Source organism: Nomascus leucogenys, chromosome 18 (genome assembly GCF_006542625.1).
Source record: "Nomascus leucogenys isolate Asia chromosome 18, Asia_NLE_v1, whole genome shotgun sequence".
Lineage (NCBI taxonomy): Eukaryota > Metazoa > Chordata > Mammalia > Primates > Hylobatidae > Nomascus > Nomascus leucogenys.
Window position 1 is genome coordinate 36,656,806 of NC_044398.1, and position 133,200 is coordinate 36,790,005.

Consider the following 133,200-nt stretch of genomic DNA (forward strand, 5'->3'; position numbering starts at 1 on the left):
TTCTTTGCAGCAATGTGATGGAGGTGGAGGCCATTATCCTAAGTGAACTAACTCAGAAACAGAAAATCAAACACCACACATTCTCACTTACCAGTAGGAACTAAACAATGGGTACGCATGGACATATGGATGGAAATAAGAGATGCTAGGGACTCCAAAATGGGAGAGGGTGGGAGGGGGATGAGGGTTGAAAGACTACCTATTGGAAACAATGTCCAGTGTCTAAGTGATGGGGTACGTTTCTTCCTATGGGGTCTCAGAGTTGCAGGGACGGGAAGCAACATCTTCATGTTTCCATGTGGGTAACACAGAAGAAATAAAGTCTTTCTACACTTTCATGTTATTTCAACTCCCTTTCTGCCTAATGAAAGCTTTCCCACACTTTTCCTGGTGTCATGAGTACAGTGAACATTTTCTCCCTTAGTCTTGACAGATACACAGTCCCAGGCACCTTGTAAAGTTGCCTTGGCTGCTCTGGGCACATTTGTACGTGGCTGTAGGCATTAGGCAGCTGGGTCAGGCGGCCTAGAGCCAGAGGGTGCACTGTCTGTCTGGCTGTCCCTTCCCACACCTGCAAGGGCATGCATCCTACCTCTCTGAACCCTGTCTCATTGCGCTGCACACAGGCCATGCACCTGCTCACCAGGCACCAGGTGCCCTTGTCATAAATATCTCCACCTGTCTAGCAATGAGGTGGGAATGCTCAATTCTTTGTGCAAATCTCTGTATTTACAGGACCAGAGATGTTTTGTTTTGTGAAACAAAAACTCTCTAAAAAATAAAGCAAGACAAAAAATTGATGAAGCCAGGCCTCCCATTCCAGGAAGAATGTTGAGAAGTGAAGTGTGGAGGGGCAGCATGCTCTCAAGTACCCACAGTTGCTCAGGGAATGAGCCTACAAAAGGGGAAAAACCAAATGACTGGGTCCCGTCCACCCCCAGGGGCTCTAGCACCATCTTCCATTTCCTCAACATTGACCTGGCTCATTTCTCTGGACGCCTTATGCAGGGCATTGTGTGCCTGGAAAAGCCTCTCATAACCAGCTTGAGAGACAGATGTGCAGACACAGAGGGCAGAGGCTGGGGAAGGGTGGGAGAGGCCCGCTTCCCATCATGGCAGCTGGCAGGACCCAGATGCAGAGTCCAGGCTGCAGCAGGACAGGAGGGTGCAAGACAGAGAAGGGGGACAAGAAAAGGTAACTCCTCAGGATGATGGCACTGAAGGTCAAAGTCATGTGACCTAGAGAAAGCTCCCAAAGCCCTATACACAGAGGCAAGCCATTGCGTTGAAGCCTTAAAACAAAGAAACAAACAGACAAACATGGGAGGGGGGACAGTGTGGTTATCACTGTCAAATTAGTCAATACTGTTTAAAATCCAAACCTGGTATATTTTTAACTTGTACTTGTCTTTCAGAATTTCTATGGAAAAGCATCAATATTGCATTCCAGTAGATGGGGGAGGTGGAGAGCTGTTTATTTACTTTCAAAGATGGATTAGGGATGACTGGACAACCTCAGCCATAGCTCCTCCCTCCTGACGTGCTCACGAGCCCCATGTGAGGTGCCTATGGCCTGTGTGGGTGGCACCTTGGGCAGTCATGCAGCCACCATGTGCACATGGTGGGCGCTGGGACACTGCCTGTTGACACTCATCTCTGTTGGGGCTGTGGTTTCTTTTCTTTTTCTTTTTTTTTTTTTTTTTTTGAGACGGGGTCTTTCTCTGTCCCCCAGGCCGGAGTGCAGTGGCGCAATCTCGGCTCACTGCAACCTCCGCCTCCCGGGTTCATGCCATTCTCCTGCCTCAGCCTCTCCAAGTAGCTGGGACTACAGGCGCTCGCCAACACGCCCGGCTAATTTTTTGCATTTTTAGTAGAGACGGGGTTTCACCGTGTTAGCCAGGATGGTCTCGATCTCCTGACCTCGTGATCCGCCCGCCTCGGCCTCCCAAAGTGCTGGGATTACAGGCTTGAGCCACCGCGCCCGGCTGGGGCTGTGGTTTCTTCTATGGGGACAAATGATTAAGGAGGGAAGTTTATCTTTTCTCGTGAAATGAGGAGGATTCCCTGAAATTTGCCTGGTCTTGGGGACTGTGTGGGGTATCTGGGAAGATAATTAGCATTTCCAGAAACGGCCTCACTGCCTTCTGGGACACATTCAGAATTTGAGTAGCCAAAAAATGGAAACCAGGGACAAGAAGATGAGGAGTACAGGAAGTGAGATATGCAAGTATTTTTCCTTTCAAAAAACTAGGGAGGGGCTGGGTGCTGTGGCTTACGCCTGTAATCCCAAAACTTTGGGAGGCAGAGGTGGGTGGATCACCTGAGGTCAGGAGTTTGAGACCAGCCTGATCAACATGGTGAAACCCCATTTCTATTAAAAATACAAAAATTAGCCAGGCGTGGTGGCAGGCTCCTGTAATCCCAACTACTCAGGAGGCTAAGGCAGGAGAATCGCTTGAACCCAGGACGCGGAGGTTGCAGTGAGTTGAGATCACACCATTGCACTCAGCCTGGGCGACAGAGCGAGACTCTGTCTCAAACAACAACAACAACAACAACAACAAATGCTAGGGAGGGAGACACAGCATTGAATTCATATTTCAAAGACTTTTTGGGCTTTTTGAAAGGAGAATTTGGCCTAAGGCCTCGTGTGTCCCAGCCCTTGATGACAGATGAGGTCGGGGCTGTTGGGACTGGAATGCATCCATGCCTGGCATCCCAACGGCACCAGGGCACTGTGTCGTGGCAGGTGCAGTATAAATCCAGCTCACTCAAAGGACAGGCTCCCTGGTGTCAAACACAATCAACTTTGATCAGCAAGAATTCAACTCCTTTGACCATAAGAAAAGACTCAATGTATATGTCCAGTTCAGCAACAAAAGCCTGTTAATCTTGGGTGTTTGGTGCCTTAGAAGTTGGGCTCTGAGCGGGGGAGTGACAAAGGGGGTTCTGCAGTGTGCCTGAGCAGCGGGGACAGCAGCGGCAGCATCCTGGAGGGAGGTCTCAAGCACCTAGCAGGGGGGAGGCGGCTCCTGGAGGAGCAGGTGAGGGGGAGGCACTCCCGGCTGGGTTGAAGGCAGCTCTTTGGGTTGCAAAGAGTCTGTACTTGGGAAAAGTACTCCGGGCTGTGTCTCAGGCAGATCCTTGGGCTGCAGGGAGCCTGTTTGAGGGCGAGGCACTCCCGGCTGTGTCTCAGGCACATCCTTGGGCTGCAGGGAGCCTGTGGTAGGGAAAGGCACTCCTGGCTGTGTGGAAAGCAGATCCTTGGGCAGCAGGGACCCTGTGCATATGGGGACTGTGCAAGGGCTAAGCTGAGGTACCTGCCCTGTAGGGAAGAGAAGAGAGAGAAGGTCACTGTGATGGCATTCGAATTGGGCTCAGAAGGCTGCGGTTGCCTGGCTTCAGGGATGGGGCCAGGACCCATCGGGACCCACAGGGTGGGCCTTGCTGTGCTCCTCCTCTCTCTCCTGGGTGCTGCCTCCAGCCTGGACTCCTCCTTCCAGACTCAGCTGTAGCGTTAAAAGTCCCCTCTTCCTCTCCAGGCAGCCCTGGGTCTCTGACTCTGAACTCCCTCAGCCCTCTGGTCGAAATTGTTTGCTTCCCCCTGGTAGCTAGGGGGAGGCCCCAATTACCTCTGTGCCCCAGCATGGCCCAGAAGGCTCTAGTGAGTATGTGGAAGGGATAAGCGCTCACCACAGCCCTCAAGGCTGGCTCCAGGGACCCTTGGGTGGGTGATGAGCTGAGAAGGCAGCAGCTCCACAGTTCCCTTGGTTTGGGAAGAGGATGATTCAGACCCGTAGGAAGAGCAAACTCTGTCTTGCAGAAGCAGCTGCTTTGCTTTCATCTTGGGCACACACCAGTGTAGCCAACTCACCACCCACACAGCTGCAAGCCACACAGAGATTGTCTTCGTGTTCGTCTGCGATGCCTTTCTCTCTGCTGGCTTCTTATGCTCATGATCGGGGCAAGCTTGTCTGAGGACTTGATCAGGGCCTTTCAAAAAGGCCCTCAGGGTCACTCTAAGTAAGGTCAAAGGGACTGGGGTTCAATCCAGCCTCTGACCTCAGGCAAGTCACTCAACCTCTTGGGACTAGCTTTCCCATCTTTCAAATGGGCCCAGCAATACCAAACACGGATTGGTCACCCCAAGTCCATTCTTCCTGTCTTCCTTACTAACGAGGCCTGCTTTTGTTAAGAGAGGCAATGTGGTGCAACAAATCACCATGGCACATATTTACCTATGTAACAAACCTGCACATCCTGCACATGTATCCCGGAACTTAAAATTAAAAAAAAAAAGAGAGAGAGGCAATGTGCTCAGTCGTAAAATGACCTTTTCCCAGTCTCCCTTGCTGAGCAACATGGCCATGTGAATGCATTCTGGCAATGGAGTATAAATAGGAATTGTTGGGCATTGCTTTAAAGAAGGCTGCTTTCCCTTTTTCCTTCTTCTTCCTGCCTGGAGTATGAGTGTGATGGCTGGAGCTCCAGAAGCCATCTTGTAGGCATGAAGCAAATTGAAAGCCTGGCCTTTTCAAGGAGAATTGTTAGGTTTCCCCAAGGCTGTTCTCTTGGGGCTTAGCAGGCAGCAAATTAGATAACAATCTTTCTCAGAGCCCCTCAGCTCTCCCATTTCTCAATTTGTCTTCTGTTTCTGGAATGTTTTTCCTAATGTCTGCCCAGTGAACTGCCACTCACCTTTTCAGACTCAGCTCCAGAGTGGCCTCCTCCAGGATGCCCCTTATCCTTGCCCCCAGCTAAAGTGACCACCCTGCTTGGTCTTTCCAGTCATGTCCTGGCAGAAGGCTGAGCCCATTGTGGGAATTGCCCTGTCCTTCTAGATGTGCCTGTCCTTGCTCTGCAAGCATGAGGACTGTAGCTGCATCCCCTTCAGCACCTGTGGCTGGAGGGCTGCAGCAGGATCCCAGGATGCCAGTGGGCATATGCCACTTTGCTTCGACCTTCCCATCTGTGATGTCGCGGTGATGATGCCCACAGAACACGACAGGAGCAGCAGCCCATCAATGCTTGTGGTTTCCCTGGTGTGGGGACTGTTCAGCTCCTTCTGTACTCAAGGCCACCCTTCCCAGGCTGCCTGTAATCCCAGGGGTCTCCTGCCAGGCCACTCTCAGCCTGATGGTCCCAGGGAAACCCTCCATTCCTCACAGGTGTTCCCCAGAGCACGCAGACTTTGAGCTTGCTTGAACCTGTCATTCATGCATAAAGCCTCCCCTTGGGCATGTGAGTGACAAATGCCTCAAATGCTGGATTCCCTTACAGAGACGGTCTCTCTCTTACTGAGGGGGCCCTTCTCCCCTCTAGGCCCCATCCTGGGATCTGCCCTCTCCTGCCCATCCAGGATGATGCTCACCTTTCCCTTGTGCCCCCTCAGACCCTGTCCTGAGCCACGTGTGTCTGCAGCTGCCTGTCCACCCTCCTCCGTGCCTTATTGGGCTCCTGCTACCTGTTCAGGGATTCAGGCTTCCTTCTTAGTACAACCCAAATGTGTTAGCCTGCTCTCCCTGACTCCATCCATCCCCAAATCTAGTCCTCCCAAGACCATCTTCCCTCCCAGCTCACACCCTCCAGAGATGCTCTGCACTGCTGGCAGGATCCAGTCCCTCCACCCAGCCTGCACGCCAGACCATCCCCTGCCAGGCTCCTGGGGTCTCCATACCCTGCCTTCAGGCAATCACAGCCCAGCTACTAGAAGAGCTGGCCGTGCCCTGGCACCCTCCCTCGCTCCTCTGCCTTGAGGGCTCTGCTCCTCACCTCTCCATGTTGCACGCCCAAGCCCAGCCATCCTGAGCCTCAGCTCTGGTGCTGCCTCTGACAAGCTGCCTTCCTTGAAGGGAAGCACCCTGGTCCCAAAGCCCCAGAGCACTACAGCTGAGCCTCTTTCTCTTTCTCCAGACAGCCTGTCTCTCTCCTTGCAGCACAGAGTTGGGGTCCCTTCACATAACAGCACCCTCACTCTGCCTGCCCCAGGTCACACACAAAGCTCAAGGCCGTACCCAGAGCAAGAGCGACCAGAGAGTCTATGGGCTTGGCCCAGACCGCCACCTGGAGGCACATGGATGATTTCTCCACCTTTCCTTGGGGCTCAAGAAGGTTCAGCACCGTATTCCACCCACCACTGCGCTCCTGACCACAAGCCGACTGGATCCAGAGTGCAGGTCACTCCGTCAGGATGTGCTGGGCCACAGTCTAGGCCTCACAGAGGTGGCTTTGTCATGGGGGCTCGAAGCCCCACCTCACTCCTCCTGGGCACCACCCAGACTATAAGGCCCAGGCAAGATCTTGGCTTCTGGTCAGTGCTCTCCTCTGTCCACTCACGCCTCAGCCCCCAACCTTTTTTCCTCTGAGCAATCCCTAGGGGCAACCAAGGCCATTGTGCTCAAACCCTCTTCTGGCACGGTTAGAAGGCATGGCAGGAACCAGAAAGGATAATGCCACTCCCAGAAGGAGGTGGCCCCTCCTCCTGGCACTGCCCACCCAGCCTGGGGGATCTGTGGGGATGTTGTGAGGGGCTGCCTCTGTTCATTTTTGTGGGAGGAGGAAGTGCCAGCTGTGGGGCTCAGGGGCCTGCTGACTGCTGTCCACTCATTTCTCCCTGCCTTCCATCAACCCTGACACCAGTGCTGGGTGAGGGCAGGGGTGAGTCACCCTGCCCAGCCCCTGTTCCTTCCTTTTATCCATCTCTACTCACAGCTATTCCTTCTTTTTATCCATTTCTACTCACATACTATGAGTCCACTAACATTTTTAATAAATTACCCTTTTACCATGAAGATGAAAAAAAAAAAACCACCCAGATGCATGCCTTACAAAGAAAGACCTTCTGATCAGCCAGACCTTCCTGTGATAAACACCTTTACTCCATGGCCTAAAGCTGAGTTTAGAGCTACTGTAAAGGACTTCCCTAACCCAAGGGTGAAGCCTCAAGGGTTTGCTGAGGAATTTAGAATGGCTCCCTGACCTTAACCAATTTTTTCACATAATATTGGGGCCTGGTGAAGCTAAGAAATGGATGGCAGCAGCAGAATGGGGTGGACCTGAGGAAGATATTAAAGACCCTCAAAAACCCCCGCGTGAGAAGGGGTAAAAGGAGCTAGAAAAAATGCTGAACACATTTTACATTCAGTTCCTAAGATTGTTCCAGAAAAAATTGATTGGTGCATCATCCAACCCTGCAGACCAAAGCAGGAGGAACCAGTTTCAGATTACAGAACTTGCTTAGAAACACTGTTTCTGAAATATTTTGTGCTCAAAATATAGCAAGGAGTATTTCCTTCAGGGACTGGAATGGCATTAACTGCTGTATTTACAAATGAGCTCCGTCCTGAACTTGGCAGTTCAATTAAAACACATAAGCCAGGATGGAAAGTTACAGACATGACTGAATTGGTGGCCTTAGCTGAACATTTTGAGAAGACTCTAGGGCAAGAAAAAACCCAAAAGGCTAACAATCTTACGCCTCTCCAATTACAACAGTTACAGGGGCCAAGACCAAAGGGACCTTCTTATTTTTATTTTAAATCACAAGCAAGAGGTCCAGAACAAGGAATTCCTTACCCCAAGGTAGATGCCTTCATTGCAAACACCCAGGACACTGGGAAAGGAGATTGTTGACTTTTGTCTCAGTCCACCACCAAGGCTCCTCCCTTTAGGCCGGACTGGTTCACCACTAGAGGGAACCCGAGAGATTTTAACGCTCAGGATAATAAAAATAGACAAGGCTCAGGGATTCTCTGGTAAACTGCTCCCCATAACACCCTTAAATAAACATAGAAAAACAAGACCTAAGCTGGGAATCCTGTGCAATGCTGGTGTATATCAGGGTCGCCTTATCCAGCATAAACCCTACTTTAATAAGCCAACAAGTCTCTTGGAATGAAAAGGTCATCTCTGTGGTGAGGGTTTTGAATCAAGTTCAAGAGGCTTCCGTATCTGAACCCGCCTAATCAACTTGGGGATATTTGCAGGAAAATATACCTTGCTACTATGTAATAGTGATCCAGTAAACTTGCCAGGGCAGGACTTTCAAAGTTGAAAGGGCACATACAATTCTCCTCAGAGGGAGAAGCAATCGTAGTTTCCTGACTCTCCTGAACCAGAACGGTTATGCTCTCTACAGACAAATCGATAAGATCAAAACTCAGGCCCATAATGAAACACCTTTCTAAAACACCTGAATATTTATGGGTCTCTTCCTCAAATGATAGAGAAAGAATTAAAAGTGTGGAGCCTATAAAGGTCCAAACTGGTCATTCTGAGTCTTTGCCTAAATTCCTCCAATATACGCTAAAACCTCATGAAATTAAAGGGCTCTCAACAATTGTAGGAGATTTAACTAAACTAGGATTTAGAATTCCACGTACTAGTCCTTGTTAACACTTCCATCCTACCAGTTAAAAAACCAAATGGATGAGGTTGAAGATTTGTTCAAGATCTACAGCTAATTAATAATATTAATAATACCAAGGTTTCCCATAGTCCAAAATTCGAATACTTTATTATCTAAAGTACCCACTGATTTAAAGTGGTTCATGGTAATAGACCTCCGCTCAGCCTTCTTTAGCATTCCAGTTCATAAAGGGAGGCAACATTTGTTTGCTTTTACTCAGAAAAATCAGCAGTACACCCGGCCTCTTCTACTTTTCCCAGGCATTGCCTCAGTACTTAATAACCCTGCAGTCTTCTGGACATTCTACTGTTACTCAGTATGTAGATGACCTGTTATGCTCTCCCACTCAACAGTGCTCTGAAATTGACTCAATTTACCTTTTATAGCAACTCACACATAAAGGTCACAAGGCCTTGATGGAAAAACTTCAATTTTCAAGAGAAATATTTCACTATTTGGGACATGACTTGACTGCTGAAGGGATTTCCCTCTCGCCTGGGAGAATTAAAAACTATTCAACATTTTCCTTGGCCTGGAACCAAAAGACATTTAAGAGGTTTTCTTGGACTCACAGGATATTGAGGATCCTGGGTCCCAAATTTTCCCTTAATTGCCTCACTATTGTTTTAGCTCGCTAGAAATGCAATATGGGAATCTTTACCTTGGAAAGACAGTCCAGGCTTTTAACCATGAAACTGGCCTTATGACAGCCTCCAGCTTTAGGACTTCCAAAGTACACTAAACCTTTTACCTTGGTTGTTCATGAACACAACAATCAGGTATTAGAAGTTCCTACTCAAGAACATGGGGGAAACATAGGCCCACTGCATATTCCAGTCTGCAATTAGACCCAGTAGTTAGGGAATATTCTAATCATTTAAAAGCAGTAGTAGCAGCAGCCAAGTTGGAAGCTTCATCTGAGCTTGTTTTAGAGAATGAACTCAATTCAAAAGTCCAACATGCTGTGAAGTCTATTAAACTTCAACCAAACACAGCATTTTTCAGCAAGCCAGCTAGCATCTTATGAAATTCTTCCTGATGTCTTCTAATCTCCATCTAAAATGCTGCAACCTACTTAACGCTGCTATTGTATTAACTCTACCTGACTCTGGTGATGATCACAATTGTGTAAGTGCAGTATTGGAAATAGTGGCCTCTTGTGTTGATTTACGAGACAGTACATTGGCTAATCCTGAGTTATTATTTTTTTGTTCATAGGTCCTATGCCAAAAACCCAAAAGAAAATATCAGGCAGGATATGCCATTACCACCCAAAATGAGCTAATAGAGGAGGGAACTCTTCCTCAACTTAAGTCAGCTCAACCCACAGGCTTTTTGCTCTCACCCAAGTCTGTCCTATAGCTAAGGACAAGTCAGTAAATATTTACACAAATAGAAGATATACTTTTGGAATAGTACACAATTTTGGCATGTTATGGAAACAACAAAGGATTTCTTACTTCCAGTGGGATCCTCATTAAAAAAACGGACTCCAAATAGATAAACTTCTTTCTGCTACCTGGTTACCATCAAAGATGGCCATTATTAAGATTGAAGCTCATACCTGTAAAACTGAACCTGAATATAAAAGGAATGCTCTAGAATGTATTTATGCCAAATCAGCTAGTGCTGAAACTGTTAGGATATACAATTTAAATTAACTCCATAAGATTGATCCAAGTCAATTCCCTCATGCTGACCTACTCAACAAACACTGCAATGCACTTGATTTGGAAAAACAAATTTGGTATCTAAAGGATGTAAATTCAGTGTTAAGCATAGACTCACATACAGCTCAGATGGCTGCCTGGCCCTTCCTGAATCTTTGAAGCTTCTACTATTAAAAGCTCTGCATTCCACAACTTGTCCTGAAACAGAATCCACGTTATGAAGAAATACTGGTGGGATGACTGTTTCAAAATTGCTAAAATGGTTTATAATCAATGTTTGGTTTGCCAAACTCATAATCCTGGGAAAATAATAAAAACTTCAGATAGTATATTTTCACCACTTGATGGGCAATTTTTTTTTTTTTTTTGAGATGGAGTCTCACTCTGTCACCCAGGCTGGAGTGCAGTGGTGCAATCTCGGCTCACTGCAACCTCTGCCTCCCAGGTTCAAGTGATTTCCTGCCTCAGCCTCCCGAGTAGCTGGGACTACAGGCACATGCCACCACACCTGGCTAACTTTTTATATTTTTAATGGAGACGGGGTTTCACCATATTGACCAGGCTGGTCTCGAACTCCTGACCTCATGATCCACCCGCCTTTTGAATGCTTACAGATGGACTTCATTCAGTTGCCAATCTCAACGGAGTATCAGTATGTCCTCGTAGCAGTTTGTATGTTTTCTGGTTGAGTAAAGGCTTTCCCATGTGGGAAAGCTGATGCAATGACAATAGCCAAGAAATTATCAGAAAATGTGTTTCCTTCTGGCGACTTGCTAGAGAAATCTCCAGCAATAAGGAAACTCATTTTACCGGGCAAGTTATAAAGCACTTAAATAAGATATTATGGACATGATGGCACTATCATTGTCCTTAGGCCTCTGTTTTCTGGAAAAGTTGAAAGAACAAATGACATCTTAAAACTCAAATTGACAAAGTTAACTGAGTCAATTGGGTTGCCTTGGCCAAAGGTACTATCATTGGCTTTGATGATAATCAGATATGCTCCTACTGGAAAACATAAGTTGATACTTTATGAAATAGTCACTGGAAGGCATATGCCCCTAGTAACAGAACCGCATGCCTCTCCCACTCTCCTAAACTCTGATATGCCTAAACTTGGAAGGCTTTAATGCATTATGTCAAAGTGTATTCTCACCAGGTAAAGGAAGCTTTTTATGATGCACTGACTGAGGATAATCAAACCCTTCATGGTCTAGAATCTGTAGCTTGGGTCTTCTGGAAATGATGTTAGAGGAAAATTGCTTTGAACCTCATTGGAAGGGACCATACCAAGTCCTTGTCACCACCAACACTGCAGTGAGGCTTCAGGGCCTTGGACCTTGGGTCCACATTTCACAACTCAGAAAGGCCCCTTCAGACTCTTGGGACTGTATATCTATTGGAGACTTTAAGGTAAACCTGATGAGAGAAATTTCTCCCCAGAAGCAGACAACATCCTAGAAATGGACGACTTTTCAAAGATCATAAATTAAGATTTCTCTGACATCATGGAAAACTTAAGTTTTTGTCTTTTCCCCTCATTTCCTGCTGTCCTAATCCTTTCCTTTTCTCTATAGGAAAATTCATGGGACCACAATCAGTGGATGACTTTCGCTCAAGCTTCTGCTCTAGCATAAAACCCGAGCAATTGGGTTTGTGGGCTAAAACCAAAAAAATGAAGAAACAATTCCATTAATGCCAGTGTCTCTTTATGTTCCCAAAGAGAATCACCCTGAAACTCCAAAGGAAGAGTGGAAAGTTATCCTTGATACACTGAACATCATTGCTACTTGCTTTCCTGCACTTGCTAGAAACAACACTCTAACATTTCCAATTAACAACCTGATTGTTACCAAATATACAAAACCTATTCAAGTGATACCTGCAAAAGGTATATTTGGCTTCCAGGCACTAGTCTCTCAAGACCTGGGAATTACCTACGTGGGTACAAGTAATTGCTGTATAACGTCACCAGATTAAATTCAGTAGGGTACTTTTTAAAAACTAAATGTGGTTATATACCTTTACAACATATTATAAGGGAGGTACAAAAAAGCGAACTTCCTTTTATGCAGACTAATGGGCAAACAATTTTTTTTTGAGACAAAGACTTCCTCTGTACCCCATGCTGGAGTGCAGTGGCATGATCTTGGTTCACTGCAACCTCTGCCTCCTGAGTTCAAGCAATTCTCATGCCTCAGTCTCCCAAGAAGCTGGAATTACAGGCATGTGCCACCACACCCAGCTAATTTTTGTATTTTTAGTAGGGATGGGGTTTTGCCATGTCAGCCAGGCTGGTCTCGAATTCCTGGACTCAAGCAATATGCCCACCTCGGCCTCCCAAAGTGCTGGGATTACAGGAGTGAGCCACCACACCCGGCCATGGGTGAACAATTTTAACAAACCCTTGCTCAAATACAACTAAATGGACACTTTTCCAACCCCTAAGGGCCTATATTGGGTCAGTAGAGAATCTGCTTATTCCATTATGCTGAACCCCTGGGAGGTCTGGCTACAAAATTTAAGAATTTTCCCAATTTAATGATTAGCTCTAAATTTCATACAGTGGGTTCCCCACTACCAGCAAGAGTGAGCCCTCAGGAAACCAACTGAAATCTTTCCTCAGTAGAAACTAGTTTCTCTTTGTCTGTTTCAAAGTTGGTGCTAACTTCAGTTATTGACTGTTTTTGCTTCTGATCACAGGAGCTATCATGAGAACTTTCATGGGAAGGTATTTGAAAGGCAGGAGTTAGCCATATCAAATAGCCAGATGTGAACCATGGGTAAAAGCCATACTCCAAAAGAGAAATGATGACATATACATTCACATGGAACATCATGCAGCTTCACATCTCCTTTTTGCTACAGTTGAGGGCTTGTGTTTGGTATTGAACACAAGTGAATGGTATACCTATCTCTCCTCTGATTTTGTTACTACAGAAAGTTTAATTTAAAAGGTGGCTGGTATTACTGTTTTCTTAGACTCTGCCACCAAATACATTAGGAAAATCTCTCGAGAAAGGAGCACACAATGTGTTTATGGGAGCATCTGGCAGTTGGTTTGCAGGCATCCTAAACAGTGGATGACCAACTTGGGTTTTGTAATCTTTATATTTATTCTAGTGACTTTCCAGGCTATCATGCTTGTGTTACCAGGCTAACGACACAGATGAATGCCTCTATAAATCAGGCCATTTTACAGTGAATTATGGCCTTACACCCTGAACAAAGACTATGACCAATCAACTTAAATGCTGTTGAGCTGCCTATACTGCCTGAACCTTGACTTGATTGATTTGGGTCAGTTTGCTTCATAAGAAATATTGTTAAGGAGTTCACTTTGGTCTTTTGATATCATCCTCTTTGTAGTCGTCCTAATAGTCCCCGTGGTCCACTGAACCCTCTGAAATCTTCGATGTTTTGTATGCAGCCATCCATTGAACATAAGTGGTCTCACTTCCACTAAGTCAGCAAGAGCATACAAAAGTATTGAACTGGCATGATGTTGTGACTTGTGAATTCCATACTGAGATCAAGTAACTCATTTATGATGGTGACAGAGAGTGGCATCAATGCCCAAAGTTTTGGTCAACCTCCCCAGATTGAAAGGCCGCTCAAAAGAGTGAAATTGTTAAATAAAACTAAATCTTGGCCTGAGAAAGCCTCCATACTCACATACTTGAGTTCTCACATATGAACCACAACCTAACTGAGTACATAAACAAACTGAAAACCCAACTGCGGAGTGTGCTTCTATAACAGGAGCTGAGCCTCGGCCATTCACAGCAGCCACACTTCAGCCACTCACAGCAGCCAACTGTTGAAATGAGGAGGACACACAGAGCTGTCGCCAATTCAGCAGTTTCTGTACCTCAGTTCCGTTATCTCTATGTGGTTTTCCCTTTTCTGTTCAGAAATCTTATTTGACCCTGTGGTAGCCCTGGAACCTCTCTGAGTCTGTCCTGACTCTGGGGGCTGCCCTATTTGGAATCATGTTTTGTTTTTTTCTGCTCAATTAAACTCTGTTACATTTAATTTGCCTGACGTTTTTCTTTTGACATATATTAAACAATCCTTAAACATCCATAAGTGCACTTGATCTCACCTGCATACACACTGTGGTACCAGGGGCTACCACAGCAATTATACACTCTATTTATTCCAGGTAGTGTTTGCTTGATTTGGGGCCATTATTTTATCAGCCTCTTGTTTTTCATTATTTTAATTTTTGGAGCTTAATGTTTAACATTGGATAAGGCAAATCTTCTCTCACTGCTTTTCTGTATTAAAAATTCCTTAATGATTCTTAACTTTTTTTTTTCAAGTCAACTTGTCATTTTGATCAAATTCCCTAAAAATGTTTCATTACAATTTTCACTAAAATAACACATTAAGCTCATGAATTCCTCTGGGAAAAGTTGACATTGTACTCTAGATTTTTATATTTTCAAATTTCTCTTGTACCAGTAAGTAAAGTTTTATGGTTTCTTTTCATCATGGGTCAGCACATTTGTGTTACACTTATATATGGGTATTTTGTTTTTTATTGCTATTGTAAAGAGAAAGGAATCTTTCATGTTTATTTCCACCTCCTTTGTTTCTACTTATTTATTGCAAAACATTCCAGTAAAAACTTACCGCAGTCATTCCAGGCCTAGTGTTTACCCACTGCTGAGGGATCCTCCCGAGCAGGACCCAGGGCACTAACACTGAGGCCGCCTCCTCACCTCTGCCCCAGTCTATCCCAGGAGATACAGGGAGCTCTGAGGGATGGGCCTGCACTTGCACTGATGGAGAGGAGCAGGGCTGGGGTGCCTCACAGTAGAGGACACCTCCAGGTGGCTGCCCCCTGAATCTGTGGGGTAAGCGTAAGGTGTTGAGGAGGTTCCTGGAGTTTGAGAGGGTCTCCTTCCTCACTGCCTCTCTACTGATTGCAGATATCTAAGCCAGCAACTAATTACTTCTTACATCAGCTCAACCACTCTAAGGTAAAGGGACATTTCCTGAAGTGATTGGCAAACAATCAGAAACCTTAATTGCCAGTGCTTTGGAGTTTTGGCTCAATCTTTGTATTTCCTGATTATGTTACAGAAATGTGTGTGTGTGTGCGCGCGTGTGTGTTGGGGTGGTGGGGTGGTGCTGAGGAGTCGAAGGGAAGCTTGCTGTAATTGCAATATCAAAGTTATGATCTGAAACTTTCCCAAAAAGCACTGGCTTCAAGAACAGCTGCAAGCCGGGATTCCTGGAGAGTTGGAGGCCACAGCCAGCCTGGCTTTGCCACCCCTGTCCCCTGGTCTAGTGCCCTCCACGGGCACATGATTAGGAGGAGAACTCAGGAGCTCCATGGTCATGAATGCATCCTAAGGCCCGTCTGCATTAAGCTCCAATTGTTACCTAGAACAACTCTCCCAGCAAACATGAGTACGAATTTAGGAGGTCTGCAAGTGACAGTGTGAAATCAAGATATTAATATTCACAAATGTATCATGTGTAAATTTCGGTAAATCCTCATTAGAAGCTGTCAATAGTTTCTTGGAAATCATGACTTACAGTGAAACAGTATACAAGAAAAACAACTGGATCATAGATTAATTGATATTAGTAATTTAAGGTCCTGTGGCATATATCTAGTCATGAAGGCATCACCAAACTTCCAAATAAAAACCAAAATGCTTCTAATATTAAACATTGAAATAAATGTGAGCTATACATACCTTTAAGAAAAGTTAATAAAAGCAAATAACATAATTATTTACTCAGTTATTCCAGCTTAGGGTTGCAGGAGGCTGGAGCCTATCCCAGCAGCTCAGAGTGCAAGGTGGGAACTAACCCTGGACAGGATGTGATGTCCTTGCACGTGCACTCACACACCCACACACTCACACTGGGCCCAGAGAGACACGCCAATCCACCTGATGTGCACATCTGTGGGATGTGCGCGGAAACTAAAGTACCCAGAAAAATTCCCTGCAGCCGTGGGAAAAACATGCAAACTCCACACAGACAGTGACCTCAGCCGGGAATGGATTTTTTTCTGATCAGCATCATCATTTCTCACTCAGTGTTCAGATGACATTGAATGAAACCTTATATGAGAACCTGCTGTGTGACATTTTGCACTGTAGAGAGATGCACTTGCAGGTGTTTCCATAGATCACTCTGACAGCAGGACATGGGGTGGAACCTGACTCAGACATGAGCCTCCCCTCAGGTCAGTTCACAGCCCGGCTCTACCACTCAACAACCCTGCCACGTTGAGCCTATCACTAAACATCAGAGCCTCGGTGTCCACAGCTGTGAAATGCAGACAGTAGTGACTACCTTGCAGGACAGAGAGGTGGCCATGCACACAGTAAGGACCTGGAGCCAGGCTGTTGGATGCTGGTCCTATTGCTCCTGGCTGTGTGACCCTGGGTAGGTTAACTAACTTTGCAGGGCCTCTAGCTTCCTCCCCGCAATAGAGTTGTGGCATATATTAGTTTGTGGAATGTACTTGCAACAGTGTCTGGCCCACCTTAAGATTGGGTATGAATGGCAGCTATGAACCCTCTGGGTGTTGTGAGAATGAAACGAGATCCAATTTCTAAAGGGCCTCCTGCTGTGATGCACACACGAATTAAACTCACTGGAAAGGCTGTTATATCATTGTGGGCACTATATTTGGTGACAGAGAGTAAGGTTTCACACTATTAGCCTGACTTTCCTGATGGATCGAGTAATATTGTTTCCCATTAACATCATGAGCATCCACAGGATAAGGTGAAGGAGAATCCTCAGCATGGATGGGAGGTAGAGTTTGGCTCAAGAGCCTCGGAGTCTTGCTGCTTCATTTTGTATGAGTGTGTAGTGGGGATGGCCTGGAAGAGGACACTATCAAAACATTTATTCAGGGAACTGAAGGTGATGGAGCAGGGAGACACACTCAATTTAAAACAAAAATTGAAAGTAAACAAGACTGACTGCTTTTGCCACAAAAATGCTGAGGTTTTTGGTAAACTGAGCCTTTGAGAATTTCCTGCATTATTATGTGCCGAAATGCAAAAATGTTTGGATTTGCTGTAACAATAAACTAAGCAAAGTTTTAAAAGGCAGCAGCTCCTCTAAATTCGACAGCACACTCGAGTCGAACAGGCTCATCAACTTCCTGAGCTTATCACACCCCCAGGTCAGCCCACAATGCTAAGTCAGGAAGAGGAGTTTGGAAACAGCCTCCCCACCAGGCCGGGGCATGGATGGAGAAAGAGGCGTGCACTGGTTCTGTCAGGGTCCCCCAACCTGCTGAGGGCCTGAGTGAATCCCTGTCTGAGGGGAGATCCTGGAAGAGAGGTGTGCAGCACAGGTGGCCTCTTCACTCTGCAGGGAAGAGACAGACAGCCTACGCCTGTCCTGGCAGGACATCTCACTGATGCCTCCACAGCCATGCAGTTGCAGTTGGGCTGCCTGGCTGGGGCCGAGCCACCCACCCATGCCTGGTCTCCAGCGGGTTCTCACTGAGATGCACTCTCTCTCCTCCAGCCTCAGGGCTCCACCTCACTCAGGGACCCCCTGGCTCAGGCAGGAAGGGCACATTCCCAGTGTTTCCAAGCAGGAAGCTGCTGAGCTCGCCAGCAGCCTGGCTGGTGTCTGGCTCTGTACACTCATGACTAGGCTTACAGGCCGACCCTGTGGCTCTGAAACTGGCTGAAGGTTTCAGGGGGATGCATCCTCTTTAGTGCATGATTCATGTTAGACCCTGGGGCCAGCACACCAAAGGCTCAAAGAGGAGAATGGGGAACTCCTGCCAGATTTTCTGAATTCTTGGGTATCTGACAGAAATCCTACAAGACACTCAGTCGGGTGTTCAGGACTACAGGTGGGAAGGACAAGGTCAAATTAGGTTGTGGCAGAGGAGCTAGAAGGGAGCCCAGGTCTACAAGGCATAGCTATGGGCCTCCCTGGGTTAGGGACAGATCTGGGGTTGATTTCTGATGGCCTGGAGGCAGCCACTTACTATCTGGGTGGCCTTAGGCAACTCTCTGGGCCACTCTGGGTCTCTATTTTGCCATTAGTAAAACAGGGATTGTCTCTCCTTTTCCAAGAATCGCAAGGTGGACTTCACACGATGACAGTGGCAAGGGCGTGGCAGAGCCCTGAGCAGTGGTAAGTGCCCTCCGTAATGCAATTACTCTGCCCCCCCCCGCCACCCCACCCCTAAACCTTAGCTTCGAAGAGCTGCCCTCGGGAATGAGACAATTTCAGACACTTGTTCCATCCCCTGTCTCACCACACTGGACAGTAAGGCCATTTCTGGCCCTTTCCCATGCCAACCCTCCCACCTCTTGCCTTTCCTCTGCTTGAGGTGCCTGTTTTCACACTCGTCCGTTGAGCTCTATCCCTCCTAAGTGTCTCACCTGTTCAGTGCATAAGGCTGGACTAGTGCTATATGACTTGAACTGGGCTGTGGCAACATGGAGAGGCCTTATGGGACTTTGGATGGAAAGTGGTCTTCTGTGCAAGTGTAGCTGGGATTGACAGCCCTGTGCAGAGGCACGGAGCCAGGAGCCCAGCGGCTGGAGGAGCCCTGCATGCCTCTGACACCAGCAATGCCCTGACAGGTGTCAGCACGCCTGCCGGGGGCTCCCGGCCCATTTCTCATCAGCAGCATCCAGAGGCTTGCAGCCTTCAAGGCCTTGTCCATGCGCAGCCACCTGGCCACTGACAGCCTGTGCTGGCCTGATGCAGGAGGTCTGGCCAGGGCAGGTCCCTCTATAAACCCTAGGGATGAGATGATCTTCCAAGTGCAAAGGACTGGACTGTGGGAGGCACAAGCAGATGAGCCCCAGGCCGAGCCAGAAGCAGGGCTCTTCAGGGCCCCGGGGCCTGAGCAGAGAAGTCCCTTGGTGCTGATCCAAAAGGAGGGCAGTGCAGAGTAAGGGCAGGAGCCAGGCCCAGTGCACATCCAGCCCTATCACTCGCGGGCTTTAGGAGCAGGGACGTGCTACTTAATATCTCAGCACTTCGGTCCCCTTCAGTAAATTGGATAATAATAGCACATAGGTACAGTTACTAGGAGGATAAAAACAGTGAAAGCGTGGCCTAGGCTAGCAACTGGCCCACGGGAGGACTCTGTACATTACTGAGGCCTCATTAATAATTATTAGTCTTCATTCATAATAAGTTACAAAGAGAAAATCTTAACAATTTGGTCCTCCCCATGGTCCCAAGGCAATGAACCAAGGAAGGAATCCTTATTCCCTGTTAGAACCAGTCACTGTTGCCCAACGACCCTGTTAGCCATCCTAGCCAGCGCTCCTGGCCCCGGGTGATGAACAAAGGAAGTGCTTGGGTGCCATGTCCAGAAACTGGCTGGGATGCCCATGGGCACCATTTCTGTGTGTTTTGTGCCCTCCTCTTTGGCAGATGCCTGACATGGCTCTCTGAGCCCCAATCCCAGAGGACAGTGGTCAGGGGAAAAGCAGTGGCGTTCTGTCCATCAAGTGTGTCCCTGTGCCCCAGCTTACCTGGTCCCTGCGCTGACACCACATCCATGGCAACTGGCGGCAACTTGGGTGAGAGAGGTCACAAAAGGTATCCAGATTGCCCTGAAAAGCAACGTGGCCATGAGAAAGACATGCAACCTGGACACTGCCTCCAGAAGGCATCAGGACTCCCCAGTCCCCCATGGCTCTGTCCCCAGGAACACACCCAGACAAAGCTTCCATCTCCCTCTGGGGGAGGGGCCTGGCAGCCTTGTGTGCTGGGGATGTGGTCACTGTGGCCACGGAGAGTTTTGGAATCTAGAACAAAACAGTATTTTGCTGAAGGAAGAGAAAACGCCAGGGGCAGATTCAGACAAAAAGTCCAAAGGCAGGAGGAGCCTGTGGTTCCGAGCAGAGGTCCTGAAGGGGAGCATGAGTTGGACCTGGGGGCCCAGCATGGGGACCTGGGCAGGAGCTCATGGCAGGGAGAAGGAGCCTTGCTGCTGGGGCACACAAGGGGAAGGCAGGTGAGAGGACCATGCCCTGCTCAGGGAGTAGGTACCTGAGACAAGGGAAGAGAGAAGAGGAAGACAGAGATAAAACAGGCCAGAAAACAGCCCAGGGCCCATGGTGGGCAGCCCCTTTGTCACTCGGTGCTGCAGTCAGGCCTTTTTGGGCCTTGGTGGGGATGGCATGAGGGCTGTGCGTTGCAAGGCAGTGCAGGCCACTGGCAGGCGACTTCCTACCCCTGGAGGCTGTGTTTCGGCTTCTCTGTGCCCCACAGTCTGAGGAGAGACAGGCCTGACTTCCCCAGATGCCCACTGAGGCTGCAGAGGAGCCTGACCCTCCCAGCAGGAAGCAAGATATCTGACCACAGACAGAGCCAGGACCGAGGGGGAGAGGGGCAGAGCCAGGCAGGAACTCTGGGGTCCTTCTCCCTCAACACCAGCCACCCAGGCGCCCTCTCTACCCCTGTGCAGGGCCCCCTGCCGCTGCCTGGCTGGGTTCCCCTCAGCAAGATGGGCCCTGGACCCGCCCGTGAAGGAGGTTTCCTCTGGGAGAGTGGCTGTTGTGTTGGCTCCAGGGCTCAAGCTCCTGCACAGGTGTCTTGTGAGGGCGCTTTCAGGTCTCCACCTCCTCCCCTCCCTGCAGCACCTGTCAGCCCATCTCAGCAGGCGACAAGCCCACTCAGTGACAGCTTTTCCTCACTGCCTGAAGATCCTGCTGCCCGGGCTGGCAGGTGCCCCTGGCATCCTTGCAGTGTTCGTGGTGGTGAGAACATGTGTCAGAACTGGTCGTTTCTATTTTTTTTTTCTGATCTGCATGACATTTTGTGACTCAGGTTGCTTGACACATGCACCTGCAGGCAGGTGGTCTAAAGCCTGGGGCCGTTGCCAGAGCTGAGGCACCCCTGTGGGAACCAGGGACTGGTCAGACATCAAAAGCTGCCACTGTACAGAAACATGGATCCTTCTAGAGAAGGAGTTCAATGTGCAGGGACAGACCTGGTGGTTCAGGGGAAGGAGCCCTCATATATGCCTGCCACTGGGGCATGAGGGTGAGGTGGGCATCTGGTTGCTCTTGGCATCAAGTGACCAAAGTCCAGCCCCCGTAGAGCCGGCCTTCCTCCAGGGCTCAAGTCTCTGCAGTGGGACCCAGCTGCCCCCTCCTCCCACAGTCCCATCCTGGAGTCACAGCCCCTCTCCACTGTGCCTTTCTCACCTCTATCCCTCTCATCCCGCACACTCCTTGGCATCCACAGCAACAAACAATCACAGTGGGGCAGGTGTTTACAGGAGCTGGGGGCGGAGGCGGGGGCGGAGGTGGTGGAGGCGGAGGCGGTGGTGGTGGTGATGGTGGTGGTGATGGTGGTGGAGATGGTGGTTTTTCCTGCTCTGGCTCCTAAATAAAGAAAAACAACTGTCTGCTGACAGTGCTGGCAGGGCACAGTGCTGTGTCTGGAGAATGAAAGGACCAGAGAGAAACCCACACCACAGGGGAGGGTCCTTCATGTGAAAAACATGCAAACTCCTCCTTGTTGGCAGATATGGCTCTTCTCGTAAATGCCAACGACTTTGTCTCTGTCCCCTTGGCTCTGGCTGCCCTTGTTGAAAGAGGTCTGCTCTGGGGGTTGTGCAATGGTCCCAGCATTTGCAGGTGACTGTCTGCATCCACCTGGTTGCAGATGCAGCCTCCCCAAATCCACTCAGCAGCACCGCAGAGGCCACCCTTGGCCAGGGAGGCCTGTTCCCACCCGATCCCAGGCCCAGGGCCTCCTGCCTCAGCTACTCACCACTGCCCCTGGCCCCTGGGGTGGGTTCCCAACCCAGGTGAGCCACAACCTGCTCCCAGACTCCTGGCCCCTGTGCTCACTGGGCTGGTGTCCCTCCCAGCTCGGTGCCCACCAGGACTCCCCCATCCCTCAGGCCTGCAGTCCTGAGCGGCTAACCCCAGCCAGCCCCTGGTCCCTGCCACGAGATATGGATCCAGGGAGGCCAAATGGAGCCACACCTGCCTCTATAACCTGGGGACAAGGCCAGGTCCCTGAAACACGGGACTCCTTTTCCAGAGCGCCTCTCTCCTTAGCATCTTACAAAAGGTCCTTGGGATATTGACAGAGAGCCCCATTTATTCAGGACAGATCATCATAGTTGCTGAAACTGGCCACCCCAGGCTGTGAATTGGTGACAAGGCTTATGTTAAGGGGTGCAGGGAGCGGGAAGGCGTGCTGGGGACATCACTGTGAGTCCCCCATCTTCTCGGGCTCCATTCTGCCCCTCTGTCACCTTCTTCTCTGCTCAAGCAGATAGAGATCATGGGGCGCAGGCTTCATGGCACTCTTGGGGAAGGTCAGTGGGCTCGTTGGGACGTGACAATATCGGGACCAGAACTGCGACTTACCTTTTCTGGCTTCTGCACAGGTGGTGACTCCTTGACAGTCTAGAATGTTCAAAAGAGACAAACGCAGGCTGGATGGGGGTGGGCGGGCTCTGCCTTGGCCCTGCACACAGCTGGGACCCTGGCCTGGAGCACCAGGACAGAGCACTGCCTTTGGGGTGTCACTCTGGCCACCCTGAGCCTGTGAAGTTGTACCCGGCAGGCTCCTCCTCCCAGGCCTAATCCTCCAACCTTACCCAAGGGGAACTCCTGTACCGCTGCTGTGGGGTTCCTAGGGGTCAGCCAGGCCAGGGACCAGGTCCCTAGTGAGGCTCAGCCCCTGCAAGTGTCCTTCTCGGCCCACAGCCACAGGGAGAAGAGAGTGTCCACCCGTCTTCCCTTCCTTAAGGAGAGCCTGTCTGTCCCCAGGAGCCCTCCCTGAACTCCCAGCCTCATGGCTGAGTCCCGGGCTTCCTCCCTGTGCAGCTCCCTATGCAGAAATGAGCCCTGCATGTTCCCTGGGCTGAGCTCTGTCCTCTCCTCCCTCTGCTCTGTCCTCTGTCTGCAGCTCTCTGAGCTGGGTCCGTCCACCCCAGCTCCCAGCACCCCTTCCATCTTCCCTGCCCCGGGCTCCATCTCTGTTTTTGGGTCCTGCTCTGCCTTACAGGGAGCCCTTCCCACTCCTGTGGGGTGGACATTTCACCCTCAGCCCTGACAGGACAGGACTGTGAGCTGCCTGTGGGGAATGGTGGCTGCTTCATTTCTGTCCCTACGCAGCCCAGCATGAGGCCCAGGGGAAGCTGGAGCTCAGTAAAGACAGATGAAGGAATGGGGAAGGCACCAGACATGTGCCGAGATCCACACTGGTTCCTCAAGGCACAGACAGCTGGGGGTTACAGCACCGTCCTCCATTTGGGCCATCAGGACCTCATGGGGGCCCCTCTCTTCCTCCCTCCACACAGAGGCCACCTCCTGGCCCTTGTCCATCTGAGGCTTCCAGAAGTCTGGATTGTTGAGGCAGCCCTGGTTTCAGGGGTTCTGGGGTCACTTTTCTCTAAGAGCCAGGACAGGCCTCAAACCCATGTCCAGGGCATTCCAGGCCAGCTCTCTGTGGCCAGCCTGGGGCAGGAGGCCCTGCAGAAGCCCAGGCTTGCTAGGCTCTGGGAACGTGTGGACAGGTCTGCGACTCCCTGGGCTCACGTGATGAGCTGAGAGCTGAGGGAAACTTCCCACAGGCAGGATCACGGGGCAGTCACATGTTAGAGTCCCACAGAGGGCGGGCCTGTGCCTGGGCCCCAGGGCTGGGCGGGCAGGGAGCACTTGCCTTCTTGCGGCATAGCAGCCAGACACAACACAGCAGCAGTGGCGCAAGCAGCAGGAGTGGCACAAAATAGAGCCAGTTGCGAAAAATGCCCTGGTGGAGAAAAGAGAGCACCATGAACCACGCCTAAGGGACAGAGGAATGCCAGGCCTGGGAAGGCCTCGGTGGCCTCTTCCCCGTGCCCACCACTTGGTGGCCCATCTGCCCACTCCTTGCTCTCCCTAGCTGGCCCTGTCTGGTACCACAGTGGGGCCAGTGGCCAGGGCTGGGCCCCAGAGAGCTATAGACCCTTTCTCTGGCCCTGCTGAAAGTCTCTGCCCCAGGGCCCTGCCAAGAAAGTCCTGGAAGCTTCTGTGGTCTGATGAGCCCACCCTCACTGCACACCTCACCTGCAGCACAGGGCTTCTGTGAGGACCACAAAATCTACCGGTACAAAGACGGGTGAGGGTGGAGGTGCACGCACAGGAGCAGGGACAGGAGACCCGGGTCCATCCCCCACAGCCTCTCTCCCCACTTCCAGGCTCTGCACTGTGGGCACATCCACGCACTGCTCTGAGCCTCAGCCTCCACACCAAAGGAAACGAGCCGCCCTCCCTGGGGGCACTTGTGAGATTTAGAGAGCTCCAAGTCCTGGCTCAGAACCAGGGCCACATGGGGTGTAAGCAACGGGAACACTTCTCTGGGTGTTCTTCACAATAAGGGAAACTTGGGCGGCATCCGTGGGAACGCAGGCTGCTCAGGCCTTCCCCAGATCCAGAGCTCTACTTAAGAGAAGTCTAGAGAGGGGAGGAGGGGGAGGGGAGGGGGAGAGGGGAGGGGAGGAGAGGGGGAGAGGGGAGGGGAGGAGAGGGGGAGAGGGGAGGGGAGGAGAGGGGGAGAGGGGAGGGGAGGAGAGGGGGAGAGGGGGGAGAGGGGAGGGGAGGAGAGGGGGAGAGGGGAGGGGAGGAGAGGGGGAGAGGGGAGGGGGGAGGGGAGAGGGGGGAGAGGGGAGGGGAGGGGAGGGGATCTGTGCTGGGAACCTGGCTGGCTGAAGGAAAGGAACCACTGAGGCTGAGCATGAAGGCCGCTGGCAAGGTGGGAGCCCCAGGGCTGCTCCTGATGTGCCTGTCACAGTCGGGCTGTCAGTGGGTAGATTCCTGATGGGGAATGTGTGCATTCAGCCTGCAGATCCATGCGTGGATGTGCAGGGACAGGCAAGGGTAGACCCAGAGGGAGGACTCTCAACACTGGTGTGTCCTCACAACTGAGACTGGGTACAAGGCGGTGGAGTGGGCTCAGGCCTCCCGCCCGTCCCTCCAGCACATCCTCCTGCCTATGCGGCCCTGGGCCAAACTGCCCAAAGATGTGGAGCTCTGAAGAGCAGGCACCGGGGGCACAGCACCTCCATTCCCAGGGGCTTCTTGGAGCTGAGCTCGGGTCCGAGTGCCTGAGAGCCTCCCCTTCAGCAGCAGGAAGGAACATACTGCAGGGCTTGGCGAGGGAGCAGAGAGGGTCATCTCAGGGGCCTGAGCAAGGAGGAGAGGCAGAAAGGGGGCTGAAGGCATCTAGGAAATGATAGCAAGTGACCACCAGGCAGGCTCAGGGGCCAGGGTCATGAGCAGGTTCAGGACCAGATCAGCATCTGGGGCACCAGTTCAGCAGCACACACACACCCTGATGGCAGTGTGTGGAATCCTCCAGAACTCCTGGGCCTGAGGTCCTGGCCTAGAGGTGCTGGACTCTGGCTCCTGGCAGACAATCTCCCAGCCTCACCCACCTGCACCGTCTGGAAGCCAGCTTGGAGCAGCCTCAGGTGCCTGCTGCACATGTGACTTTCTGGGACTGCCTGGGAACTGTCTGCCCTTTCTGTGCTCCCCATGGTATATGTCCTTCTAGTGCAGAGGCTCTGGACAGTCCCCATACGTGTTTGCAGCCCCATGCTGGTACTCACACATGTGGTGCTGGTGATGCTGACATTGCTCTTGAAGAATGTTTTGCCTTTGTTCAAGCTGACTTCAATAGAGTACTCCCTAAAGCACAGAAAATGCAGATGGTCAGAGCCAGCCCGGAGAGATGCAGTTCTTGCCCTTGGACAGCATGAGTAATGAGAGGTCATTCCCCAAACACTTGAAGGTAAACTCAGCAATGATGACCAAAGGGTAAGTGGGTCAGGCAGTGAGGGGCTCTGCATGGGGTCTCATGCCATTGTGAACATGTCCTAAACGACCAGGGACCGCTGCTTGGTGTCACCATCCCAGCTCTTCTGTATTTACAGTCTGTTGGCTTCACTCTGAGAGGCAACCTGGAGCAAAGGTGCCATTCCTCTGGCAATCATATCCTGCATCCTGCCCTCCTCACAGACCCTAGGACACTGCAGATCCCTGAATACCTTGGGGGCCACTAGCAAGGGACGTGGGGAGGAGGGTGCTCTTTGCCCAGCCACAGACATGTGCTGCCCCAGCAGAGGGGGGGCATCCACATTCTGTACACCTCACGGTGCCCAGCCCTGACTCCCTGGTCTCTTGCTCTCTAGGGCCTCCTGCCAGGGGCACTTACTCTCCAGGTTTTTCTAGTTTTGGCCCAGGGCAATTCATGGAATTATTGTCGATACTGGTTGGCTTTTCATCTAAAAGAAAATGACATGAGAAGAATGTCAATGCACCTGTCTGTCCACTGTTCCTCCCCACGTCTGTCCTCAGGATGCAGGGCTGACCCTGTGGCCCAGGACCAGCATCTGGGCTCTGCCTTCCTACTGCACAGACCCCTGCAAGCACCCGCCACACCCAGGCCCTGTGCAGCGCTCTGTTGTGTAACAGGAACAGGCAGGCACAGTGTCTGCTCTCACAGACTCACCTTTAGGGATTGCATGGGACACAGAAAACAAAATAAAAAACAGGACAAAACAGATGACAGAGAGTGCAATGTGCTGTGATGTCCATGACCACAGGAGGTGAGGGGACTAGAGGGGAAGGGACAGCCACTTCATTATGCGTGACTTCTCCTATCTTGTAGAGCCACAATTTCTGGTCTAGAGGAACATGAAATGATGCAAGGCCAGGGATTTGCTTCAAAATACTCTGTAGTAAGGGTACCAAGGAAAGCAGGTGGGGGCAGGTTGAGAATTACTGAAAGTAGGTGATGGCTTCTTTAAGTTGATAGTACAGTTCTTGCTATTTTGTATAGTATTGTAAACTTCCATGAATGATAAATTACCTCTGAAGAGGTGACATTCCAGCTGAGATTAAAAAGATGAGGAGCCAGCCAGACAAAGATCCCAGGTAAGCGTGCTTGGGGCTGAGAGAGTGGCATGTGCCAATGCTCTGGGCAGTGACTTGCTGACCTTGTCAAGGAGGGAAAGAGGTGACCCAGGACAGGGGGCAGGGCCTCGTGGGCCCTGGAAAGGGGTTGGGGTTTTATTTCTTGTGCAGTGAATCTGTCCAGGTTGGGCAGATCCAGGATATATTTCGCACATGGAGGCAACAGGACTTGCTGGTGGGATGGATGTGAAGAGGAACCTCAGAGGAGTCAAAGATGACATTTGAGTGTTTGACCAGAACAACCAGGTGGACAGTGACACCATTTACCAAGATGGGGAAGTCTGAGGAGGTAACTGGGTTTTTTTTTAAGTCTGTAATTTTGTTTTCCAATTTTTGTTTATTTATGTATTTATTCATTTTTGTGGGAGCGTGGTGGGCTCAGGAGAGTTCCGTAAGGTGTAGACATGGAACATTCTCACTCCTGAGCCCATGCCCTTTTCATGCCTCCTGAAGTGTGGGGGAGGGCGTGAGCCCTGCTGCACCTGCCTGCTGGCCTGGCTACAGCTCTCTACCCACTGGGCTCGGCTGCCAGGAGCCCCCAGCTTCCAAAGGCCCATCAACTGCATGGCCAACCTAAGACTGGCAGAACCCATTGTATTGACCTTTTTGCCAAGGATGATTTCAAAACAATTATGGCATCCTCCTCATTTTCCTTTAAAAGCCTTTCTCTGTTTTTTTTTTCACCTCCCTAAAAATGCACAGTTTACTCTGGCATGTGTTGTCCATTGCAATGTCCTGTTCCTGAATAAATAGCACTTCTGTTTAGAGACACTCTCTCTGTTTGTTATTTCGGTTGTCAAAAATCGCATACAGGCGCTTCCAGAAGCCAGAACCAGGCTCTGCCCCTGCTGCCCTGCAGGGACAGATTCAGGACAGAGGGAAGCCTCTCCCTGACCTGCACCTCCAGGCTGGCATCAGCCACCAGGGAAGGCACGCTGCCATCTAGTGTGTGGTGCAAGGGAGGCGTGTTCAGTGGTGGCCAACACTCCAGGGACATTTTCCAGGGATATCTTCCTAATAGTGAAAGTAGGTTTAAAGGTTGTTCTCAATTATTCTAAAAAATAAGCTTCCTTTTACTCCTGGATAAGCCATCAACCAGGAGCAGAATGGCCATCTACGCAGGTGCTCACAGCTGTGGCATGGGCTCCCCGCTGCGAGACGTCGGTGCTGGCCTGTGTATGGAGAGGTAGATGGTAACCTCCAGGGTGGGAAGCCAGTACACCTACAGGCCCACAGAGGAGACAGCTGAGTGCCCTTTATGGAGGTAGGCTGGGTATCCCCTTTCCCAGGAGCTGCCACCACAGGGAGGCAGAAGGCCCTGGTAGGGCAGGCAGATCACCTGGGTCGGCCTCTAACCCCATAAGGTCCACAGGGAATGGTTGGCAAGGGCTGGGAGGCTTGGCTGGCTGTGGGGAAAGGCAGCATTGTGTGGGAAATACGTGACTCAGAGGCACCGAGGAGACAACTTACCAATGATAGTGCTTTCATTGAAGATAAATCTGCAAATAACTTCATCCTGTTTCTTTAGATTCTGAAAGCCATTTCCATGAATAACCACATGGTAAGGTTCTGCAAAGACAACATTCAAAAGGTTGAGTGAGGAAGAGTAGGGGGCTGCCTCCCCTCTGACCTCCCTGTTCCCGGAGATCCTCCCCCAAAACTGAATTCGCAGAGGCTCCTGTAAGGAAGGAGATGTGTCTGAACCAACATCTATGTGTCCACTGGGTCAAATCTTCATCTGGTGTCACCGAGGGTCCAGGAGAAAGCATCTGGGCCTTGAACACTCAAGGGCCCTCTCCCTACCATTCCTGAACCAACACGCTCAGGAAAGGCCTTGGTCCTTGCACAGGGCAGGCTCAGAGTGCTATTCCTGCCCTGAAATTTGTGGTGCTCCCTCAGCCCCAGGTGTGCAGGCCGTGCACTCAGCCAGGCCCTCCCTGATGTAAGGTATAAGCGGAGCCATAATGCTGCCTGAAGACACCATGTCTCATGCCTCAGCTGGGCACCCAGGCCTGGATGCCTCCTTCAGGGCTGCTGAACATTCAGGGTCTCTCTTCCCTGTCTTTCTGTGTGCCTGTGGCAGGCAGGACATCCACAGGGGCAGGGCCAGGACTCAGGTGGGGCAGGAGAGCCACCTAGGACCCTGCTCAAGGGAATCCATCACAGAAGCCGTTTTAGCTGCTATTCCAGAGACCTATAGGTGATTCCTCATCTCCTGCTCTTCCTGAACCAGGAAGGACCACAGGGCACCCATCCTGAGGCTCAGGGAGTGTGTCCTTCCACCACTGTGGCTCCTGCCCTGAGACAAACACCACAGGGGATGACACAGGCAGGTGAGGGCTGGCCCCAGGAGCCAGCCAGGGTTCCGGCAGGTCTGCAGCTGCCAAGGGCATTGGCCTCCACCCCTGCCTCCTGGCTCAGGCCCCGCGCATTCCAATCCCTGCTGATGCCTGGGGTGCCCCCGGTCCATGCACCCAAGGAAAGCTTCCTGTGAACCCTGCTTCCTGCCTTCCTGCAGCATCACACCTTCAAGGTGGGCTGTGGGTGAAGCAGGCCTACCGACATGCTTTCTGAGGCTTTTAAAATGGGAGACTGCAGTTGAAAGCCCGAACATTAACCACAAATGTGTAGATTTGCAGCTTTCTTGGGAAATGGGAAATGCAGGCCTCAGTGGGTTTGTGTTTCTCCATGTCAGCTCCTGCCTGGGACCTAGGGAACCATGCTCCTCAGATGAGGAGCTCCAAGGCCCACCTCACTTCAAGGCCCTCAGCACTGACTGCTGACATCAGCCGGCTGGGCCTGGCCTGCTCCTCCTGCTCAAGGTGCCAGCCCAGCCCTCGTGGGCACCCACTTGATGGATACTATGCTGTCCTCAGAAAACCCTGGGCCTGGTGGGGGCACCGAGGCTGTGAGAGAGCAGGAAAGGCCATCTAGGTGCCCTGTGCTGAGCAACTAGACATGGGCCACCTCAGGGCAAGCATGGGGTCCTCTCCCACAGCTAAAGCTGACAGCAGCTGCTTCCCAATCTGATGCTGCCAGGCAACATCTTCCCCACTCAGGCTTCCAAAAAGCCCTGGCCAGCCAGACACTAGGCTCAGTGTGTGCCCGGGAGGGAGCAACTGGGCCTGTGGCCTGTGCACCTTGGTCAGCCCAACTTGGCCACTCTAAGCAGGGCTGAGGGCTGTCCCAAAGCTCCATGGACAGGGTAATTGCAAATTACATTCTGGGCTGTGTCAGGATTATGTATTGCAAGCAAGCATTTTTTTTTCAAGATGGATGGATGAAGAGAGAGAGAGAGAGGGAGAGATAAAGGAAAATGGCCAAACATTCATTGTAAAATCCCAGTGGTGGATATAGGTGTGTTTGTGTTCATTGTACAATCCTTTCCACTCACCTACAGGTTTGAAAATTTCAACAATAAAAGGGTGGAAGAAAACCAAAGAACTAAATAAGAAAATTATGCTTAGACATAGACAACCAGAAGTCATGATACATCCTGGGTGACAAGTGACTGATGAGAGGGACAGACCAAGCCCTTGGGCTGCAAGGAGTCAGAGGGGCTGGTCATCAGGGAAGGCTTCCAGGATGAGATGCCCTTTGAACAGGGCTGTGAAGGGCAGGTGGGCTCGGCCCTTCAAGGTGAGGCAAGGCTTGCAGAGTGCCTATGCTCCACCTGGTCCCACCTCTGCACAGGGGCCCAGAACAGGGAGTGGCCCCTGGAGGGCCTGGGGGTCCTGCTAAGAGCCTCAGACACCTGCCAGGCTGGAGAGGGAGATGCCTGTCAAAACCCTCCAGCCATATGTGGCGGATGGCCTCAGGATGGGCCTGGAGCAGTGAGCCCAGCAGAGGCCTCTGCCAGGCTGGACAGGAGGCCCAGGACTGAACGGGGGAGTCTGGGCTGTGTGCCTCCCTCCCTGGCCTCCTTCCTGGGCTCCCTGGAGACCTCCTGGCTTCTTGGTGGCAGCCTGCTGAGAGGGATCATTCTGTTGCATTTGGGTTTCAGGCTCCTGCCTTGGCCTTTCCCTCCTGTGACTGTCACCCTCCATGTGGGGCAGCTTTGCACAACTCAGCCGACAGCTGACAGGTCAGGGCTATGACTGCTGGGCCACGTGAGCAGAGGCAGAAGGCCGAGCTGGTGGGCAGAGGGCATCTGCCACCTCGACTCAGCTGCCTCCAGGGAGGAGTGACGACTCACATCCTCAGCTGGGGTTGACAGGGCTGCTCAGACGCCACAGCCTGTGCATGTCCAGGGGACATCATCAGAGGAGCACAGCTGTCACACTGGCTGCTAGGCTGAGTGGCTTTAAATCAGGAGCAGCAGAAAGAGACCCCAAGAGGAAGGGGAGCTCTCTCTACTCCACCCCTACCCTCAGCTCTGCATCGGGGAGAGGCGGGGTCGGGGACAGAGCCCAGGAGCAATCATGGAAGTGCCAGCGCAGCTCCTGTTTCAGGGACCTGCCAGCTCCCAGCCCTGTGCCAGTCCCTGCACAGCCCAGTGCCTTTGGACTCACAACAGGCCTGACAGCATTTTTTCTGTTCATGGGAGGCACTTCTGTTCACGGGAGCTCACTGGCGTTGGACAATTTGCTCCTGGTCGTGTGCCCATGGAGAGCAGAGCTCAGACATGGACGGTGTGTCTGTCCCCACAGCCTACTGCCAGGGCACCCTGCAGTGAGGAACAGGGAGGCCAGAACCCAGCTGCTGGAGGCCTCGTGGTCTTACTAAGGGCCTCGTAATGTCCCCTTGTGATGAAGGGAGGACACCCAGGGCTCCCTTCATCTCCAACAGCCGCAGTTGTGCAACTGCCGGCCATGCAGACCCCCAGCCTGCACAGAAAGAGCTCAGGACAGACAGAGGCATCACAGAGCCCCACACAGGGCTGTCACCACCCATGCTGGGACCCCGGCTGACAAGAGGGCATCCTTGCTACGTCCCAGACAGCATGGACAGGCACTGGGATTGATCCTGTGGGACTGAGGTGAGCCGAGGGTGTTTGTGTGGACGCCTTTGTCGGGCTGTGGAGGTTTCCTTCTGCTCACAGGGCGATGTGGGATGTTGACGCCCCTACTTCTTGTTCTTCATCCCCTGAGATAACCGCTTGGTTCCTGTTTCCTGTTTTGTTGATGTGGTAAATTACACAGATATTTCAGCTCCTGCACCTGCCTGGCCTTCCTGGGAGGAGCCCTGGCTGCTCCTGGCCCATGGTCTGGGTTAGCTGCTGCTCCATGCCATTTGCTAGTGTTTTACTGAGAGCTTCTCACACATGTCTTTTCTTGCTTTAGAGTTAAACTTACTGCTGTGAGGTAACAACACACTAATTGTACACAGGTACTCACACCACCACCCCCGCATATTACCCCCACACCAATAGACACTCACATTCACAACCACGTGGGCCACACCTCCACACCCACCCACCCATGCACACTGCACCACAAACACACTCAACCCACCCCATACCACACACATCACACCACACACCACACACCTGAAGCACACACACCCACAACCACACACACACATAAATAGCAAACACACATACACAAAAATACCAAAGACACACCACGCATCCCATACACATGCCACACACATCAGCAACACACTCCCAACTCCCCGTATGACACAAACACACACTGGACACCACATACCTGCATACCAGACACCCTTCCCACACATCAGCAGCCTTCCACACACCAGGCAACCTTCCCACACACTCCCACAAGACCCCCGCTCATGCCACACACACACACTGCACATACACCACACACACACGCATATATGCTCCCCTACACACACTCACACCCCCACATACATATTACACAGCACCTCAGCTCCCACACAACATACACCCCACAATACAACACACATAGATGCATTACTCATGCATACCCCCTACACACCACACACACAGCACATATACACACCCCACACAATCACACACACATTTCCACAGCACACAGACCACATATTACCCTCTCCTGCAGAATTCACACATATCAAGCCTCCCACAACACACCTTCCCACACATACTACACATACTGCACCCACACAAACTACATACGCACAAACCACACACACCAAACACATACACACCACATACACACACCACACTCACACACTCCCCACACATCCTCCCCCACACATACCAAACAAATGCACACACTCCATACACACATGCACTCATGCACACCACCCTTTGGCAACCGCAGGGCCTCCGCAGCTCTCACCTCCTATACACTCAGAGGAAGGCTCCACCGATGTCACGTCAAGACAGACCTTTGACGTGAGCTGGAACACAGGAGGGGTGGGGTGGGGCAGGGAGAGTGAGCTTCCGGCCACAGGAGCCAGGTCCCCAGCCCCTCACCTCTGCCCACTCACGGCGTCAATGGTGCTTCTCAGGGCCTTGAAGCCATTCTCCACTGCAAACACGTGGTCAGGGCTGTCTGCAATTGCTGTTATCTACAGAGAGCAGAGCTGGCTCGGACTCCCCGCCAGGAGGTGAGGATGCAGCAGACCCCCGGCCCAGGGGACAGTGTCTTGCCCCCATGCTTTAGGGGCAGCAGAATGTCAGGCTCTGAATGTCGCAGCCTTCTCTAGCCAGCAGCCCACTCTTGGGGAGCGGGGAGCTCTTCCACCCTCCCCTCTGGCATGGTGGGATTTATATAACACGCTGTCAATCACTTCTGCAGTGGCCATGGGTTGGCCCAACTCACTTGGGGCAGCTTAGACAATCGTCCTCGGGGTGGCCCTGGGAAAGCCACCTGGGATGCCTTTCCCCACTAGGCTCGAAAGTGGCGCCTGGTTACCTGTTTGGAATTACCTGGGCCAGCTTATAATCAGCCACACCCAGGGTGTAAACGTTGGCCCCCAGTTTCCGAGCCTTTTGAGCCTAAGGGAAAGAAGGCATTGCGTATTAGTCATCAAAATACATGGAGCAAAATGCTGGTAAGTATGAACTGGACTCACTTCTCTGAGAGTGTCCTGAAATGCATGTGCCACCAGTTCTCCATCGGTCATAGCAATAATCATGGTGGGAACCTTGTCTGTAGAAGAAGCAAACAGTGGCCTGCTCAGCAAAGGCACCAGGAGTGACCTCCAGAAGCTCCGGAACCCCTGCAGGTGGCTGGGCCCACAGCGCTGCCCACTCCAGGGCATGGCCAGGTGCCCTCACCTCATCCTCCAGAGGAGAGGCTGCCAAGACCCAAGCACCTGCCACCCAGAGACCCCCTAGAGTGAGGGAGGTCTCAGCCCAGCACCCATTTTACAGTGGAGGGGCTGAGAGGGGCAGGGTCTTTCCCACCAGGCTGCCTGAACCCTCACCCACTAGCGGCCTGCACCACCTCTGCCTGAGGGCAGCTCCAGCCAGGACCCCACAACCACAGGCCTGTCCCACGGGCAGGGAGAGGAGCTGCTGGGCCCTCCTATAACAGACAGGCTCAGGGAGGCTACCAGGGGGCCGGGTCTTGCTGTGAACAGAGCCTGCAGGCAGCCCTGCCAGCATCTCTGGGCCCAGGATTTCAGGACTCCAGGTCAGTGGCACCCGGGCAGGGGACCCCACAGCCACCTCAATGCCTTTCCTCACCAGCCCTGCCTTTTCCTGACAAGAGCTGCAGCGACACAGTGGGGAGAGAAGTTGGGGGCCCTGGACAGCCTTCTGTGTCATATGAGATAGGATCAGGGAATGCAAATCACTCAGAGGAGAGACATGGAAGGGAGGAGGAAGACTAAGGTGTGTGCAAGGGGGCAAACCCCTTGGCTCTTCTCTTTTCCTTTTCACACAGCCCAGCTGGAGGACAAGCACCTCAGGGTTATGAGCACCAGAAATGCACACGCAGGATCCCACACAGTTCTCAGAACTCCATGGGGCGGGGGCTTACTATGCTCATTGCACCAGGGAAGGACCTGGAGCTCAGAGCAGGTGAGCAACTTGCTCCAAGAGGCAGGGCAGGTGTGGCCTTGCAGAATCTGCACACCGAGCTCTCTGAGGCTCACGCCCAGCTCTGTTCCCTCTATGTGACCACCATGGGGATGGCAGGTGCTTACTTCCGGAGTTGAAACTTTCGATCTGTTGAATTGCCTGCAAGAAAATGAATATTGAGCCTGGACAGTGAGATGATCCCACTGATGCTCTAAGATTTTGTGGGTTAGGGTTAGGGTTAGGGTTAGGGTTAGGGTTAGGGTTAGGGTTAGAGTTAGGAGATCAAGGGTTCTATACCTTTCTAAATCCTGCCTGCATGAATGTGTGTCCTTCAGGCACAATTTTCTGAAGCTGGTCAAGACCGTTTTTTATTCTATTCCTGAAAAAAATAAAAAAGGTGGTTGACCTGGAAAGACATTGACTGTTAAAAATCAGCTCCCAAGCTCTCCGAGAGCCACTGTTCTTTGTGCGAGGCCTCCTGCATGAAGGAGGGGGCCAAGCAGGGGCTTCGTGCTGCTCATTCCTCATTGCGATTTTGACCAGAGATTTCAAGCCTTTCTGAGCTCATCTCAGTTACAGAGAATGCAGGCCTGGGGAAGTTCACCAGGGCCCTGCTTGGACCATCTCTGGTGATAGTGGGAGTTTCCCATGGATGAGCAACTATGAGTCAGGAACTGCAATGGGGCTGACATTCCTAGCCCTGAACCAGGGATGGGCAACTGAGAGTCAGCCACTGACTGTGGGGTTGACATTCCTAACTCTAATTCTAACTCTAATCCAAATCCTAACCCCAACAAGGATTCTCTTGTGTTGGGCACTCTGTCCTTTAACAGGTAGGGCTGCATTTGGGAAAAGTCATCCTGCTAAGCCCCCAGCCCTGCACCCAGCCTCGACAGCCCCAGACCCCTGACCCTGACTCAGTTTCCTGCTCTATCTTTACCCTGATACAGGAAGTAGCAAATCTGCTTAGTTAGAGGGCCTGGCCTCCTTGACTTTCTGTGCCCCTGAAACAAAAAGACCAAAGGCTGGAGAGGCAGCCCTGATGGCTGCGCATGCAGGGGCTGAACACTGATCTGTGGACTGGCCGGGGCATGTGGCCTGTCAGCTGCTGTTAAAGCAGACAGAATGGGCTGGGGCAGACAGGACTGGCTCTGGTGGCAGGACTGGGACAGGCCAGGGACTTAGGGTCAGGCTAATCCAGTGTGACAGGCTGAACCTGCACAGCAAGGCTGGGCAGAGCATGGACCCTGAAGGATGGCTTCCCACTCGGGCAGAGTGTCCCTGCCATGGCTGGAGCTCTAAGAGCCCTGCCCTGCCCAGCCCAGGAGGGGAGGAGGCCAGACCCATCCATACCCAGAAGAGGCCACGGCCTGGCCTTTCTCTGGCCATGCCCGAACCCCGCTCCCCATCTGGGTCACCCGCCACAGTCCTCCCCCATAGACTTGCTTTTTACCACCTCACACCTACCCAGTCTCTCTGACAAACCCACAGCGCAGGACACACAGACTCAAGCTCCTCTACCCTGTATTCCCTCGAAGCTGCAAGTGGGGCCCAGTCCCCCATCCAGTCCTCAGTGTCCTCACCTCTCTTCTGTGCTTCATCTCCTCTGGGCCCAGTTCCGGGCATGTGCATTGGAAGTGCCCTCACCTCGGGCCAAACAGGAACTCTGCTGTGCCCCCTGCTGGGCCTGGGCTCCAGCCGCCTGAGCTTGTTCCTCCTGCCTCCCTGCACTTTCCCAGCCTGCCCTGGAGCTCAGAACCCCACCCAGGGGCTCCCCAGTCTGGGCCTGCCAGCATCCCTGCACTAAAGCCCCACTACTCCCACCACCAGCTTTGATCCTGTCTCCCTCCCGCACTGCTCAGGGCAGGGGGAACAGGCACAGAGCAGCAGCCAGCACAGTGTGTGTTCACAGGACACCCCACCCCCCGCCAGCCCCTGCACCCGGGGAATCCTCACAGCCACCTTTCAGGGAAGGAGGCAGGGCAGAGAGAGGGCAGGGGAGCGTGAAGTGGGGGAGGCTGAGAACTTCTGGAGCACAGGGGCCTGCAGGTAACCTTGCAGCCATGGGTAGGAGGATGCAGGGGAGCTGGGGCTAAGCTCAGGTGGGTACTGTGAGTTGCCCTGACCGGCCTGCCCCGTGTGCTGTCAGGCTCCCAACCAAGGTCTCCGGGAGCCCCTCAGCTCCCTGGAGCTCCCTCTGGCCAAGCTCATCAGGCCTCCCTTGGGGGATCCAAGCAGCACTCACTTGTCTGAGGTGAGTGGCAAGACAGTCTCGCCGTCCGTGGAGTAGGTGATGAAGCACATCCGAATATTTGGGCTGTGAAGGAATCATGTGCTGGTGAGAAGCCAGAGGCACCGGCTCAGAAGCCAGGGTGGTGAGGCCAATTCCCCACCTCCCACCCCAACTCTCCCGCTTTGGAGCCCCTTGCTGGACACAAGGAGGCGAGATAAATGTAGTGAAGGACTCTGAGGCCTGTGGAGACAAGGGCTCCATAGAAGAGAGTCAGGATAGCAACTCACTGCATCCCCACACTCCTAACACCCCAAAGACACTTGCACACGCACACACATGCACACCCACAGGCACACACAGGCACACGCTCACACACACACGCACACACACAGGTGCACACACACATGCATACACAGGCACACACACAGGTGCACACACACCACACACACCCACACACATGCATACACACACGCGCACACACACACACAGCACCCATACACATGCACCCGCACATGCACACATGCACACACACACAGGCACATGCACATGCGCGCACACACATGCACACACTCAGAGGCACACACATGCACACACACGCACAGGCACACACAAGCATACACACCCCACACCCACATGCATACACACTCACACACTCACACATGCACCCACACATGCACACACTCATATGAACACACACACACGGCACCCACACACAGGCACCTGCACACAAACACACAGACACACATACCTTATAATGAACAGGCAGGGAGATGCACACGCAGCCCTCCCAGCTGGCCTCCCTCCTACTGGAAAATTCTTTGCCTTTTCACCCCATTCCCTCCTCCCCCTCCTCTCCCTCATTCCTCCTTCATCTCAGAGGAGTGACTCTCCCTATTGGCAGCCATGCACACAGCCTCCCTTTCCTCTCCCTGACCCTCCTTCCTACCGGCTGACCCTCAGTGGCCCTCGGCGACAGTGCTGCCATACGTCCCCAGCGGAGCTCCCCATGGCTCCTGCCCTTGTTGCCCATTCATTTTACCCACAGTCATCAGACTTTTCTTCCTTAAGTGCCACCTTGATCATGCCACTCCCCTGCTCAAGAGCCTTCTCTGGCTCTCTATGGCTCGCGGCAGGAAATCCCAGCTCCTTGGCCTGGCATAATGAGCCCCTGTGGCTTTGGCCTCAGGCTGACCTGCCCAGCCCTCTCCCAGCCCTGCCTGAGCTAACCTCATTCCCAGCCAAGTCAGACCACTCACTCCACCACATGTCCCGTCTTTTCCATCCTGCAAGAACCAGTTCAAAGACCCACATCCTTGGAAGCCACCCTTGACTTTGTCCTTAGGAATTCCTGCTTTTTCCTTTAACCTTCCATGTGAGTTCTTTGTCCTCTACTTGAAGCCGCAGCACTGTGTAACCCAGAGTTCCAGGACTGAGTCACTGGTTTCCCTGCCTATTGTCCCTTCCCAGCGTGTGATGTCCCCAAGGGCAAACTGCCTCCCCTGCAATATATCCGGGCTCACAGGCAGGAGCCAGCCAAGGCTGCTGAGACCACATGGAACCAGTGAGCGCTGGCCTCATTCCTGTGTCAGAATGCCACCTTGTGCTCTGTGTCCCCCACTGAGGGACTCCCAAGCCCACCCCATCTGATGGGATGTGCCCTCTGCCTGCCTTCCAGAGGAAAAGCTCTCTGCAGCTCAGGGGAGGCTGCCATGCGGAGATCTGTACCTTTGGAACCTCGCCACTGTTTCCTCCACCCACATATAAAGGTCAATCCAGTTATTGTTCACGCTGCCAGACCTAAAACAAAAAGAGATGTGGGTCAGGGAGATGAGTGCACCTCTCTGATGGGCAAGTGTCTGCCCCGCCCCCAGCCTCCCAGCAGGCTCTTAACAAGCTCTCCTGACCCCAGCACAGCTGAGGCTGGGGTACACCCCCAGTGGCCACTGGATCATCTGAGGTCATGAGTTTCACCAGCTGAGTGGTCAGCATAAGGTGACCACCCAGCCCCATCTGCCTGGGACTGAGGAGCTTCCTGGGATGTGGGGCTTTTGTTGGCCATCCAGGTGGCTAATCAGGTTAGGTGGGGCACTGGGTAGAATGGAAATGGGAGAGAATGTATTGGTTGGAAAAGCCCCCAATGAACAATCCAAATATGGAAAATCAACCAAAAAAGTTTCATTTATGATAGCATCAAACAGAACAAAATACTTAAGAATAAATTTAAACAAGGAAGCAAAAGAAATGTATACTGAAAGCCATAAAACATTGCTGAATTTAAAGACATAATAAATGGAAAGATATTGCGTGCTTATGAATCAGAAGGTGCAATAATAATATTGTTAAGATAACAATGTAATCTGTATCAAAATCTCTACAGCATTTTTCTTGCAGAAATAAAAAAATTTGCACTAAATTTCATGCGGAATTTCAAGAGACATGAGTCATATAACAAAAAAAAAAAATCTGAAAAAGAAGAACAAGATTGAGGATACGCATTTCCTGATTTCAGAATTTATTACAAAGCTACAGTAATTAAACTATTATGGCACTGACATAAGGACTGACATGTAGAGCAATGAACAGAATAGAGAGCTCAGAAATAACCTGCCACGTCTGCGGTCAAACGATTTCCAACCAGTGTGCTAAGAACACTCAATGCGGGAAAGAACAGTAGTTTCAAGAAATGGTGCCGGGAAAATTGGATGTCTACGTGCAAAAGAATGAAGTTGAACCCTTCTGTAAACCATTACAGAAATTAACTCAAAATGGGTCAAAGACCTAAATGTAAAGGCTAAAACTTTTAAACTCTTAGTAGAAAACATAACTTTTATGACATTTGATTTGGGATTTTTTTGGATATGGCACCAAAAACACAGGCAACAAAATTAAAAATAGAAAAGTTGAGACTGTATCCAGATTAAAAACTTTTGTGCATCAAAGGACACTACCAAGGGAGTGAAAAGATAACCTGCAGAATGGGAGGACATATTTACAACTCATATACCTGATAAGGGATTAATATCCAGAATATACAAAGAACTCCTACAACAACAACAAAAAAGAAATAACAAAAAAAATGCAACAAAAAAATGGGCAAAGGATTTGAAAAGACATTTCCTCAGAGAAGATATGCAAATGGCCAATAAGCACACGAAAAGATGCTCCACATCACTAGTCACTAGGGAAATGCCAATGAAAGCCGCAAGGAGATACAACTTCACACCCATTGGGGTGACTATTATCAAAAACCAGAAAATAACAAATGTTAGACTTTTGTTGGTGGGAATGCAAACTGGTGCAATCACTGTGGGAAACAGCTTAGCATTTCCTCAGAAAGCTAAACATAGGATCACCATAGGATCCATCAATTCCACTCCCAGGTATATACCAAAAAGAAGTGAGAGCAGGGACTCAAAGAGATATGTGTACACCAGTGTTCATAGCAGCATTATTCACAACAGCCAAATGGCAGAAGCAACCCAAGTGTCCATCAACGGATGAAAAGATAAACAAGCCAGCCACGGTGGCTCACGCTTGGAATCCCAGTGCTTTGGAAGGCCAAGGTGGGGGCGATCACGAGGTCAGGAGTTCAAGACCAGCCTGTCCAATATGGTGAAACCCTGTCTGTACTAAAAAATACAAAAATTAGCCTGGCATGGTGGCATGCCCCTGTAGTCCCAGCGCCTCAGGAGGCTGAAGCAGGGAGAATTGCTTGAAACTGGGAGGCCGAGGTTGCAGTGAGCCGAGATTGCGCCACTGAACTCCAGCCTGGTGGCAGAATGAGACTCCAACTCAAAAAAAAAAAAAAAAAAGATAAACAAAACGTGGTACATATACATACAGAGAAATATTATTCAGCCATAAAAGGGATGAAATTCTGATGGATGCTACAACATGAGATAATCTTGAAAACACTATGCTAAGTGAAAAAGGTCAGACAGAAAAGGCCAAATATTATATGTTTGTATGATTATATTGTGTGACTCCCCTTACATGAAGTACCTACAATAGGCAAACTCATAGATAGAGAAAATACACTAAAGGTCACTAGGGCTTGGGGAAGGGAGGAATGGGGAATTATCGTTTAATGGGAATAGAGGTTTTTTGGGTTTTGGTGGGGATGGGGTTTGAGACAGGGTCTCACTCTATTGCCTAGGCTGGAGTGCAGTGGTGTAATCTTGACACACTGCAGTCTTGACCTCCCAGGCTCAGGCGATCCTCCTGCCTCAGCTCAGGCTGAGTAGCTGGGAGTGGAGGCACACATCACCATGCCTGGCTAATTTTTGTATGTTTTGTATAGACAGGATTTTGCATGTTTCCCAGGCTGATCTTGAACTCCTAGACTCAAGCAATCCTCTTGCCTTGGCTCCCAAATTGCTGGGATTACAGGAGGGAGCTACTGCTCCCGGCTGAGAATAGAGGTTCAATACGCAATGATGAAACATTTCTGGAGATGGATGGTGGTGGTTGCACAACACTGTGACTGTACTTAATGCCGCTGAATCGTACACTTAAAAATGGTAAATTTTTGTTATGCATGTTTTCCCACAATTAAAAAATTACTCAAAAAATACAAGGGGTCACTACCACTTAGAGCCCTCAAATGTCACCTGGCCAAGAATAGGAGCGCATGGGAGGCTGATTCATTTTCTTCCAGCTCAATCCAATGAATGAACAAATGAATAATGAGTCTCATGAATAAGCTGGACACGAATGACCAAAGAGTCTGCCTGCAGGCAGTAGATGTTGTTTCTGCCTGGAGGACTACCGCAAGATTCTCAGTGTCCTGCCCAGCTGTGTGGTCTTTGGATGGGCTTTGGAGTCACAAAATCCAGAGCTTCAATTCAGTGCCGTGGATGTCTATCTGGAGGCTGTGGTGGGTCTTTCCCTGGCCATGACCTGGCTCATTGCCTCCTCCTTAGAATGGGGTAATACCCTTTACCTCCAGCCTTGTTAGGAAGACTCATTAAGGTTGCTTTTGTCTGCTCCCTTTACATCCACTCTAGGCACTCCCTCTGCATTCCTCCTCATCCAGTCTGTCTGGGATTGCATCAGGGCCTCTGCAGTTCCTGTGAGTTTCTAGCCTGTGGCTCCGCCTTGCCTGGCAGGTCCCTTCATCCCCATCCTCTGTCACTGCCTCTGACCTGCAAATTCTCCCTTCAGGCTTCCCCAGGGCCACCCTGAAACAGACCAAACTGTTCCGGAAAGTGCGGGAACTATCACGTGGCTCTCCAAGTTGTAGAAGAAACACTTAGAAGCAGCCAACCAAAGGCCTTCTCTAAGCAGTGACATTAGAATGCCCAACACAGGCAACAAAGCAATCTCTCTGGGACGCAGTAAAATAGAAGTTATTTGCATGAAAAAACAAACAAGCAAAACAACACAGAAACCCCAAACATCCACAGTGAGCTTCTGAGAACTGCTGAGAGGCAGGTCTGAGCAATCAGCTGTTGCAGCGGCGTGAGGATGAGGATGCTGACCCAGCTGATGGAGGGATAGAGAATCGTCCATAACTCCTTTGGTGGCTTTTTTCCTTATCCAGGAGATGAAGCACCAGGGAAAAGACAGCCAGGGCATTCTTTCTGCCTCAGAAAAACAGGAGGCCTAGGTCTGGTCTGACCAAAGGGTTGGCCCTGCTTCTGTGACGCAGAAGCTTGCATCTCCTTGGGTGGTATCCTGTCCCTAGTGAAAAAGAGGTGGTGGCTCCGGAGGGTGACCCAGGGCCAGAGCTGGAAGGGACACTCACTTATCCAAGATGAAGTAGAGGTCAAATGAGCCCTGGCATCTGTGACCTGCTTGCCCCTGGTGCCGGTGCTGCCTCCATCCTGGGCCATGGTGGTGGTGGGCCCTCTTGGAGCCCAGGGCCAGGCGGTGAAAGATTCTCCAGTCAGGTCCATGGTGCCGAAGGCTTCCTGCTCTAAAAAGCGGTGGAGGAAGCAGCAGCAGCAGCACGAAGATCAGGAAGTAGGGCCCCCGGGGCCCATGGCTCCCCATTATCTGGCCGTCCCTGTGACCCCACCTCACTCTTGGGTGCCTGTGCCAGGGCCCAGAGAGGCTGAGCACAGGCCCCTTCTCTGCTGCCTCCCCTTATGCCCAGGGACCACACCCCTCCTCCTGCCCTTTCACCAGTGCACACTGTGGCCCTCCACCAGGTACCTCCCCAGATCGCAGGGACTAGGGTCAGTAGCTGGTTCTGGGAGACTTGCCTCCAGCTACCTCCCTGGCCCTTCCCCCACCCTGGGGACAGAATTCCCTGTTATGGTTGACAGGAAGGTTGACATGGTGACTTTGTGACCTGCAGCTCTTCCCAATATCCTGCATGTTGACAACACCAGTGGGAGGCACAGGACCTTTGGAGGGGCTACAAGAGGAAGCCTCCATTTCCCTTATAACAGCCCTCACAGTGTCCCTTAAAACCACTAGACCCTGCCGTTTGTTCACTGGAAGAGTTAGCCCAGGTGACTTAGGTGAGGACATTGCTGTGGGTGAGGAGGTCAAGACTGGGAGGCCAGAGTGTTGGCAATGGGAGGTTATTTGTGTGACACTGAAGTCCCCCAGAAGATGGCAGACCTGGAAGGAGATGGAAACTGCGGTGTTGCCAGAGTCTTTGTGAATGAGGGACATTCCGGTTCTCTACTGCTGTGTAACAGACCACCTACATTTAGAGACACAGAACAGGCCCATTTTATTATGCTCACAGGTTCTGAGGATCAGGCACTCAGGGCAGAGTTAGGAGGGCTCCTCATGTCTGGGGCCCCAGATGGGAAGGCTTGAGCAGCCTGACATGACTTGAAGGATTGGGCACTGGAATTATCTGGAGGCTGCTCCACTCACAAGTGTGGCTCCTGGGCAGGAGGGCCCAAAAGCTGGGCTCAGCTGAGACTGTGAATGGAGACCCTGCATGTAGCCTCCCTGTGTGACCTGGGCTTCCTCCCGGCATGGCAGCTTCGGGGTGCTTGGGCTTTTACAGGTGGCCCAGAGCTCCAAGAGTGAGTATTTTCAGTGAGCATGGCAGAAATTGTAGAGCTTTTTATGACATCACCTTGGAAGTCACACAGTGTCACTTCCACTGTTCTCTATTGGTCCAAGCAGTCACAGCTGCCAAGAGTCAATGGGAGGGAACACAGTCCCCCTCCCTAGGGCAAGAATGTGGACAAGTTCACATCCCAGTGTCAAAACTGCTGTATGACCAATGCTTTGAATAGCAGAGAGGTTACAGTGTGTAGAAAAACGTAGGCACCGATGAGTGAGATTCAAACAGGACTCAGAAAAGTCAGACTGTGACTGTTAGAAACACCTTAATCAATTTTATTTTATTTTGTATGCACAAGAGTGATATCCAATTAAAAATCGTTCTCTAATAAGTCTAAAATATATCTTTCAATATGCATAATATACAAATTACAAGTGATAAAAGTATTGGGTTAGTTTTTCATTCTTTGATTTCTTTTGTTTTGGAACTGTATTTAATATAATGGAGTATCTTAAATAAGGGGTATTTCAGAATGAATGAAGCCCGCTATATTTCCTTCGAAAGCATATTTGAGCTATCTTGCTTCATATTCTTCTTGACACTTGGTATTAGCATACTTTAATATTTTTGCATACTTTTAATATTTTTGCATACTTTAATATTTAGCATACTTTAATATTTTGTATGTGTCAGATGAATCTAGGTTATCTTCCGGTTACCCCCTTCCCTCTCCCCATTTAATCATCTGAAAAGCACAAACTATATTTCTCATGTGTATATATCATTCTCCCACGTATCCATCCCAGGTTCCCAAGGGAACGCCACACATCCTAGTTGCTCAGGCACCAGGCTGTCGGGGCCACCTGAGTCACACCTAGACTCTTAAACATTTTCTGTCCAGAAGTGGCACACATTACTTCTGTTAACATTCCATTGGTCAATCAAAACCTGCCACAAACATGGCAGGGAGCACAGCCCTTCCCTTAAATGGAAAGGGACAATGATGGACAGTAATACAGTCTTCCTCCATATAGTCGTTAAGATAATGTGGTATGGATGCTATCAATATAAGCCAATAGATAGAGATTGGCAGCCTGGCCAACATGGCGAAACCTAGTCTGTACTAAAAATACAAAAATTAGCCAGGCGCAGTGTGTATGTGAAGAACTTTGTGTATGTGTCAGATGAGTCTAGGTTATCTTCTGGTTACCCCCTTCCCTCTCCCCATTTAATCATCTGAAAAGCACAAACTATATTTCTCATGTGTATATATCATTTTCCCACGTATCCATCCCAGATTCCCAAGGGAACACTGCACATCCTAGTGCCTGTAATCCCAGCCACTCGGGAGACTGAGGCATTATAATCGCTTGAACCTGGGAGGCAGAAGTTACAGTAAGCTGAGATGGTGCCACTGCACTACACAGCCTGGGCAACAGAGAAAGACTCCATCTCAAAATAAATAAATAAGTAAAAACAGATTCAAATCTATATGGAACTTTTTTTTTTTTTTTTTTTTTTTGAGACGGAGTCTCGCTCTGTCGCCCGGCTGGAGTGCAGTGGCGCAATCTCGGCTCACTGCAAGCTCCGCCTCCCGGTTCACGCCATTCTCCTGCCTCAGCCTCTCCGAGTAGCTGGACTACAGGCGCCCCCACCACGCCCGGCTAATTTTTTGTATTTTAGTAGAGACGGGTTTCACCGTGTCTCGATCTCCTACCTCATGATCCGCCCGCCTCGGCCTCCCAAAGTGCTGAGATTACAAGCGTGAGCCACCGCCCGGCCATCTATATGGAACTTGAAACACAAGTAGTGACAAGATCAATGGGGAAAAGATGGAATTTTCCACAAATGGAGCTGGGACAATTTGTTAGCTTCATGGCAAAAAATGAAATCAAATATCTGGCACAAATCACACTTATAAATTAATTCTAGGCAGAATCAAGACTTCGATGTGAAAGACAAATCTTTAAAACTTGTAAAATAAAATGTATTTCACCTCTAACAGGGAAGAAATTCTTAAGATACAAAACAGAGCAAATCTTAAAGTTTAAGAAAATGACAAGCACTTTGGGAGGCCGAGGCGGGTTGATCACGAGGTCAGGAGTTCAAGACAAGCCTGGCCAAGATGATGAAACCCCATCTCTACTAAAAGTACAAAAATTAGCTGGGCATGGTGGGGGTTGCTTGTAATGCCAGCTACTTGGGAGGCTGAGGCAGAGAATTGCTTGAACCCAGGAGGCAGCGGTTGCAGTGAGCCAAGATCACACCACTGCACTCCAGCCTGGGCAACAGAGAGAGACTCTGTCTCAAAACAAAACAAAGCAAGCAAACAAACAAACAAAACCCCACCACCACCACCAACAACAACAACAAAACAAAAGAAAAAGAAAATGACAAACAACTGGATTAAAATGAATACCTTTTGCTTTACTAAGAGACAACAAATAAAGTGAAAAAACAAGCCACACCATGCAAGAAGATATTTGCAACAATTGATAAAGGATTAGTATTCAGAATTTAAAGAATGCGAATGAATCAATATGCAAAAGATAAACACCCAAATCAGAGAATGGACACACAGGCATGAGCAGGCACTTCAAAAAGGAGAGAACAGGAATGACCCAAAATCATATGAACAGATGAGCAACCCTTTAGTAATTAGGAAATTGCAAATTAAGACAATACTTTTGTCTATTGATTAGACATCAAAACATAATTAGAAATCAAAAAATATAAAATATGGCACTACCAAGAGTCATGAAGGATGTGAAGCAAGAAAACCTAATATGCTTTCGGAGGAATTACACCAACTTTACCGATTCTAAAATACCACTTATTTAAAATAATCCATTGTTTTAAACACCACTCCAAAGCAAGACAAAAACCCCCCAAAGTCCACTAACCCAGTGCTTTTTATCACTTGTAATTTTTTTTTTTTTTTTGAGAAAGAGTCTCATACAGGCTGGAATGCAATGGCACAATCTTGCAATCTACAACCTCCGCCTCACAGATTCAAGTGATTTTTCTGCCTCAGCCTCCCGCGTAGTTGGGATTACAGATGTACACCACTACACCTGGCTAATTTTTGTATTTTTAGTAGAGATGGGGTTTCACAATGCTGGCCAGGCAGCTCTCAAAATCCTGACCTCAAGTCATCTGCCGGCCTCAGCCTCCCAAAGTGCTGAGATTACAGGCATGAGCCACCCTTCCTGGCTATCATTTGTAATTTTTGTGTTAAATACATTGAAAGATCTATTTTAGACTTATTGAAGAAGAATTTTTAATCATATATCACTTCTGCATACAAAAATGAAGAAAATAAAATTAAGGTATTTCTAACTATCACAGTCTAACTTTTCTGAGTCCAACTTGAATCCCATCATCAGTGCCCACGTTTTTCCACACACTGTAAAGTCTCTGCCATTCAAAGCGTTGGTCATACAGTAGTTTTGACACTGGGATGTGAACTTGTCCACACTCCTGTCCTAGAGAGGGGGCCTGTGTTCTCTCCCATTGACTCTTGGCAGCTGTGACTGCTTGGACCAATAGAGAACAGTGGAAGTGACACTGTGTGACTTCCAAGGTGATATCATAAAAGGCTCTACAATTTCTGCCTTGCTCACTGGAAATACTCAATCTTGGAGCTCTGGGCCACCTGTAAAAGCCCAAGCACCCTGAAGCTGCCATGATGAGAGGAAGCCCAGGTCACACAGGGAGGCTACATGCAGGGTCTCCATTCACAGTCCCAGCTGAGCCCAGCTTTTGGGCCCTCCTGCCCAGGAGCCACACCTGTGAGTGGGGCAGCCTCCAGATAATTCCAGTGCCCAATCCGTCAAGTCACGTCAGGCTGCTCAAGCCTTCCCATCTGGGGCCCTAGACATGAGGAGCCCTTCCAACTCTGCCCAGTGCCTGATCCTCAGAATCTGTGAGCATAATAAAATGGGCCTGTTCTGTGTCCCTAAATGTGGGTGGTCTGGTGCACAGCAGTAGAGAACCGAAATGTCCCTCATTCCACAAGGACTCTGGCAACACTGCAGTTTCCATCTCCTTCCAGGTCTGCCATCCTCTGGGGGACTTCAGTGTCACACAAATGACCTGTCACTGCCAACACTCTGGCCTCCCAGTCCTTGACCTCCTCACCCACAGCAGTGTCCTCACCTAAGTCACCTGGGCTAACTCTTCCAGTAAACAAATGGCACGGTCTGGGGGTTTTAAGTGACACTGTGAGGGCTGTTGTAAGGGAAATGGAGGCTTCCTCTTGTAGCTCCTCCAAAGGTCCTGTGCCTCCCCTTGGTGTTGTCAGCATGCAGGACATTGGGAAGAGCTGCATGTCACAAAGTCACCATGTCAACCTTCCTGTCCATCATAACAGGGAATTCATAACTGAGTTGGGGTGAGGGGTGGGGAATTGGCATCACTCACCCTGGCTTCTGAGCCGGTGCCTTCGGCTTTTCACCAGCACTTGATTCCTTCTCAGTGCAAATATGCGGATGTCCCTCGTCACCTACTCCACAGACGGCGACACCATCTTGCCACTCACCTCAGACAAGTGAGTGCTGCTTTGAGCCCCCAAAGAGAGGCCTGATGAGCTGAACCAGAGGGAGCTCCAGGGAGCTGAAGGGCTCCCAGAGACCTTGGTTGGGAGCCTCACAGCACACGGGGCAGGCTGGACAGGGCAACTTACAGTACCCACCCTGACCTTAGCCCCGGCTCTCCTGCATCCTCCTACCCATGGCTGCAAGGTTACCTGCAGGTCTCTGTGCTCCAGAAGTTCTCAGCCTCCCCCTGTTCACACTACCCTGCCCTCCCTCTACCCTGCCTCCTTCTCTGGGAGGTGGCTGTGAGGCTTCCTGGGGTGCAGGGGCTGGCAGGGCGGGGGTGTGTGTCCTGTGAACACACACCTGTGCTGGCTGCTGCTCTGTGCCTGTTCCCCCTGCCCTGGCCAGTGCAGGAGGGAGACAGGGTCAGAGCCGGTGGTGAGAGTCATGGGGCTTTAGTGCAGGGATGCTGGCAGGCCCAGACAGGGGAGTCCCTGTGTGGGGTTCCGAGCTCCAGGCCAGGCAGGGAAACTGGAGGGAGGGAGGTAGGAGGAGCAAGCTCAAGCGGCTTGAGGTGGCCTAGAGAGGTGCCCAGGCTTAGCAGGGTGCACTGCAGAGTTCCTGGTTGGCGGGAGATGAGGGCACTTCCAATGCACATGCCCAGAACTGGGCCCAGAGGAGGTGAAGTGCAGGAGAGAGGTGAGGATACTGAGGGCTGGATGGGGGCCTGGACCCCACTTGCAGCTTCGAGGGGATACAGGGTGGGCTGCCACATCTTGAGCTGGGGGGAGACTTGGATCTATGTGTCCTGCGCTGTGGGTTTGGCAGAGAGACTGGAGTGGGTGTGAGGTGGTATAAAGCAAGCCTATTGGGGAGGACTGTGGCAGGTGACCCAGACGGGAAGTGGGGTTTGGGCATGGCCAGAGGAAGGCCAGGGCATGGCCTCTTCTGGGTATGGATGGGCCTGGCCTCCTCCTCTCCTGGGCTGGGCAGGCAGGACTCTCAGAGCTCCGGCCATGGCAGGGACACTCTGCCCCCAGTGGGAAGCCATCCTTCAGGGTCCCTGCTCTGCCCAAACTCGCTGTGCAGGCTCAGCCTGTCACATTGGATTAGCCTGACCCTATGTCCCCGGCCTGTCCCAGTCCTGCCACCAGAGCCAGTCCTGGCTACCCCAGCCCATTCTGTCTGCTTTAGCAGCAGCTGACAGGTCACATCCCCCAGCCAGTCTGCAGATCAGTGTTCTGCCCTTGCATGCACAGCCATTGGGGCTGCCTCTCCAGCTTTTGGTCTTTTTGTTTCAAGGGCACATGAAGTCAAGGAAGCCAGGCAGTCTAATTTACCAGATTTGGTATTTCCTGTAGCAGGGTAAAGAGAGAGGAGGAAACTGAGTCAGGGTCAGGGGTCTGGGGCTATGGGGTCTGGGTGCAGGGCTGGGGGCTTAGCAGGATGACTTTTCCCAAATGCAGCCCTACCTGTTAAAGGACGGAGTGACCAACACAAGAGAGTCTTTCTTGGGCTAGAGATTGGATTAGAGTTAGAGTTAGAGTTAGTTAGAGTTAGAGTTAGAGTTAAAGAGTTAGAAATGTCAACCCCATTGTCAGTCGCTGACTCTCGGTTGCCCATCCCCGGTTCAGGGTTAGGGTTAGGGTTAGGAATATCAGCCCCATTGCAGTTCCTGACTCACAGTTGCTCATCCATGGGGAGCTCCCACTGTCACCGGAGATGGTCTAAGTGGGGCCCTGGTGAGATTCCCCAGGCCTGCATTCCCTGGAACTGGGATGAGATCAGAAGGCCTGAAGTCTATGGTCAATGTCACAGTGAGGAATGAGCAGGACAGAGCCCGTGCTTGGCCCCCTCCTCCATCCAGGAGGCCTTCCACAGTGAACAGTGGCTCCCAGAGAGCTTGGGAGGTAATTTTTAACAGTCCATGTCTTTCCACGTCAACCACCTTTTTGGAGTTTTTTCAGGAAGAAAATAAAAGAGGGTCTTGACAAGCTTCAGAAAATGGTGCCTGAAGGACATACATTCATGCAGGCAAGATTTAGAAATGTATACACCCCTTGAGCTCCAAGAATTGATTCTAGTTTACAAGGTCTTAGAGCATCAGTGGGAACAGTTCACTGTCCAGGCTCGATATTTCTTCATTTTCTTGCAGGCAATTCAGCGGATGGAAATTTCAACTCCACATGTAAGCACCTGTTGTCCCCATGGTGGTCCCGTAGGGGGAACAGAGCTGGGCGTGAGCCTCAGAGAGCTCTGGGTGCAGATTCTGCAAGGCCACACCTGCCCTGCCTCTTGGAGCAAGTTGCTCACCTGCTCTGAGCTCCAGGTCCCTCCCTGGTGCAATAAGCATAGTAAGCCCCCGCCCCATGGAGTTCTGAGAACTGTGTGGGATCCTGCGTGTGCAGTTCTGGTGCTCATAACCCTGAGGTGCTTGCCCTCCAGCTGGGCTGTGTGAAAAGGAAAAGAGAAGAGCCAAGGGGTTTGCCCCCTTGCGCACACCTTAGTCTTCCTCTTCCCTTCCTCGTTTCCCCTCTGAGTGACTTGCATCCCCTGACTGTGTCTCAGATGATGCAGAAGGCTGTCCACAGCTGCCAACTCCCCTCCCCACTGTGTGCCTGCAGCTCTTGTCAGGAAAAGGCAGGGTTGGTGGGGAAAGGCATTGAGGTGGCTGCGGGGTCCCCTGCCCAGGTGCCACTTACCTGGAATCCTGTACTCCTGGGCCCAGAGATGCCGGCAGGGCTGCCCGCAGGCTCTGCCCACAGGAGAGCCCAGCTGCTCCTCCCCCTACCCATGGGACAGGCCTGTGCTTGTGGAGTCCTGGCTAGAGTTGCCCTCAGGTAGAGGTGGTGCAGGCTGCTAGTGGGTGAGGGTTCAGGCAGCCTGGTGAGAAGGGGCCTCCCCCTCTCAGCTCCTCCTTTGTAAAATGGGTGCTAGGCTGAGACCTCCCTCACTCTAGGGGTCTCTGTGCAGAAGGTGCTTGGCTCTTGGCAGCCTCTCCCCTGGAGGATGAGGTGGGGGCACCTAGACATGCCCTGGAGTGATCACTGCTGTGGGCCAGGCAGCCCGCAGGGGTCCTGGAGTGTTGGGGTGATCAGACCCAACACCAGATCGTGGGAGTGATCAAGTCTGGTGGAGTCAAAGGAATGAGAGAAAGCCAGTTTGAGAGAGAAAGTGGGACTAGTGGGCCATGGCGAGTGTGGAGGCTGCAAAGGCCCTGAGCTCTGGGAGCCCATGCTGTTTATTGGTGCGGAAACACAAAACAGGTGGTCAGGATGTGGGGGTTGAAAGGAAACGGTGTATCAAGTGAATGAGAAACATATAGCTGCTTGAGATAAGGGAAGTGCTAGAAGCAAGGAGCCAGCAAGTCTAGCAAACATGCGAACCCTGCCTCAGCTTTTCTCCCAACACTCAGCTTTTCTCCCAACACAGGAGCTTTTGGAGGTCACTTCTGGGGCCTTTGCTGAGCAGGCCACTCCTTGCTTCTCCTGCAGATAACAAGGTTTCCAGCATGATTATTGCTATGACCGATGGAACAATGATGAAACATCCATTTTTGGACACTCTCAAAGAAGTGAGTTCAGTTCGTATTTATCAGCATTTTGCTCCATGTATTTTGGTGACGAATACTCAATGCCTTCTTTCCCTTAAGCTGAAAGGGCTCGGAGCCTGGGGGCCACCATTTATACCCTGGGTGTGGCTGATTATAGGAAAGACCCAGTAATTCCAAACAGGTTAACCAGGCACCAACATGGAGCCTTGTGGTCAGGTTAGGGTTAGAGTACGGAAGGGTGTCCCAGACGGCTTTCCTAGGGCCACCCCAAGAAGGGTCATCTAATCTGCCTCAAGTGAGTTGGGCCACCCCATGACTACTGCAGAAATGACAGCATGTTGTATAAATCCTACTAAGCCAGAGGGGAGGGTGGAAGAGCTCCCCATTTCCTGAGAGTGGGATGCTGGCTGGAGAAGGCTGTGGTCCTCAGAGCCTGGTATTCTACTGCCCCCAAAGCATGGGGGCAGGACGCTGTCCCCTGGGCTGGGGATCTGCTGCATGCCCATCCCTGGGCTGGGGGACCAAGCCAGCTCTGATCTCTGTAGATAACAGCAATGGCAGGCAGTCTGGGCCATGTGTTTGCAGTGTAGGATGGCTTCAAGGCCCTGAGAAGCACCACTGATGCCGTGAGTGGGTGGAGGTGAGGGGCTGGGGCCTGGCTCCTATGGCCAGAAGCTCACTCTCCCTGCCCTGCCCCACCCCTCCTGTGTTCCAGCTCACGTTAAAGACCTGTCTTGAAGTGATGTCAGTGGAGCCTTCCTCTGCGTGTGTAGGAGGTGAGAGCTGCGGAGGCCCTGTGGTTGCCAAAGGGTGGTGTGCACGAGTGCATGTGTGTATGGAGTGTGTGCATTTGTTTGGTATGTGTGAGGAAGCAGGGGTGTGGGGGAGTGTGTGAGTGTGGTGTGTGTATGTGGTGTGTATGTGGTGTGTGTGGTATGTGTGTATGTAGTTTGTGTGGGTGCAGTATGTGTAGTAAGTTGTGCTGTGGGAGGCTTTCTGTGTGTGAAGTCTGCGGGGGAGGGTAATATGTGGTCTGTGTGTTGTGTAAATGTGTGTGTGATCTGTGTGTGGGGTGTGTATATGTGCTGCGAGTGTGGTGTGTGTGTATGGGATGTGTGGTGTGTGTTTGCTGTCTGTGGTGTATGTGTGTTTACTATTTATGTGTGTCTGTGGTGTGTGTGTGTACAGTGGGACTACAGTGTTTGGACGTGTTGTGTGTGTCATATGTGGGTGTCTACATGGGGATATCTTGTGCGTGTGGCATGTAGGGAAGGAAATGGTGTGATGGCATGTATGTATATTTTGTGTGTGCATTCAGTGGGTGGTGGGTGTGTGTGCCATGGCTGTGTGTGTATGGTGTATGTTTGCTGTTTATGTTGTGTGTTTGGGGTGTGCTGGGTGTGTGTTGGGGGAGTGGGGAGTGTGTGGTGCATGAGTGATGTGTGTGGTGTGTGTATGGGATGTGTGGTGTGCCTTTGGTATTTTTGGTGTATGTGTGTTTCCTATTTTTGTGTGTGTGTGGTGTGTGGGTGTGTGTGCTTCGGGTGTGTGGTGTGTGGTGTGATGTGTGTGGTATGGGGTGGGTTGAGTGTGTTTGTGGTGCAATGTGCATGGGTGGGAGGGTGTGGATGTGTGGCCCACATGGGTGTGAATGTGAGTGTTGGTGTGGGGGTAATATGCAGGGGTGGTGGTGTGAGTACCTGTGTACAATTAGTGTGTTGTTACCTCACAACAGTAAGTTTAACTCTAAAGCAAGAAAAGACGTGTGTGAGAAGCTCTCAGGGAAACGCCAGCAAATGGCATGGCATGGAGCAGCAGCTAACCCAGACCACAGGGCAGGAGCAGCCAGGGCTCCTCCCAGGAAGGCCAGGCAGGTGCAGAAGGTGAAGTATCTGTGTAATTTACCACATCGACAAAACGGGAAACAGGGACCGAGCGGTTATCTCAGGGGATGAAGAACAAGAAGTAGGGGCGTCAACATCCCACATCGCCCTGTAAGCAGAAGGAAACCTCCATAGCCCGACAAAGGTGTCCACACAAACACCCTCGGCTCACCTCAATCCCACAGGATCAATCCCAGCATCTGTCCCTACTGTCTGGAATGTGGCAAGGGTGACTTGCCATCTGGGGTCCCAGCGTGGGTGGTGAAAGCCTTGTGTGGTCCTCTATGATGACCCCTGTCTGTCCTGATCTCTGCCTGCAGGCGCTGGGACTCCGCATGGCCGGAATTTATGCAACCGCGGCTGCTGGAGAGGAAGAGAGCCTTGGGTGACTCTCTTCCATGGGGACAGCACAAGGCTGGGTGCTGCTGGCCCCAGAGCAACAGCTGGGCTCTGGCTTCCCGATTCCTCACTGCAGGGTGCCCTGGCAGTAGGCTGTGGGGACCGACACGTGGTCCATGTCTGAGCTCTGCTCTCCATGGGCACACGACTAGAGCAAATAGTCCAATGTCAGCGAGCTCCAGAGGTGCCTCCCATGAACAGAAAGGACGCTGTCAGGCCTGTCGTGAGTCCCAAGGCACTGGGCTGTACAGGGACTGGCACAGGGCTGGGAGCTGGTAGGACCCAGGAATAGGAGCTGTGCTGACACTTCCATGATTGGTCCTAGGCTCTTTCTCCACCAGGGCATTTTTCGCAACTGGCTCTATTTTGTGCCGCCCCTCCTGCTTGCGCCACTGCTGCTGTGTTGTTTCTGGCGGCTATGCCGCAAGAAGGTAAGTGATTTTTACCCACCCAGCCCTGGGGCCCAGGCACAGGCCCGCCCTCTGAGGGACTCTAACATGTGACTTCCCCATGATCCTGCCTGTGGGAAGTTTCCCTCAGCTCCCAGCTCATCATGTGAGCCCAGGGAGTCGCAGACCTGTCCACACATTCCCAGAGCCTAGCAAGCCTGGGCTTCTGCAGGGCCTCCTGCCCCAGGCTGGCCACAGAGAGCTGGCCTGGGATGTTCTGGACATGGGGCTGAAGCCTGCCCTGGCTCCTAGAGAGAAGTGACCCCAGAACCCCTGAAGCCAGGGCTGCCTCAACAATCCGGACTTCTGGAAGCCTCAGATGGACAAGGGCCAGGAGGCGGCCTCTGTGTGGAGGGAGGAAGAGAGGGGCCCCCATGAGGTCCTGATGGCCCAAATGGAGGACGGTGCTGTAACCCCCAGCTGTCTGTGCCTTGAGGAACCAGCGTGGATCTCGGCGCATGTCTGGTGCCTTCCCCATTCCTTCATCTGTCTTTACTGAGCTCCAGCTTCCCCTGGGCCCCATGCTGGGCTGGGGAGGGACAGAAATGAAGCTCCCCACACGCAGCTCACAGTCCTGCCTTGTCGGGGCTGAGGCTGAAATGTCCATCCCACAGAGGTGGGAAGGGCCCCCTGTAAGGCAGAGCAGGAGCCAAAAGCAGGGATGGAGCGTGGGGCGGGGAGAGTGTCAGGGATGCTGGAAGCTGCGGTGGAAGAAGCCAGCCCAGAGGGCTGCAGAGGGAGGAGAGGACAGAGCAGAGGGAGGAGAGGACAGAGCAGAGGGAGGAGAGGACAGAGCAGAGGGAGGAGAGGACAGAGCTCAGCCCCATCTCCAGGCTCCGGATGCGGGTGTAGCTCCATTTGGCCTCTCTGGATCCCTGTTTCCTGGCAGGGATGAGGGTCTGGCTGGGGTTAGCTTCTAGGGACTCCAGGGCTAAGGGGTGAAGGAGTCCTGGCGAGCACCCAGCTGGGAGGGACACCAGCCCAGTGAACACAGGGGCCAGGAGTCGGGGAGCAGGCTGTGGCTCACCTGGGCTGGGGACCCACCCCAGGGGCCATAGGCAGTGGTGAGTAGCTTAGGCAGGAGGCCCTGAGCCTGGGATGGGGTGGGAACAGGCCTCCCTGGCCAAGGGTGGCCTCTGTGGTGCTGCAGAGTGGGCCCAGGGAGGCTGCATCTGCAACCAGGTGGATGCGGACAGTCACCTGCAAATGCTGGGACCATTGCACAGCCCCCAGGGCAGGCCTCCTCCAACAAGGCTGGCCTTGGGAGAACCAAGGCAACCGGGACGAAGTCATTAGCATTTAGGGAAAGAGCCATGTCTGCAAACCAGGAGGAGTTTGCGTTTTTCTCACGTGAAGGATGGTCCCTTGTGGTGTGGGCTTCTCACTGGTCCTTTCATTCCCCAGACACATCTGGGAGTGGCTGGCACTGTGCCCGGTGCTGAGGCAATGACACCATACCCTTGCTCTTAAGAGTTGTCTGAAAAGTCAGCAGACCTTTTTTTTTTTTTTTTTTTTAGGAGCTAGAGCAGGAGATACCATCATCTCCACCACCACAACCTCCGCCTCCACTGCCTCTGCCCCCGGCTCCTGTAAACACCTGCCCCACTGTGATTATTTGTTGCTGTAGGTGTCAAGGAGTGTTCTGGATGAGAAGGATAGAGGTGAGAAGCACAGTGGAGAGGGGCTGCGACCCCCAGGCTGGGACTGCAGGAGGAGGGGGCAGATGGGTCCCACTGCAGAGACCTAGGCCCTGGAGGAAGGCAGGCTCTACGGGGGCTGGACTTTGGACACTTGATGCCAAGAGCAACCAGATGCCCACCTCACCCTCGTGCCCCAGTGGCAGGCAGATATGAGGGCTACTGTCCCCTGCACCACCAGGTCTGTCCCCGCACATTGAACTCCCTCTCTAGAAGGATCCATATTTCTGTACAGTGGCAGCTTTTGATGTCTGACCAGTCCCTGGTTCCCACAGGGGTGCCTCAGCTCTGGCAATGGCCCCGGGCTTTAGATCACCTGCCTGCAGGTGCATGTGTCAAGCAACCTGAGTCACAAAAGGTCATGCAGATCAGAAAAAAAAATAGAAATGACCAGTCCTGACACACGTTCTCACCACCACGAACACTGCAAGGATGCCAGGGGCACCTGCCAGCCCGGGCAGCAGGATCTTCAGGCAGTGAGGAAAAGCTGTCACTGAGTGGGCTTGTCGCCTGCTGAGATGGGCTGACAGGTGCTGCAGGGAGGGGAGGAGGTGGAGGCCTGAAAGCACCCTCACAAGACACCTGTGCAGGAGCTTGAGCCCGGAGCCAACACAACAGCCACTCTCCCAGAGGAAACCTCCTTCACGGGCGGGTCCAGGGCCCATCTTGCTGAGGGGAACCCAGCCAGGCAGCGGCAGGGGGCCCTGCACAGGGGTAGAGAGGGCGCCTGGGTGGCTGGTGTTGAGGGAGAAGGACCCCAGAGTTCCTGCCTGGCTCTGCCCCTCTCCCCCTGGGTCCTGGCTCTGTCTGTGGTCGGATATCTTGCTTCCTGCTGGGAGGGTCAGGCTCCTCTGCAGCCTCAGTGGGCATCTGGGGAAGCCAGGCCTGTCTCTCCCCAGAGTGTGGGGCACATGTCTCCAGGGGGAGGAAGTCGCCTGCCAGTGGTCTGCACTGCCTTGCAACGCACAGCCCTCATGCCATCCCCACCAAGGCCCAAAAAGGCCTGACTGCAGCACCGAGTGGCAAAGGGGCTGCCCACCATGGGCCCTGGGCTGCTTTCTGGCCTGTTTTATCTCTGTCTTCCTCTTCTCTCTTCCCTGGTCTCAGGTACCTACTCCCTGAGCAGGGCATGGTCCTCTCACCTGCCTTCCCCTTGTGTGCCCCAGCAGCAAGGCTCCTTCTCCCTGCCATGAGCTCCTGCCCAGGCCCCCATGCCGGGCCCCCAGGCCTAACTCATGCTCCCCTTCAGGACCTCTGCTGGGAACCACAGACTCCTCCCTCCTTTGGACTTTTGGTATGAATCTGCCCCTGGCTTTTCTTCTTCCTACAACCAAAGTACTTTTTTGTCCAGATTCCAAAACTTTCTGTGGCCACAGTGACCATGTCTCCAACATGCAACCATGCCAGGCCTCTCCCCCAGGGGGAAATGGGAGCTTTCTCTGGGTGGGTTCCTTGGGACAGAGCCTCGAGGGGCTGGGGGGTCCTGAGAAGGCATCCAGGCTGCATGGCTTCATCATGGCCATGTTGCTTTTCAGGGCAATCTGGATATCTTCTGTGACCTCTCTCACCCAAGCTGCTGCCAGGTACCATGGATGTGGGGTCAGCGCAGGGGCCAGGTGAGCTGGGGCACAGGGACACACTTGATGGACAGAAGGCCACTGCTTTTTCCCTGACTGCTGTCCTCTGGGATTGTGGCTCAGAGAGCCATGTCAGGCATCTGCCAAAGAGGACAGCACAAGACACACAGAAACGGTGCCCATGGGTCTCCCAGCCCGTTTCTGGACATGGGACCATGCACTTCCTTTGCTGGTCCCCTGGGGCCAGAAGTGCTGGTTGAGATGGCTGACAGGGTTGTCGGGACAACACTGGTTCTAACAGGGAGTAAGGATTCCTTCCTGTATCATTGCCTTGGGACCATGGGGAGGACGAAATTGTTAAGATTTTCTCTTTGTAACTTATTATGAATGAGCACTAATAATTATTAACGAGGCCTCAGTAATATATGGAGTCCTCTGTGGGCCAGTTGCTAGCCTAGGCCATGCTTTCACTGTTTTCATCCTCCCAGTAACTGTACCTATGTGCTATTATTATCCAGTTTACTGCAGAGGCCTGAAGTGCTGAGATATTAAGTAGCACGTCCCTGCTCCTAAAGCCCGCGAGTGATAGGGCTGGATGTGCACTGGGCCTGGCTCCTGCCCTTACTCTGCACTGCTCTCCTTTCAGATCAGCACCAAGGGGCTTCTCTGCTCAGGCCCCGGGTCCCTGGGGAGCCCTGCTTCTGGCTCGGCCTGGGGCTCATCTGCCTGTGCCTCCCACAGTCCAGCCTTTTACACCTGGAAGACCATCTTGTCCCCGGGATTTATAGAGGAACTGCACTGGCCAGACCTCCTGCATCAGGCCAGCACAGGCTGTCAGTGGCCAGGTGGCTGCGCATGGACAATGCCTTGCAGGCGGCAAGCCTCTGGACGCTGCTGATAAGAAACAGGCTGGGAGCCCCCGGGAGGCGTGCTGACGCCTGGCAGGGCATTGCCAGTGTCAGAGGCATGCAGGGCTCCTCCAGCCGCTGGGCTCCTGGCTCTGTGCCTCTGCACAGGGCTCTCAATTCCAGCCACGCTTGCACAGAAGCCCATTCTCCATCTGAGGTCCCATGAGGCCTCTCCACGTTGCCACAGTCCAGTTCCAGTCACACAACACTAGTCCAGCCTTATGCACTGAACAGCGAGATGCTCAGGCAGAAGGGACAGAGCTCAATGGCGGGGTGTGAAAACGGGCACCTCAAGTAGAGGAAAGGCAACAGATGGGAGGGTAGGCATGGAAAAGGGCCAGAAATGGCCTTACTGACCAGTGTGGTGAGATAGGGGATGGAGCAAGTCTCTGAAATTGTCCCATTCCCAAGGGCAGCTAAAGTCTGGGGGAGGGTGGCAGAGTAATTGCATTACGGAGGGCAATTACCCCTGCCCAGGGCTCTGCCAGGCCGTTTCCACTGTCATTGTGTGAAGTTCACCCTGAAATTCTCCAGCAGGAGAGACAATCTGTGTTTTACTAATGGCAAAATAGAGTCCCAGAGTGGCGCAGAAAGTTGCCCAAGGCCACAAGTGACTGTCTCCAGGGCTATCAGAAATCAACCCCAGATCTGACCCTAACCCAGGGAGGCCCATAGCTGTGACTTGTAGACCTGGGCTCCCTTCTAGCTCCTCTGCCACCATCTAATTTGACCTTATCCTTCCCAACTGTAGTCCTGAACACCCGACTGAGTGTCTTGTAGGATTTCTGTTGGGTATCCAAGAATTCAGATGGGCTGACGGGAGTTCCTGCTCTCCTCTTTAAGCCTTTGGTGTGCTGGCCCCAGCATCTCACATGAATCATGCACTAAAGAGGATGTGTCCCCCTGAGACCTTCAGCCTGTTTCAGAGCCGCAGGGTCGGCCTGTAAGCCTAGTCTGAGTGTACAGAGCCAGACACCAGCCAGGCTGCTGGCGAGCTCAGCAGCTTCCTGCTTGGAAACACTGGGAATGTGCCCTTCCTGCCTGAGCCAGGGGGTCCCTGAGTGAGTAGGAGCCCTGAGGCTGGAGGAGAGAGAGTGCATCTCAGTGAGAACCCGCTGGAGACCAGGCATGGGTGGGTGGCTCGGCCCCAGCCAGGCAGCCCAACTGCAACTGCACGGCTGTGGAGGCAGCAGTGAGATGTCCTGCCAGGACAGGCGTAGGCTGTCTGTCTCTTCCCTGCAGAGTGAAGAGGCCACCTGTGCTGCACACCTCTCTTCCAGAATCTCCCCTCAGACAGGGATTCACTCAGGCCCTCAGCAGGTTGGGGGACCCTGACAGAACCAGTGCACGCCTCTTTCTCCAGCCATGTCCCGGCCTTGTAGGGAGGCTATTTCCAAACTCCTCTTCCTGACTTGGCATTGTGGACTGACCTGGGGGTGTGATAAGCTCGAGAAGTTGATGAACCTGTTCGACTGGAGTGTGCTGTCGAATTTAGAGGAGCTGCTGCCTTTTAAAACCTTGTTTAGTTTATTGTTTCAGCAAATCCAAACATTTTTGCATTTCGGCACATAATAATGCAGGAAATTCTCAAAGGCTCAGTTTACCAAAAACCTCAGCATTTTTGTGGCAAAAGCAGTCAGTCTTGTTTACTTTCAATTTTTGTTTTAAATTGAGTGTGTCTCCCTGCTCCATCACCTTCAGTTCCCTGAATAAATGTTTTGATAGTGTCCTCTTCCAGGCCATCCCCACTACACACTCATACAAAATGAAGCAGCAAGACTCAGGCTCTTGAGCCAAACTCTACCTCCCATCCATGCTGAGGATTCTCCTTCACCTTATCCTGTGGATGCTCATGATGTTAATGGGAAACAATATTACTCGATCCATCAGGAAAGTCAGGCTAATAGTGTGAAACCTTACTCTCTGTCACCAAATATAGTGCCCACAATGATATAACAGCCTTTCCAGTGAGTTTAATTTGTGTGCGCACCACAGCAGGAGGCCCTTTAGAAATTGGATCTCGTTTCATTCTCACAACACCCAGGAAGGCTCATAGCTGCCATTCATATAGATCTTATATAGATCTTAAGGTGGGCCAGACACTGTTGCAAGTACATTCCACAAACTAATATATGCCACAACTCTATTGTGGGGAGGAAGCTAGAGGCCCTGCAAAGTTAGGTAACCTACCCAGGGTCACACAGCCAGGAAGCAATAGGACCAGCATCCAACAGCCTGGCTCCAGGTCCTTACTGTGTGCATGGCGACCTCTCTGTCCTGCAAGGTAGTCACTACTGTCTGCATTTCACAGCTGTGGACACCGAGGCTCTGATGTTTAGTGATAGGCTCAACATGGCAGGGTTGTTGAGTGGTAGAGCTGGGCTATGAACTGACCTGAGGGGAGGCTCATGTCTGAGTCAGGTTCCACCCCATGTCCTGCTGTCAGAGTGATCTATGGAAACACCTGCAAGTGCATCTCTCTACAGTACAAAATGTCACACAGCAGGTCCTTGAATAACATCATTTCATTCAACGTCATCTGAACACCGAGTGAGAAATGATGATGCTGATCAGAAAAAAATCCATTCCCGGCTGAGGTCACTGTCTGTGTGGAGTTGGCGTGTGAAAAATGACATTGGTATTTTGTTAGTAATTGCATTGAATTTGCAGATGGCTTTGGGTAGTACAATCACTTTAGCAATATTAACTCATCCAATTTGTGTAAATGGGATGTCTTTCCATTTGTTTGTGTCCTCTTCAATTTCTTTCATCAGTGTTTTATAGTTTTCCTTGTTGAGATCTTTCACCTCCTTGGATAAATTTATTTCTAGGTACTTGTTTTGTAGTTATTGTTAATGAGATTGTCCTCTTGATTTCTTTTCCAGCTCTGTTATTATTGGTGCTACTGAATTTTGTATGTTGATTTAACAATTTTTTAAAATTATAATAGAGATGAGCATCTCACTGTGTTGTCCGGGCTGGTCTGGAAATCCTGGGCTCAAGCAATCCTTCCACCAAAATGCTGGGATTACATATGTGAGCCACTGCACCCAGCCTATCTGTTGATTTTGTATCTTGCAACTTTACTGAATTTGTTTGTCAGATCTAGAAGTTTTTTGGTGGACTCTTTGGGTTTTTCTAAGTATAAAATCATATCATTTGCCAAGAGGGAAAATTTGACTTCCTCTTTTCCAGTTTGGATGCCTTTTATTTCTTTCACTTGCCTGATTGCTCTGGCTAAGATATCCAGTACTATTTTGAATAGGAGTGGTGAAAGTGGGCATTCCTGCCTTGTTCCACTTCTTAGAGGGAAAGCTTTCAGCTTTTCCCCATTTCATATGATGTTAGCTGTGAGTTTGTCATATGAGGCCGTTATTATGTTGAGGTATATTCCTTCTATGCCTAATTTGTCAAGAGTTTTTGTCAAAAAGCTTTTTTTTAATTTTATCAAATGCTTTTTCTGCATCTATTGCGATGATCAGATGGTTTTTGTCCTTCATTCTGTTGATGTGATATATCATGCTTATTGATTTGTGTATGTTAAATCATCCTTGCATCCCCAGAGTAAATCCCACTTGATCATGGCAGGATTATCTTTTTGATGTGCTGTTTCATTCAATTTGCTAGTATTTTGTTGATGATATTTTGTGTCTATGTTCATCAGGGTTATTGGCTTGTAGTTTTCCTTTTTTGGTGCATTCTTGTTTGGTTTTGGTATCAGGATAATGCTGGCCTCATAGAATGAGGCCTTTTCTATTTTTTAGAACAACTTGAGGAGAATTTGCATTAGTTCTTCTTCATAAGTCTGGTAGAATTTGGCAGTGAAGCCATACAGTCCTGGGCTTTTCTTTGTTGGTAAATTTTTACATTACTGATTCAATCCTGTACTCATTATTGGTCTGTTCAGGTTTTCTGATTCTTCTTGTTTCAATCTTGGTAGGTTGTAAGTATCCAGGAATTTATCCATTTTCCATAGGTTTTCCAGTTTTTTGGCAAATAGTTGTTCACAATAGTTTTTGATGTGTTTTGTATTTCTGTGGTATTAGTTACTATGTCTCCTTTTTCATTTCTGATTTTGTTTATTTGGGTCTTATCTTTTTTTTTCTTGGGTAGCCTAACTAGCAGTTTATCCATTTTATCTTTCCAAAAAACCACTTCGCTTTTCATTGATTCTTTGTATTTTTAGCCAATTTCATTTAGTTCTACTCTGATCTGATCTTCATTGTTTCTTTCCTTACGCTAATTTTGGGTTTGGTTTGTTCTTGCTTTTCTAATTCCTTGAGGTACATCATTAGATTGCTTACTTGAAATGTTTCTACTTCTTTGATGTAGGCCTTTATTGCTACAGACTTCTCTCTTAGCATTGCTTTTGCTGTATACCATATGTTTGGGTATGTTGTGTTTCCATTTTCATTTGCTTCAAGAAATGTTTTGATTTCCTTTTTAATTTCCTCACTGACACAATGGTTGTTCAGAATCACATTGATTAATTTCCATGTACTTGTACATTTTCCAAGTTCCTCTTGTTATTGATTTCTAGCTTTATTCCATGATGGTCTGAGAAGATATTTGGCATGATTTTGATATTTTTAAAATTTGTTGAGACTTGTTTTGTGACCTGACATATGGTCTATCTTGGATAATGTTCTATTTGCTGACTAGAAGAACATGTATTCTGAAGTTGTTGGAAGAAATGTACTGTAGGTGTCTCCTAGGTCCATTTGTTCTAAGCTGTAATTTAAATTTATTTTTTCCTTGTTGGTTTTCTTTCTAGATGACATGTCGAATGGTGAGAGTGAAGTGTTGAAGTCCCCAACAATTACTGTATTGAAGTCTGTTAGAGTTAATATTTGCATTATATATATGGGGCTCTGGTGTTGGGTGCATATACATTTAGAATTGCATTTTCTTGCTGAATTGATCCCTTTATCATTATATAGTATGACCTTCTTTGTCACTTTTTAATGCTTTTGTCTTAAAGTCTGTTTTATCTGATATAAGTATAGCTACTTCTGCTCACTTTTGGTTTCTATTTGTGTGATATATCTTTTTTCATTCCTTTCCTTTTAGTCTATATGTGTTTACATGTGAAGTGAGTTTCTTGTAGGCAGCATATAATTGGGGCATTTTCAAAATTCATTCAGCCAGATTTTATCTTTTAAGTGGAAAATTTAATCCATTTACATTCAAGGTTATTATTGATATGTGAAGACTTATTTCTGTCATTTTGTTAAATTTTTTCTGATTGTTTTATATAGTTTTCCTTTCTTGTAGTTTATCACTATGATATGGTGGTTTTCTATAGTGGTAACATTTGAGTTCTTTTTCTTATTTCTGTGTTTGCTCTACCAGCAAGTTTTAGACTTTTGTGTGTTTTCATGATGGTAGATATCATTTGTTCACTTCCAGGCATAGGACTCTGTTAAGTATTTCTTCTAAGGCTGGTCTAGTGATGATGAATTCCCTCAGGTTTTGTTTGTGTGGAAAAACTTTATTTCACATTTTTAAAAAAAGAATAATATTATTAGGTATATTATTATTGGCTGACAGGTTTTTTCCCCCCTTTTAGCACTTTAGAGGTATTATCTCATTCTCTCCTGGCCTATAAGTTTACTGCTGAGAAATTGTTAGTCTGATCGGGCTTCCCATATGTGTGACCAGAGCTTTTTCCTTTCTCTTGCTCTTTTTAGAATTCTCTGTTTGACTTTTGACAGTTTACTATAATGTGCTGTGAAAAAGACCTTTTGAGGTTTTAATTACTTGTGAATTTCTAAACTTCCTGTATCTGAATGTTAAATCTCTTACTAAATTTGGGAAGTTTTCAGCTACTATTTTGTTAACTAGGTTTTCTATAGCTTTGGTCTCTTCACCACTTTGAACACCCCAAATTTCTGTTTTTGGTTGCTTTATAGTGTCCCATATGCTATGTAGGTTTAGTTCATTGTTTTTCATTCTTTTGTGTGAGTACGGTATGGGGAAGGGGGCTCTGGCTGGGTTATTTCAAAAGGCCTGCCTTCAAGTTCTGAGATGCTTTCTTTTTTTTGCTCCACTCTACTGTGGAAGCTCTTGAATAAGTTTTTATTTTATTCATTGAATTCTTCAGTTTCAGGATTTCTGTTTGGTTCTGTTTTCTATTATATCTATTTATCTGGTGAATTTTTCATTTATATCCTCAGTTGATTTCTAACTTTTTGTATTGTTTATGTCCTCTTGTGTCTTACTGAGCTTTTATAATATTATTTTTAAAAATTATTTTTCTCACATTTCATAAATTTTTTCCAGTGGAATCTGTTGCTAAAGAATTATTGTAATCTTTTGAAAGTGTCATATTTCCTTGTTTAGTCATGTTTCTTGTGTTTTACATTGATATCTGCACATCTTTTGTAACAGTTGCTTCTTCATATATTTTGGATTGGCTTTTTCCTGAAGATGTATCTATGGTTTTTATTGGGTAGGACACTTTAGCTTTGCTTCTGAGTGTGTGAAGTAATGTAGTCTCTCTATGATTTCTTCATCTCTAAGCAGCATCAGTGGTGTGTGATTTCCCCAGTGGCTTAGGCTGTGGTTGTTAGTGGAGGCTATGGTGATGTTTTACTGGGGTTGGGGATGTTAGGTGGGTGTGCCCTCAAACCCTGATGGTGGCAGTGGCAGGGTAAGTGTACCTGTCCTTGGGACCCCAGGTAGTGTACACAGGCACTAGTGTCAGCAGGTACAAATGGGCCAGTTCTTAGGCCTCCATGTGGCTGGCTTGGGTGCTAGCACTCATAGTGGTAGGCCTGGCCAGTGGGCAGGTCCTTCCCTTGGCAGTATGTGTGGAGCGAGTGTTGACAATAGCAACAACACAGCAACCCTAAGGCTCTGAAGCAACACACATCAGTGTTAGTGATGGCTGGGTAGGCCAGTTCCCTAAACCCCAAAGTGGTACATGCAAATGGATGTTGGCTGTGGTGGTAGTGGTAGGCTGGGTGGGTCCATCATCAGGTCCCTAGGAGGAGTACATAGAGGCCAGCAATGGTGAACAGAGTGGGGGTAATCCCTAGGCCCCCAGGCAGTGTGCTCGGGCACTGAGGTAAGCAGTGCCAGGGTGGGTGGGCATATCCTCAGGCCCCCCAGTGGAACACTGAGGTGATAGCTGTGATTGGCAGAATGGAGGGATCCCCAGGCCCGCTGGCAGAGTGCTCAGGTGGCAGCAGTGGGCCAGGGGAAACTGTCCTCAGGGTATGTGCAAATGGCTGGACCATAGGCAAGTTGCTTACAGTGGCTGCAGCCATAGGCAGGAGTTCTCAGGCTCTGGGGAGTGTAAGATTCAGCTCCCAGTTGTTGTGGGGTGGCAGCAGCAGTGGTGGCAGCAGCAACAGGGAAAACCAGTAGAAAGGGGCATGCAAGTATGCAGTGGCTCTGCTGCTGAAAAGGGCAAAGTCACTGTCAACCGGCATGTGCTTTGGCCCCAGTGACAGCAGCAACAGATGCAGTGAGCAGCAACAGACCCTGCCCTCAAGGCTTGTGCATGGCAGCCTTACTGCTGGGGTGGGAACAGGGTTGCTGTCTATGATAGCTGCCCCAGGTAGACAGTTTTCAAGCTCTAAGCAACCCACACTTTGGCTCCTTTTTCTCTGAGGGCAGCCTCTCAGCACACTGGGGAGGCAGCCTCCCTATTGTGCTACACTGTCCATTCCCCAAGATGCAGGACGCTGTGTGTGCTAGAGTGCTAGGGAGTCTCTGCAGGGTTCAACTTGCATTGCACTACTGAAGCCCTACAGGTGAACACAGGGAGATGTCAGTGGAGCTCTAGAGATGTGGAAATGCAGGGGCTGTTGGTTTCCAGGGCAGGATACAGTCTGGTGGTGGCTGGGCTCTCCAAATGGCAGAGAGCTACAGCTGCCTAGGACCTGGGGACTGGGACCCACATGAGCTCCCTCTGGAGCAATGCTGTTACATGGTCTCTAGGCACTTTCCTATGCTAGTCTCAGGGCCTGTGAGGGTTGAGGGGTTTTCCTTTGGCTATGGTTATAAAATCCATGGTCAGAATGTCAACTGCTGTGGATCTCTCGCCTTTTTCTTGCACTAGGGAGTCACTCTGGGTTCCCAGCCAATCCCAACCAAGCTTGCTGCCTTGTTTTCTTCCATTTTCATGCCTCAGATGTTTCCCATCATTTATCTATTGAATTCCAGCGTTCGCTCTTAGATGTTCTTCCTGAAGTGTGATTACTTGCTATTTTTTTTATTCTTTGTGGAGGAGGTGAGTTCTTGATGCCTCTAGTCAGCCATCTTGAAGCCTCTTCAGCCTTTTTCAGTTTTACTTATCTTCTGACACCAAATCTGTTAAAAGAAAAATTTAAACAAATTAAATGTAACAGAGTTTAACTGATCAAGAAAAAAAATGTGTATCAGGCAATGTCAGAATCAGAACAGATTCAGAGAGAGTCTGTGGCTACCATATGGTCAGATATGATGTATGGTCAGAAAAAGAAATGACATACAGAAAATGAAAGTGAAGTACAAACATCTGAATTAGTTACACCTTGGCATTTGCCTTATTTGAACCTGGTTTGAACAATTGGCTCCCTATGAGTGGTTGAAGCATGGCTGCTGTGATTGGCTAAGACTGAGCTATTGTTATGGAAGCAGACTTCTCAGGGTTTCAGTTTGTTAGGTTGCAGTTTATGAGTGAGAACTCAAATATGCAATTACAGAGGTTTTCTTAGGTCAAATTTAGTTTGATTTAACACAAATGTTTTTGTAAACCTTGGCAAGCTATTGGGGAAAAGCTCAAATAAAAGCCTTATTACATAATACTAAAATACATACAAAATAATTTAAATATATATGAGATTATATATATACATATATAATTACTAATAATAACTAGAATAAATACAAGTTTGATTTCATTATCCATGAGTCCTTATTCTAGAGGTCTAGATAAGCATAAAAGCAGTGGAAAATTTTTTATTTTTTCCTTAATTTCAAGACCAGTTTTGCCATAAGGAAAAATGTTCAAAGGAAAATATTCACATATTTATCCATATTCATTAATTCAGCAAAAATGTATTCCACATCAGGTGCTGGGATGACAAAATGAACCAGATGAAGAATGTCTCACTTTCATGGCAGGGTTTACATTTTCTTAGGGAGAGTCAGATGGTGACAGATACTGTCCAAATGATTAAAAGTCATTAATGTGTCAACAAATGCCTGGTTGGCCAGAGAAGACTCTTTTGGGAGAAAAGGAGAGGAAGAGGGAGGGAGTGACAGTTAAACTGAGAAAAAATGATAAGAAGTCAGTGGAGTAAAAATCTGGGGGATTCCTTTCAAGCAGAAGATATAGCCAGTGTGAATCTTTTGGGGCAGCTTGGAGTTGGTGAACCAAAGGTAGGAAATCAAATATTGTCCTTGTCAATCTGTTCATGATGATGGTCAGTGTCACATGGATGCAGGGTGTGGAAGACAGGCACGCACCAGCCCTGCAGGTCAGTGTTGACAGGAGTATATTTTCCACAAGAAGTTGTTGTCTTGCATCTGGGTTCACAGATACAGGGCTCTCTGTTGAATGAATGAATGAGTATTTCTAGTGAGACACGGTCCTTTGAATATACTTTTGGTTGTTTCTCTGCTTCACAAGGAAACATTTCAGATATGACATGTATGAATAGGAATCTGTTTTGGGCATAACTGTGGAGAAGTGAGAAACCCCTTTGGCACTTTCAAGGGTGACCATAGAAGAACATGGCCCAACCAAGTTGAGTGGCTTAGCTTCTCCAACTATCACCTTTCTTGTCTCAAAAATAAGGATAAAATGAAATGTAGACATAAAGAATGCTAGGCTATGCTATGGCAAGGCTAAGGGAATGGCAAGGCTAAGGAATGGCAAGGTGTGCCTGTATAGCCAGATCCAATCCAGGCCTGTCTGCCAGTGGTCTGCAGCTGGTGGCAGTTGCCCACTCCAGCATCAGGATGAATGTGGACAGTTCTGGCTCATCAGCTGTCCGGGACACCAGGAGAGCACCAGCACATCTAAGAACCTCCTGTGGAAATGCATGCCAGACTCCTCTTAGTGCTTGACGGAGAATATTGAGAGGGGAACCTACCCTTTATCCCTCATCCTGTTGTGGAGAAGAGGTGGCCCACTGTGTCCCCACCTTGCCTCACCCTCTGTCCTCACACCTGGAAAGATGATCACCTTAGCCCCCAACCCAGGAAAAGCATTGATCACCCATTATTTGTGTCTCAATGTTTCTGCAGGGCTTTACTCTGAGAAGTGAAGAAGAATAGGTGTGTAAAGCACCTAGCATAGAAAAAGAAAGAGGAGCTCTGGAAATAAAGAAAGAGAAACATTAGGAGAAGGAAGGAAGACAATACAGGGTCTGAAGTTGGAATGTCCCTGGGAGGACTTCTGTCTTGCCTAGGGACCCAGCACTGCTGTCAAAATTGACGGAAGGCAGGGAGAAATGAGTGGTCGGCAGTCAGCAGGCCCCTGGCACCCTGGAACCCCATAGCTGGCACCTCCTCCTCCCACAAAAACGAGCACAGGCAGCCCCTCACAACGTCACCACAGATCCCGCAGGCTGGGTTGGCAGTGCCAGGAGGAGGGACCATCTCCTTCTGGGAGTGGCATTATCCTTTCTGGTTCCCACCATGCCTCCTAACCACGCCAGAAGAAGGTTTGAACGCAGTGGCCTTACTGCACACAGGGATTGCTCAGAGGCAAGAGGGTTGAAGCTGAGGCCTGGGTGGACAGAGCAGAGCACTGACCAGCAGGTGAGATCTTGCCTGGGGCTTATAGTCTGGGTGGTGCCAGGAGGAGTGAGGTGGGGCTTTGAGCCCCCCTAACAGAGCCACCTCTGTGAGGCCAAGACTGTGGCTGAGACATCCTGATGAAGTGTCCTGTGTTCTGGGTCCAGATGGCCTGTGGTCAGGGGGCAGTGGCGGATGGGATACAGTGCTGAGACTTCTTGGTCTCAAAGGAGAAGTGGAGAGAAATTGTCCCTGTGCCTCCAGGCTGAGGTCTGGGCCAAGCCCATGGACTCTCTGGTTGCTCTTGTTCTGTGCTCAGCCTTGAACTTGTGTGTGACCTGGGGCAGGGAAGTTGAGGGTTTCGTGATGTGAAGGAGCCCCCAACTCTGTGCTGCAAGGAGAGAGAGAGAGGCTGTCTGGAGAAAGAGAAAGAGGCTCAGCTCTAGTGCTCTGGGGCTTTGGGACCAGGGTGCTCCCCTTCAGGGAAGGCAGCTTGTCAGAGGCAGCATCAGAGCTGAGACTGAGGCACAGGATGGCTGGGCTTGGATGTGCAACATGGAGAGGTGAGGAGCACAGCCCTTAAGGCGGAGGAGCGAGGGAGGGTGCCAGGGCATGGCCAGCTCTTCTAGTAGCTGGGCTATGATTGCCTGAAGGCAGGATATTGAAACCCCAGGAGCCTGGCAGGGGACGTTCTGGCGTGCAGGCTGGGAGGAGGGACTGGATCCTGCCAGCAGTGCAGAGCTTCTGTGGAGGGTGTGAGCTGGGAGGGAAGATGGTCCTGGGAGGACTAAATTTGGGGATGGGTGGAGCCAGGGAGAGCAGGCTGACACACTTGAGTCGTACTAAGAAGGAAGCCTGAATCTCTGAACAGGTGGCAGGAGCCCAATCGGGCACGGAGGAGGGTAGACAGGCAGCTGCAGACACAGGTGGCTCAGGACAGGGTCTGAGAAGGCACAAGGGGAAAGTGAGCATCATCCTGGATGGGGACTAGCAGGGCAGGGGCAGGAGAGGGCAGATCCCAGGACGGGGCTTAGAGGGGAGAAGGGGCCCTCTCAGTAAGAGAGAGACCATCTCCATAAGGGAATCCAGCATTTGAGGCATTTGCCACTCACATGCCCAAGGGGAGGCTTTAGGCATGAATGACAGGTTCAAGCAAGCTCAAAGTCTGCATGCTCTGGGGAACACCTGTGAGGAATGGAGGGTTTCCTTGGGAACATCAGGCTGAGACTGGCCTGGCAGGAGACCCCTGGGATTCCAGGCAGCCTGGGAAGAGTGGCCTTGAGTAGAGAAGGAGCTGAACAGGCCCCACGCCAGGGAAACCACAAGCATTGATGGGCTGCTGCCTCTGCTGTGCTCTGTGGGCATCATCAGCACCACATCACAGATGGGGAGGTTGAGGCAAAGTGGCATGTCCATGGGCATCCTGGGAGCCTGCTGCAGCCCTCCAGCCACAGATGCTGAAGGAGATGCAGTTACAGTCGTCATGCATGCAGAGCAGGGATGGGCACATCTACAAGGACATGGCATTTCCCACAACGGGCTCAGCCTTCAGCCAGGACATGACCAGAAAGACCAAGAAGGATGGTACTTTAGCTGGGAGCAAGGATAAGGGGCTTCCTGGAGGAGGCCACTCTGGAGCTGAGTCTGAAAAGGTGAGTGGCAGTTCACTGGCCAGACAAGGTTAGGAAGAGCATTCCAGAAACAGAGGACAGCTTAGGCAAATTGAGAAATGGGAGAGCTGAGGGGCTCTGAGAAAGATTGTTAACTAATTCGCTGCCTGCTAAGCCCCCAAGAGAACAGCCTTGGGGAAACCTAACAATTCTCCTTGAAAAGGCCAGGCTTTCAATTTGCTTCATGCCTACAAGATGGCTTCTGGAGCTCCAGCCATCACACTCATACTCCAGGCAGAAAGAAGAAGGAAAAAGGGAAAGCAGCCTTCTTTAAAGCAATGCCCAACAATTCCTATTTATACTCCATTGCCAGAATGCATTCACGTGACCATGCTGCTCAGCAAGGGAGACCAGGAAAAGGTCATTTTACAGCTGAGTACATTTCCTCTCTTAAAATCAGGTCTCATTAGTAAGGAAGACAGGAAGAATAGACTTGGGGTGACCAATCCGTGTTTAGTATTGCTGGACCCATTTGAGAGATGGAAAAGCCATTCCCAAGAGGCTGAGTGACTTGCCTGTAGTTAGAGACAGGAATGAACCCCAGTCCCTTTGACCTTACTTAGAGTGACCCTGAGGGCCTTTTTGAAAGGCCCTATCAAGCCTTCAGACAGGGTTGCCCCAATCATGAGCATAAAAAGCCAGCAGAGAGAAAGGCATCGCAGACGAACACAAAGACAATCTCTGTGTGGCTTGCAGCTGTGTGGGTGGTGGGTTGGCTACACTGGTGTGTGCTCAGGATGAAAGCAAAGCAACTGCTTCTGCAAGACAGAATTAGCTGTTCCTACGGGTCTGGATCATCCTCTTCCCAAACCAAGGGAACCGTGAAGCTGCTGCCTTCTCAGCTCATGACCCACCCAAGGGTCCCTGGAGCCAGCCTTGAGGGTTGTGGTGAACACTCATCCCTTCCACATGCTCACTAGAGCCTTCCAGGCCATGCTGGGACACAGAGGTAACTGGGGGCTCCTCCTGGCTACCAGAGAGAAGACAAGTTCAACCCCAAGTGAGGGAGTCCAGAGTCAGAGACCCAGGGCTGCCTGGAGAGGCAGGGGGGACTTTCGACACTTGAGCTAGGTCTGGAAGGAGGAGTCTAGGCTGGAGGCAGCACCCAGGGGAGAGAGGAGGAGCACAGCAAGGCCCACCCTGTGGGTCCCGATGGGTCCTGGCCCCACCCCTTGAGCCAGGCAACCGCAGCCTTCTGAGCCCAATTCCAATGCCATCACAGTGACCTTCTCTCTCTTCTCTTCCCTACAGAGAAGGTACCTCAGCTTAGCCCTCGCACAGTCCCAATGCACACAGGGTCCCTGCTGCCCAAGGATCTGCTTTCCACACAGCCAGGAGTGCCTTTCCCTACCACAGGCTCCCTGCAGCCCAAGGATGTGCCTGAGACACAGCCGGGAGTACTTTTCCCAAGCACAGACTCTGCAATGCAAAGAGCTGCCTTCAACCCAGCTGAGAGTGCCTCCCCCTCACATACTCCCCCAGGTGCTACCTCCTCCCTGCTAGGTACCTGAGGCCTCCGATGCTGCCGCTGCTCCCTGCTCTTCTCGGGCACTGCAGAACCCCCTTTGTCACTGCCTCCCCCAGAACCCAACTTCTAAGGCACCAAACACCCAAGATTAACAGGCCTTTGTTGCTGAACTGGACATATACATTGAGTCTTTGTTTATGATCAAAGGAGTTGAATTCTTGCTGATCAACCAAAGAGTTTGTCACCACGGTGCTTGCCCTCTGAATGAGCTGGATTTATACTGCACCTGCCAGAATACAGCACCCTGGTGCCATGGGGATGCCAGGCATGGATGCATTCCACTACTGACAGCCCCAACTTCATCTGTCATCAAAGGGTGGGACCATGAGGTCTTAGGCCAAATTCCTCTCTAAAAAAAAGCCCCCAAAGTCTTTGAAATATGAATTCAATGCTGTATCTCCCTCCCTAGCTTTTTTGCAATGAAAAATACTTGTGTATCTTATTTCCTATACTCCTCACACCCTTGTCCCTGCTTTCCATTTTTTGGCTACTCAAATTCTGAATGTATCCTAGAAGGCAATGTGGGTCTTTCTGGAAATATGAATTCTCTTTCTAGATACCCCACACTGTCCCCCAAACCAGGCAAGCTTCAGCAAATTTTCCTCATTTCATTAGAGAAGATAAACTTCCCCTCTTAGTCATTTGTCCCCAAAGAAGGAAGCACAGTCCCAACAGAGATGAGTGTCAACAGGCAGGACCCTACCATCCAGCGTGTGCAGACGGTGGCTGCAGGATGGCCCAAGGTGCCACCCACCCAGGCCAAGGGTACCCCACATGGGGCCCCTGAGTGCATCAGGAGGGGACCCCCTGGAGGGGCTGTGGCTGAGGTTGTCCAGTCATACTTAATCCATCTTAAGAGCAAATCAACTGCTCTCCACCTCCCCCATCTACTAGAATGCAATATTTATGCTTTTCCAAAGAATTTTTGAAAGGTAAGTACAAGTTAAAAATATACCAGGTTTAGGTTTTAAACAGTATTGACTAATTTGGATGGCATTGTCCCCGCTTCATGTTTTTTGTTTTGTTTTGTTTTTTGTTTTTTAGGCTTCAACGCAATGGCTTGCCTATATGTGTAGGGCTTTGGGGGCTTTCTCTAGGTCGCATGACTTTGACCTTCAATGCCGTCATCCCGAGGAGTTACTCTTTCTTGTCCCCCTTCTCCATCTTGCACCCTCCTGTCCTGCTGCAGCCTGGACTCCTGGGTCCTGCCAGCTGCCATGATGGGCAGCGGGCCTCTCCCACCCTTCCCCAGCCTCTCCCCTCTGTGTCTGCACATCTGTCTCTCAAGCTGGTTATGAGAGGCTTTTCCAGGCGCACAACGCCCTGCACAAGGCGTCCAGAGAAATGAGCCAGGTCAATGTTGAGGAAATGGAAGAGGGCGCTGGAGCCCCTGGGGGTGGATGGGACCCAGTCATTTGGTTTTTCCCCATTTGGAGGCTCATTCCCTGAGCAACCGTCGATGCTAAAGAGAACATGCTGCCCCTCCACACTTCACTTCTCAACATTCTTCCTGCAGTGGGAGGCCTGGCTTCATCAATTTTTTGTCTTGCTTTTTTTTAGACAGTTTTTGTTTCACAAAATACACACACTTCTGGTACTATAAATACAGAGATTTTCACAAAGAATTGAGAGTTCCCACCACATTGCTGGACAGGTGGAGATATTTATGACAAGGCTGCCTGGTGCCTGGCGAGCAGGTGCATGGCCTGTGTGCGGCCCCATGGGCAGGGTCCAGAGAGGTGGGTCACATGTCTGTGCAGGTGTGGGAATGGATGGATAGCCAGAAAGTGCACCCTCTGGCTCTAGACTGCCTGGCCCAGCTGCCTAATGCCTACAGCCATATACAAATGTGCCCAGAGCAGCCAACGCAACTTTACAAGGTTCCTGGAACTGTGTGTCTCTCAAGACTCAGGGACAAAATGTTCATTGTACTCATGACACCAGGAAAAGTGTGGGGAAGCTTTCATTAGGCAGAAAGGGAGTTCAGGCATGGTGGCTTACGGGAGGCCTTTGGGAGGCCAAGGCAGGCAGATTGCTTGAGTCCAGGAGTTCAAGACCAACTTGGACAACATAGCAAAACCCCGCCTCTACCCAAAATATGAAAATTAGCCAAGCATGATGGCCTGGCTGTGGTTCCAGCTACTCAGGAGGCTGAGGTGGGAGGACTGATTGAGCCCAGTAGGTGGAGTTTGCAGATAGCTGAGATTTCACCACTGCACTCCAGCCTGGGCAACAGAGTGAGACCCTATCTCAAAATAAATAAATAAATAAGTAAGTAAGTAAATAAATAAATAAATAGATAGATAGGAAAAAGAAAGGGAATTAAATAACCTGAAAGTATAGAGGAGAGATTTTATGTCTTCCTCAGATTGGGTTGTCTTTAATTAATGACAACTATGTTTCTGCCCTGGGAGGTTCAAGCCCACTTCTCTGCAGCTGGTCTGTGCTCCTGTGTTAACCCATGTGTAAGCATGAAGATGCTGCTTTCCATCTCTGTGGCTCTGAGACCCCATAAGGAGAAATGCATGTGCAATTTCAGGAAGAGTTGTATGTGATCCTGGTGAAATCAGCATATGTTTGCTAATGGGGATTGAGAGTCTTTGGAGTTTAGCCAATGTGAACTAAAGTTAGGGCCTGTCATCCTTCCTCATCCCTCAAGGGAGGAAGTCATAGGTTAAGAAGGCGAGCTTAGAGGACATCAGAGGGGAGAACCCCTCCACCCTGGCCACCCACAGGGACCCTCCCAGGGTTTCTGTATTGAACAGTGACAGTAGGAGCAGGCAGAGGGAACTTTGCCAGTGACCCTTCTGTGGGCCACTCCAGCCCTGCCTCCTCCACTCCAGCTGAGTTGATCTCCCGGGTTTGGCATCAGTCAGAAGCTCCTCACCCTAGTGAAGGGAGAAAAGGGGCACAACCCTTGGTCATGCAGATGGACTGAGTTGCAGGTGGGCTGCCTTTTTAAATTTTAGATTCACATGTGCATGTTTCATGGGTATATTGTGTACTGGTGGAGATTGGGCTTCTAGTGTACCCATCACCCAGATACTGAAAATTGCTTCCAATAGGTAGTCTTTCAGCCCTCATCCCCCTCCTACTGTCTTAGTTCCCACCTTATTTCCATCCTTTTGTGGATGTATACGTATTGTTTAGTTCCCACTTATAAGCGAGAACATGCAGTATTTGATTTTTCGTTTCTGAGTTAGTTCACTTAGGATAATGGCCTCCACCTCCATCATGTTGCTGCAAAGAACATAATTTCCTTTTTTATGGCTGCATAATATTCCGTAGTGTATATATACCACATTTTATTTGTCTGGTCAACCAGTGATTGACACTTAGATTGGTTCCATGACTTTGCTGTTGTGAATAGTGCTGAGATAAATGTACGAGTACAGGTGGCTTTTTTAATATAATGATTTCTTTTCCTTTGGATAGATACCCAGTAGTTGGATTACTGAGTAACATGGTAGTTCTATTCTTAGTTCTTTGAAAATTTTCCAAGCTGATTTCCATAGATATTTAATTAATTTATATTCCCACCATCAGTGTATGAATGTTTCATTTTCTCTACATCCACACCAACATCTGTTGTTTTTTAACTTTTTAAAAATAGCCATTCTGACTGGTGTAAGATGATATTTCAGTGTGGTGTTAATTTGCCTTTCTCTAATAATTAGTGATGTTGAGAATTTTTTCATGTGTTTGCTGCTTATATTTCTTCTTTTGAGAAATGTGTGTTCATATCCTTTGCTCAGTTTTTAATGGAGTTGCTTGCTTTTTTCTGTTTAGTTGTTTGACTTCCTTATATATTCTGGATATTAGTCCTTTGTTGGAAGCATAATTTGCAAATATTTTCTCCCATTCTGTAAATTATAGGTGTATTCTGAGTTTCTTATATTTTGAAGTCTACCTCTCTAGAAAGATTAAGGAAATTTTCCTGAATTATTCCCCCAGATATGTTTTCCAGTTTGCTTACTTTTTCTTCTTCTCTCTCAGGGATGTCTATAAGTTATAGGTTTGGTGAAAATCCCATATTTCTTTGTTCTTTTTTAAAATTCATTTTTCTATATTTTTGTCTGACTATGTTAACAAAAGACCGGGCTTCAAGATCTGAAATTTTTTTCTTCTGCTTGGATCATTAAAGCTTTTAACTGTATTTTGAAATTATTTAAGTGTATTTTTTATTTCCAGAAGTTCTGTTGTTGTTGTTGTTGTTTTAAAGGTATTTATCTCTTCCTTCGTTTCCTGGTTTGTTTTCATGGTTTATTTGTGTTAGTTTTCAACTTTCTCTTGGCTCTCGACCTTCCCTGCAATCCATACTTTTAATTCTTTATCTGTAATTTTGAGGTTTTCATTTTCGTTGGGGGTCATTGCTAGAGAGCTAGTGTGATTATTTGATGTTGTCACAACATTCAGATCTTTCATGGTGCTAGAATTTTTACACTGGTTCCTTCTCATCTGGAGGAGTTGACACTTCTTATGTTCGAATTTATTTTCATTTATGTGGGATATTTTCTCTGTTATCTCCCCCTCCTCCCGCCTTGACGGTGTCACTGTAGAGTATGTTAGTAGGGGTTTTGGCCTTTCTCCTGCAGCCCTGTGCGCTTCTGTTTTTTATTGGGTTGTGCAGTTCAACCTGCGGGCCAGTAGGTGGCACTTCTGTGTTAGGGAGCCCCTTTTCACTCCATGGGGGTCCCAGCTCGGCAGGCTTTACTCTCTTCTGCTGTCTGTGATTCCTGTCATGTCTCTGGTGAATTTCAGCGTGCTCTCTTAAAGGATCTCTTTGAAGTGTTGGTATTTACTCACTATTTTGATGCCTGAGAGGAGCTCACTAACTACTGGCTGCGGCATAAGCCCATGGGTGTATATTTGACCTTTGCTCACTGAGGTGCTCTGTATTGTTTCCGGTGATGGATTGGACAGCGGAACGCCAGGTGCCCTGAGCTTCCTGCTCAGAGTAGGTTGGGAGGGTGGAAGAGAGGTTGCAGCTGGGCAGAGCTGGACCCCCTGGCTTTCCCACAAATACCCTCAATGATAAGCACAGGCACCAGCCATGATAGGGGTGGCTGGGGGAGCTCCTGACGAAATGCACAGAGGTGCCTGTGGTGGGATGAAAGGGCTGCACTGGCTCCATGTCCTAGATAGGCAGGAATGCAATCAGCTTCCCTATCACACCCCTGTTCTGGGGCTGGTGTCTCTCAGTTCAGATGCACACTGTGGTCTATCTGCAGGCCACAGTGTGGCTGAGAGACATGGAAAATGCCTGTCCTGTGTGCCTCTCCACAGGAGTGGCCTCAGGGTGGAACTTCTTCACTCAGCCCAATGCAGGCAGTTTTATGGCTCGCCTGTTCTCCAATGTGGAAATGCTGCCGCCTCATGGAGAGAGGGAGAATGGCTCTGCCTGTCGGCCATGTGGGTTGGAGTCATGGCTAGTGTTGGCTGGTTGGGTGGGCCCAAACTCAGGCCCAGCGGGTAGTAGTCAGGTGCCAGCGATGTTGGACTGGGCTAGGTAATTCCCCAACTCCCACACCTCTCAGTGACCCACTAGATGGCATGTAGGAGTCCTGATGTGGCTGGACCAGGATCTAGTCAGCCCAGAGTTCAGGTGGCTGTGATAGGGAGGGGTGGGCTAGTCCCCTGGAGCCACAGGACTGTGGGGGCTGGGCTTTCCGAAGGGCTCCAGGCCACAGCTGTAATGTCCAGGCATAGCAGGGTGGCTGTGCTGTGCACCTTTCACCCAGGAGGGCAGGACACTTCAGCTGGGGCAATGAGCAATGGCAGTTGTTGGGCTCATGGCCCACTCGCACTTCTTTCCCAAAGCTGCATTTTGCTGTTAGGAGCTCAGGAAGATGCCTGGCCTTCCTGCTCCCTCCCTGGGGCAGCAGAGACAAGCCTGTGGTGGAACGGGCTAATGGGCAGCCTCTGGGGGTTGGGCTCTCAGAGGAACACTGAGCTGTGGCTGTCATGCTCAGGCAGGGGTGGGCGGTGGCACTGGCAGCCTGTCACCAAAGCAGGCAAGTCCCGTTTAGCAGAGAGGAGCAGCAGAGGGAAGCCATGCAGAGCATCGTCTACCCACTCCTCCTTACCACAGCTGCGGTATCTGTCTTTGGGGCACACGAAAGTGCCCAGTTCCCTTCCATGGCAGGCAGCAGCGGCTGCACCAGGCAGATCAGGGATGAAAAGCCTGTGGGATCCATGTAGGCTTGAGCAGTGCCTCTGCACCATCTCCAGCAGGCTCCCTGTGTTCATCTGGAGGCCCGGGGGCAACGAGGGGGCTCCCTGTGACTAGGATTGCAAAGGTCCATGGTGGAGTTGTGAAATTTCAGGGTTCTCTCATTTGCTCACCTCTTCCCTGTGTTAGGGAGCCCCTTTCCGCTCCATGGGGGTCCCAGCTCGGCAGGCTTCCCTCTCCTCTGCTGTCTGTGATTCTCGTCACGTCTCTGGTGAATTTCAGCATGCTCTCCTAGAGGATCTGTTTGAAGTGTTAGTATTTACTCACTATTTTGATGCCTCAGAGGTGCCAACTAACTACTTCTACTCCTGGGCTGCCATTGTTCCATTGCCCCCTCCTCGGGGGAGGAGCAGCATAATTTCAGAAAACAAGTCTCACATCAGAGCTGCCCAAAACCAAAGTGTACAAAAGGGAACACGGTGGGCAATTTTTATTCCTTATTTTAGACCAGAACTATAAGAACACACATATCTGAGAGTCCAGTGGATGTCACATAAAGCACCCCTGTAGAGCTGGAATGAGCCAGAGCAGGTGAGGTTACGAGTAGCCCCACGTGGAACAACTAAGCTCACAAGAAGCCAGGGCACTTCTCACCCCTGGGATGGCACAGAGAGGGTCCAGGCTTCCAGGGGCACTGCAGGCCTCCGTTGGTCATTCAGGGACCTCAATATGCAGGGGAAGCTCTGCCAGGTAAGAGCATTCTTTTGAGATCAGCTTCTCATCAGCCAGACAGAAGAAGCAGGGCTAGGCTGGGTGACAGGCATGTGCACCTGCCACTGCCATGAGCTCAGACACAGCCCGCTGAGCTGCAGGGGAGGCTACAATTTAGTAGCTGTGCATCCAAGAAGGGGTTGGGGATAGATTTGTGGACAGTGCCCAGTTTCTGCTAGGGCACCAATCACTGAGGGCAAGGACCCTGGAGCTTTAGCTCTCCTACTGGTTTTCCCAACCTACTAGAGAAGGCTCCCTTCATGGCAAGACCCTGGTGGGACTTTTGGAGGCAGATGTTTACACCTGGTTTGCACACCTATATTAGCTGAACTTCTCACAGGGGCTTAGAAAAAGACTGGAGAGGAAAATGTACACGTAGGAGGTTTATTTTGTTAGGGAGTCCTCTGGGGAGCACCATGGTGAGGGAGAGAATAATGGCAGGAACTAGACCCACATAGGATGTGCTATAGCGAACATCTCCAATCAATGGGAAAATAAATGGCTATCCATTTGCAGGAAAGTATTATTTAAGGCATTTTTCCTGGGGTCCTGAAACTTCAACTGTCAACCCACAAGCCCCAGCAAAGAAGCACGGAGGCGATTGGGACAGGGACTGCCTAGCGACAAGATGAGCTCTCAGATCCCCCAACCCCACACCCACAACTAGGGGCTCGAACCTCCGTGAGAGGAGGCAAGAGGTGGGTCAAAATGTAAGAAAATGTAAGAGGGCTGGGCTGGGCTTTAGCAGCTGAGTCTGGGCTCTAGCCCAGAGCCCCGTGCACTTCCCCAGGTTGCCCCCTTCCACAGTTGGGAGCTGAACCACCGGACCCTCCCAAATGGCTGCTTAATGGTGAAGCTGCCTTAGTGCAGCATTCTGATCATTTGTCATTAAAGTGGCCACAGCCAGAACTCCCAGAGCTCAATGGGGCCTTGATACACCCTAAGCCTCTACTCTGTGCTGGACCCTTGGTCCTAGGAGGTGGTGACGTCACATCAGAACACTGGGGAGTTTTGTCAACTTTGTTTTATCCTCCTTGGGTATGTGCTGCTGATCACCGCGGGTGAATTGTTTTAGACTCACTAATATTTTGTGGGCTTGGCTTGCTTTCTTCACATTTGATAGATGAGGAAAGTACAGGTCTGAGAATTTATAGCAACTTGCTTAATATCCCACAACTTTTAAGTGGAGGAAGCAGGAGTCAATGCAGTGCAGCTGTCTGCAGAGGTGTACTGGGCACTCGGTTCCTGTCCGCAAATGCAGAATCTGCAGCCAGGAGTGGGGATATGGGGGAAGTATCCACCTGCCTCTCACAGAGGCTCACAGCCTAGAGCATGTCCCCAGCTTCCTGCCAGGTCATCACTGGAGCCTGAAGGAACCCCTCCCCCTGGCTGGCCAGTAGACCAAGCTCTGGGCTGGGGCGAGGCTCCCTCACCACTGATGGATGGGTGGACTGTCCTCCTGGCTGGCCTGGGCTATTCCTGAGCTTGCTGCTCAGCGCCTGCCTCCAATCCCTCAGCTCAAGTCTCCAAGCCTGGGCTAATGCCTTGGGCTCTTTGAAGCCAGGAGCCTCCCCTAGACTCCCACCAGGCGTGGCTGCAGGACTCCTCTGCATGCACACATATACAACCACATGTCCACACGCCTATGTTGAAGCTTGTGTGCCTACACAAAGCTGTGGTCTTCATGCAGTTCCCCTGACCCCTTCTGTGAACACCAGAGTTCCCTGAGTAGGCTCAGCATGTAGAGGGAGACAGCATGGCAGAAGGGAACTCCATGTCTCACCAGGATTCCCTGAGTAAGCTCAGCATGTAGAGGAAGACAGAGGGGCAGAAGGGAACTCCATGTCTCAAGCACTGCCTAGTGCTTCTGCCTGTGCTGGGCTGGGTAATTTGCATACCCGGTCAGGTATCTATTGAAATATTCATTCCGTTTTGTGCTCTCCCTCTCTGTTTCTTTTTTTTTAATGGCATTGAGATTTTTATTTACCTACCTTCCTGCTTTCCTCCAGTACTGGGTGGCAGGTGCTGGCAGGCTGCCCCACACATCGGCTTGCCCCAGGCTGCCCTTGCACCAGAAGTTGCTGCTTACGGGACTCCAGGGGCTTCTCCTCAAACTACTTAGGACCCCAGCCGCTCACTGGACCCTCTAGCTGTGTGGTGGCCCCAGAGGGCTTTTGTGGTCTGACCTCAGTAAATGCAGGTGATGGGAAGATGGTGTGGGGAAGCTGTGGGTTTGGCCTGAATTGTGTTTCCTCTGCTCTGCCTTGTTTGCTGGGTTTCTGAGGTGGAGGAAGGATGAGGCAGAAGAGAGGGGAATGGGGTGAAGAAGCAAATAATTTTCCAGTAGAGGGACACCAGCTGTGAGAGCTGTGTGTCTATCTTCCTGCATGTTCAGCATGGAGCGTGTGAGTGCACATGTGTGCATGTGTGTGTGTGCGGTGTGTGCGTGCGTGTGTGTGGTGTGTGTGCATGTGTGTGCTTGTGTGTGCATGTGGTGTGTGTGTGCATATGTGCGTATGTGTGTCTGTGTGATGTGCGTATGTGTGTCTGTGATGTGTTTGTGTGTGTTTGCCTGTGTGTGTGTGGGGTGGTGCATGTGTGTGGTGTGTCTGTGCATGTGTGTGTGGTGAGTGCAAGTGTCTTTGGGGGTGCTGGGATTGTGGGGATGCAGCGAGTTGCCATCCTGAATCTCTTTTGTGGGCCCCTCGTCTCCACAGACCTCAGAGTGGTTCACTACATTTATATCACCTCCCTATATCTAGCAAGGGGCCCCAAAGCAGAAGAGTTGGGGTGGGAGGTGGGGAATGGGTGTCACCCGCCCTAGCTATTTCTCTGGCTTCTCAGGGCCACATGCTTCCTCTCCAGCCCGAGAACACGGCTGTCCTTCATCACCTACTGCACAGAGGACAGCATCGTCCTGCAGCTCACACTCACACTAGGCAGGGGAGTGCTGCTTTGAGCCCCCAAGGGAGGCCTGAGGGGCTGGACCAGAGGGAGCTCCAGGGAGCTGAGGGACTCCCTGAGACCTTGGTTGGGAGCCTGACAACACACATGGTAGGCTGGTCAGGACACCACTCAGTGCCCACCCTGATCTCAACGACTATTTCCCTGAACCCTCCGGCCCCTGGCTGCACTGTTACTGCAGGCCCTTGTGCTCCAAAAGTTCTCGGCCTTGCGATAGTTTACTGAGAATGATGTTTTCCGGTTTCATCTATGTCCCTACAAAGGACACGAACTCATCATTTTTTATGGCTGCATAGTATTCCATGGTGTATATGTGCCACAAAAAACCAAACACCGCATGTTCTCACTCATAGGTGGGAATTGAACAATGAGAACTCATGGACACAGGAAGGGGAACATCACATTCCAGGGACTGTTGTGGGGTGGGGGGAGGGGGGAGGGACAGCATTAGGAGATACACCTAATGCTAAATGACGAGTTAATGGGTGCAGGAAATCAACATGGCACATGGATACATATGTAACAAACCTGCACATTGTGCACATGTACCCTAAAACCTAAAGTATAATAATAAAAAAAAACCAAAAAAACAAAAAAACAAAACAAACAAACAAACAAACAAAAAGTTCTCGGCCTCCATGACCTTCTCCCTCCCCTGTCCTCCCTCTGCCCTGCCTTCCTCCCTGGGAGGTGGCTGTGAGGATTCCTGGGGTGCAGGGGCTGGCAGGGCAGGTGTCTGTGTCCTGTGAACACCTTCCTATGCTGGCAGCTGCTCTCTGTGTGTCCCTGTCTGCCTTGGCCAGTGCAGGAGGGAGACAGGGTCAGAGCCACGTGGAGTGCTGAAGCTTTAGTGCAGGGAAGTTGGTGGGCCCAGACAGGGGAGCCGCTGGGTGGAGTCCTGAGTTCCAGGCCAGGCTGGGAAGCTGGAGGGAGGCAGGAGGAACAAGTGTCCATGGTGCTGGAGGTGGCACAGCCCTAGGGCACTGCAGAGTTCCTGATAGGCGGGGAGGTGAGGACACTTCCAATGCAGATGCCTGGAACTGAGCCCAGAGGGAACAAAGCACAGAGGAGAGATGAGGACACTGAGGACAGGAGGGGGCCTGGGCCCCTCTTGCAGCTTTGATGGGGAGCAGGGAGGAGGCTTCCTCTCTGTGGGAGACGGGGAGGCTTGGGTGTGTGCCTCCTGTGCTGTGGGTTGGGGAGAGAGAGACTGAAGTGGGCATGAGGGGGAAGAAAGCAAGTCTATGGGGGAGGACTGTGGCAGGAGATGCGGAGAGGCAGTGGGGGCAGGGCCCATCAAAGGCTGAGTGAGGAAGAATGGGTGGCTGCCTCCCCTCTGACCTCGCTGTTCCTGGAGGTCCTCCCCCAAAACTGAATTCCCAGAGGCTGCAGTGAGGAAGCGGCTGTGTCTCAACCAATGTCTCTGTGTCCACAGGGCCAAATCTTCACCTGGTGTCACTGAGGGTCCAAGAGGAGGCGGCTGGGCCTTGAGTACTCAAGGGCCCTCTCCCCACCATGCCTGAAGCAAGGAGCCCAGGAAAGGTCTCACTTGGCCCCTGCACAGGGTGGGCTTAGCGTGATGTTCCCGCCCTGAAATCTCTGGTGCTCCCTCAGGCCATGGGTACAGGCCGTTCACTCAGCAGGCCCTCCCTGATATAAGGTGTAAGTGGAGCCACAAGGCTGCCTGAAGACACCCTGTCTTGTGCCTGAGCGGGGCACCCAGGCCTCGATGCCTCCTTCAGGGCTGCTGAACACTCGGGGTCTGTCCTCCCTGTCTTTCTGTGTGCCTGTGACAGGCAGGGCACCCACAGGGGCAGGGCCAGGACTTGGGTGGGGCAGGAGAGCCACCTAGGACCCTGCTCAGGGCAATCCATCACAGAAGCCCTGTTTTAGCTGCAATTCCAGAGACCTACAGGTGATTCCTCATCTCCTGCTCTTCCTGATCCAGCAAGGACCACAGGGCACCCACCCTGAGGCTCAGGGAGTGTGTCCTTCCACCACTGTGTCTCCTGCCCTGAGACAAACACCACAGGGGAAACAGGGCAGGTGGGGCTGGTCCCAGGAGCCAGCTGGGGTTCCCACAGGTCTGCAGCTGCCAAGGGCATTGGCCTCCACCCCTGCCTCCTGGCCCAGGCCCCGCGCATTCCAATCCCTGCTGATGCCTGAGGTGCCCACGGTCCATGCACCCAAGGAAAGCTTCCTCTGAACCCTGCTTCCTGTCTTCCTGCAGCGTCACACTTTCAAGGCGGGCTGTGGGTGAAGCTGGCCTGCCGACATGCTTTCTGAGGCTTTCAAGTATTTTCAAAAATGGGAGCCCACAGTTAAAAGCCCAACTTTGACAGGCACAGTGGCTCATGCCTGTAATCCCAGAACATTGGGAGGCTGAGGTGGGAGGATTGCTTTAGCCCAGGAGTTCAAAACCAGCCTGGGCAACATAATGAGACCCTGTCTCTATGAAAATTTTTAAAATTTAGCTGCAGTGAGCCATGATCATGCCACTGCATGCTGGCCTGGGCAACAGAGTGAGACCCTGTCTCAAAGGACAAAAAAAGAAAGAAAACCTGAACATTCTTTCTAAAAATGCAAATTTCTAGATTTTTTGTAAAATGGGAATGGCAGGAATGGTGGGTGTCCCTCCATGTCGGCCCCTGGCTGGGGCCTGGGGCTCCACCCTCCTTACATGGGGAGCTGCAGGGCCCACCTTCATTCCAAGGCCTTCCAACTGCCGACTTCAGCTGGCTTGTCCTGGCCTGCTCCTCCTCCTCATGGTGTCTCCTGTTTGGTCTCTGAGGTCACCCATCCAATGGCCATGACGCTTCCTTAGAAGAACCTTGTGGGGGCACTGAGGCTGTGAGAGAGAGAGCAGGAAAGGCCAGCTTGGTGCCTTGTGCTGAGCTCCCAGGCCTGAGTCCCCTCAGTGCAAGCATTGGGTCCTCTCCCACCACTGAGGCCAACAGCAGCTGCTTCCAAATCTGACGCTCCCAGGCTGCACTCTCAACATCTTCCCTGCTCAGGTTTCTAAAGGGCCCTGGCCAGCCGTTCACTGGAAGGTACATCTGAGCCTGGGTGGTGCACACCTTGGCCAGCCCAACTCGGCCACCCTGAGCAGGGCTGGGGGCTGCTCTGGACCTTCATGGAATGGGTAGTTCCGAGTTACATTCTGCCTCCATCCCCAGCCTCCTTCCTGGGCTCCCTAGAACCTTCCTAGCTTCTTGGTGGCAGCCTGCTGAGAGGGCTCATTCTGTTGCATTTGGGGTCCAAGCTTCTACCTTGGCCTTTCCCTGCTGTGACTGTCACCCCCCATGTGAGGTGGCTTTGCACAAGTCAGCCAACAACTGACAGGTCAGGGCTGTGACTGCCGGGCCACGTGAGCAGAGGCAGAGGGCCAAGCTGGTGGGTAGAGGGCACCTGTCACCTCAGCTCAGCTGCCTCCAGGGAGGAGTGACAACTCACATCCTCACCTGGGGTTGACAGGGCTGCTCAGATGCCACAGCCTGTGTGTGTCCAGGGGACATCAACAGAGGAGCACAGCTGTCACACTGGCTGCATGGATGAGCAGCTTTAAATCAGGAGCAGCAGAAAGAGACCCTGATGGGGAGGGGAGCTCTCTCCACTCCACCCCCATCCTCAGCTCTGCATTGGGGAGGGGTGGTTGGGGACAGAGCCTAGGACCAATCATGGAAGTGTCAGCACAGCTCCTGTTTCAGGGACCTACCAGCTCCCAGCCCTGTGCCAGTCCCTGCACAGCCCAGTGCCCTGGGACTCAAGACAGGCCTGACAGCATCCTTTCTGTTCATGGGAGGCACTTCTGGAGCTCGCTGACATTGGACAATTTGCTCCTGGTCGTGTGCCCATGGGGAGCAGAGCTCAGACATGTATGGTGTGTCTGTCCCCACAGCCTACTGCCAGGGCACCCTGCAGTGAGGAAGAGGGAGGCTAGAGCCCAGCTGCTGGTCTGAGGCCAGCGGCACCCAGCCTCGTGCTGTCCACATGGAGGGAGGATGCTCAGGGCTCCCTTCCTCTCCAGCAGCTGCAGTTGTGTAAATGCTGGCCAAGCAGAGCCCCAGCCCACACAGGCGAAGGTCAGGACAGAGGAGGTCATCACAGAGGACCACACAGGACTGTCACCACCCATGCCAGGACCCTGGATGACAAGAGGGCATCCTCACCATGTCCCAGACAGCAGGGACGGATGCTGTGATTTATCCTGTGGGGCCGAGGTGAGCTGAGGGTGTGTATGTGGACCCCTTTGTTGGGCTATGGAGATTTCTTTCTGCTCACAGGGTGCTGTGGGATGTTGGCGCCCCCACTTCTTGTTCTTCATCCCCTGAGATAACTGCTTGGTTCCTGTTTCCCGTTTTGTTGATGTGGTAAATTACACAGATATTTCAGCTCCTGCCCTGCCTGGCCTTCCTGGGAGGAGCCCTGGCTGCTCCTGTCCTGTGGTCTGTGTTAGCTGCTGCTCCATGCCATTTGCCGGTGTTTCCCTGAGAGCTTTTCATACGTCTTTTCTTGCTTTAGAGTTAACTTATTGTTGTGAGGTAACAACACGGTAATTGTACACAGGTACTCACACCATCATCCCCGCATATTCCCTCCACACCAACACTCACATTCACACCCATGTGGGCCACACATCCACACCCTCCCACCCATGCACACTGGACCACAAACACACTCAACCCACCCCATACCACACACATCACACCACACACCGCACTCCCGAAGCACACACACCCACACACCACACACACACATAAATAGGAAACACATGTATATCAAAAATACCAAAGACACACCACACATCCCATACACACACCACACACATCACACATCATACATGCACCACACAAAGGGCACACATTCCCCACTCTGCCACATAACACACACACCCAGCACTCACCCAACAGCATACACAGCACACACACATCACACACACACACCACACACTACACACCCAGCACGTACACATACCCACACACCATAGACACACATACTTGATACACACAGAACATTTCACACACCACACACAACACACCACAAAATACACATACACAGTGACACTGCCACATACTCCATATCACATACACAGCAAATACACGCACATCACACATAGCCCTATACATGTACACAAGCACCACACTCACCACACACTATGCACACATACCACATGCACATTACCTATCACATGCACCCACTACACACACACACATGCAATGCCATACACATACCACACACAAAACACCCACACATCACACATGACCCTCTACACACACACAGCCACCACACACACTACAAACCATGTACACATACTACACACATACCACCTATCACACACCCCCAACACACACATTACCACAAACACACATTACACAAAAATAGCACACACAATACACCACACACCACAGAAAAACACACACTAGACACAAAACACACACACATTGAGACCCTCACACACACCACACAACAAATACACCAAACTCACACACTGCACACCCCATACACACACAGACATCTACCCATACTACATACATGTTACATACCACACACCACACACACACCTCATACGCAGCACATGCACACCACAACACACACATACTACACCCCACAAACACACACTACTTACACATGTGCCACACCACACAGAAGAAATACACACACATATGCCCACCACATACTACACACATGTAGTACACACACACCCACACACCACAAACACACAGGCACCACATACACAGGCAGCACACACAAACCTCAGCCTTTTCCTTACCCCCAGACACAGGCACAGACATTTCTGCCCTCAGCAGGTCCTCCTCAGCTCTCACCTCCTGCACACACAGTGGGGGCTCCGCAGACCTAACTGCGGTACAGGCCTTTGACATGAGCTGGAACACAGGAGGGGTGAAGCAGGGCAGGGAGAATGAGCCTCCGGCCATAGGAGCCAGGCGCCTCAGCCCCTCACATCAGCCCACTCATGGCGTCAATGGTGTTTCTCAGGGCCTGGAAGCCATTCTCCACCGCAAACACGTGGTCTGGGCTGTCTGCAATTGTTGTTATCTACCGAGATGGGAGGTGGCTTGGACACCCAGCCAGGGGGTGAGGATGCAGCAGATCCCAGGCTCAGGGGACAATGTCTGTCTGCTGGCAGCAGAATGTCAGGCTCTGAGGGCCACAGGCTTCTCCAGCCAGCAGCCCACCCTTGGAGAGCAGGGGGGCTCTTCAGCCCTCCCCTCTGGTGTGGTGGGATTTATACGACCTGCTGTCAATCACTTCTGTAGTGGCCATGAGTCAGCCCAACTCACTTGTGGCAGGTTAGATGACAGGGTGGCCCTAGGAGAGCCACTTGTGACACCTTTCCCCAGTAGGCTCCAAAGTGACACCTGCCACCTGTTCTGAGTCACCCGCTCCTACTCACATTGGCTCATAGCCACAATGTAAATGGTGGCCCCCAGGCTGAGATTTATCAGCCCGGGAGAAAGAAGGTGCTGAGTAGAAATCACCCAGGGACTTTGGTATTCCCCCTACATGACCACCATGGGGACAGCAGGTGCTTACATCCAGAGTTGAAATATTCCATCTTCTGAATTGCCTGCAAAGGAATGAAGAAATATTGAGCCTGGACAGTGAGATGACCCCAGCAATATTCTAAGAACTTAAGAAACTTGAATACATTGTCTGTGCTCTAGTGGTCTGTGCCCTTTCAAATCCTCTCAGCATGAACATTTCTCCTGCTGGCAACATGTACAAAGAGCCCTGCATATTTCTTTTTGAAAAAAAAAAAGTAAAAAGAAGGTTGAGATGGAGTGGGGTTGACTGTTAAAAATCAGCTTCCAAGCTCTCCAGGAGCCACTGTCCGTTGTGCAGGGCTTCCTGGATGGAGGAGGGGGCCATGCAAGGTCTCTGTCCTGCTCATTCCTCACTGCGATGTTGACCAGAGATTTCAAGGCCTTCTGAGCTCATCCCAGTCTCAGGAAACACAGGCCTGAGTGACCTCACCAAGGGCCCCAACTGGACCATTGATGGTGAGAGAGGAAGCTTCCTATGGATGTGCAAAGGCAACTCAGGCCCTAACAGTGGACCAGCATTCCTAGCCCTAAGCCTAACTATAACACAGGGATGAGCAGCTGAGGTCAGGGACAGGCAATAGGACAAGCCTTCCTAACCCTAGCCTTGTGAGCTCTCTTGTATTGGGCACTCTATCCTTCAACAGGCAGGGCTGAGTTCAGGAAAACCCAGCCCCCACAGCCCCATACCCCTGACCCTGACTCAGTCTCCCCTTGTCTCTTTACTCTGCTATAGGAAGCAGCAAACCAGCTCAATTAGAGTGCCAGGGCTCCTTGACTTCTTGTGCCCCTGAAACAAAAAGACCAAAGGACTTTGTTCCTTATACTTCCCTTCTTATTGTTTATATTTGTGATTGAGTTGTTTTATCTAATTATTTTCCTTTCTCTTTCTCTTTTGTGTATAAGTTATACCAGTGAGTTTTATAGTTTTGCATTTTTTCATCATGGTGGTTATTATCTGTTCATTTCCAGATGTAAGACTTCCCTGAGCATTTCTTGGAAGTCAGGTGTAGTTGTGATAAATTTCCTTAGTTTTTGCTTGTCTGTGAAAGATTTTATTTCTCCTTAATTCCCAAAGAGTAACTTTGCTGGGTATAATATTCTTGGTTGTTAGTGGTTTTCTTTCAGTACTTCGAATTTATCATCCCACTCTCTCCTGGCCTGTAAGGTTTCTTCTGAGAAATCTGCTGTTAGTCTAATGGGTATTTCCTTAATATAACTTGAGTCTTTTCTCTTGCTGCTTTTAGAATTCTTTCTTTGTCTTTGCTATTGACATTTTGACAATAATGTGCCTTGGAGAGGATCTGTTTGAGTCGAATCTGTTTGGGGTTCTTTGAACTTCCTGGACCTGGATGTATCTCTTTCCTAAGACTTGGGAAGTCTCCTAATATTATTTCACTAGATGTATTTTCCTCATCTTTCCCCTTCTGCTTTTCTTCTGGAATTCTCATAATATTAATATTTGTTCACTTAATGGTGTCCTATACATCCTGTAGATCTTTGCCAATCTCTTTCATTCTTTGTTGTGTGTATCCTACGGATATGTAACAGTACTATTTGTCAGTATATTAGGCCATTCTTGCATTGCCATAAAGGAATGTCTGAGACTGCGTAATTTATAAAGAAAAGAAGGTTAGTTGACTCGTGGTTCTGTAGGCTTTAGAGGAAGCATGGTGCTGATGTCTACCCAGCTTCTGTGGAGACTTCAGGAAGCTTCCATTCATGGCAGAAGATGAAGGGGAAAGAGGCATGTCACGTGGCACAAGCAGGAGCAAGAGAGAGACAGCAAGGTGACACACACTTTTAAACAGCTAGATCTTGTGAGAAGTCACTCACAATTATGAGGACAATGCCAAGAGGATGGTACTAAACCATTCATGAGAAATCCACCCCCATGATCCAATCACCTCTTACCAGGCCTCACCTCCAATACTGGAGATTCCAATTCACCATGAGATTTGTGTGGGGACACATATCCAAACTCTATCATTTGGTTAAAAAATAAAGTATATAGTACAGTGTCTATAAAAAAGACTGGACCGGGAAGCCAAGTCAAAAAACAGGACTTGTATAGCTGATGTTGTCCCAAATCTGGAAGGGCCCCCAGGACTGAGGTGGGTCCTGAGGTGTTGGGACCACAGGGCTGCTGGTGCATGCAGCTCTGTGCATTTATAAGATGAATCTATTCTGTACTAGATTTGGTGGGGGATGCTCTACCTCACTCTCGGGGCATATCTCTAAATGGATGGCATTATATGAAATTTTTTTCCCCCTAGTGCTGGTTCCAAACTTGTCCACACCATTAAGGTGACTAATGTACCGGATAAGTGTGATGATGAAACCTGATGGCAAGGGCCTTGGTTTCTACCCAATACAGGCTTCAGGGCAAACCATTTACATAACATAAAAGAGGTTTGTGGGAAAGACAGTATCAAAAAGGGTGGAGGAAGGGGAGATAGATGGTTCCAGATACACTAGCTACCCATCTCCAGAGGTCACCTTACTCAGTTCACACCCTTTAGAAATGCTTCCCCACTGCCTGCCAGATCCAGTCCCCATGCCCGGCCAGGAAGCAGCAGGAGGCTTCAGCACAGGGATGAAGGATGTGCTTGAGTGGCCACTGTTGAGGGGGAAAAGACCCCAGAGTTCCTGCCTGGTGCTGCCCTCCTTCTCCTTGGTCCTGGCTCTGTCTCTGGTCTGATCTCTTGCTTCTTCCTGGGAGTGTCAGGCTCATATGCGCCTCAGTGGGCATCTGGGGAAGCCAGGCCTGTGTCTCCCTGGAGTGTGGGGCACAGAGAAGCCAAAACGCAGCATCCAGGGGGAGGAAGTCACCTGCCAGCAGCCTGCACTGCCTTGCAACGCACGGCCCTCATCCCAGCCCCACCAGGGCCCAGAAAGGCCTGACTGCAGCCCCAAGTGGCCAAGGGATGCCCACCATGGGTCCTGGGCTGCTTTCTGGCCTGTTCTTGCCTTCCTCTTCTCTATTCCCTGGTCTCAGGCACCTTCCCCCAGTGAGAAGGGCATGGTCTTCTCACCTGCCTTACCCTTGTGTGCCCCCCTAAATCAGGGCTCCTTTCCCATTCCACCAGCTCCTGCCCAGGCCCCATTCCCACCTCAAGTTTCAATTCAGGACCTGTACTCAGCCAGCACATGTCCCTCCAACTTTTGTACTTTTCCTCTAAAACTATCCCTGGCTTCCCCTCCTCCTACACCAAAAATACTGTTTTATTTCCAGATTCCAAACTCTCTGTGGCCCACAGTGGCCATCCCCTAACCCATAAGGCTGCCAGGACCCCTCCCCCAGGAGGAGACTGAAGTCTTATCTGGGTGTGTTTCTGGGGACAGAGCTGAGGTGAGCTGAAGGGTCCTGATGCCTTCTGGAGGCAGTGTCTAAGCTGCATTGCTTCCTCATGACCACATTGCTTTTCAGGGCAGTCAGGATACTTTGTGCAACCTCATTCACCAAGCTGCAACCAGATGCCATTGATACAGTGCCAGTGCAGGGGCCAGGTGAGCTGGGGCACAGAGACCTTCCCAGTGGGCTGAAGGCCAAGGCTTTTGCCCTTGACAATTGCCCTCTGGGATCATGGCTCTTCAGAGAGCCATGTCAGGCATCTGCTGAGGAGGGCTGCACAAGGCACATTGAAATGCTGCCCATGGGACCCCCAGACTGTGTCTGGACATGGAACACATGCCCTTCCTTTGCTGGTCACTTGAGGCCAGGAATGCTGCTGGGTGTGTTTGACAAGGTTGTGTGGGCAACCCTGACTTGTTCTAACAGGGAATAAAGATACCCTCCTTGGTCATCACCTTGGAACCATGAGAAAGCAAATTGTTAAGATTGTCCTCCTCCTTGTAACATAATGAGGACTAATACCTATTGAGTCTTCCTGTGGGCCAGTTGCTAGACTAAGAACTTTCCATGTTTTCACTATTTTAATCCTCCCAGTAACTATACAAGTAAGTGCTACTATTATCCCAGTTTACTGAAGGGAACTGAAGCATAGAGAGGTTGAGTTACTTGTTCCAGGTTACAAAGCACGACAGTCATAAAGCTGGATGTGAACTGGGCCTGGCTCCTGCTCTTCACACTGCCCTGCCCCACTTTGGACCAGCATTCAAGACCTGCTGATGGTTACTCCGAAACCACTGGAGAGCTTCCCTGCTCAGGCCCTGGGGCCCTGGAGAACCCTGCTCCTGGGTTTGCCTGGAGCTCATCTTCCTGTGCTTCCCATGGTCAGATCCTTGGCCCAGCCTGAGCCAGGAGCCTGAGGGATGATCTGATCCCCAGGGTCTGTGGTGAGGGCTGCACCGGACACATTCCCTGGATCAGCCCAATAAAGAACAGAGGAGAGCGCTGACCTGGAAGGAAGGCCCTCCTTGGGCCTAGGTTGGAGTCTGGGTGCCGTCTCTGGGGTGTGAAGAAGGGGCTTCAGGCTCCCCATGATTGATCCACTCCAGGAAGGCATAGACTGTCCTGGTACATGCCGGTGGTATGTTCCGGGCTCTGGGCCCAGCTGGCTCATAGTTAGTAGTGGTGGTGGAGATGGAATGTGCTTTTGAGCCTTCCTGAGCCCTGAGAAGAGGTAGAGAGAGGCTGTTCTTGTACCTCCAGGCTGAAGTCTGGGCCAAGCCTGTAGACACTCTGGTGATTCAGCTCTGAGCTTGGTGTGACCTGGGGAAGGGAAGACAATGGTTCTGTGAAGTGAAAGAGCTCCCAAACCTGTGTCAAAAGAGGAGAGAGACAGAAAGAGACAGAAAATGTCTATCTTTAGTGCTGGGGAAAGAGACTCAGCCAAGTGCTCATACTTTGGGGCTTTGAGACCAGGGTGCTCCCTCCCTCGGATCTTCAGGGAAGGCAGCTTATCAGAGGCAAGATCAGAGCTGAGGCTCAGGCTTAGAAGACAGCTGAGCCTTGGCGTGCAAAATTAGTAGATGCAGAGAAGAGCCCTCAAAGCAGAGGGGTGAGGGAGGGTGCCTGAGACATGGTCGGGTCTTCTAGGGGCTGGGGATGTGGGTGCCTGGAGCTTCTGCTTTCAGATCTCCATCTCAGCCCCTGCTTTCTGCAGCTCTTGTAAGCTCATCTCGGCTACAAGACCCACTTGGTGAGCCCTTTTCATCATTCTGCCCAAAGAGCTTGCTTCCAGGGCTTCAGGTGCCACCAACATTTCCCCAGAGTTCTCATGGTGGTAAGAACATGGCTCATGACTGGTCCTTTTTGTTTTTGTAAAAAAAATAAAATAAAATTTTAGGACCTTCTAAATGTATTATGCCAAAGGAGATGCTAAGCCCTGGAAACTGAGTCATGTAGCATGTTTGCAATTCTGCTTCTTAGATTATAGCTTAACTCTCTTCCTCGTTGTTCTAGTTCTATAAATGACTAGGAGAGACCAGAGATCAGACATCCCTCTGTCCAGTCACTGATCTTTGTTATCAATTACCTGCCTCCTTTATTGTCCGGTTTCTGAGACCAGACGGTAACCAAAATCCCTTGATATTTACATCTTCAGTGTGGAATGTTAAATCTACCTTTCCCAAAGAGAAAGACCACCTCAACTAGTCAGACCATTGTAAATATGCAGTACACCTTTTTAAGATTCTGCTAAACTTCCCTGAAATTTGTCTGTATGAATGATCCCAAACTTTTACACTTTGGAATACTGACCTCCATTCTTTGGACTCTGTGCTTTCCGGTCAGCCTATCCTTACACTTTGTGCTTGAATAAACTCTCTTTAAATTGTATTTTGACGCTTTGATTATTTTAGATTGACATTCGGCCACCTTGAAGGGACTCAAAGTGAGCCTCAAGTGATCCCTCCTGTTGTGTCATCGACCAAGGCTTTGGTGCCAAGATGAATGTCTTTTCATTCACCCAACTGTGCCAGGACTGACAGGAATCTCTGCCATGGCTCCTCTTGGGTTTCGAATCTCTCTAATTTTGGTTTGAGATTCAGACATTATTTTAGTGATCCAGTTCCACATTTGATGGAGCTAGAATTGAAGCTCTGCTTTTAAGGTAGGAGTTTCACATACACACAACATTAAAATATATATATATTAGAATATATCCATATATATTAAAAATTCTACTATTCATGGATTTGTGATTTTTACTTTTCTCTAAGGTTGCAGGTTGCTTGTTGAACTACCCTTTAGAGTTTGTACCTCCTTTTCTCTCATCACAGTTTTGGTCAGGGAAGAAAATAGTTTCCTTCTCTGAAAAGAGGAGGTGAATGTTTCATAGCATAAGAAATATTTAAGAAGTATTTAAGAAATAAATACTTTTTATTTAAAAACTGGCTAAACGCTGAAGCTTGATTCATTTGGCATATCTAAAGTCACTTTATGAGTGAGCAAAACCAATGAGAAACTTTCTTTGAGGATGAAGATGAGTCCTGGGATAAAGGAAAGTTTTCTTCTTTGCCAAAAGGCAATTAAGGTCTTGTGGAAGTGTTTGACTTCATTGCTTGTAACATGCGATTGTCCCCCAGGGAATCTCCAAGAAGAACATGCAGTGAAGCTTGTTTACCCTGGTGGGCACATAAGAAGGGTTGTTTTTCTAGTGCCGTAAGTGCTCGTAATTCCTGGATTTAGTGAGCCATGTAAAAGGGAAGAAGTGACACAAGAGTGACACCTTGAGGAGTAAATCCCCTTAAGCAGCACACAAGATCCAAAACATCTTTCTCTTTTAGTCTTTGGTCACTTGAAAAGATAATCCATTTTTTTCAAGATGGCGAACTAGGGACTTTGGATGCCAGATCTCCTTAGGAAGAAAGTCTAAGTTACTGTTAAATGGACAAGTTCTGAACTGAAAACAGAGGGAAAAGAGCCAGGACCTGTCATCGTGCCCATAGAAAGAAGCTGAGGCATGGAAAAGGAAAGCAGCAAGAGTCTGGCAGAGATCAACCCCCAAGGAACTCAGAGCCCTGTGGAAAGTGTAGGTGGGAGTGCTTCTCTGCTCTTCTCTCCCCTGTGACAATTTACTGAACACCCAACTTTTGGAGAGCACCTTTTCGCTCTTGACCCAGAGAAACACTATTGGTAGCTATTTGAGAACTCCCCAGGGACAGCAAACTGCTTGGCCAGCTTGTGGAGGCATGCTTACATTGCCCTCAGAAGCAAACTGAGATTGTGGGCACCATACTGAGTGTGCATCGATGGTGCTACTGCCCTGCCTGAGGATTTTCTGCCCTTGAGTCACTGTACCACCAGATCCCCCCCTGCTCTCACTTTGGCTGGCATGGCTGGTCCCCAGGGAGTTGTGGGACTCCCTGGAGATCTAACCCTTGCGGTGGGCTGCCCCTAAACGAAGAGGACAGGAAACACAGCCTGCCAAAGCCCCTCTTAGGAGAAGGAGAATGTGGGTGTGGGGCCAACTGCTGCAGGGGGCATCATTGATGACTGGGAACAAATGTTAGGAGGGGGTCATCCCCCACCTCCCCCACCATACACTGTTGTGGATGCAAAGGTGGTCGTTCCTGCTAGGGATGGTGGGCATGAACTCAAGGAAAGTGCTCTTCAAGGTGGCACCACCCCTGCTGAAAGTGAGCCTTTGCCTGCTTCCAGCATTCATGAAGGCCTAACTTCCAGCATTCATGAAGCCTAACTCCCTCATCCTACACACAGCAGCAGCACCCTGGCAATGGAGGATAGACCATGGAGTTGCCTGCCATGGACTAGGGGGAAAAGGCCGTGCTTCAGGCCCCATTTTAGTGATAGTCATCAAAGGGGCATATCCACAGCCCCCAGCCACAGTGTGGCTGGGAACCAAAGGATGAAGCCTTTATAAACAGAAGGTCATGGGTCCTGTGACAGGGGTATCATAGGAAAGTGGATTGCATTCCTGTCGGCTCAGGACGGGGATTTGCCGCACCCACCTTATCTTTGCCTTAGGACCTCAGTGCACCCCATCATAATCTCTTCCTGATGTATTCAGGGCGAATGCATTCATTCAGCACCAGCCAGCCTGCCGGCTCTTACTCTTAAGTGCCATCTACTGGACAGCAGCCTGAACTGCATGAGCAAACAAAAAACCTGCCACCACAAGGGCTTAGTGCCAGTCCATGAAATAAGCCTCCTGAGACTTCCACACCCTCAGCCCTGCAGGAGATACTGTGTTTGCCCTTACACCCAACACATAGCTATAAGAAGCAACACCTAAGAAAGCCATTGCACAGAAGCTATACACAACCAATTAACCTATACAGAGCCTTGGTCCCCTGAAAGCACCCAGAGATGAAGCCACACAATCATATACAACATACATGACAGCCACACCCTCAAGAGAAAAAATAAGTTTACAAAAGTCCCATTTAAATGATAGAAAATTCAAATTTAAGAAGCTACGGCTCCCTCAGATTGGAGGGAATCGGCACAATTCTGACAGTACAAGAAGCCAGAGTGTATTGGCACCTTCAAAGGATCACATAGCTGCTAGAAATGAATCCTAATCAGATTGAAATGTCCAAAATGACCGATAAAGAATTCAAAATATGGATTTAAGAAAACTCAGTGAGATCCAAGGGAAAGTTGAAACTCAATACAAAGAAACCAGAAAAATAATTCAGGCTATGAAACACAAGTTAGCTATATTAAGAAAAAATGAAATAGAATTCTGGAATTGAAAAACTCACTACAGGAATTTCAAAATACAGTTGGAAGCTTTAACAATAGACTTGACCAAGCAGAAGAAAGAATTTCAGAGCTTGAAGACCATTCTTTTAAATTAAGCCAGTCAGAAAACAATAAATAAAAAGAATTTTTTAAAACAACAAAGTCTTTGAGAAATATGGGATTGTATAAAAAGACTAAACCTACAACTTATTGGCATTCCTGAAAGAGATGAAGAAAAAATAAGAGATTGTGAAAACACATTTGATAAAATAATTTAGAAAAAAATCCTAATCTTGTTAGAGAGTTGGCATCCAAACACAAGAAATTCAGAGAACTCCTGTGAGATACTGCACAAGATGTCCCTCTTCAAGGCATGTAGTCATCAGACTATCCAACATCAATGCAAAAGAAAAAGTCTTAAAGGCAGCTAGAGAAAAGGGCAAAATCACGTATGCAGAAAATCCCATCAGCCTAACAACAGAGTTCTCAGAAGAAACCTCAGAGGCCGGAAAAGACAGGGGGGCCTATTTTTAGGATTCTTAAAGAAAAAAAATATTAGCCAAGAATATTTTATCCTGCCAAACTAAGCTTCATACACAAAGGAGAAGTAAAATCTTTTCCGGACATGCAAGTACTAAGGAAATTCATGACCACTAGACCAGTCCTACAAGAAATGCTCAAAGGAGTTCTTAATATGGAAATAAAGAATATTTGCTACTATAAAAGCACACATAAGGCCATGTGCAGTGGCTCACCTCTGTAATCCCAGCACTTTGGGAGGCTGAGGTGGGTATATCACCTGAGGTTGGGAGTTTGAGACCAGCCTGACCAACATGGAGAAACCCTGTCTCTACTAAAAATACAAAATTAGCTGGGTGTGGTGGTGCATACCTGTAATCCCAGCTACTCGGGAGGCTGAGGCAGGAGAATCACTTGAACACAGGAGGTGGAGGTTGCGGTAAGCTGAGATAGTGCCATTGCACTGCAGCCTGGGCAACAAGAGCAAAACTCGGTCAAAAAAAAAAAAAAAAAAGAGAGAAAAAGAAAGAGAACACAAAAGTACAAAGCCCACAGGCCCTATAAAGCTATTGCATAATTGAGAGTACAAAACAGCTAGCTAACAACACTATGACAGGATCAAAACCTAATACATCAATATTAAGTTTGAACAAAAAAGGCCTAAATGTTCTACTTAAAAGACATAGAGTGGCAAATTGGATAGAAAAACATGAGACCCAACCTTCTGCTGCCTTCAAGAGACCAACCTCACATGTAATGACACCCATAGGCTCAACATAAAGGCATGGAGAAAAATCTATCACATAAGTGGAAACCAAAGAAGAATAGGAGTGGCTATTCCTGTATCAGATAAAATAGATTTTAAACCAATAGTAAAAAAAAGACAAAGAAGGGCATTACATAGTAATAAAGGGTTCAATTCAACAAGATTTAAGTAATTTAAATATATATGCACCCAACATCAGAGCACCCAGATTTATAAAACAAATACTACTAGACCTAAGAAAAGAGATAGATATCCATACAATAATAGTGGGGGACTTTAACACCCCACTGACAGCATTAGACAGATCAGTGAGGCAGAAAACTAATAAAGAAACTCTGGATTTAAATTTGACACTTGACCAAGTAGACCTAAGAGATATCTACAGAATACTTGACCCACAAGCACAGAATAGATATTCTCTGTTCATGAAATTCTCTCATCCTGATCACATGCGAGATCCTAAAGCAAGTCTCAATACATTTTTTAAAAATGACATCATATCAAGCATCTTCTTGGACCACAGTACTATAAAATTTGAAATTAATACCAGGAAGATCTTCAAGACAACAAAAATGCAGGGAAATGAAATAATTTTTTTTTTTTTTTTTTTTTTTTTGAGACAGAGTCTCGCTGTCGCCCAGGCTGGAGTGCAGTGGAGCGATCTCGGCTCACTGCAGGCTCCGCCCCCTGGGGTTCACGCCATTCTCCTGCCTCAGCCTCCGGAGTAGTTGGGACTACAGGCGCCCGCCACCTCGCCCGGCTAATTTTTTGTATTTTTAGTAGAGATGGGGTTTCACTGTGTTAGCCAGGATGGTCTCGATCTCCTGACCTCGTGATCTGCCTACCTCGGCCTCCCAAAGTGCTGGGATTACAAGCGTGAGCCACTGCGCCTGGCCAATAATTTGTTTTTGATAACTTTTAGGTAAACAACAAAATTAAGTCAGAACTCAAAAAATTATTTGAAACAAGCGGAAACAGAGACACAACATACCAAAACCTCTGGGATATAGCAAAATGTTAAGAGGAAAGCTCATAGCACTAAATCCTTACATCAAGAAGATAGAAAGATCTCAATTTAATAATCTAGTATCACACCTAAATGAACTAGAAAAATAAGAACAAAGCAGACCCTAAGCTAGCAGAAAAGACAAGACAACTAAGATCAGAGCAGAACTAAATAAAATTGAGTCCAAAAAACCCATACAAAGGATCAATGAAGGGAAAAGTTGGGCCATTAGACCCATTGAGAAACTGCTAGCTAAATTAACCAAGAAAAAAAGAGAGAAGATCTGAATAAACACAATCAGAAATGACAAAGATGATATTACAACTGATACCACAGAAATACAAAGATCTTCAGAGACTACCATGAACACCTCTATGTGCACAAACTAGAAAACCTAGAGGAAATGAATAAATTCCAGGAAACACACAGCCTCCCAAGATTGACCTAGGAAGTACTTGAACTCCTAAACAGATCAATAATGAGTTAAGAAATTGAATCAGTAATAAAAATCTACCAACCAAAAGTGTCCTGGACTAGAGGGATTCACAGCCAAATTTTACCAGATGTACAAAGAAGAGCTGGTACGAATCTTACTGAAGCTACTCCAGAAAAATCAAGGAGGAGGGATTCCTCCCTAACTCATTCTATGAAACCAGTATCATCCTGATATCAAAGTCTGGCAAAGAAACAACAACAAAAAAGAAAACTGCAGACCAGTACCCCTGATGAACATAGATGCAAAAATCTTCCACAAAATACTAGCAAACCCAATCTAGCAGCACACCAGAAGGATAATTCTTCACAATCAAGTGGGCTTTATACCTGTGATGCAAAATGATTCAACACATGCAAATCAATAAATGTAATTCACCACATAAACAATTAAAAACCATATGATCATCTCGATAGACCCAGGAAAAGCATTTGATAAAATTCAACATCCCTTCATGATAAGAACCCTCAACAAAGTAGGCATCAAAGAAACATACTTCAATTTAATAAGACCCATCTCTGACAAACCACAGTGAACATTATACTGAATGGGCAAAAGTTGGATGCATTTCTCTTAAGAACTGGAACAAGGCTAGGATGTATACTGTCACCACTCTTATTCAACATAGTACAGGAAGTCCTAGCCAGAGCAGTCAGGCATGAGAGAAAAACAAAAGGTATACAAGTAGGAAAAGAGGAAGTCAAATGATCTGTTCCCTGATGATATAATTCTATACCTAGAAAACACTTAGGGTTCTTCCAAAAGACTCCTTGACCTGATAAACAACTTCAGTAAAGTCTGAGGATACAAAATCAATGTACAAAAATCAGTAGCATTTCTACACAGCAATAATGTTCAAGCTGAGAACCAAATCAAGAATGCAATCCCATTTACAATAGACACACACACAAAAATGAAATATCAGGGAATACATTTAACCAGGAAGGTGAAAGATATCTACAAAGAGAACCACAAACACTGATGAAAGAAATCATAGATGACACAAACAAATGGGAAAACATTCCATGTTCATGAACTGGAACAATCAAAATTGTTAAAATTACCATGCTTCCCAAAGCAATCTACAGATTCAATGCAATTCCCATCTGATTCCCAACATTGTTTTTCATGGAATTAGAAAGACTAATTCTAAAATTCATATGGAATTAAAAAGCCTAAATAGCCAAAGCAATCCTAAGCAGAACAAACAAACAAACAAACAAACAAACAAAACAAAGCCTGAGGCTTTTTTCATATTACCCAACTTCAAACTATACTACAAGGCTATAGTAACCAAAACAGCATGGTACTGGTACAAAAATAGATACATAACTCAATGGAACAGAACACAGATCCTAGAAGTAAAGCTGCATACTGAAAACTAACTGATCTTTGACAAAGTTAACAAAATAAACAACTGGGAAAGAACACCTTATTCAATAAATAGTGCTGGGAAAACTGGCTAGCCATATGCAGAAGAATAAAACTGAATCCCTACCTCTCATCATATGTAAAAGTTAACTCGAGATGGATTAAAGACTTAAATGTAAGACCTCACATTGTAAAAACCCCAGAAGAAAATATAATAAAAATTCTTCTGGACATTGGTCTAGGTGAAGATTTATGACTAAGACCATAAAGGCAAATGCAACAAAACCAAAAACTGACAAATGGGACCTAATTAAATTAAAGAGCTGGAGGATTGCTGGCAAGATGGCCAAATAGGAACAGCTCTGGTCTACAGCTCTCAGCAAGATAGACCCAGAAGTTGGGTGATTTCTGCATTTTCAACTGAGGTACCCAGTTCATCTCATTGGGACTGGTTGGACAGTTGGTGCAGCCCACAGAGGGTGTTCCAAAGCAGGGTGGGGTGTCGCCTCATCCAGGAAGTGCAAGGGATCGGAGAATTTTCTCCCCTACCCAGGAAAGCCATGAGGGACTGAGCCTGAGGAACTCTGGCACAGATACTGTGCTTGTCCCGCGGTCTTTGCAGCTTGCAAACCAGGAGATTCCCTCTGGTGCCTACCCCACCAGGGCCCTGGGTTTCAAGCACAAAACTGGGAGGCCATTTGGGCAGACACCAAACTAGCTGCAGGAGTTCTTTTTTCCCATACACTAGTGGCACCTGGAGAGCCAGTGAGACAGAACCGTTCACTCCCCTGGAAAGGGATGCTAAAGCCAAGGAGCCAAGTGGTCTGGCTCAGTGGGTCCCACTCCCACAGAGCCCAGCAAACTAAGATCCACTGGCTTGAAATTCTCACTGCCAGCACAGCAGCAGTCTGAGATGGACCTGGGATGCTCAAGCTTGGTGGGGGGAGGGGTGTCCGCCATTGCTGAGGCTTGAGTAGGTGGTTTTATGCTCACAGTGTAAACAAAGTCACTGGGAAGTTCAAACTGGGCGGTGCCCACTGCAGCTCAGCAAGGCTGCTGTGGCCAGACTGCCAGATTTCTCTTCTCTGGGTAGGGCATCTCTGAAAAAAAGGCAGCAGCCCCACTCAGGGACTTACAGATAAAACCCCAATCTCCCTGGGACAGAGCACCTGGGGAAAGGGGTGGCTGTGGGGCACTGCTTCAGCAGATTTAAATGTCCCTGCCTGACAGCTCTGAAGAGAGCAGTGGAACTCCCAGCACAGTGTTCAAGCTCTGCTACGGGTCAGACTGCCTCCTCAAGCAGGTCCCTGACCCCTATGTACCCTGACTGGGAGACACCTCCCAGTAGTGGCCGACAGACACATCATACAGAGAGCTCTGGTTGGCATCTGGCAGGTGCCCCTTTGGGACAAAGCTTCTAGAGGAAAAATCAGGCAGCAATCTTTGCTGTTCTGCAGCCTCCACTGGTGATACCAGGCAAACAGGGTCAGGAGTGGACCTCCAGCAAACTCCAGCAGACTGGCAGCAGAGGGGCCAGACTGTTAGAAGGAAAACTAACAAGCAGAAAGAAATAGCATGTCCATTCAAAGACCCCATCTGAAGGTCACCAACATCAAAGACCAAAGGCAGATAAATCCACAAAGATGGGGAGAAACCAGCACAAAAAGGCTGAAAATTCCAAAAGCCAGAATGCCTCTTTTCCTCCAAAGGATCACAACTCCTCGCCAGCAAGGGAACAAAACTCGATAGAGAATGAGTTTGACGAATTGACAGAAGTAGGCTTCAGAAGGTGGGTAATAAACTCCTCTGAGCTAAAGAAGCATGTTCTAACACAATACAAGGAAGCTAAGAACCTTGAAAAAAGGTTAGATGAATTGCTAACCAGAATAACCAGTGTAGAGAAGAACATAAATGACCTGATGGAGCTGAAAAACACAGCACAAGAACTTCATGAAACATACACAAGTATTAATAGCCAAATTGATTGAGTGGAAGAAAGGATATCAGTGATTGAAGATCAACTTAACGAAATAAAGAGAGAAGACAAGATTAGGGAAAAAAGAATAAAAAGGAATGAACAAAGCCTCCAAGAAATGTGGGACTATGTGAAAAGACCAAATCTACATTTGATTGTTGAACCTGAAAGTGACAAGGAGAATGGAACCAATTTGGAAAACACTCTTCAGGATATTATCCAGGAGAACTTCCCCAATCTAGCAAGACAAGCCAACATTCAAATTCAGGAAATACAGAGAACACCACAAAGATACTCCTTGAGAAGAGCAACCCCAAGACACATAATTGTTAGATTCACAGAGGTTGAAATGAAGGAAAAAATGTTAAGGGCAGACAGACAGACAGATTGGATTATCCACAAAGGGAAGCCCATCAGACTAACAGTAGATCTCTCTGCAGAAACCCTACAAGCCAGAAGAGAGTGGGGGCCAATATTCAATATTTTTAAAGAAAAGAATTTTCAACCCAGAATTTCATATCCAGCCAAACTAAGCTTCATAAGTGAACAAGAAATAAAATCCTTTACAGACAAGCAAATGCTGAGAGATTTTGTCACCACCAGGCCTGCCTTACAAGAGCTCCTGAAGGAAGCACTAAACATGGAAAGGAACAACTGGTACCAGTGACTGCAAAAACACACCAAATTGTAAAGAAAGCCTAAATAGCTGAAGCTATTTACAATTTATGAAGAAACTGCATCAACTAATGGGCAAAACAACCAGCTAGCATCATAATGACAGGATCAAATTCACACATAACAATATTAACCTTAAATGTAAATGGGTTAAATGCCCCAATTAGAAGACAGACTGGCAAATTGGATAAAGAGTGTGCTGTATTCAGGAGACCCATCTCACGTGCAAAGACACACATAGGCTCAAAATAAAGGGATGGAGAAATATTTACCAAGCAAATGGAAAGCAGAAAAGCAGGAGTTGCAATCCTAATCTCTGATAAAACAGACTTTAAACCAACAAAGATCAAAAGAGACAAAGAAGGCCATTACATAATGGTAAAGGGATCAATGCATCAAGAAGAGCTAACTATCCTGAATATATATGCACCCAATATGGGAGCACCCAGATTCATAAAGCAAGTTCTTTGAGACCTACAAAGAGACTTAGACTCCCACACAATAATAGTGGGAGACTTTAACATCCGACTGTCAATATTAGACAGATCAACAAGACAGAAAATTAACAAGGATATTCAGGACTTGTACTCAGCCCTGGGCCAAGTGGGACTAATAGACATCTACAGAACTCTCCACCCCAAATCAACAGAATATACATTCTTCTTAGCATCTCATTGCACTTATTCTAAAATAGACCACATAATTGGAAGGAAAACGCCCCTCAGCAAATGCAAAAGAATGGAAATCATAACAAACAGTCTCTCAGACCACAGTGCAATCAAATTAGAACTCAGGATTAAGAAACTCACTCAAAACCACACAACTACATGGAAACGGAACAAACTGCTCCTGAATGGCTACTGGGTAAATAATGAAATGAAGGCAGAAATAAAGATGTTCTCTGAAACCAGTGAGAATGAAGACACAACATACCAGAATCTCTGGGACACATTTAAAGCAATGTGTAGAGGGCAAGTTATAGCACTAAATACCCACAAGAGAAAGCAGGAAAGATCTAAAATTGACACCCTGACATCAAAATTAAAAGAACTAGAGAAGCAAAAGCAAACAAATTCAAAAACTAGCAGAAGACAAGAAATAACTAAGATCAGAGCAGAACTGAAGGAGATAGAGACATGAAAAACCCTTCAAAAAAATCAATGAATCCAGGATCTGGTTTTCTGAAAAGATCAACAAAATAGACTGCTAGCCAGGCTAATAAAGAAGAAAAGAGAGAAGAATCAAATAGATGCAATAAAAAATGATATATGGGATATCACCACTGATCCCACAGAAATACTAACCACCACCAGAGAATATTATAAACACCTCTATGCATATAAACTAGAAAATCTAGAAGAAATGGATAAATTCCTGGACACATACACCCTCCCGTCTAAACCACGAAGAAATCGAATCCCTGAATAAACCAATAACAAGTTCTGAAATTGAGGCAGTAATTAATAGAACTGCCAACCAAGAAAAAGTCCAGGACCAGATGGATTCATAGCCGAATTCTACCAGAGGTGCAAAGAGGAGCTGATACCATTCCTTCTGAAACGACTCCAAACAATAGAAAAAAAGGGAATCCTCCCTAACTCATTTTATGAGGCCAGCATCATCCTGATACCAAAACCTGGCAGAGACACAACAAAAAAAGAAAATTTCAGGCAATATCCCTGAGGAACATCAATGCAAAAATCCTCAATAAAATATTGGCAAACCAAATCCAGCAGCACATCCAAAAGCTTATCTACCACAATCAAGTTGGCTTCACACTTCATCTTTATACCACAAATCAGGTATTGAGAATATCATTTGTCATGAAGATATCCTAACCAGTTATACACAAAAGGTCCTAAATAATAGCTCCATGGATATGTCATTGCTAAACAAGTAAGTTGCTTTTATGAGAACTGCTGCATTACAGAAGAGTATGGCTTTAGACGCACTCAGTGCAGCCTGAGGAGAAACCTGTACATCAGAAAAACTCAGTGTTGTGTCTCTACCCCCGATGAATCAAACAACATCATGAAATTAATCACGGGTATACAAATTCAAAGAACTAACTTTTCAGATTCAATGCTCTCTGATTAGTTATGCAGCTGGTTTGTATCTTGGAGTACTTGGTGTAAAAAACTGTTACTAATTCTGGGAATTATAATCATTAGTTGTGTTTTGTCCTGTTTTTGTCTACACTGCTGTTATGGCATGTGTTTGCAATCGAATCAATGCACAACCAAAAAGACTAGAATAATGGTTGCTCAAAGAACTGATTTGAATGAAGAGGCAGTCATGTGGCCTGAATCAGGTTTGAGGACCACTTCTCCCTTGTTTACTTTTTACGTTGGCTTTAGTTCTTTCTAATTCTTCCCCTATTGGTCATGACTTCCTAGGAACGAGCCTTCCTAGTAGGGTGAGATTTTGACTTAAATACATAATTCTTCTGCCCTGTTTTCTCTGAAATAAGTTGAAGAAAAGGAAGAAATGTAAAAGAAGTAAAATGTCCAGACCTTCTAAATTTGTTATGCCAAGGGGGAAGTTAAGCCCTGGACTCAGTCACATACCATGTTTGCAATTCTGCTTCATAGATTATAGCTTAACTCTCCCTCATTGTTCTAGTTCTGTAAATGACTAGGAGAGACCAGAGACCAGAATGCGTCCCTTCCCATCATTGATCCTTGTTATAGATTACTTGCCTCCTTTGTTGTCCTGTTCCTAACTGAGAACAGAGGGTGCTCAAGACCTCATGATAGTTACATCTTTAGTGTGGAATGTTAAATATACCTTCCCCAAAAGAGAAAGACTATCTCCATTAATCAGATCATTGTAACTATGCATTAAGCTTCACATGGACAGATGTTAAAATTCAGTTTAACTTTCCTGAACTTTGTCTGTATAAATGATCCCTAGCTTCTCCACTTTGTAATACTGACTTGTTTTTTGGAATCTGTGCTTCCCAGTTGGTCCATCCCCAATCTTTTCAAGTGAATAAATTATCTTTAATCTACATTCTGACCCTTTGATTATTTTACGTTGATATTTTTCTGACCTGCGGGAGACTCTTTGTGACTCAGTTTGTTTGACTCATAAACCCGCAGGCCACTGGTTTGAAACCTAAGCCACTACCAGAGCTGATTACAACCTCTGGGAGAGCCAGGACTGGTCAGACGTCACTAGCTGCTATGTCCAGAAACCTGGCTCCTTCAAAGAGAATCTCCTTGTGCTGGGAGAGGCCTGGTGGTGCAGGGGACAGGAGCCCTCATGTTTGCCCTCCACTGGGACACTAGGGTAAGGTGGGCCTCTGGTTGCCCCGGCATCAAGTGGCCAAAGGCCAACACCCATAGAGCCTGCCTTCTTCCAGGGCCCAGGCCTCTGCAGCAGGACCCGGCTGCCCCCTCCTCCCGCAGTCCCAGACTGGGGGTCACAGCCCCTCTCCACTGTGCTTCTCACCTCTATCCCTCTTATCCTGCACACTTCTTGGCACCCACAGCAATAAACAATCACAGTGGGGCAGTTGTTCACAGGAGGCGGGGGCAGTGGTGATGAAGGAGGAGGAGGTAGTTTCTCCTGTTCTGGCTCCTAAACAAAGAAAAAACAGAACTGTCTGCTTCCTTTCGGGGCAGATCCTGGGTGCAAGGCCGTGGTGTTGTTGCCTCAGCACCAGGCACGGTGCTGACCACTCCCAGATGTGTGTCTGGGGAATGAAAGGACTAGTGAGGAGCCCACACCACAGGGGAGCATCTTTCGTGTAAGAAACATGCAAACTCCTCCTGGTTTGCAGACATGGTTTTTCCCCTAAATGCCAAAGACTTCGTCTCTGTCCCTTTGTTTCTCCTGCAGCCACTCTTGTTGAAAGAGGCCTGCTCTGGGGGCTGTGCAATGGTCCCAGCATTTGCAGATGACTGTCTGCATCCACCTGGTTGCAGATGCAGCCTCCCCGAGCCCACTCTGCAGCACCGCAGAGGCCAGCCTTGGCCAGGGAGGCCTGTTCCCATCCCATCCCAGGCCCAGGGCCTCATGCCTCAGCTACTGCCTTCACCACAGCCCATGGCCCCTGGGGTGGGTCCCCGGCCCAGGAGCCTGCTTCCAGACTCCTGGCCGCTGTGTTCACTGGGCTGGGTGTCTCTCCCAGCTTGGTGCCTGCCAGGACTCCCGCATCCCTCAGCTCTGCAGTCCCTAGAAGCTAACCCCAGCCAGCCCCTTGTCCCTGCCAGGAGACAGGGATCCAGAGAGGCGGAATGGAGCCATATCTGCATCCGGAGCCTGGGGACGGGGCCAGGTCCCTAAAACATGGGGCTCCTTTTCCAGAGCACCTCCATCCTTAGCATCTTATACATGCTCCGTGGAATATTGAGAGAAGAGCCCCATTTATTCAGGAGAGATCATCACAGTTGCTGAAACTGGCCACCCCAGGCTGTGAATTGGTGAGAAGACTCATTTTGAGGGGTGCAGGGAGTGGGAAGGGCGTGCTGGGGACATCACTGTGAGTCCCCACCCTTCTCAGGCTCCACTCTGCCCCTCTGTCGCCCTCTTCTCTGCCCAGGCAGGTGGAGGTCATGGGGCACAGCCTTCATGGCACTCTTGGTGAAGGTCAGTGGGCTCCTTGGGAAGTGACAATATCGGGACCGGAACTGCGACTTACCTTTTTCGGCTTCTGCACAGGTGGTGGATCCTTGACAGTTTAGAATGTTCAAAAGAGAAAAACGTGGGCTGGATGGGGGTGGGCAGGCTCTGCCTTGGCCCTGCACAGAGCTGGGACCCTGGTCTGGAGCAGGGCTGGATGGGGGTGGGCTGGCTTTGCCTTGGCCCTGTACATAGCTGGGACCCTGGTTAGGAGCCGGGCTGGAAGGGGGTGGGGCAGCAGGACAGAGCACAGTCTGGACCCTGGTTTGGAGCAGCAGGACAGGGCATGGCCTTTAGGGTGTCACCTGTGCACTCTGAGCCTGTGGTGTACCCAGCGGGGTCTTCCTCCCAGGCCTCAGCCGCCAACCTTACCCAAGGGAAACTCCTGTGCCTCCGCTGTGGGGTTCCTAGGGGTCAGACAGGCCAGGGACCAGGTCCCTAGAGAGGCCCAGCCTCTGCAAGTGTCCTTCTCTGCCCACAGCCATATGGAAAAGAGAGAACCCGCCCCACTTCCCTTCCTCAAGGAGAGCCTGTCTGTCCCTGGGAGCCTTCCCTGACCTCCCAGCCTCATGGCTGAGTCCCCGGCTTCCTCCCCTCGTGGCTCCCTGGGCAGAGATGAGACCTGCGTGTTCCCTGGGCTGGGCTCTGTCCTCTCCTCCCCCTGCTGTCTGTCTGCAGCTCTCTGGGCTGTATCCGTCCACCCCAGCTCCAAGGGCCTCTATCGCCCTCCCCACGCTGGGCTTCATCTCTGCTTTTGACTCCTGCTCTGCCTTACAGGGGGCCTTCCGATTCCTGTGGGGTGGATATTTCACCCTCATCTCTGACCAGACAGGACTGTGAGCTCCCTGTGGGGAACGGTGGCTGCTTCATTTCTGTTCCTCCCCAGCCCAGCACGGGGCCCAGGGGAAACTGGAGCTCAGTAAAGACAGATGAAGGAATGCGGAAGGCACCAGACATATGCCAAGATCCACGCTGGTTTCTCAAGGCACAGACAGCTGGGGGTTACAGCACCATCCTCCATTTGGGCCAGCAGGGCCTCATGGGGGACCCTCTCTTCCTCCCTCCACACAGAGGCCGCCTCCTGGCCCTTGTCCATCTGAGGCTTCCAGAAGTCCAGCTTGTTGAGGCAGCCCTGGTTTCAGGGGTTCTGGGGTCACTTCTCTCTAGGAGCCAGGGCAGGCCTCAACCCCATGTCCAGGGCATCTCAGGCCAGCTCTCTGACCAGCCGGGGCAGAGGGTCCTACAGAAGCCCAGGCTTCCTAGACTTTGTGAACATGTGGACAGCTTCCCTTGGCTCATGTGATGACCTGGGAACTGATGGGAAACTTCCCACAGGTGGGATCACACGACAGTCACATGCTGAAGTCCCTTGGAGGTTGGGCCTGTGTCTGAGCCCCAGGGCTGGGCGGGCAGGGAGCACTTAAGGGAGCACTTATTCTCCTGTCACATAGCTGCCAGAAACCACAAAGCAGCAGCAGGGTCAGGAGCAGGGCCGGCAGGACCTGGATGATTAGTGGGTTGCTTGTCCAGCACTCTGGTTGACTTGCCTCCTGCGATGGACCAGTACACTTGTCCTCCTTTGATGGACAAGTACTCTGTGGCAGATGGGTGCTCTCTGATGAACAAGTGGTCTGTGATGGACGGGTGCTCTGTGATGGATGGGTGGTGTGTGATTAATGGGTGCTTTGTGGTGAATGGGTGGTCTGTGGTGGACGGGTGGTGTGTGATGGACGGGTGGTTTGAGGTGAATGAGTGGTCTATGATGGAAGGATGGTCTATGATGGATGGGTGGTCTGTGGTGGATGGGTGGTGTGTGATAGATGGCTGGTTTTTGGTGGAAGGGTGCTCTGTGATAGATGGATATTCTGTGGTGAATGGGTGGACTGTGGTGGATGGGTGGCCTGTGATGGAAGGTTGGCCTGTGATGGATGGGGCTCTGTGGTGGTGAGTGGCCTGTGATGGATGGGTGCTCTGTGGTGAATGGGTGGCCTGTGATGGATGGCTGGCCTGTGATGGATGGGTGCTCTGTGGTGAATGGGGGCTCTGTAGTGAATGGGTGGCCTGTGGCGGATGGGTGTTCTGTGGTGAACGAGTGGCCTGTGGTGGCTGGGTGCTCTGTGGTGAATGGGGGCTCTGTGGTGAATGGGTGGCCTATGATGGATGGGGGCTCTGTGGCAAATGGATGGCCTGTGGTGAATGGCTGGCCTGTGACGGATGGCTGGCCTGTGATGGATGGATGTTCTGTGGTGAATGGGTGGCCTGCGGTGAATGGGTGGCCTATGATGGATGGGGGCTCTGTGGTGAATGGGTGGCCTGTGATGAATGGATGGCCTGTGGTGGATGGGGGCTCTGTGGTGAATGAGTGGCCTGTGATGGATGGTTGGCCTGTGATGGATGGGTGCTCTGTGGTGAATGTGTGGCCTGTGATGGATGGGGGCTCTGTGGTGAATGGGTGGCCTGTGGTGAATGGCTGGCCTGTGTTGGATGGCTGGCCTGTGATGGATCAGTGTTCTGTGGTGAATGGGTGGCCTGTGATGGATGGCTGGCCTGTGGTGGATGGGTGTTCTGTGGTGAACGATTGGCCTGTGATGGCTGGCCAGCCTGTGGTGGATGGGTGCTCTGTGGTGAATGGGTGGCCTATGATGAATGGCTGGCCTGTGGTGGACGGGGGCACTGAATGGATGGGTGCTCTGTGGTGAATGGCAGGCCTGTGATGGATGGGGGCGCTGTGATGGATGGGTGCTCTGTGGTGAATGGTGGCCTGTGCTGAATGGCTTGCCTGTGGTGGATGGGTGTTCTGTGGTGAATGGGTGGCCTGTGATGAATGGCTGGCCTGTGGTGGATGGGTGTTCTGTGGTGATGGGTGGCCTGTGATGATGGTGGCTGTGGTGGATGGGTGTTCTGTGGTGAATGGGTGGCCTGTGATGAATGGCTGGCCTGTGGTGGATGGGTGTTCTGTGGTGAATGGGTGGCCTGTGATGAATGGCTGGCCTGTGGTGGATGGGTGTTCTGTGGTGAATGGGTGGCCTGTGATGAATGGCTGGCCTGTGGTGGATGGGTGTTCTGTGGTGAATGGGTGGCCTGTGATGGATGGTTGGCCTGTGGTGGATGGGTGTTCTGTGGTGGATGGGGGCTCTGTGGTGCATGGGTGGCCTGTGATGGATGGTGGCCTGTGGTGGATGGGGCTCTGTGGTGATGGGTGGCCTGTGATGGATGGCTGGCCTGTGGTGGATGGGTGTTCTGTGGTGAATGGGTGGCCTGTGCTGAATGGCTGGCCTGTGGTGGATGGGTGCTCTGTGGTGAATGGGTGGCCTGTGATGGATGGCTGGCCTGTGGTGGATGGGTGCTCTGTGGTGAATGGGTGGCCTGTGATGGTGGCCTGTGGTGGATGGGTGCCTGTGGTGATGGGTGGCTGTGCTGATGGCTGGCCTGTGGTGGATGGGTGTTCTGTGGTGAATGGGTGGCCTGTGATGAATGGCTGGCCTGTGGTCGATGGGTGTTCTGTGGTGCATGGGTGGCCTGTGATGAATGGCTGGCCTGTGGTGGATGGGTGTTCTGTGGTGGATGGGGGCTCTGTGGTGCATGGGTGGCCTGTGATGGATGGTTGGCCTGTGTGGATGGGTGCTCTGTGGTGAATGGGGGCTCTATGGTGAAAAGGTGGCCTATGGGGAATGGGTGGCCTGTGGGGAATGGTTGGCCTGTGGTGGATGGGTGGCCTGTGATGGATGGGTGGCCTGTAGTGGACAGGTAGTCTGTGGTGGATGCATGTTCTGTGATGGATGGATGGCCTATGATGAATGGGTGTTCTGTGATGGATGGGTGTTCTATGGTAAATTGGTGCTCTGTGGCGAATGGGTGGCCTGTGGTGGATGACTGTTCTGTGGTGGATGGGTGTTGTGTGGTGAATGGGTGGCCTGTGGTGGATAAGTGCTCTGTGGTGGATGGGTGATCTGTGGTGAATGGGTGCTCTGTGGTGGATGGGTGCTCTGCGGTAAATGGGTGGCCTGTGATGGATGGGTGGCCTGTGGTAGATGGGTGTTCTATAATGAATGGGTGCTCTGTGGTGGATGAGTGGCCTGTGGTGGACAAGTAGTCTGTGATGGATGCGTGTTCTGTGATGGATGGGTCACCTGTGGTGGATGGGTGGTCTGTGGTGGACTGGCACCCTGCACTACACCTGGTAGATAATGCGAATGTCAGTGGCTTGGGTGGCCTCTTCCCGGTGCCCACCATTTGGAGGCCCATCTGCCCACTCCTCGCTCTCCCTAGCTGGTCCCTCCTCCATGTACCACAGTGAGGCTAGTGGTCAGGGCTGGTCCCCAGAGAGCTACAGACCCCTCCTTTGGTCCTGTTCAAAGGCTCTGCCCTAGAGCCCTGCCAAGAAAGTCCCAGAAGCTTCCTGGTCTCATGAACCTAGCCTCGCTGAACACCTCACTTGCAGCACAGGGCTTCTGTGAGGACTACAAGATCTACAGGTACAAAAACGGGTGAGAGTGGGGGTGCAGGTGCAGGAGCAGGGGCAGGAGACCCAGGTCCATCCCCCACAGCCTCTCTCTCCACTTCCAGGCTCTGCACCGTGGGCACATTCACGCACTGCTCTGAGCCTCAGCCTCCACACTTGTGCAAAGGGAATAAGCCTCCCTCCCTGGGGGCACTTGTGAGGTTTAGAGAGCTCAGAGAAAGGCCTGGCTCAGAACCAAGGCCACATGGGGTGTAAGCAACGGGAACTCTTCCCTGGGTGTTCTTCACAGTAAAGGGACTTTGGGTGGCATCCGTGGGAATGCAGGCTGCCCATGGCTTCCCCAAATCCAGACTTCTGCTTAGAGAGAAGGCTAGGGAGGGAAGAAGAGAGAGCTTGTGCTGGGCCTCAGCCTGGCCTGTACGCCTGACAGCCTCCCCATCAGCAGCAGGAGAGGACATACTGCAGGGCTCAGTGAGGGAGCAGAGAGGGACAGCTCCGGGGCCCGAGCAGGGAGGAGAGTCAGAAAGGAGGCTGACAGCATCTGGGAAATGACAGCAGATGACCACCAGGCAGGCTCAGGCGACGGGGTTGTGAGTGGGTTTAGGATCAGATCTGCAGCTGGGGCACCGGTTCAGCGGCACATGCATCCTGAAGGTAGTGCGTGGAATCCTCCAGATCCCCTGGACCTGGGAGGCCCGCGTGGAGAAGCTGGAGACCGTGGAGGTCCTGGATTCTGGCTCCTGACACATAGCCTCCAATCCTAACCAACCTGTGCCAGCTGGAACAGGATCAAGCAGCTGCACACGCTACTTTTCTGGGACTGCCTGGGAACTGTGTGCTCTTTCTGTCCTCCCCAGGGTGTATCTCATTCCAGTGCAGGGGCTCTGGACAGCCCAGACTGGTCCATTGCCACCCTGGTACTCACACAGGTGGTGCTCTTCATAATGATGTCATTAGAAAAGACATGTCTGCCATTGTTCAGGCTGGCTTCAACAAAGACCTCCCTAAATCACAGAAAGTGAAGATGGTGAGAGCCAGCCCGGGGAGATGCAGTTCTTGCCCTTGGTGAGTAGACAGCATGGGAAATGCTCTCATTCCACAAAGCACTATGAGGTCAACCTCAGCAATGATGGCCAAGGGGGATGTGGGTCCAGCAGTGAGGGGCCCTGCATGAGATTTCATGTCATTGTGACTGTGTCCTAAGTGACCACAAACGGCTGCTTGGTGTCAACCATTCTGGCTCTTCTGTATTTACAGAGTCCATTGGCTTAACTCTGAAAGGCAACCTGGAGCAACGGTACCATTCCTTGGGCAATCATCTCCTGCATCCTGCCCTCCTCACAGACCCTAGGACACTGCAGATCTCTAGGACACTGCAGATCCCTAGGACACTGCAGATCCCTGAACACCTTGGGGGCCACCAACAAGGGAGGTGAGCAATGTGCCCTTAGCCCAGCCACAGACATGTGCTGCCCCAGCAGGGGGGGCATCCACATTCTGTACACCTCACGGTGCCCAACCGTGACCCCTGGCCTCCTGCCCGCTAGGGCTTCCTGCCAGGGATACTTACTGTCCAGGTTGTTTTTAATCTTTGGTCCAGGGCAAGTCATGAAAGTCTTGTCCATGCTGATTTTTTTTTTTTTTCTAAAAGGAAATGACATGGGAAGAATGTCGATGCACATGTTCGTCCACTGTCCCTCCCACCTCCGGTCCTCATCATGCAGAGCGGACCCTGTGGTCCACGACTGGCATCTGGGCTCTGCTTTCCTATTGCAGAGACCCCTGTGAGCACCCGCCACGCCCAGGCCCTGTGCAGCACTCTGCTGTGTAACAGGAACAGGCAGGCAGAGTCCCTGCTCTCAAGGACTCGCCTTTAAGGACTGCGTGGGAGACAGACGACAAAATTAAAAATAGAGAACAAAATAGATGGCAGAGTGCAACGTGCTGTGATGTCCACGAGCAGAGGGAAGGAGAGGCACAGAGGGAAAGGGATAGCCGCTTCGTCACAGGAGACCAGAAGCATTCGTGTGATGCTCCACAATTTCTTCAATCCCATTTCATTTTCTTTTTCTTCCATCATATTTAAGCAAAATTAAATTTATTATGCTGTAGTTGAAAATGTTAATAGCACTTGTCTTTGGGTTTGGGATTTGGGGTAATGTTTTTATTCATTATGTTTTGTCTATGTTTCTTTTTTTCTACATTGTATCATTTTTATAATAAAATACAATTAACACTTTAAAAATAATTGTACAAATGTATAACAAAATATAATATTGTAATTTTATAAATTAAAATTTCTTGCATACATAAAATTACTATTGTTTTTCCCTTTTTCATGTAGGTCAGGGTTACTATGGACAAAATGATTCATTTCCACATGGAACAATTTGTTGGCTTGAAAACAATTGTCCGATTAGCCATGAATTTCTAAACTGTTGACCTCTTCCTTGGTGCTGATAAAGATAACGATCAGGAAAACATGGTTAGGAAACAGATTCACTTGAGAGATGGAAACAGTGGGATTACTGGGGTAAAAATCCCCAAGAAGTGTGACCTGACTGCAGTATGGCATTCAGAACAGCTCAGGGAGCTCCAGGGGAGGGCGGGTGGCACTGGCACCCTGAGGCCATGGCTCAGGGTCAAGATGGGGAAGAGGGCCCAGCAACACCGGGCTGCTGGGAAAAGAGTTACCAAACAGATTAACCGATTAAACCCATACTTCAGTCACCATATTAAAAAATTTCTTAAATCACAAAAACATAGCCTATAAAGACAGAAAACATGAAGCATATAGAAACATCAAGCTTTGAATATGTCTTCTCGCTTTCCTATTTCTAAAATGTTTCTCGAATGTTTTCTTCAGAGGAAAATGTAATTAATGACAAAGTCACTCCTCAGTGCATCCGAGCTCCCTGCAATACGCAGCCAGGCCTGGCCACTTCTGGACAGGCACCAACCAGGAGCAGGGCGGCCGTCTGCAGAGGCACCCAGGACTGTGGCATGGGCTTTCCTATTTGAGACCTGGTGCTGGCCCACCTTGGAGAAAAAACTAGTCCCCTCCAGGAAACCAGTGCACCCACAGGTGGGCAGAGGAGGCATCTGAATGGATTTCCTGGGGATAGGCAGGGCCATGTCTTCCCCAAAAACCATCATCTCAGGGACACAGAAGGCCCCCACTGGGCAGACAGATCTCCTGGGTCTACTCTCCAGGTGTGTGGTGCTGGGAAGCTCTTCCATCACCCCTGCCCTGGCTATCCACCCATGCAAAGAAAATGCAGTAAGGCTGCTTTAAGAATTCATGGAGATATTGAGTGTAAGGCACTTGGCACAATATCTGATATAAGAAGCGTTCAATACCCAGTAGCTCTCCTTAGGAAGGGTCTGCTCCGTCCCTAAGCCACTCCCACGAAAGTACACATCAGTGGAATCTTAATGGCCTCAGACCATCTACACAACTCTGCCACATGAGAATGTGACAATGACAGCCTCGGCCCCATTCTATATACTCAGGGACAGGAGAAGAGATGGCCGAGAAGCATCCTACAGGGAGAGGAGTCATTCCAAGTTTACCAGATGACCCTGAATAAGAGGCCATTGAACATAACAAGATCAGATGGAATGAATGTATCAAGGGGTCAAGAGGAAGAATTGAGGGGGATGCAGAAAATCCAACTACACCCCTGGCACTCAGCGGGGAAGAGCACACTCCCTCAGTACCCAGGGCACAGTGTCTGCCTAGACTGTGCGCTTCCTCAGGACACTCCCCAATTGCAGAGGTCCCCTGATGCCTGAGTGTTGCCAAACAATAGGAGAGTTTAAAATATTATGAAGTCCATACTTGTGCCAGCTGCTCTACACAGGTGATCTTGCTTAGTTAGGCTGAGTATCCCTAATCTGAAAATTCAAAATCCAAAGTGCTCCAAAATCTGAAATTCTTTGAATGTCACCGTGATGCTCAAAGGAAAAGCTCATTGGATCATTTCAGATTTCAGAGGAGGCTACTTATCGATGACCTTGGTTTTGCTGAACTAGAATCTGCAAATAACTTTGTCCTGGCTCTTTGCATTATTAAAGTCATATCCATGAATAATCACTTGCTTGGATTCTGCAAGAACAACACTCAAAAGTCCGAGTGAGGAAGAGCGGAGGGCTGTCTCCGCTCTGACCTCCCTGCTCCTCGTGATCCATCCCCAAGACTGAATTCCCAAAGGGCTTCCCTACAAGGAAGTGGCTGTGTTTGAATTAACATCTGTGTGTCCACTGGACCAAATCCTCATCTGGTGTCACTGAGGGTCCACAAGGAGGTAGTTGGGCCTTGAGCACACAGGAGGACTCCCACACCCTTCCTAATCCAAGGAACCAAGGAAAGGCACCCTGCCTCAGCCTCTGCACAGGGGCAGTTCAGCTGGAGCTTTCCACCCTGAAATCCTACAGTGCTCCCTCAGGCCACAGGGGTCAAGTCCTTGCAGTCCTGAGCAGTGTTGTAGGGCTAACAACTTACCAGAAGGGCAATAGGACACAGACGGAAGTCACTTGTGCTGGGGGGTGGGAGTGGCGATGGGGACTGGGACTCCTGCACACTGCTTGATATGGCCTCCTGGACAGATAAGCAACACTACTGAAGAACGTTTCACAAGTGTGTGCCCTTAATGCAACAATTCCTTTTCTTGTCTCAAGCCCAGGGAACTACTGAGCCACATGCACAGAGAGGTCTGAGGAGATTTTCTGGGGGCCATGGTAACATTCCACATCTTCACAGGGTCTGCGGTTACACAGATGTGGTGTGCTCTTGTCAAAACTCATCAGATGACACACTTAAGATTTGTGCACTGCAAAAAGAGAACTTAATAAATATTGTTCCCTAAAGATATACAAACTGAAGGGTTTAGTGGTAAAGTACCCTGAGGACTGTAAAATACTTTGAATGCATCCAAAAATAAGATGAATTGGTGGAGAGAAAGAGAGACAGAGAGAGGAAGAAACACATAGAGACAGGATAAAGCAAGCATGGTCAAGCATTAATTAAAAATCCCCACGATGGAAACAGGCGTGTACATTGCACAATCCTTTCCACTTGGCTGTAAAGTTTGAAAATTTTAATAATGAAAGGTTAGAAGAAAAACAAAGAACTAAATAAGAAAATTATGCTTGGACACAGACAACCAGAAGTCATGGTACATCCTGGATGACAAGTGACTGATGGGAGGGACAGACCAAGCCCTTGGGCTGCAGGAAGTCAGAGGGGCTGGTCATCAGGGAAGGCTTCCAGGATGAGGTGCCCTTCAAGTAGGGCTGCAAAGGGCAGGTGGGCTCAGCCTTTCAAGGTGAGGCAGGGCTTGCAGGGTGCCTATGCCCCACCTGGTCCCACCTCTGCACAGGGCGCCCAGAGCAGGGAGTGGCCCCTGGAGGGCCTCACTGCTCCAGGCTGGTCCTTAGCCCAGCAGAGGCCTCTGCCAAGCTGGATATGAGGCCCAGGGCTGAATGAGTGAGTCTGGACTGCTTGCCTCCCTCCCTGGCCTCCTTCCTGGGCTCCCCGGAGCCCTCATGACTTCTTGGTGGCAGCCTGCTGAGAGAGGGCTCATTCTGTTGCATTTGGGTTCCAGGCTCCTGCCTTGGCCTTTCCCTGCTGTGACTGTCACCCTCCATGTGGGGTGGCTTTGTACAAGTTGGCCAACAGCTGACAGGTCAGGGCTGTGACTGCCAGGCCACATGAGCAGAGGCAGAGGGCCGAGCTGGTGGGCAGAGGGCACCTGTCACCTCGACTCGGCTGCCTCCAGGGAGGAGCGACGACTCACATCCTCACCTGGGGTTGACAGGGTTGCTCAGAGACCACAGCCTGTGCATGTCCAGGGGACATCATCAGAGGAGCACAGCTGTCCAACTGCTGCACGGCTGAGTGGCTTTAAACCAGAAACAGCAGAAAGAGACCCCAAGTGGGAGGGGAGCTCTCTCTACTCCACCCCCATCCTCAGCTCTTCATGGGGGAGAGGCGGGTTCGGGCACAGAGCCCAGGACCAACCATGGAAGTGTCAGAGCAGCTTCTGTTTCAGGGTCCTACCAGCTCCCAGCCCTGTGCCAGTCCCTGCACAGCCCAGTGCCCTGGGACTCACGACAGGCCTGACAGCGTCCTTTCTGTTCATGGGAGGCACCGCTGGAGCTCACTGGAAATGGACTATTTTCTCCTGGTCATGTGCCCATGGAGAGCAGAGCTCAGACATGGAACATGTGTCTATCCCCACAGCCTACTGCCAGGTTGCTCTGCAGTGAGGAACAGGGAGGCCAGAGCCCAGCTGCTGGAGGGCCTGGTGGTCTTGCTAAGATCCTCATGCTGTCCCCCTGGAGGGAGGACGCCCCGGGCTCTCTTCCTTTGCAGCAGCTGCAGTTGTACAAATGTCAGCCATGCAGAGCCCCAGCCTATGAAGACAGAACTCAGGACAGACAGGGGTCATCACAGAGGCCCTCAAAGGGCTGTCACCATGCATGCTGGGACCTGACTGGCAAGAGGACATTCTCTCCACATCCCAGACAGCAGGGATGGGTGCTGGGATTTATCCTTTGGGGACGAGGAGAACCAAGGGTGTTTGTGTGGATGACTTTTTCAGGCTATGGAGGTTTCCTTCTGTTCCCAGGAACAGAAGGGGATGTTGACACCCCCACTCCTTGTTCCTCATCCCCTGAGAAAATTGCCTGGTTCCTCTTTTCTGTTTTGTTGATGTGGTAAATTACACAGATATTTCAGCTTCTACACCCGCCTGGCATTCCTGAGATGAACCCTGACTGCTCCTGGCCTATGGGCCAGGTTAGCTGTTGCGCATGCCCACACCACATACACACAGATACAACACCCACACCACAAACACACTATACCACACACAACTAGCACACATATACCACAGACACAACATAAACATACTGTACCAGAAACATCTATGATCTACACACCATATACATACCACACACACCACACACCATACATGATGCACAACACACACTCACACAGCACAAACACCACATGCATCCAAACACAACCTCCACAGCACACACACCACACTGTGCACATTCACACACCGTATACCTACTATGGCCAACACACACACATCACAAAACACACCACACACACCATATACCGCACATGCAGCACACACCCTTCTTACTACAGTGGGGCCTCCTCAGCACTCACCTCCTGCACACACAGTGGAGGGCTCCACAGACTTCACCTCAAGACACCTTGTGTTCTGATCTGGAATAGACAGCGAGGTACAAAGGGGCAGGGAGTGTGAGCCTCAGGGCACAGGAGCCAGGCCCCCACCACCTCTCAAATTTGCCCCACTCACTCTGTGCACTAGGCCATGCTGTTCAGAAACTCCATGACCCACTGCAAACACGCGGTCCAGGCTGTGGGCAATTGCTGTTATCTTCAGAGAGGGAAGGTGGCTTGGACCCCCACCCAGGAGGTGAGGATGCAGCAGGTCACAGGCTCAGGGGACAGTGTCTTGCCCCCATGCTTTGGGAGCAGCAGAATGTCAGGCTCTGAAGGCCACAGCCTTCTCTTCTCTAGCCAGTAGCCCACTATCAGGGAGTGGGGAACTCTTCCGCCCTCCCCTTTAGTGTGATGGGATTTCTACAACACTCTGTCAGTCACTTCTGCAGTGGCCATGGGTTGGCCCAAATCACTTGGGGGCAAGTTAGATGACTGTCCTTGTGGTGGCCCTGAGAAAGCCGCCTGGGATGCCTTTCCCCACTCAGCTCCAGAGTGGTGCCTGGTTACCAGTTCAGAATGACCTGGTCTATCTTATAATCAGCCACACCCAGCGTGTAAATGGTGGCCCCCAGGCTCCGAGCCTCTCAGCCTAAGGGAAAGAAGGCATTGAGCATTAGTCATCAAAATAGGTGGAGCAAAATGCTGGTAACTGTGAATCCAGCTGGCTTCTTGGAGAGTCTCCTGAAATGCATTTGAAGGCATTGAGTATTAGTCATCAAAATAGGTGGAGCAAAATGCTGGTAACTATGAACCCAGCTGGCTTCTTTGAGAGTGTCCTGAAATGCATTTGGCACCAGTGCTCCATTGGTCATAGCAATAATCATGCTGGTAACCTTGTTGTCTGCAGAAGAAGCAAGGAGTGACCTGCTCAGCAAAGGCACCAGGAGTGACTTCCAGATGCTCCGGGACCCCTGCAGTTGGCTGGGCCCACAGCACTGCTCATTCCAAGGCATGGCCAGGTGCCCCCACCTCATCCTCCAGGGGAGAGGCTGCCAAGACCCAAGCACCTGCCACCCAGAGACCCATAGAGTGATGGGGGGCCTCAGCCTGATACCCATTTTACAGAGGAGGGATGGAGGGGCAGGGTCCTTCCCATCACTCTGCCTGAACCCTCACCCACTAGCAGCCTGCACCAACTCTGCCTGAGGGCAGCTCCAGCCAGAGCTCCACAAGCACAGGCCTGTCCCACGGGCAGGGGGAGGAGCAGCCGGGCAGTCCCATGGGCAGAGCCTGTGGGCAGCCCTGCCAACATCTCTGGGCCCAGGAGTTCAGGACTCTAGGTCAGTGGCACCTGGGCAGGGGACCCCATGACCACCTCAGTGCCTTTCCCCATGAGCACCGTCTTTTCCTGACAAGACCTGCAGCCCTGCAGTGGGGAGGGGAGTCGGGGGCTGTGGACAGCCTTCTGTACCATCTGAGATACGGTCAGGTGATGAAAGTCGCTTGGAGGGGACACGAGGAAGGGAGGAGGAAGACTAAGGTGTGTGCAAGGGGGCAAACCCCTTGGCTCCTCTCTTCCTTTTCACACAGCCCAGCTGGAGGGCAAGCACCTTAGGGTTATGAGCACCAGAACTGCACACCCAGGATCCCACACAGTTCTCAGAACTCCATGGGGCGGGGGCTTACTATGCTCATTGCACTGGGAAGGGACCTGGAGCTCAGAGCAGGGAGCAACTTGCTCCAAGAAGCAGGGCAGGAATCTGCACACAGAGCTCTGAGGCTCACGCCCAGCTCTGTTCCCCCTACGGGACCACCATGGGGATAGCAGGAGGGCTTACCTCTGGAGTTGGCATATTGAATCTGCTAATTTGCTTGTAAGGAAATGAAGATGTTCTAAGAATGCACAGTGAGGCAACCCCAGTAATACCCTAAGAGCATGAGGAACTAGAACACTTTCTGTGAGCTCTAGTGGTCTGTACCATTTTACCTCCTTCCTGCATGAGTGTGCGTCCATGAGACTCAAGATCCTCTGTTAAGGTAAGATGTTCCTGGATCGTTTCTCTGAGAAAAATGAAAAAAAAGGGATTGAGGTGGAGAGGGATGGAATGTTACAAAACAGCTCCCGAGCTCTCCTGGAGCCATTGTCCACTGTGAAGACCTCCCTGAAATGGAGGAGGGTGCCAGGAACATACCCTGTCACGCTCATTCATCGCTGTGACTTTGACTAGAGATATTTTTGTTTTCTCTGTCTCTGATCTGGTAAGCATAGTGGGAGGGAGGGTGTGGGGCTAGGGGCTGCTTAGCTGGTACCCTGGGTATGGCCTCGTTTTCCCTAAGCTCATGCCTGTCTCAGGGCACTTAGGCTTTGGAGAGCTCATAAAGGCCCAGCATGAACCCTCCATGGTGAAGTGGGAGCATCCCATAGATGTGCGACTACAAATCAGGCCCTTCCAATGGGACCAGCTTTCTTAACCCTAACCCCTAACCCCTAACCCTAACCCTAACCCAAGGGCATGCAACTGAGATTCAGGGACAGGCAATGGGACTGGCATTCCTAATCTTAACCCTAATCCTAATCCTAAACCTAACCCTAAGGGCTTCCCTTGTATTGGGCACTGTATCCTTCAACAGGGAGGGCTGAGTTTGGAAAAGGTCATCCTGCTAAGCCCCCAGCCCTGCACCCAGCACCCACAGCTCCAGACACCTGACCCTGACTCAATCTCCCCCACTCTCTTTATCCTACCAAAGTAGCAAATCTGCTTAATAAGAGTGCTATGGCTCCTTGACTTCCTGTGCTCCTGAAACGAAAAGACCAAAGGCTGAAAGAAGCAGCCCCAAAGGGTGTGCAGGCAGCTGAGCACGGCAGGCTGGCTCGGGGATGTGGCCTGTCAGCCTCTGTTAAAGCAGACAGGACTGGTTGGGCCAGGCAGAGCTGGCTCTGGTGGTCGGACTGGAACAGGCTAATCCAATGTGACGGGTTGAGCCAGCACAACAAGGCTGGGCTGAGCATGTACCCTGAAGGCTGGCTTCGCACTGCGGGAAGAGAGTCCCTGCCATGTGGGGGAGCTCTGAGAGCCCCAGCCCAGGAGGGAGGGTGGCCAGGCCCTGCCCAGCCCCTGCTGCCCCTCTGGGCCACCACCCAGAGTCCTTCCCCTTGAACTTGCTTTCTTCACCCTCATACCCACCTAGGTCTCCCTCTCCCAAACCCACAGCACATGATGCACAAACTCAAGCCTCCCCCCAGCTCAGGGAACAGAAGCCCCATCCCAGCTCTTCCTCAAAGCTGAAAGTGGGGCCCAGGCCCCCATCCAGTCCTCAGGATCCTCGGCTCCCCATGTCTCCTGCCCTGTTGCCCATTCATTTTACCCACAGTCATCAGACTTTTCTTCCTTAAATGCCACCTTGATCATCCCACTCCCCTGCTCAAGAGCCTTCTCTGGCTCTCTATGGCTCGCAGCAGGAAATCTCAGCTCCTTGGCCTGGCATAATGAGCCCCTGGGGCTTTGGCCTTAAGCTGACCTGCCCAGCCCTCTCCCAGCCCTGCCTGAGCTAACCTGATTAGCTCAGCAAGCTAAGCCAAGCAAGACCACTCACTCCACCACAGGCCCCCTGTGGTGGGAAATATTTCAAGTTTTGTAGGGAAAATGTGAGGCTTGTAAATTAAGTGTTTTGTCTTTTCCATCCTGCAAGACCCAGTTCAAAGGCCCACATCCCTGGAAGCAACCCTTGACTTTGTCGTTAGGAGTTCCTGCTTTTTCCTTTAACCTTCCGTGTCAGTTCTTTGTCCCTTTCCTTGAACCCTCAGCACTGTGTAACCCGGGGTTCTGGGACTGAGTCACTGATTTACCTACCTAATGTCCCTTCCCAGCCTGCCATGTCCCCAAGGGCAAACTGCCTTCCCTGCAATATTCCCGGGGCTCACCGGCAGGAGCCAACCAAGGCTGCCCATCCGATAGAACCAGTGAATGCTGGCCTCATTCCTGTTTCAGAATGCCACCTTGTGCTCTGTGTCCCCCACCAAGGGACTCCCACGCCCACCCCATCTGATGGGATGTGCTTTCTGCCTGCCAGAGGAAAAGCCTCCTGCAGTGCAGGGGAGGATGCAGCCTCACTTTACTTATTTCTCTGCAGTCTCTTCCGTATTACAGAGCCATAAAGGTCAAGGCAGGAATCCAGGCTGCTGGGCCTGAAAACAAAGGAGACCTGTGTCAGGGAGTTGAGGCGCATCTGTCCGGTGGGCAGGTGTCTGCCCACTCCAGCCTCTTAGCAGTCTCTTAACAAGCTTCCCCGACCTCAGCACAGCTTTGGCTGGGGTACGCCCCCAGCAACCACAGTGGATCATCTGGGTGGTGACTTTAATTAGGGTGACCACCCAGACCTGTCTGTCTGGGACCAACAGGTTTTCAGGGATTAGGTGCATTTTTTGGCTAATAGTTGACTATTTCCCTAGTCAGCTGACTAGGAGGATAGCTGACTGGTTACCCTAGCTGGGGGCCGTGTAGATAAGAACTGTGGGAGGATGTCCCAGCTGAAAAGCCCTGAGAAATTCTGATATGCTGGCTCTCCTTTTTCCCACTTACCCGGGGATTTATCCATCCCCAAATGTCTGTGATTGGATGGGGCAGAGCTCTTGGGAATTATGGTCCATCAGATGCCCCTTGAGAACAACAGACCCAGACCTAGTCCATCATTCCTCTGCTGGACTCTTGGATTCTTGGGCATCAGACCCGACCCTTGGGTTGAGGATCCTTCTGCAGCCTGTGTGTGACATGCTAACCCTATTCATGACACCTCCAGATCCTGCTCACTGCCCCATGTTTCCCAGCAGCCACAGAGGCAGGTAGTGACATTCCCTGTGGGATCCTGGGCCTCAGGCAAGGGAGGATGTGCACTTAAGCCATTTTGCCTCCCATATTTCTTATCAGCCTGCAAAGCCAAGCCACTCTGGGCATGGAAAGCCTTCTCCAGCAGACACCACTGGGGAGGGAAGAAGCACACCTGGCCACTGCTGTCCTTGGCGTCATCATTTCCCCAGCATCAGGGAGAGCCACATGCCCTTATTGTCCTGACTTCCAGATCTTACTGCTAATATTCTCGCACTTAGACCCCAGACAGAGAGTAAGGAGCTTGAAGGGGGTTGGAGCTTTGTGAGACTTCCATCTAGGTGGAGATCAATCACATCTGCCCTACCTGCCCAAGATGCAAAGGTCTTTGCAATCCCACAGCTCTGTCGGTATGTACAGCTTGGCAAAAATGGGAAATATTTCAAGTTTTGCAGGGAAAATGGGAGGCCTGTGAATTAAGTGTTTTGTCTAAGGTCCTGGAGATAGTATCAGTTAAAACTAAGGCTGGTGCCCTCATCTGAGTCCTTTCTCTGTGTCTGTGTTGCTTTATGGTCTTTTGTGTATTATGTACTCAGGGGAGCCTACCAAGAGGCTCTTCTCCCCTCCAGCAATGACCATGTCTATAAATGTTTACCTCCTGAACATCATGCTTATATGTGGTGGTTCTCATGTGTCCAAGAGCAGCCTTCTCCCCTCTACTGTTCTACTGCCTCCTCTGGCCTGCATCTAAATCTGCATACTGTATTATTTCCATTTTACAGATGAAAAACTTGAGGCTCTGACCAGTCAAGTAATTTGTCACAATTTCCATAGCTGTGAGGCGTGTCTGTCTGGTAGGCAGATGTCTGTTCTTCCTCACCTACTCCACTGGGACTGGGGTCTGCGTGGGTACTGATCCCACCATGGAGGATCCAGGCAGGGCCCTTCATAAGCTCCCCAAAGTCTGAGTGCCCTGAGACAGGCATGAACTCAGAGAAAGCCTGGCCATACCCAGGGTACCAGCTAAGCAGCCCCTAGCCCCACACCTTCCCTCCCACTATGCTCACCAAACGTGGGATCTGCACACACAGCTTGCTGAGGCCCACACCCAGAGGCAGATGCACCAACAGAGGCAGGTAGTGACATTCCCTCGTGGGAGCCTGGTCCTCCCTTGCCTGAGGATCAGGCTCCACAGGGAATGTCACTGCCTGCCTCCATTGGGGCAAAAGTAACTACGGTTTCAGACTGTGAATTTTAAGTCATTATAACTAGGCTCAAGGACATCTTTATTAATCAAAATGGAAACCATTACAATCAACACAATTTTGCCAGTGAGAAACAAGTTTGTTTATTCCTGCAGTGTAAAAATCCATGCTTTGGGATTGGACAACTCTTGGAAAGCATTTTCTGCATCCTGCTAGTTGTTAAATGATTTTTCCTGCAAAAAGTTGTCGAGATGCCGAATAAGTGGTAGTTGGTTGGCAAGAGGTCAGGTGAATATGGCGGATGAGGCAAACTCTGTAGCCCAATTCCTTCAATTTTGAAGAGTTGGTTGTGCGATGTGTGGTCCAGCATTTTCATGGAGAACTGGGTTGATCAATGCCGGCTGTAGGCATTGCAGTTTTTGGTGCATCTCAACCATGTGCTGAGCATACTTCTTAGATGTAGTGGTTTTGCCAGAATTCAGAAAGCTGCAGTGTATCAGACCAGCAGCAGACCACCAAACTGTGACCACGACCTTTTTCTGGTACAAGTTTGGCTTTGGAAAGTGCTTTGGAGCTTCTTCTTGGTCCAGCCACTGAGGTAGTCATCACTGGTTGTCATATAAATTCCACTTTTTGTCACACGTCACAAGCGGATCGAGAAATGATTCATTATTGTGTAGAATAAGAGAAGACGACACTTCAAGACGACAATTTTTTAAATTTTTGCCCAGCTCATGAGGAACCCACTTATCGAGCTTTTTCACCAATTTGCTTCAAATGCCGAATGACTGAAGAACAGTTGATGCTGAATTCTTTGGCGACTTCTGGCGTCATTGTATGAAGATCCGCTTTGATGACTGCTCTCAGTTGGAAGTGACTGCTCTCAGTTGGTTGTTGTCAACTTCCAATGGCCAGCCCCTATGCTCCTCATCTTCAAGACTCTTGTCTCCTTTGCAAAATTTCTTGAACCACCACTATACTGTACATTCCTTAGCAGTTCCTGAGCCAAATGCATTGCTGATGTTGCAAGTTGTCTTGGCTGCTTTATGACCCAATTTGAACTCAAATAAGAAAATCACCCGAATTCGCTTTTTGTCTACCATCAGTTCGACAGTCTAAAATAAATACAAAATAAACAGCAAGTAATAAGTCATTAGCAAAAAACATAAAGTGAGAAATGCACATTAAAATGATGTATAACATAACCATATTTATTTAAGAATGTATTCCAATATCAAACAGCAAATTTTAAAATGCAAAAATCAGAATTACTTTTGCATCAACCTAATAGCATGGATCTGAACCCAGGTCTAGTTGCAAAACCATACTTTACCCATTGCACTTAGGGTGTCTAGGTGACACTGTGGTATCAAATAATACTGGAAAACAAAGCACTGGACTCTCAAAACTCATCCACAACACAGACTTTGCCCTTGGCAGCTCCCACACTAACATGCAAGACAACCGCTTTCCTAACTAATGATAACAGTTTCCAATTTCCTTCTCTTTACACTCTCCTCTCTTTTTCCTTCAGCAAAAAGGATCTTCCAATGAAGGGTTATGGGGAGCAAGAATCTTCATTCCATTCACCTACTCTGGTAAAATTTCCAGTTTGAGATGATTTTGAAGAAGGGTCTACATTTTAGACCACAGAGGAAGCCAGTGCTCTTGGGTGGTAAAAGGCCACATGAACTGACAGGTCCCTAGAAGGAGGCAACATGGAACAGTGCAAACTACGTGGGCTTCTGGCACACAGAGTTCTACTTATGGTTTAGTGCCCCAGTCTTACATGAGAACAGAGAGACCAGGATCACCAAACATTGGAGAATACCTCTACCATTACGATTTGAGACCAAAACATCATAGTGATATAACCACATTGCAGAAATGGAAGTGGGTAGGATTGCATCCTGTAGGAAAACTCAGCTATGAGAAAGCTAAATACTCTTCCCCCACAGGAAGAAGTCAACAGAGAATATGTAAGCTGCCAACAGCAAGAAACAGCAGTCAGTACAAGCATATTCTTAATGACGTAGAATCAGAAGAAAAAGCTAAAATACTTGCAAGTGGCTGCTTCTGGGGAGTGGGATCAGAAGTGCGAAAGAGTTGAGCAGGAGCCTTGGGCTTTTTTTTTTTTTTTGTGAGCCTTCATGGAGTATTTGATATTTACATTTATCTTCAAGCTTTTCCTTAATTAATGTAAAAATGAAATTACAAGCAAAAACTAGCAGCATGGAATAATGTCAGCAAAATGGTGGCTTGAACACTCCAAGCCCTTGCTCCCGCATAGAAACACTGAAAGAAAAAAACAGAATCTGTGTGTGCCAACTTTTCAGGGACTCAGGAAAACAATAATCAAAGATCTACTGCAATATACCAGATTCCCAACCGAGAAAAAGCTACCTTCAAAATCACAGGAAAGTTCTGTGGTGTTTTTGTGGGAGAAAGGAAGAGAGATCAGACTGTTACTGTGTCTATGTAGAAAAAGGAAGACATAAGAAACTCCATTTTAATCTGTACTAAGAAAAATTGTTCTGCTTTGAGATGCTGTTAATCTGCAACCTTAGCCCCAACCCCATGCTCACAGAAACATGTGCGGTATTGAATCAAGATTTAATGGATTTAGGGCTGTGCAGGATGTGCCTTGTTAACAATTTGTTTGCAGGCAGTATGCTTGGTAAAAGTCATTGCCATTTTCCATTCTCAATTAACCAGGGACACAATGCATTGCGGAAAGCTGCAGGGACCTCTGCCCAAGAAAGCCTGGGTATTGTAGTGGGTATTGTCCAGGTTTCCCCTCACTGAGACAGCCCAAGCTGTGGTCTCACGGGAAGGGAAAGACCTCACAGTCCCCCAGCCCAACACTCGTAAAGGGTCTGTGATGAGGAGGATTAGTGAAAGAGTAAGGCCTCTTTGCAGTTGAGATAAAAACTCTCCTGCTCGTCCCTGGGAATGGAATATCTCAGTGTAAAACCCGACCATACATTCTATTTACTGAGATAGGAGAAAACTGCCCTATGGCTGGAGGTGAGACATGCTGGCAGCAGTACTGCTCTGCTACTCTTTACTGCACTGAGATGTACGTGTAAAGTTAAACATAAATCTAGCCTACGTGCACATCCAGACACAGTACCTTTCCTTAAACTTATTTATGACACAGATTCCTTTGCTCACATGTTTTCCTGCTGACCCTCTCCCCACCATTACTCTATAGTCCTGCCACATCCCCCTCACCGAGATAGTAAAGATAGTGATCAATAAATACTGAGGAAACTCAGAGACCAGTGCTGGTGTAGGTCCTCACTTGCTGAGCGCTGGTCCCCTGGGCCCAGTTTTCTTCCTCTGTACTTTGTCTCTGTGCCTTATTTCTTTTCTCAGTCTCTCGTCTCCTCCTTGAGAGAAATACTCTCAGGTGTGGAGGGGCAGGCTCCTTTCAGTTTTCACATATCTTTTCTGCAACACTTTCACAGCATATTGGCAGTTTTGGTCTTGAGCAGTGACCCAGTTCCAAGTGGTTGTCTATGAACTAGAGGGAGCAGTGTAGCTCTTACTTGCACATTTCTGTGTATATCTGTTCTAACCTGGCTGGACGACACCCAAAAGACTAGCTCCCTCTACTCTATCTCATATAGCTCAGTCAGAACACATCTAGAAAATGTGGTAAGCACTTCTAGTAAAAGTGATGACAAATCTACAGGGGACAAAAAGCCCCATAGATGCCTGAGGCAAGAGAGTTTGTGTGAATACACAATAGACCATCAAAGACCCCCAGGAGAAGCTAGGTGTGACTCTTTGGGAACTAGGATGTTTAGGATAAGCTGTGTACACAGGGGAATTTAGAAAGTCATGGACATGCCCAGGCAAGATGTGTGCTCAGAGAAGTCCACACTTTAAGCTTTCCATAGACTTAGAGCAAGTCTCGTTAAGTTGTGAAGGAGTGCCCAGAACAAAACCAATCTGCAAAGACAGGGAAATGTGGCTGTTCTTTCTGTTAAATTTTTTAGTGGTTTTCCTTTTGTCTTAGCTCCTGGCGTTCAAATAAATCTGTCAAAACATCACCTGAACATGAACTACAGAAGGAAAAATTTCAGTGATCCTACACAACCAGGAATGGTCTTTGTAAAAATAGTTAGAAAAATTTTCAAAATGAACAAACTACTACAGGATTTTACAATTAAAAAACAAAAAAAATCCATTAACTTATGGGGAAGTGGGGAGGATATAAATTATAGAGTTACTACATTATAATAATCAAACACCCAACTTTCAACAACAACAAAAACAAAATAAAAAACACGAGACTTGAAACAGAAAAACCATAGCTCATTTAAAGGAACTAAATAAATGGACAAAAACTGCCCCCAAAGAAGCCAATATTTTAGACATACTGGACAAAGACTTAAAATATCTATCTTAGATATGCTCAAAGAGGTGAGGAAAAACAAGAAGAAATAAAGAGGCTAGGCATGGTGGCTCACACCTATAATCAATCAAGATGGGGGAATTCTTAATTGCAGGAGTTTGAGATCACCCTGGGCAACATAGTGAGATCCATCTCTAATTAAAATAAATAAATAACTGGGTTTGGTGGTGCATCCCTCTAGCCCCAGCTACTTGGGAGGCTGAGGTGGGAGGATTGCTTGAGCCTGGGAGGTTGAGGCTGCAGTGAACCATGATCATGCCACTGCATTTCAGCCTGGGAGACAGAATGAGACTTTTTCTGAACAAGCAAACAAACAAAAGAGAAAGAAAAGAGAAATGAAGGAAATCAGGAATTACTGATTTGTTTTAAGAACTGAAATAAAAAAGCTATTAACAAAGAGTTCCATGTTCTGCCATACTGTCTTCTAAAAATAAGGAACATATTTGAAGCATTAACAAATAAAAGCCAAGGGACTTCATTACCACTTGTCTTATAAGAAATGCTAAAGGGAATCTTTTAGGTGAAAATTCAAGGGCACTAGACAATAGCTTGAAGCCATATGAACATAGGTTTCTGGTAAAAATAAATACATGAGAAAATATAAAAGTCAGTAATATTGTAACCTTGGCTTGTAACTCTATTATTTTTCTATAGAATTTAAAAGGCAAATGCACAAAAATCATTATAAATCTGTTATTGGGCACATAAAACATTGATAAAGAGGGGCACAAAGCTGTACTCAAGTCTGCTGTTTACAATTAAAGTTAAGTTAAAGTTGGTAGCAACACAAATTAGATAGTTATAACTTTAGGATATTACATGTAATCACATGTAATAAAAAAGGAAATATCTATAATATGATATAATACAATACACACAAAAGGAAATAAGCAAGGTATCGAAATGTGTCATTGCAAAAAATTACCTAAACACAACTGAAGACCGAAATGGAGAAAATGAGGAACAAAAAATCTAGAAGATATACAGAGAACAAATATAAAATGACATAAGTAAGTTCTTCCCTATCAGTAATTCACGCTCCATCTACTTGCTGTCAAGAGACTCATTTCAGATCTAAAAGCCCAAATATGTTGAAAATTAAAAGATGGAAAAAGACATTACATGCAAATGAAGACCAAAAGGGAGTGAGGATGATCACAGTAATACTAGACAAAATGGAATTTAAGTTAAAAAAACTAGCATAAGAGACAAAGAAAGATTTATATTAATAAAAGGGTCAATTCACTAAGAAGATAAAACAACTATAAACAGATATGTACCAAAAATCAGAGCTATGAAATTTATTAAACAAACGTTCATAGAATTATAAAGGGGAGAAGATATGGTTAAAAGGACTATACTGTTAACAATAAATAGGACTTGGAACAAAGTCAACACGTAGACTGGATTAAGAAAATGTGGCACATATACACCATGGAATACTATGCAGCCATAAAAAATGATGAGTTCGTGTCCTTT

At 49.7% G+C, this 133,200-nt stretch overlaps 1 protein-coding gene, 1 long non-coding RNA gene and 1 pseudogene across 2 annotated transcripts; 2 read left to right on the forward strand and 1 right to left on the reverse strand.

Moving 5' to 3' along the window:
* Positions 1 to 2,908: 2,908 nt before the first annotated feature.
* Positions 2,909 to 43,174, reverse strand: ANTXRL (ANTXR like). Its single transcript, XM_030798435.1, has 17 exons — positions 42,927 to 43,174; positions 38,906 to 38,977; positions 37,193 to 37,264; positions 35,245 to 35,326; positions 35,073 to 35,106; positions 33,996 to 34,072; positions 33,850 to 33,918; positions 33,408 to 33,488; positions 33,257 to 33,317; positions 28,500 to 28,598; positions 26,269 to 26,338; positions 25,664 to 25,742; positions 23,737 to 23,826; positions 22,437 to 22,475; positions 21,258 to 21,437; positions 19,578 to 19,658; positions 2,909 to 3,325 (listed from the first exon to the last, which is right to left on the reverse strand). The coding sequence occupies exons 1-17, from the start codon at positions 43,172 to 43,174 to the stop codon at positions 2,909 to 2,911; spliced, it is 1,851 nt and encodes a 616-aa protein (XP_030654295.1).
* A 5,463-nt stretch (positions 43,175 to 48,637) lies between these two features.
* Positions 48,638 to 73,159, forward strand: LOC115831149 (annotated as a pseudogene).
* Positions 73,160 to 111,061: 37,902 nt separating this feature from the next.
* Positions 111,062 to 116,185, forward strand: LOC115831298. Its single transcript, XR_004026820.1, has 4 exons — positions 111,062 to 111,233; positions 114,924 to 115,131; positions 115,324 to 115,498; positions 115,718 to 116,185. It is a non-coding gene; the product is annotated as an uncharacterized LOC115831298 (long non-coding RNA).
* The last annotated feature ends 17,015 nt before the right edge of the window (positions 116,186 to 133,200 follow it).

Excerpts from the sequence above, each read along its gene's own strand:
- ANTXRL (XM_030798435.1), bottom strand. The coding sequence starts at position 43,174 with ATGGGGAGCCATGGGCCCCGGGGGCCCTACTTCCTGATCTTCGTGCTG. Across the intron at positions 33,919-33,995 it reads TTCAGGACACTCTCAGAGAA|GCTCAAAAGGCTCGGAAACT; the intron begins GTGAGTCCAGTT and ends TCTTTCCCTTAG. Across the intron at positions 33,489-33,849 it reads CTGATTATAAGCTGGCCCAG|ATAACAGCAATTGCAGACAG; the intron begins GTAATTCCAAAC and ends TGCTCTCTGTAG.